We start from the raw sequence: 118,929 nt of genomic DNA on the forward strand, positions 1-118,929 counted from the left end.
TATCCAAAAGCATATGATTGGAAGCCCAGGGGATGCTGGAAAGACCACATCCTAGTGGTCTCCCTGCGGGGAGCTCATCCAAGTGCGAGACCCTCACATCTTTGCATTTCTTGCACTTTGGGCATCGAAATTGCTGGCCTCCATCCTCTAGCACCGGGGTTTGTTTTCACATTGAGTTCCCTTGGATTTTTTTTTTTTTTAACCTACTTTGACAAAAAAAGAGGGAGCCAAATAGGAAAAGAAGGCAGGGGCGGGGAAGGAATAAATCATTATGCAGCTCTCAACCCCCACAGGGAAACAGCAGTACAAGCCCACAGATCCCGAATTGTTAAGCGATGGGGCTGTTTGTTTACAAGTCACAGAATCGGTTATGTAACCAGAAGTTAAGGAAATCAAGGGAATGCTTGAAGGGGAGCAAAGACTGATACTTTTTGAATTAGTCAAGAGACTTTTCCCTGAAAAAGATTCATAGAGACTTTCTGTCTACTTATTTTTAGTTGCTTTATGAATTTAGCTATTGAGGGCTTTTTTTTTTTTTTTTTGGTACCAGGAGTACAGTGTTTCTATGTGGATAATGACCACTCATTTTTATCATTAATTGTAGATACAGAAATACTTCCTCACCGTGGCAGTCAGTAAAGTACCCCCAAGCATTTGTAGGGGAAATTGGATTAGCTTTTTATCTGCTGATCTAAAATTCCTCCGTCTGATTTAGTAGGAGAATGTGTTACACGACAATAGATCAGTTCTAATTTCTCTCCACTCCTCACCCCATAACTTTCTTTTTAATTGGTTGGTTGCTTTGTTTTTGTTTTTTGGTTTTTTGTTTTTGTTTTTGTTTTTTTTTTTGCTTGAGTTCTGGGACCACTTAATGTTTATAAAATGAAGATTTAAAAAAAAACATTGCAATGTAAATAAAAATATATTTTTTTTATCTGAAACTTTGTAAAAATTTCAACCCTAAAAAGTTAAAACATCAAAGTATTTAAGTACTTTGGTTATACGGGGCTCTAGTAAATGTAATAAATAATTTAAATTACTCTCATAAAAGCTCTTCAGACAGTTTTTATGATTTTTTAAATATCTGCATTTATATTTAATATTTTCTAAAAATGTGTTTTTTCCTGAAAACTGTTAGCCAGATTTCAGTGCCAAAAGAGAATATAATCTGATAAGACATTAAACTCAAACTACTGAAGTTTCGTCAAAATATGTTTACGGGACATTGTTTTCTTTCTCATTTAGTTAACTTGTTCTTCAAATTGGGTCAATTTAGTGTTATATGTTACTCCCTACGGAAAATCCTAGGGGAATTGTTGGAGAAGAATTATGTTTTTCACCAGGCAGACAAAAGCTGAATTCAGCCCCTTAGGGAGTCTTCTCAGGGTGTTTTCTGCTAATGGTGCCAGAGCCCCATGACCAGGAGGGAGCTGCACAGCTGAGACGTGGTACCCAGAGGGCTGCTCAGCTCTTGCACCTGTCATAATAGACACCGAGAATAGGGACTGAGTCCAAGTCAATCTTGCACGGTGTGTGCATTTTGTTTGTGTTTAATTTGAGTCTTGGCACAGAGCAGGATATTTGGTGGCCTATATCCTTCAACTAAGTTAGAGGTAGGGCTGAACAGACTCCCTGTCTAAAGATAAGAAGAGTGTAACCAAGTATAATAGAAGCTCTATGCCCATTGGTGATGTTCCCACAAACATGCATTTGCAGCTCAGGAGCATCACAGAGCCTCCAGAGTTGGGGGTTGGATGTTTACCAGCTTAGGACAATGATGTGGGTTTGAAAAGGTCTCTCTGTTGACACTCAGTGAATGTTAAACAGAGGAATATGAGTCCAAATGAAAGGATGAAGATGGATATCGACTCAAGATTCACTTCTCTCGGGACTCCTGGGTGGCTCAGCGATTGAGCATCTGCCTTTGGCCCAGGGCGTAATATCCTGGGGTCCTGGGATCGAGTCCCACATCAGGCTCCCCGCAGGGAGCCTGCTTCTCCCTCTGCCTCTCTGTGTCTCTCATGAATAAATAAATAAAATCTTTAAAAAAAAAAAAAAAAGGATTGACTTCTCTCAATTGCTATCCAAGGTTTTAGGTATTTCTGGACCTTAAGGCCATATCATTCCTCTAAAAGACAATGAAGATGATTTATGCAACTTGTGTGGAGGTAAATTGTATGAACACATTTTTATACATATTCATACTTGTAGGGGTTATTAATCAGTGTTTACAGATAGTGGTAGTGTGCAGAGGCACCTATGATTTTTTACATTATCTCTATCTTGGGGCACCTGGGTGGCTCAGTCTGTTAAATGTCCGACTCTTGATTTCTGTTCAGGTAGTGATCTCAGGATCGTGGGGTTTAGCTCGGTGTGAGGCTCTGTGCTTTGCTCAGAGTCTGCTTGGGGTTCTTTCTCCCTCTCCCTCTGCCCCTGCCCCCGACCCCCGCTCATGATCGCTCTCTTTTCTTTCTCTAAATAATCAATCTTTAAATAAATAAATAAGAATTATCTTTATCGTGTCCTGTCTGCTGTTCAAAGGCACAGGAAAATATATCATTATCACTTAAAACAGTGATATTATAACAATATTTTACCAATGATACCTTAATTTACATAATGACCTTAACCTTTCAGAGCACTCTTAAGTATATGAGGTAATGTATAGATTGTTAGAGCTAATTCTTACTTGTATACATTTCTCTGAGATGTGAAATGGCATCACATCTTATGAGGTACAGATAGAATGGATCTTAGACATTTGTTTTATTTCGACAATATACTTCATTTCTGTGTGTATATTATGCTTCAATATAAAGTTTAAAGGGCTCTGCAAACATCACATGCCTTTTAACTTGGTATAAAAATCACTGAAACTAAGTGAACCTAAGTCAATTTTCAAGAAAGGATATAGGTAGCTACTGTGTCTTCAATGTAAATTTATAGACGTGTCTTTTTTAAAAGTGATTGTAAACTACCTATCCTTCAAAAATAACTGATGGTTTGATCTCTTCTGGGGATGAGACTCAAGTTTCCTTAGAATGGCTTAGTTTCCTCTCTAAGTCCAGAGGAAGGATAGGGATGGAAAGTATACGTGCACAGGGTATGGCAGCTCTCGGTATTTCCTGGAGATGGTCGTGGGAAGGAGTGGAAAGGGAATGGGCTGTGTGGTCCAATGTTGGGAGTTTGCATCCCTGCTCCATTCCTTAAGCTCTCACCAAGCCTTCATTTCCTTATCTATAAAATGAGAGTTGCTTTGCAGAATCGGAGCTCAGTACTACGACTGCAGGCAGAAGGACGTCAATCAAATGACCTCTTGGGTTTCTGTTAAGTGCTAGAATTAAATAATTACAAAAAAGATGAACTGATTCCCCTTGAGTAGCGAATAGTTCGAAAACACAACCAAAGATGGCAGGATAAGCTATTAAAATGGCTTTGTAGAACCTCCTTCCTTTGGCTTTTATCAGCTCTAAATGAAGGCTACTCTATTCATAGCCTAAAGCAGTATTTTCACCTCAGGAAAATAATCGTTCCTAGGAAAGCCAAAGTGTTCCTATGCTTAATCCTACTGTTTGAAGTAAGAAGATTTGTTCCTCCCCCACCCTCCTTTTTTTTGGCCTGAATTGAAAAACCAAGAACTGTTTTAAATACTTTAAGCAATGATCAAGAGCCATATAAATTCTAATTTATGAATCACTTGAAGACCTTAATGTAGCACATTATAAATATTAATTAATTCTTACCAACACCTCTGCAGTAAAAGCATTATTATCCCTCCTCCCCTTTTTACCAGGCTGGAAGATGAAGTGTCCATGAGACAAAGCAGTTTTCCCTGGGGATGTGTGGGAAGAAGTTGCCAAGCCAGGAAAGGGAACCAAGGAGGTTGGAATTGGAGCCCTATGTGTTTACAGAGAAAGAAGAGACTCACTCATTCCAGGGTGCTTGGCTGGCTCAGTCCGTGGAGCCAACTCTTAATTTTGGGGTTGTGATTTCGAGCCCCACAATGGGTGTAGAGATGACTTAAAAAAAAAAAAAAGAAAAACCTTCAAAAAATAAAAAAGAGGAGGAAAAAAAAGAAGAGACTTGTTCCTCACATATGAAAACATTTCTACTTCTCTTTAGATCGATACAGTTGAGGGGAAGAGGTTGTCCGTCCTTCTGAGATCTTCAAAAATATTAACTCTTTGCTTCCAGGAACTGTGTTCACAAATTATTTGTTGATAATGCCAACACCTCAATCTTTTAGATCTGAACTTACCTGGGAAGCTTCACATTGTTCCTGGAAGTGGATTAAAAATGGAATTTAATAACACTGAAGACCAAAAGCAGAAAGGGAAAACGAAAGATTTTCCTCTTTTGCAGACAAGTTATTTACTTGTTTATTGTAGTTACTACTTTCACATTTTTGTCTCGACAACTGTAATTTGTAAGATGATCTAGAGATTATTTTGTGATTTCTTTCTCTGTCCCAATCCTTTGATGTATAGAAGGCACTCGATAAAGGTTTATTGTCTGAAATACAATTTCCCTTCCAATTATAGATTAACCGATGACTAGTATAGAATATTGTGTACTGGGTAACACAATTTATAAACAACTTCACTTACTACTCAAGCATTCAGTTAATATAGCACATTTGCTCCTTTCACTGAGTAATTTGTGACTAGAAGAATCCCAAGAATGAGACAGAATTAGCTGTGACTTCAACTCAGTTAGCTTTGGTAAATAAACACCTAGTGTTATTTCTTCTTCAAAAGCTAAACATTTGATAACAGCAGTATGATTTATGATTTAAAAAAAAAACAGAGATTGAATGTGTCAAGAGCTGGAATAACATACATTCATCCAAATTTTATTTTTCAAAAAAAAACACTTATCCCAGCCAAGAATAAATGCTAGAGGCTGCTTGACTTTCAGAATTAGAGAGTATGAAAAATGGAATCCACCATCACTGGGTAGTTTTTTTTTTTTTTTTTCTGTAATAAACTGCAATATTGGTTTATATAGCATCCATATAACTCTTCTCTGTCATACTTTTGGAGTTGTGATGTTTAAAATAACACCTTGAAATTGTTGACTGTAATGTAGAAAAATAGAATTGAATTTAGTCTTATGAGATGGGTCTCAACTTCGAGGCACTGCAGTGTATTTATGAAAATGAGCCTTGCAAATGTTTTCCACTAGAATATTTATGGATATAGTAATTTAGTTAGTCATTCCCCAGAGTAGATTGTGACATGCCAGTAGCAGTGTCCAGTTGCAACTAGAGAAAGACATAACAAAAAAAAAAAAAAAAAAACAACACTTTAAAAACCTTAAGGAAAACCCCACTCCTGTCTCGTTTTGCTTTTTGTCATAGATTGGTACTAAGTTAAAAAGGTCCACACATTTGAGAAACTGTCTTCATGACTTTTTTTTTCTAACAGACTGCTTCCTTTCCTGTTTCTGGGTTAAAATAAGTAACTCCTGAGATTTTAATTTTAGTTTCTCATGCAAGACAAAACCAGTTGCTTTATATTATTATGTCCTGAGCCAGGAATTGAGGCCAACAGTCACGAAAAGACAATTACAAGTTGACTTTCTGTCTCTTGTAGGTTAATACCAGCAAAGAAGAGAATGGGTTGTTTATATCCTTAAAAATATCTTCAGAAGAAAAGAAAGGGTCTTCATCTGACCATTAGTCATGTTGTTTCCTACTCTTTTTTGGGGGGGTAAAGAATTTAGAAATATCAGTCAAGCCCTCATTGTCAGAAATTACTGAGTTTAAGTTCATGCTAATGCCACTACTGCTATTGATAGTTGTATATCCAATAAGACTAAAGCCATTGACGTACATTTTGAGAACCCTGGCAGACTGGTGTTCTTGCCACCGTGCATTTTAGAGACCTTTCTAAATCATCGGTTCCATGAAATAGAGCAAAGAACCTAAGAAAAAAATATTAGGCGAGATTGTTTCATTGAGCTCTTTTCCCTCTGGGGCCTATTAAGTTCTATACAAACAAGGCTGCCTCTTATTTTGGCTTATTTGGTGTTGCTACACACCTCTCGGGCAAGTGGAGCCAGCCCTCTAGAACTGCTTCATCTCGAACAGTTTGTTATTCACATTTTGGTTGCTTTTTTTTTTTTTTTTTTCCCCAGTGCCTGTGTCTCTGTGCATGATGTCAGAGTCTCTGATACTGATAAAATCAGCCGAAGGTAGCCGGGGATGCAAGTGTTCCACGACAGGACATTCACGCAGCACTGAGTATAGCTCGTTCCCTGGCACGAGCTGTAGGACATCTGGGCAGCAAAACAACAACAAACCCCAGCCCTGTTCAGAAATGCCCCCTCCCCTCCCTCGCACGGTCACAACGGCTTGGCGCCCGAGAAGTACAGAGACAGGCCATTCTCAAAGCCCGTGTCCTCGAGGTGATGCATGCAGAAGCCACCTGTGTGGACATTTCATCACTTGGAGTCTCTGATTCGGGGGTATCACCATTTGTCGGAGCCAAAGAGCAAAACCGTGTTTAGTTTGGCCTCGTGACATTCACGCTTGGAAAAATCTCAGGGTTGCAAAGCCTTCTTCACATTCACTCTCAAACACCCATTGCTGTTCATGAGGGATAACCACGTACGCCGAAAAGAAATCATGCCCTTTAGAATTGAACTTGGACCTTGGGGATGAAGGGATCTCCCCAGCTAATAGCTGATGGGCATTGCACAGTCTTGAATTTGCTCCCTGCTGACCTGACATCATTGAATTTGGAGAGGCAGAGCCAGGTTCATCCAGGGGTAGTAGAGAAGAAAACTGTTTTGAAAAAATAAAAAGAAGAAGAAGAAGAAGAAAGAACAAAAGGTGATTATAATTCAGGCTTTTAAATTAAGTCACAGAAATCCCTACCTAATTATACCATGAAAACAAGCTCTTGCTCCAAGTTCCTGGGAAAGACAAGGTTGTGGTGGATTTATTCTTGTTTACGGCTTTCCAACAACCACACCAGCTTGATCCACTCTTTTTTTTTTTCTTAAAGTAATATGATTAGACTCCTCGAAAAAAAAACTAGATGAAATATTTCAATTTGGAAACCAATTTTCATTTCATTCTTAAGGATTCGTGGTAAAGGGAAACAAATGGTAAAAAAAAAAAAAAAAAAAAATTATCTCGGCCCACAGAAAATAACAAACCTTGAGTTATTTTCCCATCATTAACCTTCTTGACGCCGAATGGGAACTAGAGGCCAGCCAGTCACCGACGCATCAAAGTGCAGAGAATCATAGGAAGCGCCGAGAGGAGACAAAAAGCACCCAAAAGACAGTTCTTGCCTTTAAAAACGTGTAAGGCAAGATGTCAGTGCAAATCCCGTGGACAAGGTTACATTTACTTTCTTGCCTTGAACTTCTCTCTCTCCCTTTTGCAAAAGACAGTGGACTAAGGGGTCAGAGGAGGTGGGGGCGTGGGGGGTGGGAGGGGGAGTCGAGATCCTCAGTAATCTATGAAGTGGGGGTGTAGGCGGATCTCTGAACGATCAGGGCCCTTACCCATCTTCGTAAAAGCATAGGGATTAAGAGGACAGGCTTTGAAAATAGATGAATCTGAGCCTGGTCACTTGAACCTTTCCAAGTCCCTGTTTCCTTATCTGTCAAACGGGAGCTACACGGCTGCTCTCCGGTGTGGCCGAAGGATTTAGCAAGGGCTTGGCAAAGAGCAAGAGCTCAAATAAACAGTTGTCTTTATTATTCTCAACAATGGATAGTGGCTAATATCTATGGGACACTAATGCTGCTGGTATGCGGTGTTCCTGAGCCTCCCCCCTGGTATTTGTCAGTGGCCCGACCGGCTGTGCAGGAAGTGGCTCGTACAGCTGTGTAACCTTGGTAGTTTTCTTCTTGGGTTTGATCCAAAGGCTGACTCAATGTACTGCCCCTGCTGGAGGAGTCCGGTAGCGGTTGGAGGGGGGGTTGGAAGGGGTAAGAAGGTTAAAAGACTCCAGCAGGCCTAGTGAGGATTATACAACCGGGAACAGGCCTCGGCCACCTCGGCCACGCCAGAACCACGGCAGGCACCTCTTGGCCTTGCAGCCTTTGGGACTGAGTAGCTGTGGGAGTTTGGGGTGGGTCTCCCTGGTGTTCTGCAGACAGCACGGAGTGTTTTCACTGCGTCCGGCTAAGCTACGCTAACTCCGGGGTTGGGAGCCTGGGGTGCACGCTTTGGAGACGAAACCCTGTTTTAGAACAAAGGGACAACCAGTCCAGAACCCTCCATGACGGGAGAGGAGATACGCCTGCCTAAATGGGGGAAAGCCCGAAATCACAGTTACTGAGTTATCAGGGGACATGGAAAGCCGATGGGTGGTAAGACGTTTTCGTCTCCTGCCCCCATCGGTTGAGGCGGGCGGAAGACGTGACCGTCCGGGAGAATTAAGGGTGAGTGGATGAAAAGGAAGGCCTCATTCTTGGAACTAGGAAACCTCAGGTCAAGGGGGACATCAGAGAAAAAGAGTTAAGTTATTTTTATGCATCCGATCAAAATTTGGCCTGGGAATATTAGCGTAGAGTGGAGGGAGATCTTGAGATCAATCTGAGAGAAGCACATGGACCACACTCTGTACAATTTATATAGAGGCAGTTTTTTACTTGAAAATATTTTGATAGGCCTGAAATAGAAAAATCTCTTATCTCCTATCCAGAGGGGGAATTAAAGGGAAGTCGGGGGCCCCCGAGCCCTAAGCTCTGGGAATATATGCTAATAACACCGGGTGAAGTTATGTGCATCACTCTCTACAGGTAAGCAGTTCCACCCAGTGCAGGTGCCCGGGATGAGCACGGGCCGCGGAAAGCCCGGCCAATCTGTCCTGCCACGAGTACCACCTAGTGGCAGCCAACAAGACGTGTAAGCAGCTGTTAACAAATGGCTTCCAAAAGTCCCCAAAGCACGCGTCTCTAAACTCATTGCTAAACACAGCTTGAAGACGCAGAGGGAGCCTGCACATTGGCAAGGTTGCTCGCGTCCCGTCTCCCGGCCCCACCCTCCTTCCTTAGGAATGGTCACCTGCCTTGGCTGCGCACGCTCTCGGATCCCAACCTCTCTCCGTGTCTCTCGTTCTTTCAGTCTGTCTCCCTGACTCTTTCTTTGTCTTACTCCCCGCATTTAGTTTATAAAAATGTATAAATGGAGGGGACGTCTGGGCGGCTCGGTGGTTGAGCATCTGCCTTCGGCTTGGTTGTGATCCAGGGATCCCGGGATCAAGTCCCGCATCGGGCTCCCCAAGCAGCAGGGAGCCTGCTTCTCCCTCTGCCTCTCCTCTGCGAGCTCTCTCTCTCTCTCTCTCCCAAATATATAAATAACAATTTTGAAGAGTCTTCCCTTGAAGTGGTTCTTGGCTCAGACTAGCCATGATCCCTCGCCCTACCTCTTTCCCTACCTCCATCTCTACCTCTGTGCCCACCTCCATGCCTACCTCCATCCCGACCCCTGTGCCTACCTCCATCCCTACCTCTGTGCCCACCTCCGTGCCTACCTCCATGCTTACCTCCATCCCTGCCTCCATCCCTACCTCCATCTCTACGTCCATCCCTACCTCTGTGCCCACCTCCGTGACTATCTCCATGCCTACCTCCATCCCTACCTCCATCTCTACCTCCATCCTTACCTCTGTGCCCACCTCCGTGCCTACCTCCATGCCTACCTCTGTGCCTACCTCCATGCCTACCTCCATCCCTACCTCCATCTCTACCTCTATCCTTACCTCTGTGCCCACCTCCGTGCCTACCTCCATGCCTACCACCATGCCCACCTCCATGCCTACCTCTGCCCACCTCCATGCCTACCTCCATCCCTACCTCCGTGCCTATCTGTATCTCTACTTCCATCCCTACCTCCATCTCTACCTCCATGCCCACCTCCGTCCTTACCTCCATCCCTACCTCCATCCCTACCTCTGTGCCTACCTCCATGCCCACCTCCATCCCTACCTCTGTGCCTACCTCCATCCCTACGTCCATCCCTACCTCCGTGGCCACCCGAGCGGTCAGCCCTCCACCCCTCCACCCCTCCACGGCGTGGCCCACAGGGCACGGGCCAGGCTGCCTCCGTGCAGGCCCCCCGCTGCGTGCTCACCTTCATTAGCCCACGTCAGACCCCTCCTGGTCGGCGTGGGCCGCGCTCTCGCTGTGCCCTGCTCGCCCCCTCCTCTGCAGGTGCTGCCTTCTGTATTCCTCTCCCCGCCCGCGAGCCGCCAACGGGAGATAGTTCGGTGACACATGTCATTCTGGCACTTTATGCTTGGAAGATTCCTGCAGCCCTCGTTTCCTGCCGAACACAGCCCAACCCATGTGCGTCTGTGCAAGGCCCAGCCTGCGCCCCACAAGTGTTGGGGGAATGAGTAAAGGACATGGAAGAGAACAACTACAGTGAATAGACCGTAGGCAGGTGTTTTTTTTTTTTTTAAGATTTTACTTATTTATTCCTGAGAGACAGAGAGAGGGGCAGAGACACAGGCAGAGGGAGAAGCAGGCTCCCTGTGGGGAGCCCGATGCAGGACTCGATCCCGGGACCCCGGGGTCACGGCCTGGGCCTGGGCCGAAGGCAGAAGCTCAGCCGCTGAGCCCCCAGCCGTTTCTGAACTTTGCGGTCACAAGGATCATCTAAGGTGCTTAGTAAGATGCAGATGCTTTGGGTTTACTCTCAGAGAGTCTCCCTACCTTGGCAGGTCTGCACAAGGTGGGGTTCGGGAATCTCCGTGTCAGCGAGCACCCCAGGTAGTTCTGATGGCCTGTGAGAAGCAGCCGTCCTTCCTTAGACCGCCAAGCAAATAATCGGGGGCGGGGGCAGGAACAAAGCAAAGACCGTTTGTTCCTCGAGATGGCATTCACTGAAGAAGCGCTTATGCCCACAAGGGCTCCCTGGGGGCGGCCGTTCCGGAGGTGTGTGCGCGCCTAGAATAGACAGCAGGCTCAGTTGAGAGCCCGGCAGGGCGGGGGATTCTGGGAAGGCCCTGGAAGTAGCAAGCTTTACGTACAAGGGCCGGGCCGTTTCTTCTTCAGAACCACTGTCAAGTCCCATAGGTCTGTTTTGCCAGAAGAGCTGCGATCCGGGCAGCCCCGGCCCGTGTGGGTTGATACATCGCCCGTGTCTCTAAGCTCCTCCTGGGGGGCCCTCCGAGCATCTTAGCAGCCTTCCGCCCGCCTCCCCTCACCCCCCAAGGGGGGAGCAAGCTCGGGCCACGCTGGCTGCTTAGAGGCCCTGCCCGAGCACGGCTCCGGGGCACGGATGCAGGCCCAGGCCCAGGCCCTGGCCCCGCCGGCCCTCGCGCCCCCACCGGCTGCACCTGCTGGCTGGCCTCCTCCGGCCGTCACGTCCGCTCAGACACTTCCCTCCCTGCGAAACCGGTCCCCAGGTCCTGGACAACGCGGCCCGCCGAGGAACGCTCTGACCCCCACGACTAAATGGCAGGGCTGTGTAGACACGGAGCTGAACGTGCGGCGGGCCCGGGCCTGCAGGCCGCCGAGCACGGTCCTCCTCCCAGGGCCCAGGCGCACACCTGCCTGCACCTGCCTGACTCCCCGTCCCCTGGCCGTCCTGGGGAGCCCCTCCCTGCACCACGGAGCCCGGGAGGCTGACCCAACTGACCGAGGCCCGCTTCTGCTCCGGGCCTCTCCTGCCCCGTCCGCGCTGCACCTGTCTCCCCGTCGCAGCCTCCTCGGGGTGCCGCGCCTCAGCCCACGCCCCACACCGGGCCGCCGAGAATCCAAGCACCCGGCGCAGAGCTCTTCTCCCAGTGCCTCTGAGGAAGCCTCTGCCGCTTGCCAGGTCTCCCAGAGGATTGATTCCCCCTCAGGAAAGAGGGGAGACCCGCACCCGGCAGCGCCCCTTCGAGAAGCCTGTCTGCAGGTCTGTCCCGGTGGAATCACTCCCCGATGCTGGAGGAGATGGACCGGCCTTGAGAACTTGACTTCTTGACTCACGGGCCACTACGTTAGTGTCTTCATGGGTTTTGCCTTTTTTTTTTTTAAGGAAACAGAATAAAATGAACTATGTGTCTGTGTGTTTGTACAGTTCTGTGAGCTTGGACACGTGGATGGATTCATGCAACCACCACCACTGTCAGGGTACAGAACCGATTCAACACCCCAGGCAACTCCTACACGCTGCCCCCCTTGAAGGTATCCAAGCTTTTGTGGGAGGCTCAGTCTCATAAAGATCACCAGGGAAAGGTGCAGCCCTATAAAATATAAAAAGTGAAGAAAGTCTATATTCAGTATTTGAAGGAATTAGTCATTCGGGGCTGGATTACATCTACAGGGTAAGAATAAGTTCCCGTAACTCCAGGTGCTAAAAGGGTTCTTGGGTCATCTTCCCAGGCCACACGGCTGGGCTGTGCCCTTTCCCCCCATAAGCAAGAGCTACCTTGCTTGGGGAAGAACATCCCTGCCCTGAATGGAAACCTGACGACTTCAAGTCCCATCCCTCCCACCCTCCACTTTGGGTATGACTTACACGAATCTGAAATCACTGGGCTGCAACCGTCAAAATTCTAAACATGTCTCAGTGTGGTCTTCTTATTAAATTTCAAGGTGCGATCATCTAGGCTGGGGGAAATAAGTGCCCAACGTCTGCACACACACACACACACACACACACACACATCTGATCTTCCACGACAAGATAAAAGCCTAAAGAATAAACTGAGAAGAAAGGAAAAAAAAGGATTCTGACCAGGTTTTGAGCTGAAGAAATGAAAAAAAAAAAAAGTTCCATTTTTTATTTATTTATTATTTATTTATTTATTTATTTTTTATCAGAGAAAGTGACTGATGAAGCCAAGGAAAAACCAACTGTTACAGCTTTGAAAAATTCACAGTGCTCCTGTGGTTAATGGGCTTGTTGAATTTTTGGAACCTTCAAAAAATATTTTTGTTGAATAAGCTGATGTTCACAATTCCGCTCATCACTGCTACCCTACGGGCTTCGTCCTCTCTAGGAAGGACCTCATCAGCATGAAGGGAAAGCTTCGGGGACGGTCAGGCGCCGGGAGCTTGTGGGCTTCCAGAGGTGGAGTCACCGAGCTGTCATTCTGCCTCTGCCACTCACACTAGCCCTGCGACAGCAGGTAGCCTAATTTCTCCGAGTTTAATGTCTTCATTTTAATGGTGGAAATCACTTACACTTTATAGGGTAGTTTGAAGGGTTTAATGAGATGCTGTATACAACAAGCCCTTAGGGAATGTGATGGGTGCCTTTCCTCCCCCCATGTAATCCACCTGCTACCTCCAGAGCCCCACCTCACCCAGCTCAGAGTTGATCTTTTTTTTTTTTAAGTCCGTGAGAGGAAAAAGATGGTTTAATCAGTCTCCTAATTTATTCCAGGACTTTAACTTTTCCCTGGCAGGAAATGATGTTTTAGAATTAATTTTAAAACAATTACTTTTCTTTTTTTGGGGGGTGGGGCAGTAGTTCCAGTTTAGGGTCATCTGTTGAAAAGGAGAGTAGTGGGGTCAGGGCTCCTCAGTTGTACATCGGGAAAGCCTAAATTATACAGTCATAATATACAACCCCAAATCTTAGATGTGTCTTAGGATAGTTTTTCATTCATCCAAAAAAAAAAAAAGATAGACTCATACAGCATGGAAGGATGGGTAGAAGGATGGATGGATGGATGGGTGGATGGGTGGGAGGATGGATGGATGGACGGATGGATGGGTGGATGGGTGGAAGGATGGATGGATGGATGAATGGATGGATGGATGGAAGGATGAATGGACAGATGGATGGATGGACGGATGGACAGATGGAAGGATGGATGGATGGATGGATGGACGGATGAGTGGAAGGATGGATGGGTGGGAGGTTGGATGGATGGACGGATGGATGGGTGGATGGGTGGAAGGATGAATGGACAAATGGATGGATGGACGGATGGATGGATGGACAGATGGATGGATGGATGGATGGATGGATGGATGGATGGACGGATGAGTGGAAGGATGGATGGGTGGGAGGATGGATGGATGGACGGATAGGCGGATGAGTGGAAGGATGGATGGGTGGGAGGATGGATGGGTGGAGGGATGGATGGGTGGAAGGATGGATGGATGGATGGATGGGTGGATGGGTGGGAGGATGGATGGATGGATGGATGGATGGATGGATGGAAGGATGGATGGGTGGGAGGATGGATGGGTGGATGGGTGGAAGGATGGAATGATGGAAGGGTGGATGGATAGACAAGTGATAATGCAAATATTGCCAGTTGTTACCTGTGAAATCCAGGTGATGGGTGTGTGGACGTTTGCTCTAGAGTTCTCCCAACTTCTCTGTATATTTCAACATTATCACATTAAAAGGCGGGGGAGGAAAGTTTATTTCTTACTGATGCTACGGGTCCAAGGAAGGCGGGCTAAGATTCTACTCTGTATCTTCCCACGCTAGGATGCAGGATGATGGATCGTGGTGAAAGTGCCTGGTGGCCACGGCAAAGGGAAGGGGAGTGCTGTTGGGCATCGCACGGACAGCTGGGTATTTCAGGCTGGCAGTGACAGGGTGGCTTCTGCTCACGGCCTGCTGGCCGGGGCCGCTCACACGTGGCTCTCCCAGGCCGTGGAAGTGTGATCCTATCACGCGCTCCCACAGGGGAAGGCTGGCAACACCTGGCGGGGAGCGCACGCGACCACCCTGGTGCGCACAAACTCCCAGAAAGGACTCCCCATCCTCGCCCCGTCATCACCGACAGCACCGACAGCACTGACGTTACAGGGCATCTTCACTGAGATCAGTGGCAGTAGAGACCTCAGAAGCTGGTTTCCTTTCTCCTCCCCCTTCCTTCTTTTCTGGGGAGCAGAACTGACCCCCCGAAGGGTTAACGCATTTCCAAACTTCTCAGCCGGCCACTCAGCCAGCCAGCCAGCTAGCTCTTTCTAGAATCTCATCACCTTTTTATGGAGTCAGCTCATTTTCACTGAGTCAGTGAGAACACGTGGAAGCCGTCCAGAACACTTAAGAGAAGCAGAAGTTAGATCGAGGCTGACGACGCTTTTCTGAAACGGGGTACAACAGAAAAAAGAAGAAAAATATTTGAGTAAACAAGGTTTCACAACTATTCTTGACTCAACGTTTCAGAGAAGTCAGGAAGGACGTCCGAGCTGGGGTGACATTTAAGCTGGCCCTTGAGGGCCTGGCTAGGTAGGGAACGGATGGAGCGTTCCAAGCAGAGGGAACAGGCTGTGCAGGCGCCCGGGCTGGGTGGACCGCAGGGAGAAGCAGAAGTTGGCCGCGGCCGGGGCTAGACGGGGGGGACCACGGCTATGGCCTGCCTTGCACCCGGGAGCAAATGGGAATGGGCCTCGTCCTTGCCCCGGGACAACTGTCACGTCGTATCCGTGCGCTCACAGTACTTGGGATGACGTTAAAGACAAAAGATCATCTTTAAGAAATTTGCTGCGTAGAGTGCCATGGACTTCTTTTTTTTTTTTTAATTTTACGTATTTACTTGAGACAGAGAGAAAGAGAGAGAGAGAGAGAGAGAGAGAGCACGAACGGGAGGAGGGGCAGGGGGAGAGGGAGCAGCAGCCTCCCCTGCTGAGCAGAGAGCCCAGCCTGCCCCGGGCTTGATTCCAGGACCCGGGATCATGACCTGAGGCCGAAGGCAGCTGCTTAACCGACTGAGTCACCCAGGCCATAGTGCCATAGTTTTCTTTTCTTTTTTCTTTTTCCTTTTTTTAAGATTTTATTTATTTATTCATGAGAGACAGAGAGAGAGAGAGAGGCAGAGACACAGGCAGAGGGGAAGCAGGCTCCATGCAGGGAGCCCGATGCAGGACTCGATCCCAGGACTCCAGGATCACACCCTGGGCTGAAGGCAGACGCTCAGTCACTGAGCCCCCCCAGGCATCCCAAGTGCCACAGATTTCTATACTGAGCACTGAATTTTGAAAAATTCCATACTTCTATTTATTGGCAGTAATTTTTAAGTCCCATTTCCTCTGTAAAATGGACATGTGACAGATGCTGCCGACCTCATGGAACAGTGAGGACGAGTAAAAGACATAACAAAGAGAACCTGAGACATCATTCTAGACCTTTCCCAGATTTTAGGTGCTCTGACTCTGTCCTAACGTTTCCATCTTATTCAAAACTGGATCTTCCTAAAAGAAACTTTATGGAGTCGGTTTGTGGAGAATTTCTTTTCCCAGAATGTCTTAAAATATGCTACTTCAAGCTATTTACTTTCACATAATTAAAATATTGTCTTTGCATATGTTTTTGTTTTTTTAAGGAAAAAAAAAAGCATCGGTGCACCTGGGTGGCCCAGCGGTGAGCATCTGCCTTCAGCTCAGGGTGTGACCCCAGGGTCCCAGGATCAAGTCCAGTGTCGGGCTCCCTGCATGGAGCCTGCTTCTCCCTCTGCCCGTGTCTCTGCCTCTCTCTGTGTGTCTCTCATGAATAAATAAATAAAATCTTTTAAAAAAAGAAAAGAAAAAAATAGAGCAAAAACTTTGGCCATTACTCCACATCCATATCAGTAATATCCTAGGAGTTTTATCCCTTAAATACCTTCAGTTTTTCTCTTTACATTTTTAATATTTTGTTCGCAAATATATTTTGTCTTTTAAATAAAATGTACTGAATAATGTGATGTGCCAGTCACTGATACTAGGATAGTGATGTAATGGGACAGATCTGGCTACACGTGTGGTGGATGTAGCATAAGGTACAAACTTGCCAAACACCAAATGGCACATCTGAAACTAATGGAATATTGTGTGTCAACTCTATGCAAAAAAAAAAAAAAAAAAAGGATAATTAATCAGGAAACTAATGTTAATGTGTCAGACATCATCCTAAAGATTTTACATTATTCCATTCTCATAACCATGCCTTTTGGGTAAATACTGTTACAACCTCCGTTTTCTAAATGAGAAAATTGAAGCAAAAGAGATATTAAGTGACTTACCTAAGGTCTTACAGTTGTTACGTGGATGAGCCAGGATTTGAATTGGGGTGTCTAGGTTCCAGAATCTGAAGTCCTTTTTTTCTTTTTCTTTTTTATTTTTTTTAAGATTTTATGTATTCATCAGAGACACACAGAGAGAGGCAGAGACACAGGCAGAGGGAGAAGCAGGCCCCATGCAGGGAGCCCGACGTGGGACTCGATCCCGGGACCCCGGGGTCACGACCTGAAACGAAGGCCAACGCTCAACCACGGGGCCACCCAGGTGCCCCCAGAATCTGAACTCTTAAACATGATGCCACATTTCTGAAGATAATGATGCATCGTCTTTCTGAGTAAATCAGGGTAATGACTGTGCACATCAATTTTTTTCTGATGTCCATGGAAACCACTAGCCTAGCACAGGACCGTGTCCCTATACTGTAAGGATATCCCTATCTATGATATTTTTGGACTTATTTTATCTGCTTTTTTTCTTTGTCCTCTCTCTGTGAAAAAAAAAAAAAAAACTAAAAAAACAAACTTATTTTCACTGTACCTACCCCTATAAATTGCCCTCTTTCCTCCACTCATTCTGCTTCCGCTTTCCTAAAAGCCAGGCACCAGACCACCCTGTAAGTCAGAACTGCCTCTGCAGTAGGAGTCGCGAGGTCTTGAGGGGGAAGACCCCAGCCTTTAGTGAAGGGATTTCGCAACATCTGTGACAGGGATCTTTGTCTTTTTTTTTTTTTTTTGGCATGTTTTCTGTTCTCGACTGCAATCCAGACAGTCTGGACGGCTGGGTAAGTGACCTCTCGGCAAACGAGGTGTCACAAAATATAAATTCAAGGCATTTCTACTCTCCCACCTGCTCCGAAGCGTTTGAGTCATCATCATAATTAGAAGGATGGCCTAGTTCCTCAAGCTTCTGGGTGGCCATCTGATGCTTGGAAGTAGGGGGAGATGGCTACAACTCGTATAAAAATAGCCCTTCCAGATGGCCCAGGGGCAAAGTTACAACTCAGCAGCTTGATATAGCTGAGCACTCAGATTTTGGAGTAGGAGGCGAGCTCTGCGAGAAGCAGCCAGAGGGACCGGGCTGGAGTCCAGTCACAAGTAGAAGAGAAGCTGCCAGGAGAGATCGCTTACCGTGGCCGCTCAGCTGTTAAGATTTCCTGTTTACTTCGGCCTCATCTCCTCCCCACCTCCCTTGATCCAATCCGACCTCTGGGCCCCAAGGAAAGACACAAGCTTCTTCTTCTTTTTTTTTTTTTTAAGGGACCGCAAGGTAGGGGCCTCCACCTTAAATCGTAAAGGGCCTTAGAATTCTATGAGCCTCACTCCGTGCTTCCAACGCGAGCCAAGTGAGACGCGCGGGGTGGTGAGCACTTGGGCGCGAGCAGCAGCAGGTGGCGGCTCCCGGGTCCGCGGGCAGGTGTGCGCGCTCCCACCGGGCCGGCGCCCAGCTCGGCGTGAGGCACCCCGCACTCAAAGATTATAGAGCCTCTCGTTCAAAGCAAAACAAAAAAAAGGACATTTGCAGAAGCTGTGCTATTGCTTCCATCCCTCAACACAACTCCACGCAAGCTCTGGCAGCTGAGTCACGAGCTCGAAACCTCGTTCCACGCGTGGAAACCTTTCCTCGTCGACACATCCAGCTCCCATAGTGCTCCACCATCTAATACGTCTGCCTTTCTACTGGATGTTCTGGAAGAAGACCTAAGCCTCGGTCCGGCGTTAATCCGTGGCTTATCTCAACCTGGGTGCCAGTAATCGAACGTGGGTTTTCTTTTTCTTTTTTTTCCCAAAGATTTTATTCATTCACGAGAGACACAGAGACACAGGCGGAGGGAGAAGCAGGCTCCCTGCAGGAGCCCGACGGGGGACTCGATCCCGGGACCCCGGGGTCACGCCCTAACCTGAAGGCGGCGCTGAACCGCTGAGCCACCCGGGGTGCCTGAATGTTAGTTTTCAAAATACAGAAATGGGGAATAGATTCATGCTTATGTTAGCAGCCGTCGTAACGCACACTGTTATTTTTTGACAAACAAAGGAATTGAGACACACACTGTTCTCTTTCAGCGCCCAGCACGGGTGGCCCAGAGCCCGGGGGTTGCTGTGCCTCACCGCGGGGAAGTGACCCAGAGGGGCCGCGGGTTTGGGGCTGGCCTTGCAAATACGGTTCCGCGGCCCTCCTCACACGGGCCCCCTAACCCGGCAGGTCCCCCCGGGGAGCCCTCATCACACGGGCCCCCTAACCCGGCAGGTCCCCCCGGGGAGCCCTCCTCACACGGGCCCCTTAACCCAGCAGGTGCCCCCGGGGAGCCCTCCTCACACGGGCCCCCTAACCCAGCAGGTGCCCTTGGGGAGCCCTCATCAGATGGGCCCCCTAACCCGGCAGGTGCCCCCGGGGAGCCCTCATCAGATGGGCCCCCTAACCCGGCAGGTGCCCCCGGGGAGCCCTCCTCACATGGGCCCCCTAAGCCGGCAGGTGCCCCCGGGGAGTCCTCCTCACACAGGCCCCCTAACCCGGCAGGTGCCCCCGGGGAGCCCTCATCAGATGGGCCCCCTAACCCGGCAGGTGCCCCCGGGGAGCCCTCCTCACATGGGCCCCCTAACCCGGCAGGTGCCCCCGGGGAGCCCTCCTCACACGGGCCCCCTAACCCGGCAGGTGCCCCCGGGGAGCCCTCATCAGATGGGCCCCCTAACCCGGCAGGTGCCCTTGGGGAGCCCTCCTCAGATGGGCCCCCTAACCCGGCAGGTGCCCCCGGGGAGCCCTCATCAGATGGGCCCCCTAACCCGGCAGGTGCCCCCGGGGAGCCCTCCTCAGATGGACCCCCTAACCTGGCGGGTGCCCCAGGGAGCCTCGGGGAGCAAATGAGCAAACGCACAACCAGCTGCGCAACCAGCCTTCCACAGGACGACAGGATCTGCGCTCGCCAGGGGACGGCGACAGCACCGTGCACCGCGGGACTTCGGCTCTGTCGCCTCCCCACCTCCCTTGACTCACTCCGACCTCTGCTTCTGGAGGAAATGTCTGTGCTCCTTAGGGCCTCCATCCTCCCTGCGTGGGGTCAGGGACCAGCCCGTCGCTACAGCACCGGGGCGGGCAAGGAGGCGACCCTCCTGGCGTCCCTGCCCCATCACGACAGCACGTTGTCCCACGACCTGGGAGCCGCGACGGTCATCACAGGAGGACGCAGGCCGGTGGGGCGCGGTGCCGTCTGACGGTGCACCCGGTGCAGCGTCTATGCAGCCTCGTCAGAGCGCTGCTGAAGCGCCCCGCCGCCCTGGGGTAAGCGTGCTGCCTGCAGTCCCGGGGTCCCCCCCCTCCCCCGCAGCTGGACACCTGGACGGGCCGGCCCGGAGCGGGGTCCTCCAGCTGGGCGGCTCTGGCCTCCAGTAGAAGAAGACTCGGAGCACGCCGTTCCAATACCTTTATTAAGAACTATCAGAAGTTCGTTACAGTTCCACAGGCAGGTTTACAAAGTCCCAGAGGAGGGGGACGCAGGGAGCCCATCATATGCGACACGTCGGGAGCGTGCCAGCCAGGTGACCCTACAACAGCCGTCCCCTCGGGTTACCCCAACAATGCCTTGGCCCATGTCTACTGGGCTGCAGCAGAATCCCTGAAGTTACCTGGAAGAGTTCTAATGTGTTCTAGATCGTCCTGAAACACTTGTCCTCCAGTCATCGTGGTTCCCCGGGAAGGGCCGACCTGTCCCCGACCTGTCCCTGGGGAGGCGCAGCCTGGGGGCCTCTCCGGCAGCCTGGCCCAGCTGCACGGCGCCGCCACCGCATCACACTTGGGAGAGAACCCACACACATGGTTTTGTGTTTTATCTTTTTATTTAGCATTTACCAAGAACAGGGCGATCACTCAACTTGGCAACGACACACCGGCGGCCCTGCAGCCGAACCGTTGGGAGCGGGCGCCACCGGCCCGCGCCACCGAGCTCCTCGCAGCGGTCGGTGGCCGGGCGCAGGGACAGCGACGCGTTAGTACAGTGGGGGCTTCTCGGGGACGGGGCGTCACAACCTTTCACGTCGGGGACGGTACATCGGAAGGGAACGGACACTTGCAGAATAACCGGGGCCGGTGAGGGCATCGGCACCCGAGGGGCAAGAGAGGCTGGGTGCCTTGGTGAAGGCCTGCGCTGGGTTACCCGAAAGGGGGCCTCGGAAGGGGCCGACCCGCACCGTCGGGGAGAGGCGGCCTCAGAGGAAGGACTCCTTGTTCACCCACATGAGGCTGCGCGTCTCGTTGGGCTTGCACTCGTACTCGATGACGGAGAAGGGGCTTCCCCACTGGCAGTGATCTCGCTTGTGGTAATTGTAGAACTTGACCTGCCACACCGTCTCGAAGGTCCCAATGTCGGTGAACTGCGGGAAGACAAGCGCACCGTAAGGACCTCACTCTGCGCAGACGGGGGCCTGCGTAACCAGGGGTGCACGGTCAGGACTCCTGGGTCTGCAAGGGTTAGGCCCCCACTGGGACGAGCTATTGCCTTTACTACGAGCTGCTTTCCAGAAACGCTGCCTGCAAGCCATGCTTCCCCTAAGACCCTATTCCCATCGTGCGAGTGCCGTTTGCTGTTGCACCGTCTTTAATAAACACGACTCCCCACATGAACCCGTTTTCCAAATTCCATGATCGGAAGGAATCCACTCTCTGAATCTCGGGCTTTCTGAGCTTGCCACGAAGGGAGGGGGTGGGGGTTAGGAAGAGAAGAGGGGATAGTGTTTGATGGTGACCTTCTGGTTTCTTTCTTTTTTTTTTTAAAGATTTTATTTATTTATTCATGATAGAGAGAGAGAGTGTAAGAGAAGGGCAGAGACACAGGCAGAGGGAGAAGCAGGCTCCATGCAGGGAGCCCGACGTGGGACTCGATCCCGGGTCTCCAGGATCACGCCCTGGGCCGCAGGCAGGCGCTTAAACCGCTGAGCCACCCAGGCTGCCCCTGGTTTCTATTTCAAAAGACGGTCGTGCAAAATAACATAAGCACAAAATCACGAAACACAGGACACAACTGCCCTTCCATCAGTAATTTCGTTTCCAGGGAAGGATATTTTCTCGGAAGCATGTGTTTGGCAAAGGCCCTGCTTGAGCTTTTAAAAATACCGTTGAGGGTTTCTACGTTAGAAATCCGTGCCCGGAAAGCATTTATTTAAATATGTTTTCTTTTACTAGGTGCTCTTTAGTTTTCAGCCACTAGATGTGACATGGAGCCTTGACTAGAACTTGTTCATAACGGAGAGTATATTATTTACGTCTCTGGTTTGTGTGCTTAGTTGTCAGTCATCTGGTTATGGTGCCAACACATACCTTCTGTATTATCTACAGAAGTGCTTTGAACATCAATTTTTTTTTTATCTTAAATGATAGTAGTTTGCGGTATCTATTTATAGGTAAATAAATCAGTGAATGTAATTCAGTCTTTTAAATTAGGGATACTGTATAAGGCGATGGTGTATCCCATATATATGTCACGCACAGTATGTTTCTTGTGTGCCCCATGGATATGCCACTGTGTCAGACCTAGTTATTTATAAAAAGAAAATTGTTTCATAATAATGATCCTCTGTCTCCCATATTAAAAACTTTTTAAAATGCAAAAAAAAAAAAAAAAAAAAAAGAAATCCGTGCCTGTGGCTCCGGCTTCGATTATCCACTAACCCAGACCCACATTCGAGTACCTGCTACGTGCTTTGCACACATGAAAACGTGCACGGTTCTTGCCCTCGAGAAGTTTGCATTCTGCCTCCAGAAGGTGGGCCTTGCAGATCGCGGCACAAAACTCGCCTGAGCCCTAAGCACGCAATTCCCATGTAGCTGAGAAAAGGGCAGAGAATACCCTAGGGGCCCCCGGGCAGGTGCTCAAGTGTCCTGCGGGGTAGCCTGACCCTGCTACTGCCTCCCGGAGCTATTTAGGGGATCTGGCATTCAGCAGCATGATGCCTGTCGTTATTTTCTCCTCTGACCCTCTCCCGTCATGGGAGGGGACAGGGACTGACTTGGCAGCTTTCTTAGACCTGTCGGGCGCCAGAAGACGTGGAGGGCGGCAGGGCAGTGAGCAATAAGAGCCTCAGCCTGAGGCCGCTGCAGGAGGAGGGCGATCAGGTGCTCCCCAGATGGCTTTCCAAGATGCTCTCAAAATTATATCCTGCACCATTGCCTCATCCTGCTAATTCGATCCCAAAACAAGGTTTGGCTTTCCTTTCCTTTGGGAAATGTGCCTGACTGGAAATACCGGGTGATCTACCTAGAGTCCCCAGCTCTTTCCCCAAGTAAGAGAAGAAAGTATCTTTTTCTAGAGAATCACAGCTTCGGGCAGCCCGGGTGGCTCAGCGGTTTAGCGCCGCCTTCAGCTCAGGGTGTGACCCCGGGGTCACGGGATCGAGTCCCATGTCGGGCTCCCTGCATGGAGCCTGCTTCTCCCTCTGCCTATGTCTCTGCCTCTCTCTGTGTGTCTCTCATGAATAAATAAATAAAATTTAAGAAAAATCAGGAGGGGATCCCTGGGTGGCTCAGCAGTTTGGCGCCTGCCTTTGGCCCAGGGTGCGATCCTGGAGTCCCAGGATCGAGTCCCGCATCGGGCTCCTGGCATGGAGCCTGCTTCTCTTTCCTCCTGTGTCTCTGACTCTCTCTCTCTCTCTATCATAAATAAATAAATAAATAAATAAATAAATAAATAAATAAATAAATCTTAAAAAAAAAAGAAAAATCAGGAAAGACTGTCTTCTTCCCCTTAAAAAAAAAAAAAAAAGAATCACAGCTTTGCAGCCTAGAAACCTGTACAAGTAAGAATACAGCAGCTTTATTCACGATAGCCTCAGACTGGAATCAGCCCAAAGTCTCATCACACACTTGGTGATAGAGTTTGGTGTATCTAGAAGATGGCATTTTACTCAACAATAAAATGAAACATACCGATTCAGGCAGCAGCAACAAGGATGGATCTCAAAGATGTGCTGGGCAAAACAATCCAGACCCCGAAAAACACGTATACTGTTTGATCCCATTTATATAAAACTCACACATCTATCTATTTATCTATCATCTATCTATCTATCTATCTATCAATCATCTATCCATCTATCTTCTATCACTATACAGTACATAGATAATCTATGCTTATAGGAAGCAGGAAACATCCATGGTTTACTCAGAGCCTGGGGCGGGAGGAAGGGATTCAAGATTGATGAAAATGTGCAAGAGGGAACTTTTTTGGGGGGGGAATGTTTTACATCTTGACTGAGGTGCTGGTTACATGAGTATATGTATATGTTTGTCAAAACTCATTGATCAATATGCTTCAAACAAGTGCATTTATTACATGTAAACTGCCCCTGAATGTCGGTTCAAAAATAGAAAGATTGATTTTTAGTGAGCTGCAAGGAAACAGCCTAAACACGGCTAGCAGGGATGGAGTCGTACAGCCGCCGGAAAGGGTTAAAGGAATAAATACACGTGGGTAGAGCAATTCCACTTCTCGTTTATCTTAAGGATGTCACAGTGTTTATTGTGAAAAACAACAGTAAATGTCTATCTTTGAGACCTTAACCATGGCATATCTAGGTCATGGAAGTCTATGTAGCGATTCTCAGTGTAAATATTTAATAGCTATTTTTTTCTGTTATTCTACATTGTTACCTGAACTGAGTCAAGTATGAACAAGAATGTCTGGTATTAATTCAATTAAAATGATACATATTGGGATCCCTGGGTGGCGCAGCGGTTTGGCGCCTGCCTTTGGCCCAGGGCGCGATCCTGGAGACCCGGGATCGAATCCCATATCGGGCTCCCAGTGCATGGAGCCTGCTTCTCCCTCTGCCTGTGTCTCTGCCTCTCTCTCTCTCTGTGTGACCATCATAAATAAAGAAAAAATTAAAAAAAAAATGATACATATTAATGTTAGAAACACTGATGGAATTATGTTTTGTTGTTTTTTTGCTGTTGTTTCCCATTCATGCATTCATTTCATTCATGAGACATTTATTTTATTTAAATGTATTTAAAACAAATTTTACCAAATAGTTAATACCCTTAGTATATATAAAAACTTATATGACTTAATTAGTAAGTATTTGGATAAAACAGAACACATTCATTAAAAAGAGAAAAAAATGGCTAATATCTGAAAAATATTCAAATGTGATATTATTAGTAATTAAAGAAATAGAAACTTTCGCAGAGGTCTTATTCACCTATCAATTTGGCAAAAATGCCTAAATACCAGAAGCAATCTAACCATCCAACTTTAAGACAATATTGTGAAAATGGTGGCATATCCGTATGATGGATTTATGGAACCATTACACAGGAATTTAGGGTTTTTAATGATGAGAGAAAATGCTTATACCAATGTCAACAGGAAAAATATTAATACAGTTTATATACAGTATGAACTCAAGTATATAAAATAAGACATATGGAAAAAAGAGAATGAAAATATGTTAACAAGAAAGCTTCTAACTAGAGGAATTGAGTGTTTTTCTATTTTTTTCTACTTGGATTTTCTGCAATAAATGTTACTTTTGGGCAGCCCGGGGGGGCCAGCAGTTTAGCGCCTGCCTTTGGCCCAGGGTGTGATCCTGGAGTCCTGGGATCGAGTCCCACGTCGGGCTCCCTGCAGGGAGCCTGCTCCTCCTTCTGCCTGTGTTTCTGCCTCTCTCTCTCTCTCTGTGTCTCCCATGAATAAATAAGTAAAATCTTTTAAAAAATGTTACTTTTAAAATCATAAAGAATGTTAAAAATGGTGAAATGGATTTATCATCTCTAAAACAATAACATACATATCCTCTTAACCCTAGGCATTTTATGAATTCTATCAAGGATACATATACATGTCAGTGAAAAGATGACAACTTTGTTGACAGTAGGATAGCGGTGGGAAGAATAAATTGAAATCTCATTTTATAAATCACCAAGATTTTTAAAGAGGGACGATGATGAGGATTGTGATTATTACCATGATTTGACCAGCACAGGGCACTGCACATTTTAAGTGCAATTGAATTACATTACGTTACAACAATATTTTACAAACACCAATTAATCTTTGGAGCAAAGCAGATCTAGACTATGCTAGGTAAGTGGGAGAAACAATACTGAGGCCTTTCTTGAGATGGATATAAATAAAAGTTGGTTGTAAAAACAAAAACGAAGATGATGATGACCACAGGCGAGAAAAACCTGAAGACGTGATGCTGTGTCTGAACAACCTTAAAATTAAGAAAGTCTGAATGTCACAGTGATGTGGGAAACAAAGGAGAGAACTTATTAAGTTCCCTCACTACCTACACCTAAGAATGACAAGTCCTTGAAACAGGCAGAGGGACCTTCCTCTAGGAACCCAGCGGCCTCGATGCTGATGCTTTGCTAAGGGCAACAGGCGATCTTAGCCTGACCCCCAGGGTCCTTAAGTCAACTTTACCATGTCAAAATTCCTTTGGAAACTTCCTTTATCTCTGCTCCCTTTCCCAAGATCATCTTCCAAGCACACGACTCCCAGTATACATCTGAAGAGTCTCATGAGACGGAGTTTTTACTAAACAGTAATAAATGACATTTTCCTAACAATAGCTAGCCCCCTAGGGTCCTGGAAACCTGGGAGGCTTCCACTCTCCCTGACCCCCTCCCAACTTGAAAGTATATAATGGGCCACACTCTCCATGACCCCAGTGCGGCTCTTTCTGCCCCCAGGCCCATCCCTGTGCTTTAATAAAACCATCTTTTTGCACCAAAGACATCTCAAGAATTCTTTCTTGGCCGTCGGCTTCAAACCCGAACATCTCTCCTACATCAACCATTCTCAGGGACACAGGAGACCAGCGTAGAAATCTGCTGATGGCAACAGCGAGAGCTACAGATATGGGAGGTTTAGGTGCTTCTATTCCGGTTTGTCTCTCTTTTACTAGTGTTGGACCCCAGGCCATGTTGTAGTTAATTGCCGCCTACTATGCCTATATTTTTTCTGTGCCTTAGTTGTTCTAAGGCATGAGCCTTCTTCCTTTTCTTTCTTCTGCAGTTCTATTTCCAGGATGGATGCCTCACCACCTGGCTCAGAATTTCTTCTCCTCGAATGTAAGGAGCAGATGGGGTCCCGAAAGCTGACATTCTTCTTAAAGAACAGAAGCAACTACACAGGCTCTCTACTCCCTCCCAACCCATCTGTGCCTTCCAAGGAAAACCTACCCAGTCGGCCTGTGTGATGCAATGCACACACAGGTAGGATTCTGTGCAAATGCATGGCATTCTGTATTTTATACAACACCTTACATGGGCCATTCTGCTTAGGTCTTTTGATAGTTTTAGCTTCCCTGTTTCACAGATGAAAGAACTAAGATTCAGAGAGGTTAAGTGACTGCCCTACGTCTAGGCTATGCAGCCGACTAATGAGAGGAGAAGGTCAAGAACTTAGGATTCCTAATTACTTTTTTTTTGAAAGATTTTATTTATTTATTCATGATAGACACACAGAGAGAGAGAGACAGAGAGAGAAAGAGAGAGAGGGAGAGACACAGGCAGAGGGAGAAGCAGGCTACATGCAGGGAGCCTGACGTGGGACTCGATCCCGGGTCTCCAGGATCACGCCCCAAACTGAAGGCGGTGCCAAACCGCTGGGCCTTTGGGGCTGCCTGGGATCCCTAATTCCTATCTAGAAACTAGGATCACTGTACCAAACTGCTTCTAGAAGGAAATTTGTTAGAGGTTAATTTTTCTCTGAGTGAGAACATATACGGATTGTCATGTGTAGGATGCTTTAGGACACTACCATGCACTGAACGTGTGCATCTCCCCAAAATTCGTATGTCATGAGGGTGGAGTCCTCATGAATGGGATTAATGCCCTTTTAAAAACAGACAAGGGATGGACGATCTCTATGTCCTTTTTCATGTGAAGATACAGACAAGAAAGCAACTGTTTTGAACCAGCAAGAGGGCTCTCATCAGACACCGAACCTGCGGGTGCCCTGGTCTTGGACTTCCAGCCTCCAAGACCGTGAGAAATAAATGCTTGTTGTTTAAGCCGCCCAGTCTCTGGTATTCTAAAAGTGACACTCTACTATAGACCTGGATGTATTATTTTTCTTAGCGTCCTGCAAGTTGCAGACTTTTTTATTTTACGTTTTTATTTTACAACTGACATGGAAGAGAATCCTTGGATTCCAAGGAGAAGAGATTCATCTGTCATCTTCAGTAACAAGGAACCCCCAAAGTTTGTTTTATTTATTTATTTTATTTTTTATTTTATTTTTTAAAATAACTTCTATAGTCTTAGAACCAAATGGCCTAGAATCACTAGGATACTTCGTCCCATTCACCATGCCACTTAGAGACATAGGAAGTTCACCAAGAATTAGGTCCCTCAGAAATCCATTGACTCGAGAGCACAGAACAACATGATTTTATTGGTAGAGACATGATGTCACCTCATCGGTGAACAAATTCAGTATAATAAGCATTTGTGGCTTTTAGTGTGGTATGACCTATGGATTCCTACTGGATTCACAGCCTCTCTGCTCCTGTCCTGCTTGAAGTTTTATGAGTAGATAGATGCTTTCCATTTCTCTTATTGAATAGATAGGACAAAAGGTTCTGAGAATTATAAAGTATGTTTAACTTTATAAGAAACTGTCAAACTTTTCCTAAGTGATTGCACCATGTTACAGTCCTACCAGCAATGAGTGCGTTAGCTGCTCTACATCCTCTCCAGCGCTTGGCATTGCCAGTCCTCTTAACTTTACTCAGTCTAGTGGAGAAGAATGATGATAAAGAACAGAAATTAAAAAAAAGAACAGAAATCAGTGAAATAGAAAAGCAAATAATGATAAATAAAAGACTATAAGGAAAAACTCTAAAGGAAAAAACTAAGAATAAGTAAAAAGTAATGAAACCAAAATCTGTTTTTTTGACAATGTCTTAAATCTTGATAAACTCCAGGGGCACCTGACTGGCTCAGCTGGTAAAGCATGCGACTCTTAAACTCAGGGTCATGAATTTAAGCCCACACTGGGTGGGGGGAGTCTACTTTAAAAAATAGTAAAATTTAAAAACCGATAAGCCCCTAGAAAAACTGAGCAAAAAAAGAGAAAACAAATGACCAATATCAGGAATGAAAGAGATGCAATCACTATAGATCCTAAAGACCTTAAATTGGGAACTTTATGCCAATACAGTTAATGAAATGGACAAATTCCTGGCAAGATTCAAACTATCAGTAAACCTCCATCTACTAAAGAAATTGTATCTGTTGTTACAAATCCTCCTGGAGACAAAATTTCAGGCCCAAATGGCTTCACTGATAAATTCAGATATTAAAGGGAAAAATTCCAATTCCACATAAATTCTTTCAGACCACAGAGGAAGAATACTTCCCAGTTCATTCTATGAAGCCAATGTTAACACCAAAACTTGGCAAAGATGTTATCAGCAAAATTGTAGACAAAAATTCCTCATGAGCTTATGCATACAATTTGTTTCTACTTTTTATTTGCTTGAAATATGAGTAAATCAAATCCAGCAATGGGCTTTTACAACAGTACCAAGAGAGTTTTATTCTTGGAACTCAGAGATGGTTCAATATTTTTAAATCCCTGTAATAGACCATATTGACAAAAATACAGGAGAAAAGCCATTATCATCATATCCATAGATGCTGAAAAAGCATTTGGTAATTCAACATCCATCCATGATAAAAACCTCTCAGCAAACTCCTAATTGAAAGGAAGTTCCTCAATCTGCCCAAGGGGCATGGACAAAAATTAAAAAACTGTAGTTAACATCACCCTTGGTGGTAAGAGACTGAGTTCTTTCCCTATAAGATGGGAAATAAGGCAAGAACATCAGCTCTTACTATTCCTCTTCAGCACTGCGTTGAACGTCCTAGCCAGTACCTTATGGCAAGAGGAAGAAAAAAAGAAAAAGTAATACTGTTTCTATTTACGGGTGAACATCTGTTTGCACAAAATACTAAGCAATCTAATAAAAAGCTACAAAAATTAATGAGTGAATTTAGCAAGTTTGTAAGACACAATATCAATTTACAAAAATTACTCTATTTCCTAAAGAAATACACCAGCACTGAACAACTGGTGTTATTTTTTTTTTTTTAATAGTTGACCAATTCTGTAGCTGGAAATTAGCATTGCACTATTTACACGTATATTTTCACCAGTAGTGAAATTAAGCCATTTAAAAATATATTTATTGAGGGGCAGCCTTGGTGGCTCAGTAGTTTAGCGCCACCTTCAGCCCAGGGCGTGACCCCAGGGTCCCGGGATCGAGTCGTGGAGCCTGCTTCTCCCTCTGCCTGTGTCTCTGCCTCTCTCTGTGTCTCTCATAAATAAATAAATAAATAAAAAAAATATTTTAAAAATATATATTTATTGGTCATTTGTATTTCTTCTTCTGTGAATTGCCTATTTATTTATTTTTGCTTACTTTCCCATTTCCCTATCCTATTGTTATTTTTTTTCCCCTCACTGGTTTCGAAGAATTCTTTGTATATTAAGTTACAGATCTTGCCAAATGACTGCACTGAGTTGACACAAACGAACCACTCTTGTGTTTGGGAGGACCCGGTAGGGCTACCTACCTCCGCACACCTGGCCTCATCACAAGGCCTCCTTGCTGTATTCCCCCAAACTCCCTCCACCCCGTCCCCCACTGACGAGAGCCAGCAAGAGGGGAACAGTGGGACTGGTGCAGAGTCTCCACCTGGCGTGTCCCCCTGGAGGCGCCGCATGGGGCACCGGTCACGTTAAGGAACAAGCCAACGCTGCCGTTTGAAATGGAGCTTGAGAGCTTGAGAGCTGGTATCGCTGGAGTCACTCCCAGCACCGGGGCCCCTGGAATGATCTGAATAAAGAGATCAACTGCCATCAATCCAAGTCAGAGATCATTCAAGGACCTCCTGCCTTCAGCCTCAGTGGGCAGCAAAGGGCAGGCCGCAAACCCAGTCTGCAGGGGCCGCGGCCGAAACCCAGGGCGAGTAGCTTGGGAGACCGAGCACGCTACGGACAAGTTTTTCACTGATTGCTACTTGCCTTTTAATTTAAATCCTCTTAATGAAGATTTACTTTACCGTTAGGATGTTTGACAGAAATTTTAGAGTGCATGTAATCAAAGCTTTTAATTTTTAGCTTTGGCCATCTCCTGTTTCTTTTCATTCAAGTTTTTTAAAAGTTGGCTTTTTACAGTTAGCCCCTTGATCCAACTGGAATATATTTTAGAGTACGGTATCGGGAAAGAGTAACAGTGACATTCCCCCCAAGTAGCCAATAGTCTCAGCATTATTTTTAGTTTTTTTTTTTAAGATTTTATTTATTTATTCATGATAGAGAGAGAGAGAGAGAGAGAGAGAGGCAGAGACACAGGCAGAGGGAGAAGCAGGCTCCATGCACCGGGAGCCCGACGTGGGATTCGATCCTGGGTCTCCAGGATTGGCCCTGGGCCAAAGGCAGGCGCCAAACCGCTGCGCCACCCAGGGATCCCTAGTCTCAGCATTATTTAGCTAATGATTTAAAAGTTAAAAAAAAATTTATTTTTATTTTGTTAAAGATTTTATTTATTTATTCATGTGAGACACAGAGAGAGAAGCAGAGACAAAGGTAAAGGGAGAAGCAGGTCCCCTGCGGGGAGCCCGATGTGGACTCGATCCCAGGACCCTGGAGTCATGACCTGAGTCAAAGGCAGATGGTCAACCACTGACCCACCCAGGTGCCCCCCCCCCCAAAAAAAATACCTTGACTTAACTTTACACTCTTAAGAAGCTGCTCTTGTATACCTTTAATTCAGCTTCCCTTACTGGGTTCCCCTGCTTAATTAATTAGTTTACTCAGACATTTCATGACTTCCTTGTCTCTGAAAGTGTGGTTGTGTCTGTAATTTACAATACTGAAGCTTGAAACATTGATGACAAAAGTCATAAAATAGGTTCAAGGCCACGTGGGTCTTTCATTACTAGAATAAAATTCGAATTTAACATTAGAACTGCTGACTGGATCAGGAAACCTTCTCTAATTTCTATTGTTTTCCTTAGAATCAGCCTCTTGCAGATAAGATACAAATACACGGCCAATGCTCTTACCAACAGCCATGTGATCACTCTTGGAAAAATCAGCTGTCAATCACTTGCTGCTTTTGGTCATGGACAATATATGTAGGAACCTAGGCTTTACTATTGGGACTCATAAAATGCTAATCCCATCTTAAATCCTTTGTAAGAGGATGCAGAACTATAAACATATAAATCAAGATTGAACGAGGGGAAAGCAAATAACAAAATCTAAAATTACGGAAAAATCAAAATAGAGTGCCAACCGTGTGGAAAAATAACTTTCTCAAATTTAAATAGAAGAAATCCTAAAGGAAAATGTGAGAGATGTAATTATGTTTCTACACAATGGAGAATGTAACCAAAGCAATACTGGGAGAAATATGACAGATATGACAGATTTTTTAAAAAAGATCTTTACTAGGACTCTGATTTTTTAAGGTTTTATTTATTTGGGACAGAGAGGGAAAAAAGAGTGCATTGTGCATGCACACAAGTAGGGGGAAGGTCAGAGGGAGGGAGAGAGAGAGAAACTCAAGCAGGCTCCGCACACTGAGTATAGAGCCAGATGTAGGGCTAAATCCCACGACCCCTAGATCATGACCTGAGCTGAAATCAAGAGTTGGAGGTTTACCAACTGAGCCACCCAGGTGCGCCTCACGACTCTGATTTGTAAAAAATAATCTTTGATAGAAATATTAACAAAACATGAAAAAACCAATTTACACACACACAAATAAAATTAAATGTTGAAATAAATGTTCATTCTTATAAATGATCGTAAAAATTAAATTAGGAAATTTATTTTTTAAAGTAATTCCCAATGTTATCATAATTAGAGCAAAGCCACTAGGTTTCTCTGTTGTTAGTAACGCTGTAAAATGGCACGTACAACACGTTGTAAAAATACCTGAAATGGCCGTTATGTGGGAACAGCTGTAAAATGCATCTCTCTTGACCGAACAATTTTACTCCTATTGAAGCAGTAGCACAAAATTATTCATAATAGCACTTTTTATGATGAGAACAACTGACATATCTAACATCTGGGGAGTAATCTGATCATTACGGAACAGCATGACAGAGTCTTAGGTTGTCACTGAAATTCTAACAATGAATATGTAGAATGTTGGACAAATAAAATGGACAAATAGAATGTTGGACGTAATAAAATGGTTGCAAAGCTAAAATGTATAAATGTGGAAGGGAATCTGAAAATGAACTGGGTCAGAATGTGAGGATTACTGTTGCTTTAAAAATTTGCTCAGATTTCTGAAACTTGTGTTATTTCACATTTTTTTAAAACCATGTCAATCTTTTCAGATGCTGGGATGTGTTCCCAGTCCTCCTCTCTGTATCTGTGCCCAATAAAAAGAAATCCTACAGGGACTTGTTGGCCTTCAGTTCTATCAGTGTATTCCTAAATGATAGTATTCAAAAATCTGACTTTCTTCATTACATAATGAGTATCATCCCCTTAAGGGTCAAAAAATAATCAATCAACAATTTGTAACCCTTATACCAAGTGTTCCTTCTTCTCTCAACTCTCAAATTCTCATTAATTATTTATTCATTTCTCCAAAAAAACTATCCCCAAAATTTTGGATTAGAATACAACCCTTGGCATATGCTCCAAGGGTACCACCACCCTTTTTTAAAAAGCATATTTTGTATGATAAAATCATTTCCTTTATTATCGATAATCATGTAAAGTTTGTTTTCCTCCTCTGGTTTAGAAGCTCCATAAAACCAGAAATGTCTGTTTTGTTCATTGATACTCTCCTGCTGCCTGACAGGTAGGCTATCCCCATATATTTGTTGATGAATCAAACAAACAAAAAACTAAAACAGAAATCCAAAAACCCTAAATAAAATATTAGCATATTGAGTTTAGTGATATATTTTTTAAAATACTTAATTTTTAAGTATGGTTTGTTTTAGGAAATAAAGGGTAGCATGTTATATAATTATTACATCAACGTATCAAAGGAGACAAATTTTCTCCATAGATGAGAAAATAAATTAGATAAAATTCAACACATCTCCCAATCAAAAAAAAAAAAAAAAAAGTCTCGAGGCGCCTGGGTGGGCTCAGTTGGTTAATTGTCTCTCTCTCAAATAAAGAAAATCTTAAAAAAAAAAAAAGTCTCTTAATGAACTAGAAAAAGGATGCTTTAACATGATAAAATATCTAAAACTAACATTGTACCTAATAGTGAAACCGTGAAGGCAAGGATGCCGCTTCCCATCATTAATAAGCAACATTATTCTAGGAACATCAGCCAATGCCACAAGGCTAGAAAGAAGAATCAGAAAATGATAGTTGTATGTAGATTACAACTGCCAATCTGAAAAGCCTAAGATTAAACGAAGAATTAAGCAAGTTCGGTAAGGCGGCCAGTTACAAAATACACGAACATACTATAAAAGCAATATACTTAAAACAGTGCAGTATTAGCATAAGAATAGCAGATCAACGGAATAGAGTGTAGAAAGAGATTTGATTTTTTTGCCATATAAGAAATTACTACAGAACTGACCATTGAAGAAGCATGGATTATTTAATTAATTGTATTGGGATATTACGGACAAATAGACCCCAATATGAAGCTGTGCATTAATATAATATTTCATAGTTTCATGATATTTCTTTTTTTTTCCTAAGGGGAGACACCGACTTTTCTTCCCCCACGGTTTCCGTTTGCCCCGACACCCCCACGCGGGCCTTACCGGCATCGTGATCTGGATGGGTTGCCGTTCTCCGCTCTTGGTTGGGGCCACACCTTCTGTGTCATATATGCCCGTATAAACAACTCGGTCCCCATCTGGCTCCTTCGACTTCAGCTCCAGCGGGACAAGCACGCCACCAATGGAAATGTTCCTGCAATGGACGTGAGGTGACCATATACGGTAGGAATTAACTTAGGCACCCTGTCCTGGTTTGGACCATAACCCTAGGCCGGAATCCTACAGGGTTTGGCTAAAGGGGTCATCTGATGGGGAGGAAAGTTCTGAAAGGTGAAGAAGACGCTTGAGTTCTCCAACTTACCAGTCATGTGACCATAGACTAATGACTTAATCTCTCTGGACTGACCTTAGTATTCTCATCCAGAACACTTGTCCAAGGTGGAGCTGGATTATCATTCGCCTCTATAGTTTCTTATCTCTGGAGCTATTAAAAACGTGCCCATCCCCAGTCTCATCTCAAACCCTAGAACTTAGAATTCAATATGGTCAGGTCTGGTTTGGCCACTGGTAAATTTAATTTAAGGTTCTCTAGGTGATTCCAACATGCAGGTACGACTGAAAAACCACTGAACTCGTTCTTTAATGATTTCTTCTGTTCGAAGAATCAGAGATCCCGTGATCTAGGGCCGCACAAACAGAAATTCTCACTGGCATCATTCCTTTATGTTAACTTAGGGATTCTCCAGGTTTAGTCCTTGGAGCAGCAGTGTCAGTATCACCTGCCCAGGTATCAGAAAACAAAATATTAAGCCCCACCCCAGACATAGTAAACTGGAAATTTTAGGGTGGGCCCGGCCATCTGTGTTTTAAGAAGCCTTTGAGGTGATTCTGACACTCAAGCTTAAGAACTACTAGGTTAGGGCAATGAAAAATCCGTGATAAAAATCAAAGTGCAGGGGCACCTGGGTGGCTCAGGTGGTTAAGTGCCTGCCTTTGGCTCAGGTTGTGATCCCCGAGTTCCGGGACCCAGTCCCACAACCAGCTGCCTGCTCAGTAGGGTCCGCCTCTCCCTTTGCCCCTCCCCCCTCCTCTTGCACAGCTTCTCACTCCCAAATAAATAAAATCTTAAAAACATTACAGTGTGAAGAGAAAAAAAATAGTCCTGTCATTTAAAAAAAAAAAAAGATTTTATGTATTCCTGAGAGAGAGACAGAGAGAGGCAGAGACACAGGCAGAGGGAGAAGCAGGCTCCATGCAGGGAGCCTGATGCGGGACTTGATCCCGTGACCCTGGGGTCACGCCCTGGGCCCAAGACAGACGCTCCACCTCTGAGCCCCCCCAGGCATCCCTAGTCCCGTCCTTAACACAGATTCATTTTAGATTAGTTTAAAACATAGAGAACCACCGTGAAGAAAATGAGATGTAGGATAGATAACTTGGGAGAAGAGGTTGCTAGGAAAGAAGGGACAGGAAAAGTCCGGGCTATGTGGAAGTGCAGGGAACGCGGGGAAGCGCGAAGGTAACCCATGCACGCGGCTGCAGGGCTGGTGACACAGGGGTGGGGAGCACCTGCCGCCTCGCAGTGGGGTTCTAGGGCCTTGGATTAGGGCCTGACACCTGGAAGGCCTACACCGCCCTGGATGAAGCCCTGCCCGCGGGCCCTGCGGCTCTGGAAGGTGTGCAGGGGGCTCGGGGCCTCCCGGGCTAGGGCTCCAGGTGTGGGGCTGGCCCCCCGCTGCCCGGGTGGGGCGGGAGAGGTCACCGCCGCCACAGACAAACCAAGAGACATCCTTTGGTTGCAGGGATGGCGCCGTGTCACCGGGACGAACAGGCAGCCCCGGGGGGAGCAGGGGGGACAGCCTGCAGGACGAGCAGACATGCCCCGGGGTCGCGGCCGCGGGAGGGGGGAGCATCCCTGGGGAGGAGGGAGCATCCCTCGGGGACCCACCTCCCCGCGCAGAGGCGCCTCGTTGCGCAGCCGGGCTCCGGCGGTGGGCGGACTGCGGCAGGGGGAGCAGCGGGGAGCCCCGGGCATGGGGAGGGGGGTGCCGAGGCCTGGGCACCAGGGGTGGCACGTTGACAGGGACCCCCCCGCGCCCCCCAGCCTGGCCTCCTGCCGCCCTGGAAACAGCCCTGGGCGCGATGGGTGGACGGGAGCGAGAAGGGGAGGTGGGGGCACGCGCAGGGCAGGGGCAGGGGCAGGGGCAGGACCGGGGACCCCCCCCCCCCGGCCGCGCCTACTCACTCGACCTGCAGGCTGCTGGGCTTGAGCTTCACCTCCACCTTGTAGGACGAGCCGGTGAGCAGCTTGATGGTGCGGTTCTGGCCGAAGCGCTGCCCGTCCACCTTGAAGAAGACCGGGCCGTCGTTGGGCTGGATGCGCAGCGCGATGGAGAGGCGCACGGCGCCCGGCAGGTCCCCCATGGCTGCGCGCGCGGGGGCGGGGGCGCGCGGGGCGGGGCGCGGCGCGGGGGCGCGGGGGGGCGCGGGGGCCGCGGGGGGCGCGGGGGGGCCCGCCTCGGGGCGCGGGCTGCAGGGGCCGCAGCATCCGCCGCGCTGCTCGGGGGCGCGGCCCGCAGGCCCGGGCTGGGCGGCGCGGCCGGAGGGGACTTAATCCTGTTTACGCGCCGCCATCCCTGCGGCCGCGGGGGGGACGTGGGGCTCCTCCTGGAGACGTGCAGGGGTGCGGGGCGGGGGTGCAGGGGTGCGGGGTGCCGGGCTCCGGGGTGCAGGGGTGCAAGGCTACGGGGTGCAGGAGTGCAGGGGTGCGGGGGTGCCAGGCTCCGGGGTGCAGGGGTGCAGGGGTGCAGGGCTACGGGGTGCAGGGTGCAGGGGTGCGGAGTGCAGGGGCTCGGGCTCCCCACGCCGCCCTGCTCGGCCCGCCGAGGCCTGCGGAAGCCGTAGCTGGCGAATCGGGCGGGCCCGGGAGGAGGAGGAGGCCGCGCGGGCAGGGGAGACGCTGCAGGAAACCGCTACTCACTAGCCAGTGATTTAAATTTCAGGAAATACGAGTCTTTCCAAGGCTTAGGGGAAATGGCCGCGGGAAGGCGCAGGTCCAGATAATGCGCCCTGAAAGAGACTCTGGACTAGAAATGTGTGCAAGAAAAAGAAAATCACATATATATATATGATTTATATGATGATCATATATATGCAAGAAAAAAACAAGATAATATATATATGATTTATATAATGATCATATATATGCAAGAAAAAGAAAAGCAATGTCATATATATATGATTTATATGATGATCATATATACATGCAGGAAAAAGAAAATCATATATATGATTTATATGCAAGAAAAATAAAATCATATATGATTTATATGATGATCCTATATATATGCAAGAAAAAGAAAATCATATATATATGATTTATATGATGATCATATATACATGCAGGAAAAAAATCATATATATGATTTATATGATGATTCTATATATGCAAGAAAAAGAAAATCATATACATATGATTTACATGCAAGAAAATTAAAATCATATATATGATTGATATGATGATCATATATATGCAAGAAAAAGAAAATCATATATATGATTTATATGATGAATATATATATGCAAGAAAAAGAAAAAGAAAATAATACATATATATGATTTATATGATCATATATATGCAAGAAAAAGAAAATCATATATATGATTTATATGATGATTCTATATATATGCAAGAAAAAAAATCATATATATGATTTATATAATGATTCTATATATATGCAAGAAAAAGAAAATCATATATATGATTTATATGATGATTCTATATATATGCAAGAAAAAGAAAAAGAAAATAATATATATATGATTTATATGATCATATATACATACAAGAAAAAGAAAATCATATATATATGATTTATATAATGAATATATATATATGCAAGAAAAAAATCGTATATATATGATTTACATGATGACCATATATATATTATACATATGTATATATATACACACATTCCAGGAGCTGCACCTTCTGTAGGTGTGTATTTCTCTTATGCATATTCTTGGGTCAAGACTGACACAGTGTAGTCACATATATTTACACGGATCCTGAAAGGTGAGCGATTAACCCTGTAAAAGGCAACTGGCAGGTGCCTGAGGCATCGCTGGTGACGAAGGCCAAGAGGAGGGATTGGGGGCAAGATGACTGGCGGGGCGGCCCTTGCGACTCGGCAGACCTGAGATGCGCGGGATGGGATGGAGAGGTTGGTTGACAGCTGGCGACCCAGGGTGCTGGGCTCCACGGGGGACGGCTTCGCGGGCTTCAGCACCGCCTGCCTGGATAGTTACCGGGGCCCTGAGCTCACCTGGCCAAGGCCAGGGCAGGTTAGTGAGGTTAGTGCGTCGGGACCCGTCTGCACGGCAGCCCTCATTCAATCAGGCTAGTATTGCTTCTCTTTAGAAAAACCATCATCTCGAAGATGATTTGTTTGCTACATTATTTTACAAAAATACATCAGGTTTCATTCTTGTTTCAGAGTTTGCAATCTTGCCCACGCTACTCTTTGGTGTTAAATTCAGGGTTTTGCATAATGGTTCGCTTTTCTACATCGATAAATTTGCTGAACATACCATCGTCGTTGACATTAAGTAAAATCTATTTTATTAAAAGATTTATTTATTTATTCATGAGAGACACAGACTGAGAGACAGAGAGGCAGAGACACAGGCAGAAGGAGAAGCAGGCTCCACGCAGGGGACTCGATCCCAGATCCCGGATCACGACCTGAGCCAAAGGCAAGCGCCTAACCACTGAGCCACCCATGCGTCCCAGTAAAATCTGTCTCTCTCACTCTTTAAAAACAAAACAAAACAAAACAAAAACTAATATATATGTTCTTTACAAAACGTGTATAAGTTTTGGGGACAGGAGCTCTTTTGTCAGGTCACCCAATAATGCCTACTGTAGTGTCTTCTGCAAAGGGACCCATCAAATATTTGTGTTTATCCGAATCGTTCAGACTTCACTGAGAGGGAGGGAATAAGGCTGGAGGGAACGACTTGAAAATGTGCCTCGGCAGCAGAGGCAGTTTGTGTAGTAGTTGAACCCAGAAGCCTTCCAGTCAGACTTGTTAAAATCCTCACTCTATCACCTTGCCAGTTGTGTGACGTTGGGAAAATTTCACAACCGCTTGGAAAGTTTTTCTCATCTGTAAAAGGGGTAGAGGAAAGCAGAGGCTGGCTCTCTGGTAGGGTTATTGCGATAGTCAAATGAGACGATGCACATTCCGGTGCCTGACTCTAATATCGGCCACTATTATTAAGGTTTGGGGTCGGGGATACACATGGCCCATAAACATGTTTCAGGATGCTCAGCTATCTCTACTAAAAAAGCTGGAGGAATGTAGACTAAATCAATAATATAAAATGTTTTTGTCTATCAACCTGGCAAAATTTTCAAAGAGTTAAAATTCACTGTGGGTAAAGATGTAGGGATCAGCCCTGTCATAGGCTGGTGGAAAAATAGAGTGGCTACCACCTTTTATTAGAAGTAAAGTAGTGAATTTACTAAAAGTTAAACCATAAATGGGGTGCCTAGCTGGCTCAGTTGGTAGAGCATGCAACTCTTGATCTCAGGGTTGTGAGTTCAGGCCCCATGTTGGGTGTAGAGGTTACTTTAAAAATTAAAAATTAAAATTTAATTAAAATAAATAAAAATAAAAAATTTAGGGACACCTGGGTGGCTCAGTGGTTGGGCGCCTGCCTCTGGCTCAGGTCATGGTCATGGGATCCGGGATCGAGTCCCACGTCGGGCTCCCTGCATGGAGCCTGCTTCTCCCTCTCCCTGTGTCTCTGTCTCTGTGTGTGTGTGTGTCTCATGAATAAATAAATAAAATCTTAAAAAAATAAAAATAAACAACTTTAATTAAAAATTTAAAAATTAAACTATATGTGTATCTATGTGTATATACACACACACGCACACATACATACTGTTGAGTCAACAATCCTCCTATTAAAACCAATCCTTCAGGGATCCCTGGGTGGCGCAGCGGTTTAGCGCCTACCTTTGGCCCAGGGCGTGATCCCGGAGACCCGGGATCGAATCCCACGTCGGGCTCCCTGCATGGAGCCTGCTTCTCCCTCTGCCTGTGTCTCTGCCTCTCTCTCTCTCTCTCTCTCTCTGTGACTATCATAAATAAATAATAAAAATTAAAAAAATAAATAAAAAAAATAAAACCAATCCTTCAGCCAAACTAAAGGAATGACATTGGAGATATGCAATTTGGGTATCAATTGCAGCATTGATTGTAAATATCGAAACAAAGCATAAACTGAATGTCAACCGAGAAATAAACAGCTGAATAAATTCTTATATGCCCATGCTGTAGAATTTATGACACTGTTAACATAATAAATTGTATGCTGTACTGGCAAACACATGCACTAAAACTCTTTTTTTTTTGTGAAGATTTTATTTATTTATTCATGAGACACAGAGAGAGAGAAAGAGAGACACAGGCAAAGGGAGAAGCAGGCTCCCTGTGGGGAGCCCGATGTGGGACTCGATCCTGGGTCTCCAGGATCACGCCCTGAGCTGAAGGTGTCGCTAAACCACTGAGCCACCCGGGCTGCCCCTGCTAAAACTCTTCATGATAGAAGTGAGGTGGCTACACGGTGGCAGACTGGCAGCTCGAGGGCAAGCACGTCGTCTGGTTTGTTCATTGCTGTATCCCAGCATGCACAGAACAGTGCCTGGCACATAGTAGGTGCTCCATAAATATCTGTCGAGTTGAATTTCTGTCCTTAGTTTAAACACATTCATATGTAAATTCTCCTGTATCTTGAAAAGTAATTAGATCCAAGTGATTTATCTGGAGTAACATAAATTGAAAAAAAAATCTGATTGCAAATGCATCTATCGTATGATGGTATTTCAAAACACTAACAATTTTAAGACCATATAAATGTGTGTATGTTTTTTATTTATCCTTTTGAAAAATTGGAAGGTACACAGCAAACATAATGTTGGTGACTCTGGTGGATAGGGACTGGAAAGAGGGTGATACTCTTTTGAAATTATTTTAAAGTCTTTTTGGAAATTTTACTGTTTTCCTCCGCATTTTGGTCAGCAATCCCAGTCTCAAGTCAACTTCCATCTGCGTATTGAAAAGAGCGTCGGAGTCCCAGGATCGAGTCCCATGTTGGGCTCCCTGCATGGAGCCTGCTTCTCCCTCTGCCTGTGACTCTGCCTCTCTCTCCCTCTCTCTGTGTATCTCATGAATAAATAAATAAAAATCTTAAAAAAAAAAAAAAGAAAGAAAAGAGCGTCGGGTGTGGAGTAAGATGACTTCGGTTTGATTGCTGACTCAGCCACTAATTGGTTTCTTTATGCAAAGCACTTAAAATCTTTGCATTTCAATTTTTATTATGTATAAAATGGGAATTAAAATACATCCCCCCCCCCAAAAAATACATCCTTCCCAATGCTATGAGAATCAAATGAGAATATGGAAAGCATTTGAAAAAATAAATTACTTTTCAAATGTGAGGTGTTGTGGATGCTGTGCATTGAGGATAACATTTTGAGAACGGAATATTTCCTGTGCAAATGTGCAAAGGGCACGGGTATGTAGTATAACGGATCTGTGCTTGTATTCTTGTTCTGCTGATTATAAGCTGGTGACCTTGAACAACCCAAGCTACTTAACCTCTGAGGTCCCCAGGTTTTTCATTTGTTTAATGATAGTGGTAACATATATGATGCTCATGGAATCCAATGAGATTGTGTAAAGCAAGAGTATCAGTCACATAATAGATACTTAATAAATTGTAGCTATTTTTGTTTATTTGAAAATATGTTACTAGATTCTAAGGTCTCTAGTGTTATTACCTCAAATCTGATGTCCTTAAACGTTGTCTATCAACAGGGCCACCGTTATTGCTCTTCTTTTAGAGATTGGTAAGTTTAGCCCAAGTGAATGGTGCACATGGTAGAGGAAGCAAGCTAATAATTTTCCATGTTCACGGTCCATTCTTTGGGCTAAATTCATATTATAGACTTCAAAAAGCAATCAGCATTATGACACAAGAACGTAGCTGTGTGTGTAGGTGTGTGTGTATACATGTGCATATATATAAAGTCCAATCCCAGTACTCTTGGCTGCTTTCTTTTTCATTTAATCCATATTTAGCTACAGTTTGACATCTATAAGAGCTCTTTCTTTCTTTTTTTATTTTTTATTTATTTATTTTTAAAGATTTTTTTATTTATTATTCATGAGAGACACAGAGAAAGAGAGAGGCAGAGACGCAGGCAGTGGGAGAAGCAGGCTCCATGCAGGGAGCCCGACATGGGACCCGATCCCAGGACCCCGAGATCACACCCTGGGCTGAAGGTGGTGCTAAACCGCTGAGCCACCTGGGCTGCCCTCTTTCTTTTTTTTTTTTAAATCAGTGTCAGTAATTTATGACGTACCAGACTCCTCCTGCTTCAGATGGACTTGGCATCAGAGATCTCAACTAGTTTACCCTCTATTTTAGACTTTAGACGACTTCCTCTCCTAGTTTCACTCGCTAGACTTGAAGTCAAAGCCGTTCTCCTAGGCCAATCCCAAAGAATCCACACCCTACCTTAGGCCCAAAGGATTTTGTAGTCATGGCGACCAGCAATGGGCCTCCTGTCGGTCTGCTGGACTCTTGGGGGAATTACCTTTATACACAGTTACTGTGCAGACTCTGGCTCAGGGATGCTGATCCTAACATCAATTCTTGCTTGCATTTGCTCTGGGCCAATTTAGCCTGAGAATTTACATCCAAATAAAACATTTGTTGATTCCTGCCATCGATGTTATCTGTGACCAACCAGGAGAACAGTACTCACTTTTTCTTCACAAATGTAAATAAATATTCAATGAAAGCTAGATTTCATAGAGATGGCTTTCCATTTGTTCTGCTATTAATACAGACCTTTAAAAAGCAATTGTGGTTAAAATACACATAATATAAAATTGACCATTTTAACCCGTTTTAAAAAAGTGTACAGTTCTGTGGCATTAAGAACATTCATCATTGTGCAAGCATCACTGACATCCAACTCTAGGATGTTTTCATTTTCCCCAACTCAAACTTTGAAAAACTAAGTTCCTGTTCTCCCCTCCTCCCAAATCCCTGGAATGCTATTCTTTTGCACCTCTGCGTTGCCTGTTTCTTTCTCTCCATTCAGGACCAAATGTTGCTCATTAGAAAGGCCTAAATTTAGCCTCCATGCCCCTACTTTATTATTTTTTTCAGAACATTTGTCAGCATCTGGAATTATAAAATATACATTTACTTGTCTACTTGTACACTTTTTACCAGCATGTAAATACCTTTAGGGCAGGGATTTTATCCTATTACAACCTTCTTCCCAGTACCTAGAAATGAGCACAGCAAATAATAGGTGCTTAATATTTGTTGAATGAATCAGTGAATGATTAATTTTTCAGAATTATTAGTAATTAACCCATCCACCAAAGCCCAAGTCAAGTCTTGCCTTCTCCTTAAAGCTGTTACTGAGTGGCCCAGCCCTCACCAATATTCCCTTCCTTCGAAGTCTTAGAGCAATCACAATATAGTCAACTGACAACTAATTGGAATATTGGGGGCAGTGGCAAACTACAAGAGGAAAAGATGGACATGGATAGCTCTAATTAATAATAAAATCTAGTCATAGTCAAAATCTAGTACAAAATGAATATGGTATTTATAGTACATCTAAAATTTAATTTAATTTAATTTATTTGCTTGTTTTTTAAGTAGGCTCCATGCCCAGTAGGTGCCCAATGCAGTGCTTGAACTCACAACCCTGAGATCAAGACCTGACTGAAGATCAAGAGTCCGAGCCTTAACCTACTGAGCTACCCAGGCACCGCAAGAGTACATCTAATATTTTAGAGCAATATTTTTTGCTTTATAGATTCCTTCCAAAAGGTGAAGGTTATACAACTACTTTTAGAGTCTCGGAGAAGCTATCTTCTCTTCTTTGACTGCAAAAATCTTTAGTTCAATGCAGAAGAAACCAGAGCAGGGCATTCACCGAGTCTCCTGTGATAGGTTCAAACCATCACCGTATTTTCCCTTCCAATAGGAACGCTTTTTAAAAAAATGGCCCCTCGCTTTTCTCACTGTGTTTAATGCAAATGACAAGGATGGAGATGGGTTGATCTTTTCCCCTCTTGCCGTTTTTCCACTTGTTCAAATATTTTGAAATTTTCTTCAATGTCAGGATGTCGACATTTTGAATCATACTTAAACTTTCAGATGTCCAACAAGAGAGTGTAGCTCAGATTTTCATAGGACAATGACAGAATGTCTGTCTATGGCACAATATTGTAGATTGTCTCTGTTTGGTGGGGGTTTAATGCTGAGCGTATGATAATAACTAATAGATGTCTTTTAACACGCAAGTGTTGTGGCCATTTTAATAATTTTTTTCACAAATGGAATATTGCTTGTTTATTTATTTATTTATTTATTTATTTATTTATTTATTTATTTATGTAGGCTTCATGCCCGGTGTGAATGTTCCATGGGGCTTGAGCTCACAACCATGGGATCAAGACCTGAGCAGACATCAAGAGCTGGACACTTAACCCATTGGGCCACTCAGGTGCCCTAGAATATTGCTTTCGAAATGTTCTTTAGCTAATGTCCACTTAATACACCACCAAGACATGGTTACTATGATAATTATATTTATGTGCTCTCTTACATAATTCTCTAATTTTTTTTGCATGTCTTGTGTTTCAGTCAGGCCATAATTTCCTGTTCTTTTATTTACATCATGACACATAGCACAGTTGAATTAGGATGAATTTGCAAGTGCTCACAAGTCAAGGAACTCAGTTCTAACCAGTTTAGGTAAAGACGGACTAGGTATCTGATGAAAACCAAAGGAAGAGTCTATGCAACAGCACATCGATGAGGAAAAGTATCAGCTGGACCTCAGGAATAACTAGAAATAGAACCCTTAGCACCAAAATGATTAGAGAGAGAGAATCAGTATCCAGAAGGGGTGCTGTTTCCTAAAGGAGGACCAGTGAAGACTCTGGTCAGGCAAAAGAACATATAAAAACAAAAATAAATGATGGAAGGGGACTTTGAGTGGAGATGGCCCAAGTCTGGTGCCTGAACTCTAAGGACAGTGCCTGGTAAGCCCATCACCACTGATAACCCTCGTCCACTAGACCTACATGGTCACTAGACCCTTTCTAATTTTGTAGAGGACATAGCTATGGATGTCAAACACCAGATGGGAATCTTTATTATTATTATTTTTTAAAGATAGCATTTATTTATTCATAGACACACAGAGAGAGAGGCAGAGACACAGGCAGAGGGAGAAGCAGGCTCCACGCAGGGAGCCCGACGCAGGATTCGATTCCGGGTCTCCAGGATCACACCCCAGGCCAAAGGCGGCGCCAAACTGCTGCACTACCGGGGCTGCCCAGATGGGAATCTTTAATGATCTCTTGAAGTTTCTTCTACATTTAGAGTTCTCTGATTAATTGAGAAACAAATTGAATAGGGGAAGTTAGAACAACTGGGTATTTCACGCTTCCTGAATCCCACCTCTCTTCTGCTTATGAGCTCACATGCCCACATGCTCAGGTGCCTGAAACTCCCTCACACTGAAGCAGAAGGTATAGAAGGTATCTGAGGACATTAGGAAGTTCCCATGCCCTGAAATCACAAAGTATGATGAAATCACGAGATGATTTCTTGCTAATGACAACTGGCCTGGCTCCAAGCTTCTGTGAGGGTCATGTGATTGGCTTGGCAGAGGGAGTATTATTATTATTATTATTATTATTACTATTATTGCTTTTCCTGCCTTATGTTTTACAAAATGTCATCTTGAATAACCACAGGACCTTTCATACTGAAGAGTGATAGTGGAATAGATCGTGCATTATAAGGAAAATCAGGTAACTGAAAAACAGCACAATTCTCTAAGAACTGGTACTTAAACTTCAATATACTGTCTGGAAAGAAACTGGAACACGTGAGAAGGAAAGATGACGAGTCACATAAGTAGGTTAGGAAGGAGCAGATTAATTTTTTTTTCTTGAGAGGGAAAAATGCTGTTAAACTACTAGATTCAGAAAATCCAACCAGTGTTTTATGGAAAATAATGTGCAAGGAACTTTTCCTCTCTCCTTTTACTAGTTCCATATGTGACACACAGACATTCCAAAGGCTCGAGTTAAGTCTCAATTTCAGGGAGTGTCTGGGTGCAGCAGGGTTCATGGACTGGGCACCCAGACAAAGGGTTGGGTTTTACATCAGAGCAGAGGGGGCTTGAGAACAGGGATATGGGAAGGGTTGGTGTCAGGATCCCAACAGATCTTGGTCACGCATAGACACTGCTTTACTTATTTCTGGACGCGTAAAAAGTGACCCCAAAACTTTGTAGCTGAAAACAACACACATTCATTACCGTACAGTTTCTGGGGGATCAGGTGTTCAGGAGGCCTTGGCTGGGGGGTTTTGGTGCAGAGTCTCTCATAAGGTTCCATTCAAGCCATTAGCCAAGGTTGCGGGGTGTGCTGCTAAACCTGCTCCCACGGGTGTGATCCAGAGGCCTTAGTCCCCCTCTGACTGTCGGCCGGAGGCTCCAGCTCCTCGCCGGGTGGGCCTCACCACACCCCACGGCAGATTCCGAGACACAGAGAGAGAGCATCCAAGACGGAAATCAGTCTTTATAACTCCCTCCTGGATGTGACATGCCATCACTTGTGCCATATGCTAGTGTCGCACGGGAGGGGTGCTAGCAGGAGGCGGGCGTCGCCGGGCGCTGACTTGGAGCTAGTCTTTATTAAGACTGTTCCCCCTCGGAAATGTCAGGTTAAATCTGAAATCTTCCTAATAAGGCAGCCCCAAAGCATACACACGTTTTTGTTTGAGCAAATAGCATTTTGAGGGAGGTGGTGACTGTGCTACAAATATTTATTTACTTATTTATTTATTTATTTATTTATTTATTTATTTATTTATTTATAAAAAAAAAAGTTTATTGATTGATTCATGAGAGACAGAGAGGGAGAGGCAGGCTCCCTGCGGGGAGCCCGACCTGGGACTCGATCCCTGATCCCCGATCCCCGAGGAGGACTCTCAACCGCTGAGCCACCCCGGCGTCCCGGTACAAATATTTAAAACATGGATCAGCAAACAATAGCCCTTGAGCCAGATTTGACCCTGCCTATTTTTGTATAGCCTGTGAACTAAGAACGGCTTTACATTTTTAAGTGGTTGGGGGAAAAAAAAGAAAAAAGAAAAATTTGTATCCGATGATGTGAAAATTACATGATTCAAATTTCAGTGTCCAGGGATCCCTGGGTGGCGCAGCGGTTTGGCGCCTGCCTTTGGCCCAGGGCGCGATCCTGGAGACCCAGGATCGAATCCCATGTCGGGCTCCCTGCATGGAGCCTGCTTCTCCCTCTGCCTATGTCTCTGCCTCTCTCTCACTGTGTGCCTATCATAAATAAATAAAAATTAAAAAAAAATTCAGTGTCCATAAATCAGGTTCTATTGGAACACAGCTCTACTGGAATGTGTGTGTGTGTGTGTGTGTATGGCAGGATAGGGGGCAACTTTCTAGAAGTTAATTAGATATAGTGCATTTAGCCTATCCAAAACTATAATATAGAAAATATAGAAATATAATATAGAAAATACCTTTCCCAAAGGTATTTTGACTGCCATAACCCTTTCCTCAGAACTAACATTGACATCACTGAGTGTACCAGGGTCCTATAAATGGGTGTTCCCATAGCTGCGGAGAAATACTGCAGGAGATAAACAGCTGAGGAGGGTGCCCGTTAGGTCTCGGGTGTCAATGATATGCAACAGATTCGCATCTGAATTTTTAAAATAAAAATTTAAAATTTTTATTTAAAAAAAATTTAAAATAAAAAAAACATCTACAGTGAATTTTTAAAATAAAAAGAATCAGCCTTTGTTTTGCTCTAGTTGTGTGTGAGGCACTCAGGGGGACTCTGGCCTCCCGCCCAGTGCGGACCCCTGTTCTCCCATCCTCCAGATGCCCCCCGTCTTCGGTGGGGCAGGAAGGGCAGGAAGGGCATGCGGGCAGCCGATGCCCAGGAGCCCCCAGGAGAATGACAGTCAGTCCATGGTTTCTTTGTCACAGCAGCGGCATTAGGTTTGGGGCGACATAGATTCATTATCACCAGGCTTGGGCTACACAGGAGAGAGGAGGAAAAAACAGGTGGTGGCAGCGGTTCGAAACGCTTCCTTCTATTCATCCTGATTTTATGTCAGCAGAACCCCCGGTGCTCAGTGGACTGGCTCCCAGGCCCGCCCCACGCCGCGCAATCCTCGTGGGGTGCTGAATGCCTGCTTCACGCTGGCCAGGCCCCACGAAGAAAAGGAGTTTGGACACGAGTCAACCAATGGTCAAGTCCTGAGGAGGCCGGGATTTCCATCTCTGGGGCTGTAAACGGGGTTGCTGTCATTCTGAGGCCTGGGTGTTCCACTTGAATCGTGGGAGCCCTCCAGGAGCCTTCTAACGAGTAGATTTTACAGCTTCGGCAAGTGGGCGGTAGTGGAATCCCCCCCCCCCCAACACGCCTCGGTACCTTGGCATGATGATTACTTTGAACAGAAGGCAACTGAGAAGAGCCATACAAGGAAAACTCTCTCCAGTCTCCCCATTTGCCTAAAAAAAGGAGGACATAAGCTTGTAAAGATGTAGCCCCTGGGGCACCTGGGGGCTCAGTGGTTGAGCGTCTGCCTTCGACTGGACTTGGGGGTCCCAGGATCGAGTCCCGCATCGGGCACCCGCATGGAGCCTGCTTCTCCCTCTGCCTGTGTCTCTGCTCCTCTCTCTGGGTCTCTCATGAATAAATAAATAAAATCTTAAAAAAAAAGAATAAACCCAAATTCTAACTACATTTTTGAGTTACTCGCCACTGAGTACTCCATGAGTTAAGTGTGATGTACATGTTACTAAACCTCTGTTTTTCTCTTGTTAATGCGTCTTTTGTTGGTCTATTTTGCAGGGACCCAGCTGATGAACATGTGATGGGTAGAAGAAAAGGAAAATTTTCTTCCTAAATTTCCTTCCCTACATAAGTCAGAGTCAGTTCTCCTATCTGGCAAGGAAATAACAATAGAGTAGGGGTGGGAGTGGGGATGGTGTAGTCAGAGGATGTACACTAAGGTTTTAATAGGAACAGGCTTTTAAAAAATTTTCTTGCCTGTATTCCCTAACGAATATGAATAATGAATATGCATTACTTTTATGATACGAAGTGAAAGGATAATCATGTTATTTTTTACAAACAGGATCAGAGACAGAAATGGGACCTGGGATGTACTGGTTACCCCAATTGAGCCCTTAGTGTAGATCTGATTTTTCTGGGAGTTAAGGAAAAAAAATTGAGACAGGAAACATATGGGTTATTTAGTTTGATAAAAAGCAAACATCTTTTTCTAAAGAGATGTGGCTTTTCCTGGCATTGAATATAAGGAGAAATCTTTTAAGTGTGTGGGTTCTTGTTTAAGGGACGCTGAGTAATTTAATAGATATCTTGAAATGTCGTTTTGCGAAAGACAGAATGTTCTTCAAGTAGCTTCTTTATAGAAGTATGCTCTCTAAACCAAGAGGCTCCCATCAAATCTTAACATGGTGAAGACGCTTCAGCAACAGGCCAAAATAATAAGCTCAAGGTAAGTTTGATTGTCCAGATACTACCTGATGTAGGTGATGGACCCGAGCTCTCACACTCACCTCCCTCAGAGTCACATAATGAAGAACCTCATTGATTCATCCAAAGTAGACCCAAATCACATTATTCTTAACAATGGATGCATTTATGGTTAGTTTATGGCTCACATTTCTCAGCAAACAGTGGAAACGTAATAAAACTCATTCAGTAGAGCTCGTTTCTCTTTTCTGGTCTCCAGATCGCTCTGATGCCTCTGTGAGGACCAGGTACAGCTTTTGTCCTCAGCAGGGGACAACCTAGCTCCTGTCTATCTTATTCAATAAAGCAAAAGTCCAGTTTGGTTCATGGAATAGCTGCCGTTTATTAGGATCAAGCAGGAGCCTGAGGGCCTTACCAACCTACCAAAAATGACATCTGAAGGACTTCTGCTTTTGATATGCCGTTGCACCAGATAGTCTCAAGAGAGTTCTCTTACAAAACAACTAGAACTTACATAACACCCAACTTTTATGACACTGCTTTTATCACAGAAAATAGGGAATTTTCCAAAGGAAAAAAAAAATCCCAGTGAAAACCCCATAAATTCCAGTGCCTCTAAGAAGGTAGACTTGAGCAGGAGCAAATGAAATTGCACTATGAGCCCTGCCATCCAGAGAGTAAGTTCTTGGGCCAGCTTCAAGATGGAGGGGAGGGGGGTGAGGAATGAGCCTAGGGCTCCTCATGCTCCACATATGGGCTAAGAGTAGTTGTAGATTTGCAACAGTCCCTGGCTCCTCGAAGAAGTGAATAAAAAATCATATCTGGAGGAAGGAAGCATGCTCAACTTAGGCCACGCATAATTCAACAGATGAATATCAACCAAATACCGACTTTCAATCAAAGATCAACTAAACGTGGGGCACTTGGGTGGCTCAGTTGGTTAACCAGCTACCTTCAGCTCAGGTCACGATCTTTGGGTCCTGAGATCAAGCCCTGCGCTGGGCTCCCTGCTCAGTGGGGAGTCCGCTTCTCCCTTTCCCTCTCCTCCTCCTCAGGCTCTCTCTCAAATAAATAAATAAAATCTTAAAAAAAAAAATCAGTAAAACCACACAGATAGAAGATTGAGTTTCCACACATATAATTAACAGCAAACTTAGACCATCAGGAAATTCAAATGTTAGAATCTCGGATAGGAAATATAAAATGGTTATGAATTACATGTTTAAAAACTCAAAAGATGAAATCACAAAGATGATCTAGGTCGAAAGAGACTGTAGCTATGAAAAAGCATTTCAAACCTGATGGGACTGGGTGATAGCAATCTATTTCCAAAAAAAAATCCCATAGATTTTGAGAAAGACTTGAATATCCGCCAACAATAGAATGGACAAATTTTGGACGAGAGAATACCATATTCAATGAAAATGAACAAACTCAGCTATATGCAATATCTCAATGCTAAACCCCAAAAAAACAAACCAAAACAAAAAACCAAAAAACCCAAACCCAAACCCAAACCCAAACCAAAACCAACACAAATCCCAAGCCAACAAAATCCTCAAGAGTACAAATAGGATTCTAATAGTTCCAAAATAAGCATAAATAAGCTAGAGTAGTCAAAATAGTTTGGCGTTGGCATAAAAGCAGACATGCAGACCAATGGAATAGAATAGAATAGAGAGCCCAGAAATAAACCCTTGCATTTATGGTCAAATGATTTTCAACAGGTGCCCAAACCCTTCAGTAGGGGAAAGGACAGTTCTTTTCAACAAATGATGCTGAGAAAAACTGGATAGCCATATGGAGAAGAATGAAGTGGGACCTTTACCCCCCCCCAGCATATAAAAAAAAGTAACTGAAAATGGATCCAAACTATACCACTCTCAGAAGAAAACATAGGGGAAAACCTCCACGTTGGATTTGGCAGTGATGTTTTTGGTTATGATGTCAAAAATATAGGCAATAAAAATAAAAATAAATTGGACTGCTCCAAAATTAGAGACTTCTCTGGATGAAAGGACACAATCAATAGAATGACAAGGCAACCTATGGAAAGGGACAAAATGAGAGTCGTATTTCCGATAAGGGGTTAACATTCAGGATATATAAGGAGCTTCTACAACTCAGTAACCAAAAAACCCCCAGATAACTTCATTAAAGAATGGGCAAAAAAAAAAAAAAAAAAAAAAAAAAGGAACAGGCAAAGAATTTGAATAGACATTTCTCCAAGGAAGATATGCAAATGGCCAATAGACATATGAAAAGATGCCGAGTGTCCCTAATCATTAGGGTAATGCACATCAAAACCACAACACAGTATCACCTCACATCCCTTAGGATGATTGTTACCCCAAAACACCCCAAAAAACCCCAAACCCCAAAACCAGAAAATAGCAGGTGCTGAAGAGGATGTGGAAAAATGAGAACTCTTGTGCACTCTTTGTGGGAATGTACAACGGGCAGCTGCCGTGGAAAACAGAAGAATTTCCGCAAAAAAATTAAGAAATAGAATTCCCCGTTTCTGGATACATACCCAAAAGAACTGAAAGAAGAGTCGTACAGTCACGTTCACAGCGGCAACATCCTCGATGGCCCAAAGGGGGGAGCAAACCAAGTGTCCACGCCAGGTGGATGGACCAGCGGGATGCGGTGTCCACGCACAGCGAGACATTACTCAGACCTAGAGCGGAGGGAAATTCGGATCCATGCTGCAACGTGCGTGAGCCTTGAGGATGCTCTTGCAGAAAAGCTGGTCACCAAAAGACAAACTAGTAGGATTTCGCTCAGACGAGGGATCTAAAGTCACCAACTCGCAGAGACAGCAGGCCTGGTGGTGACCAGGGACCCTGGGGGAGGGGGAAGGGGAGTGATTTAATGAGGATGAAATTTGGGGTCTGCAGGATGCAAAGTTCTAGGATCTGTTGCCCAACAATGTGGAGGCACCCAACATCACAGAACTAACTGTGCGCTCAAAAACGATCACGGCGGAAAACATTTGTGTTAACGCGAATCCCACCACCATGAAAACCTTTAGGAGAACAGGCAACATCGCCGTACGGTTTAGAAATCCACTCGTCTGGGATCCCTGGGTGGTGCAGCGGTTTAGTGCCTGCCTTTGGCCCAGGGCGCGATCCTGGAGACCCGGGATCGAATCCCACGTCAGGCTCCCGGTGCATATGGAGCCTGCTTCTCCCTCGGCCTATGTCTCTGCCTCTCTCTCTCTCTCTCTCTCTGTGACTATCATAAATAAATTTAAAAAAAAAATTAAAAAAAAAAACAAAAAAAGAAATCCACTCGTCTGTGGGCACTTAGGCGCCTGTGAATTGTGAAGGAAACCCTGAAAATGATGACCCTGGAGTCGGGCAGTTGTGGTCTCAGCGGGGAGGGAGGAACAGGAAGGGGAAGGGCCTAAGGGGGTGTGTAGGCTGTTGGGAATGTTCTATTTCTCTTGTGGGTGGCGGTTACCTACATATATTTAGTTCATAATTTTTCTTTGAACTGCTTATGTTGTATGTGTATATATGTGACTTTTTTTTATCTTCATAAAAACCATTTTCTTCAAGCTGTATGTGCACCTAAGTGCATGTGGGTGTGTGTGCATCAGGTTTTCACTGCTGCTGGAACAAGTCACTAAAAAATTGGGAGTGTAAACAATACAAATTAATTATCAGACCGTTCGGAGGTCAAAAATCCTAAAATAGTGTGTTGGCAGGGCTGCTTTTTTTTTTTTTTTTTGACAGCCACAGGGGAAAATATTTCCTTAACTTTTTTTAGCTTCTAGAGATGACTTGCATTCTTGGGTCATGGCTTTACCTTCTGTCTTCAAAGCCAGCAGCAGAGCATCTTCCAGTCTCTCTCTGGGTCTCATCATACTGTCTTTTCCTGACTGTGACCCTCCTGTCTCCCTTTTATAAGAAACCTTGTAATCACATTCGGCCCCATTGGATAATCCCTGATAATCTCAGGGTCTCGAGATCCTGACCCTAATCATATTTAAAGTCTCTTTTGCTGTGTGAGGTAATATATGTACAAACCGCAGGGGTTAGGATGTGGGCATCTCTAGGGGAGCCATTGGTTAGCCTATCACAAAATGTTTATTTTTTTAATTTTTAAATTAAAAAAAAAAGATTTTATTTATTTATCCATGAGACACAGAGAGAGAGAGGCAGAGACACAGGCAGAGGGAAAAGCAGGCTCCATGCAGGGAGCCCGATGCAGGACTCACTCCCGGGACCCCGGGGTCACGCCCTGAGCCCAAGGCAGACACTCAACCACTGAGCCCCCCAGGTGTCCCCCACAAAATGTTTTTTGTTTTTTTTTTAATTATTTTTTTTCTTCATTTATTTATGATAGTCACACACAGAGAGAGAGAGAGAGGCAGAGACACAGGCAGAGGGAGAAGCAGGCTCCATGCTCCGGGAGCCCGATGTGGGATTCGATCCCGGGTCTCCAGGATCGCGCCCTGGGCCAACGGCAGGCGCCAAACCACTGCGCCACCCAGGGATCCCGCCACAAAATGTTTATTAATTTTTCTTTTCCTCTTTTTTTTTTTTTGTATTGACTTGTTAGTTTTATTATTACTGGGTTTTGAGACTTCCTCATGTAACCTAGATACAGTACAGAAATGCGGTCTGCAAATATTTTCTCCCAATCTGTGCCTTATCTTTCTGGTTTTCTTAGTGGTATCTTTTAAGGACACAAGTTGTTAATTTTGAAGAATTCTAATTCATCACTTTGTTTTCCTTATGGATCACGAATTTACCGTGGTATCGCAGAAATCTTTGCCTAACGTGAGGCTGCAGCATATTTTTCCTCTTTTTGTTCTGCAAGTTTTCTAGTTTTATGTTTTGCATTTAGAGATATTACACATTCCGTGTTAATCCTTGCGTAAGGTGCGAGGCACGTATCTTTTCTTAGGACCTCAAATCTTGAATGAATAATGCAAAGACTAAAATATGGTTGGAATTCGTTGGTGGAACCGGTGGATCGCGGTGTCTGTTCCGTAGGGGCAGCAGGCTCTTGGCCGTGTCCCCCCCCCAACCGAGGAGCCTCGATCTCTCTCCTCGAGGATGACAAGGCAACCGGGCTGATGATCAGGGTTGTGTTTGTGTTCAGCAAAACACGTCCAGTATCCCCAGATAACATCAACCACGGACGAAAGCATCTTCCTCAAAACCCAGCTTGAGATGATACATGCCCTTTACCTACCACCTTGAAAAAAATACTAAAATCGAGGATTTATTATAGGGACTGAACACGCATAAGGCTGCTTTACATCGCACCCTTTATTTGAGAAGTTATGAGAGGAAACCTAAGCGGAACAGCATAATTTTTATTTATCCCAATGATGTTAGATTGACATACACGCTGATGTCTCAGAATATTGCTCGTTTGGCCCATTCCTTAACGCACGTCTCTGTTGATGTGTCTCTTCTCAGAGATTTCCCCCTTATTATTATTATAGCCTAATATTACAGTTGCTATTTGCTTGACATTTGGGAAAGAAAGGAGATGGAGTATGAGTCTTCAAAACACTCTGGACCTTTATTTTATTTGATTTATTTTTTTACTTTATTTTTATTTTTAATTATTATTATTGTTTTTCTGCATTTTTAAATTTTAAATTCAATCTGCCAACACATAGTGTAACACCCAGTGCTCATCCCATCAAGTGCCCTCCCCAGTGTCCGCCCCTGGTTACCCCATCCCCCCTCCTGCCTCCCCTTCTGCAGTCCCGCTCTGGACCTTTAAGTGCTTAAACACGATTTCTAGGTTCACCTTTACTTTGATGCTGTTGTTCGACCCCCCGGTTGACACAGATACTTTCTGAGCGAGCACTCAGCAGCGCTAAATGCTCCAGGATCAGAGATGGGACAACAGGGCCTTGGCTCTGGGTCGATCGGGGTTTCCATCCGAGCCCTGGCACTCACCAGACCTTAGAGAGTTTCCTGGTCTCTCTGAGCCTCGGTTTTCTCTTCTGCAGAATGGGCGCACCGACACCCTCCCCGGGTGCACAGACCCTGCTTCATAAACACGGCTCTGGGGGGGAGGCCCCGAGGCTGGGAAGGGGCCGATGACATTCTGCAGGGCCCTGACCGCAGAGGGCTCCGGCCTGGCGCCCGTCCCCACTGTATTCTCTGCCTTTTGCTTTTTACCTACTTTTTTTTGTCTCCGTGACAAAGCACGCGGCCCTCCCCTGGACGGCTCTGCTGTTCCCATAGCAACCCAGGTTCTATTTAGCCCCGGTTTGTGGCACCACAGATTGGCTTTGTGGCTTGTGAGATCTCACTCTCTAAAATAGGGGCTGAGCAGTCGAGCAGTCGCAGAAGCGGTGAGCACGCGGCATCTGTCCCCGAGGGGGAGCCTGGCCGCCTCGCCCTTACCTCTGGGGGGCCCCTCTGGCCCCCTGACCCCAGAAGATGTGGCCTGGCCACTGCCCTTAGCTCTTCCGTTTCCCTCCCCTGCAGTTTCCTTTTTCTGCACTGCCTGCTTTCTTAGCGGCCACCAAACCCCAGCTCTAGGCTCCTCACTGCTGTGAACCTGACTCAAGGGGTTTCCTGGGCATTACACAAAGTTTCTTTCTTTCTTTTTTTTTTAAAAAGATTTTATTTCTTTGAGAGAAACAGAGCTCAGGAGAGAGCTGGAGAGAGGGAGGGATGCAGGGGGAGGGGGTGGGAGAAGCAGGCTCCCCACTGAGCGGGGACCCCCCCCCCCCAGGCTCCATCCCAGGACCCCGAGGTCATGACCTGAGCTGAAGGTGGACCCTTACCTGACCGAGCCACCCAGACGCGCCCTAAACACAATTTCTTATATTTCAGAAAAGTCTTTATTCTGGGAAATTTCATACATAAAGTAGTGGGTGGTATCGATCACCCCGATTGAGTGGGTATCATTCATGACCTCGGTGGCGCCCACCCACTGTGCTCCTCATATCTCTGACTTGAATTTCAAGCCACTGCACGTCACAGGCCACGATATTCCAACAGCACCGCCCAGACACACGGATCATCGCGGTCGCGGGCGTCTGTGCGGGTTTAACACGAGCACAAGGGAGACCGTGACCCCAGAGGTCGCCTTCCCCACCCTCGGAGGACGGGATGCGGGTGGCACAGCTCTTGCCCTGAAGGTCGAGCTGCAACGCGGATTTCCCGCCTGTCATAGCGCTGCCATTCAAACAGCAGGAGCAAAGCATGTTCAGGTGGGGACAGAGGTGGCAAAGCCTGGAACCCAGAGGAGGGGGACAAATAAGCCCGAGCCTGATCCTCGCACTGAGCGTCTGACACCACTTGGGGCCCTGGGGTGGGAAGGAGAGCTGGACCCGGGCCTGGGGGCGCACCGAGGAGCAGAGTGACATGAGGGGACACTGGGGACCGAGGAGCAGAGTGACATCAGGGGACTGTGGGGACCGAGGAGCGGGGTGACACGGAGGGGATGGTGGGGACCGAGGGTGGGGCTGACATGGAGGGGACACTGGGGACCAAAGAGTGGGACTGACCCGGAGGGGACACTGGGGACTGAGGAGTGGGACTGACTCGGAGGGGACACTGGGGACCGAGGAGCGGGGCTGACCCGGAGGGGACACTGGGGACTGAGGGGACTGGGGACACTGTCCCCCGACACGTTGACGTGGAAGGGACAGTGGGGACTGAGGGGTGGAGCTGACCCGGAGGGGACAGTGCCTACGGTCACGGGCCATGGTGGCCGTGCTGGTGCCGAGGCTGACTGTGTCCGGGGAGCGCGCAGCCCGGTGGCCCGGTGGCACGACTGCCCCACGGAAGGGCTAATGCCACAAGGCGGCGGGAAGCCCGGGGGCGGGTCGTGGGCCGCGGGTGGCACAGTGGCCCGTCACCTGCTCCTGCGGAGGGGGGACCGCAGCCCGCCGGCCCCGGGACAGTCCGGGTGGGCGCAGCTCGGGGCGCCGGCAGGAGCTCGAGGCCGGGACAGCAGCCACCGCGCAGTGACCAGGCCGGGGACAGCCTGCGGAGGCCTGGTGGGGCGCCCGGTGTGCAGGCCGCAGGGCACCCCTCAGTGTAGCTCTTAGTGGCGTTCACAGGTGCTGGATCATCTGCGCGCGTCTCCTCGTTGCTCCATTTATTCCATGGACGAGAGAAAACTAGAGTTTTCTGTGTAGGTACGAGTGTTTCAGCCGCTGTGGAGGAGAGGGGCCCGCTGCTGGCCACCAGCATCAAAGGGGAATATAGACCTGGGAGGCCAGTCCTCCTCCTCCTCCTTCTCCTCCTCCTCCTCCTCCTCCTCCTCCTTCTCCTTCTCCTCCTCCTCCTCCTCCTCCTTCTCTTCTCCTCCTCCTTCTCTTCTCCTCCTCCTCCTTCTCCTCCTCCTCCTTCTCCTCCTCCTCCTCCTCCTCCTTCTCCTTCTCCTTCTCCTTCTCCAGCCCTTACCACAAAGCCTATTGATCGATTTTCAGCAACTTTGCAGGGAGGACCAGTCGGACGGAGTTCGTTATCTTGCAGCCTCCCTGTCCTGCGGGGACGAGCGGGCCCGCGCCCCCCGACACGCCTGTCCCCCCCTCCCGCCCCGCTCTTCAGCAGCGTCTGCTGGATGAGACTCCAGTTCAAAATCATCATCGCCTGCAAAATACGATCTCATCAATCGTCCGTGCATTTACATGTATGATGAAGCACACCAGCAACTGTTTTCCAGCAAAAACCTTTATTTATTTTTTAAAGATTTTATTTATTTATTCCTGAGAGACACGTAGACAGAGGCAGAGACACAGGCAGAGGGAGAAGCAGGCTCCCTGCAGGGAGCCCGACGCGGAACTCGATCCCGGGACCCCGGGGTCACGGCCTGGGCCCAAGGCAGTTGCTCCTCCACGGCTGAGCCACCCGGGCCTCCCATTTTCTGTCTTTATCTTATTTTTTTAATGTAAGTTCTTTTTTTTTTTTAAGAGTTCTTTTTTTTTTTAATTTTTATTTATTTATGATAGTCACACAGGGAGAGAGAGAGGCAGAGACACAGGCAGAGGGAGAAGCAGGCTCCATGCACCGGGAGCCCGACGTGGGATTGGATCCCGGGTCTCCAGGATCGCGCCCTGGGCCAAAGGCAGGCGCCAAACCGCTGCGCCACCCAGGGATCCCCTTTTTTTTTTAATGTAAGTTCTTTATACACTAGGGAAATCAGCCTTTTGTGTGTGATGTTAGCATCATTTGTTTTCAGCTTGACATTTGTCTTTTCGATTCATTTGCGGTGCTTTCCGCAGACGGGATTTCTAACTTCCGTGCAGTTGAGCCCATCAGCCTCTTAGGGCATCCCCGTTCTGGGATCACAAGAATAATTTTATCCTGTGTTTTCTGATAGAGCTTTCCCGATATTTTTAATATGGACGTTTTTGATCCATCTGGAATTTATTTTGATATAAAGCGTGAGACGTGGAACTCACATTTACCAGTTTTCTTTTTCCCCAGGCTACGCAGGACACCCCCACTTACCGAAGGGCACCTCGCCATCCCGAGCATATGCGTCACCTGCCTGAGCAGCCACACTGGGGCCTTTGCCAAAGACTGTGACTTCGAACTTTCGGGTGCTCGACTTCGGTCTTGAGCATTGCGACGAAAAATGATTTGAAAGGAGGATTGTGTAAAGGATATTCATCTAAGGGTTCCCCCCCGGGGGGGCTCAGCGGGTGAGCGGCTGCCTTGGGCTCAGGGCGTGACCCCGGGGTCCTGGGATCGAGTCCCGCCCGAGTCGGGCTCCCCGCAGGAGCCTGCTTCTCCCCCTCCGTCCAACACTCTCCCCTGCTCCTGCTCTCACTTGCTCTCTCTCTCAAATGAATAAATAAAGTTTTAAAAAAGGATATCCACCTCAGATTTTATCTATATGTGTATGGTTGTGTTTATTTATCCACCGGTTTTATTTCTGGATTAAGATCAATGATTAGAGAGTTTTCTATATGACTCCTATCTTTTATTTTTTTTTTTAAAGATTTTATTTATTTATTCATGAGAGAGGCAGAGACACAGGCAGAGGTGCCCCAACTCCTATTGTTTCAATGGTCTTCAGAAGAGAAGCCTTTTTCTTTTTCTTTTTCTTTCTTTTTTTTTTTTTTTTGAGAAGCCTTTTTCAAATGGAGTGTTTACTTCCTTACCTCAGATTTGTCAAGAGATTTTAAGACATTGGTACACAAAATCCAGGATTGTGTTTGTTGCAGGGATATTGTATTGATAGGCGTCTATACAAAAATACAGTGATTTTTTTTTTTTTTTTTTTTTAAGGAATGAAAGATCAAGGAAGCTTTGCTTCGCCTGTGGAAACGGTGGCTCTCTTTGGGGCTGATGTGAATTTAATTAATTAATTTTGGCTGCCATGTGCCACGGACTGGAGGTGACCATGGGCCAGGTATTGCGTGGAGCTTGCAGGTTCTTTTTTTTTCTCTTTTTTTTGAGCTTGCAGGTTCTGGAATGAGGCAGGCCTGGAGCAAATCCCAGCCCGCCTTCTGTATGAACTCTGCTGATGTGGGCAAGTCATTGAACTTCTCTGGGCTCGCTTTCTCCTCTGTAAGACGGGATGATGACCATACCTGGCTGGTTAGAGTGGGGGGGATTAAATGAGTTTAAAATTAAGGATTTAACACAGTGCCAAGGCATAGTAAACATTCAATAAATGTAAGCTCTTATTATTGTGGATTCAGGTTGATCAAAGTGTTAAAGAGAACGTGATTCTGAAAACCATCGACAGCATTTGGGGAATTAATAGAAGCCTTAGGGGCACTGACATCCGTCCCTCTCATAAAGAGGTGAATCATTTGACTTCTGTTTTCACTCTTAGAAACCGGGAGGGGGGGGCTTGAAAGTATCCTAGAAACTCTGGGCTTGGGGGCACCTGGGGGGCTCAGCGGTTGAGCATCTGCCTTCAGCCCAGGGCGTGACCCTGGGGCCCGGGATCGAGTCCCGCATCGGGCTCCCTGCATGGAGCCTGCCTCTCTCTCTGCCTGGGTCTCTGCCTCTCTGTGTCTCATGAATAAGTAAATAAAATCTTAAAAAAAAAAAAAAAAAAAAAAAAAAAGAAACTCTGGGCTTGAAGGAGATCCAACTACTCAAAACAAACCAAGCAAAATAGAAGCAAATCCTACTTATTTCCTAGAATTATAGAATCTAGGTGTTGGAACAGAACTTAGCTGTTGTCTAATCCAGCTTCCCTTCCCGGGGTTACTTGGTAAATATTTAAGTAAGCCCAGATTTTACCTTTTTTTTCTCTCCATAAGTGAGACCAAGGTATATCTTTTATTTTTTTATTTATTTTTTATTTTATATTTATTTATGATAGTCACACAGAGAGAGAGAGAGGCAGAGGCACAGGCAGAGGGAGAAGCAGGCTCCATGCAGGGAGCCCGACGTGGGACTCGATCCCGGGTCTCCAGGGTCACGCCCTGGGTTGAAGGCGGGCGCTAAACTGCTGCGCCACCCAGGGATCTCCAAGGTATATTTTTTAAAGAAATGGGAAATCTGTTTGAATCAGGATGAACTATATACAAATTATTTCTAAGCTTTTAACGTTTTCTTAGGTTTTTCAAAACATTTTCAGAACCAAGTTGTGATCAGAGATTTCATTTGGTCTAAATTCCATTGGGGAAAGAATTCCCTGCACCTCTCGTGGCAGGTCAGCCGCTGGAGGGTGCGTGATGTCACCCCGCTGCTGGTGCGTCCCCGCCCCACTGGGGACCCCACTGGGCCCCAGGGTGTCCGATGGTCACCGGCCTTCCCGGTCACTGCTGCACGACAAGGCCTGCAGACAAGACGTTGTGCTGACCTAGAAATAACAGCTCGGAGCTGATGATGTCACGAACTTTTAAAATAGTGTATCTAAAAATCGCTTCAGTAACCTTAGGCTGCTCTTTTTTTTTTTTTTTTTTTTAAGATTTTATTTATTTATGAGAGACACAGAGAGGCAGAGACCCAGGTAGAGGGAGAAGCAGGCTCCATGCAGGGAGCCCGATGCGGGACTCAATCCCGGAACCCCAGGGTCACACTCTGGGCTGAAGGCGGACACTCACCACTGGGCTACCCGGGCATCCAGACGCCAGGCTGCTCTTAACGCCCCTTAGCTCACCTGGAAGTGGCAGGAAGTGGCAGGAGGATGCGTGGCACCTGGAACTCCCAGCAGTTGCGATAGCTTCCGAAGCCCGTTTTAGGAAAGAACGGGTTTGAACGCTGGAAGGTTGAAGACACCCTCGGTGTGGGTGACCGTGATGCACATGCAGGCCCCCCGAGATGCAAGTCTGGGGCCCTGGCCGTGGGCACTGCACCTGGCACTTGGCAGCTGTGCGGACCCCCTGGGATGGGAGCCCCGGCCCGTCCCCTGGGCCCTGTGCACGGGATGACCCTGAGGGGGGGCTCTCGTGGGCCCGGGGCAGGGCCTGTCTGTCCCCCCGGGTCCCCTGCTCACCCTCCTGGGATTGTGGGCCCTGCGGGCAGTGGCACCCGGCGAGCCTGCTGCTGCTGGGGGTGCTGCCCCGAGAGCTGTGCTGACTCTTCTAGAGCCTTCCAGAAGCCAGCCACAGCAGGGGGCACGCTGGCATTGGCTGATGCCGCTCCTGTTAAATGGGCACCGAAAATATACCCGCAAGTCCCCAACACACTGTACCTCTAACTATTGAAATATTTATGGTCACTATTAGATATGGCCTTATTAAAGATTTGACAGTTTATTTTTCAGCACCCAGATCGTCACAGGACCCCACCTCCTTTCAGCCTGACAATAGTTCCACGTTCGCGGCTTAAAAACTAGCACTTGAAGTCTCCAACCGGTTTGTGTCCTGCTTTTTCCGCTTATTCCTATCGAATGCCATTTATTTTATTCTACGCAGGGTTCATAAATCCCTCAACCAGGTTTTTATTCTTGTGTATTTAGAGATCCCCCCCCCCCATATTCTCATCACTATAAACCACACTGCAAAGAACATCCTTATGGCTGGACCCTCCCCCGCCCCCCAAAACTATCACTATTTCCTTAGATGGGAATATTCTTTTTTATTTTATTTTTATTTATTTTTATTATTTTTAAAAGATTTTGTTTATTCATGAGAGACAGAGACACAGGCAGAGGGAGAAGCAGGCTCCCCACAGGGAGCCTGATGTGGGACTCGATCCCAGGACCCCCGGGATCATGACCTACGCTGACCTCACATGCTTAACCCACTGAGACACCCAGATGCTCCCCCAAATCACTGGTTTTAATGGAAAACATTAATTCACCCTCTTCCATTTCCCTATTTATTTCCATCTTTTCTGTGCCTTTTGATATATTTACAGGTTCTCTTTTTTTTTTTTTTTTTTGAAAATCCAAAAAAAATCCCCAAGTATATTTACAAGTACATTAGAACTGGAATAACCTCTAAGGAATGCCCTCTGTTCCCCCCCAGCTGGGAAAAGGAAATTTGTTGTAATATTTGCATACTGTGAAGTATTGAGAAAATGGTCCAAAATGTGTTGAGAATTTTTCTGTTGTGGTCTAGAATAGCCCACTGACCAGATTAAATGGAGTTCCATCTCTGGGATTAGAGGTCCAAAAAAGCCACATACACACACACACACACACACAAAAAAAACCCAATCCCCCCCAAAAAAACCCAAAACAGCCTTTGGGCTAAATCGAGCTTGCCACCTGTTTTTCTATGCCCTGCAAGCTAACAACGCCTCTTACATTTTTTTAATAGTGGAGAAAAATCGGAAGAGTGACATTTTGTGACACAGGAAGATGGTACGAAAGTCAGGCTTAGCGTCCACAAGCGAAGCTCCGCCGGAAGGCAACTGCGCTCCGTCATCCAGGGGTGGCCTGCGGTGGCTTCTGCGCCACCTCAGCAGGGCCGAGTGATCGTGACAGAGATTGTATGACTCAGACCTGGAAACATTTACTCTCTGCCCTCTCACGGAAAACGTGTCCTACGCCCTGATTTAGATTTTCAGCTGAAAAATAGATTTGATTTTATTGCTAAGCGGACAAATCTGTTTACTAACGGATTTTTAAAGATGCATGAGCTCACGGTCGGTTTTAGAGAGGAACCAGACGCTTGAAGCGCAGACCACAAGTGACGTCTCGTAGGATGAGTGGGCATCTATTGTTTTTTTTGTGTTTTTGTTTTTTTGTTTTTTTTTTTGTTTTTTTTAGAAAGATCACTAGTCCTCTCTGGGATAAGCAAGTGTGGGGAGTGCGTGATCCTTGGGGTGTGTACTTGGTCTGTCTAAACAGCATGTATTTAAAATTTACCAGCACATGGCTCTCCACGGAGGCTTTTGCTAACTTCTATTTTCACTAATAGGATATGGGAGTGCCCTCGCACTCTCACCCATATGGGAAAGATTTTAAGTCTGGAGGCAACACAGGGCACATCCGAATTGTTTTAAGTTGCATTTCTTTAATTACAATTGAGACGGGCAAGTTTCTTCATAAGTAATGATACTTATTTTGTAAAAATGCTTTTTTGGCATCTTTTGACCATTTTTTCCCCTTGAATTTTCTTCTTCAGTTAGATTTGTAGTTCTTCTTATGTTATGAATAGTAACCTTTTGTAATTTGTGCTTATTCCAAATATTTTTGATTATTTTTTCCCCTTGAATTTTCTTCTACTGATAGATTTGTGGGAGCTCTTCCCATGTTATAAATACTAACTTTCTGTAATTTGTGCTTATTCCAAATATTTTGATCATTTTTCCCCTTGAATTTTCTTCTTCTGTTAGATTTGTAGTTCTTCTTATGTTATGAATAGTAACTTCTTGTATTTTTTACTTATTCCAAATATTTTTGATCATTTTTTCCCTTGCATTTTCTTTTTCTGTTAGATTTGTAGTTCTTCTTTTTTTATTTTATTTTATTTTTATTTATTTATGATAGTCACAGAGAGAGAGAGAGAGAGAGAGAGGCAGAGACACAGGCAGAGGGAGAAGCAGGCTCCATGCACCGAAAGCCTGACGTGGGATTCGATCCCGGGTCTCTAGGATCGCACCCTGGGCCAAAGGCAGGCGCCAAACCGCTGCGCCACCCAGGGATCCCAAGATTTGTAGTTCTTCTTATGTTACGAATAGTAACTTTTTGTAATTTGTGCTTATTCCAAATTTTTTTTCAGGTTGTCACTTATGCTTTAACTTAAAAAAAAAACCCACTAGGGGATCCCTGGGTGGCGCAGCGGTTTAGCGCCTGCCTTTGGCCCAGGGCGCGATCCTGGAGACCCGGGATCGAATCCCACATCGGGCTCCCGGTGCATGGAGCCTGCTTCTCCCTCTGCCTGTGTCTCTGCCTCTCTCTCTCTCTCTGTGTGACTATCATAAAAAACAAAAACAAAAACAAAAAAAAACACCACTAATACTATCTAGTATTCAGTAAGCACTTACTATGTACCGGACACTCACCTGAAAGCTGTGCATAATTATCTCATTTACTTCTCACAGCAAGTCTATGAGGGGGGAACTATTATTACCCTGGTGTTACAAACAAGTGCATTGAATCACAGGGAAGCCGAGTGACCTGCCCGAGGACACATGGCTAGGAAGTCGTGGAGCTCAGATTGGAGCTCAGCTGCTGGGTCGGGCACCAACGCAGTGCATCGCCGTGCAGGGCTGGGTCAGGGCCATGCACACCCAGGTCAGGGCTGACCCGAGCCGGCTACGGGCCCGGGGCCACTGAATGAGTAAGGCGACTCACGATGAGTCTACTTGAAAGGCGTCTGCCTAGTAGGGCATCTTTCATGGTCCCTTACGTTGTTGTGAAAAGGAGGTTTTTGTTTTTTTTTTTAAGATTTTATTTATTTATTCCTGAGAGACACACAGAGAGGCAGAGACACAGGCAGAGGGAGAAGCAGGCTCCATGCAGGGAGCCTGATGTAGGACTCGATCCCAGGGACTCCGGGGTCAGGACCTGAGCTGAAGGCAGATGCTCAACCACTGAGCACCGAGGCATCCCAAAAAAAGGAGAAATTTTCAAATTAAGTTTCAGTGACATACAAGGATGAGGAATTAAGGCATGGTGCCTAATAGACTCTCCCCTGTGTCCCCAAGCCCTGGCGCTAAAGCAGCTGTCTCAGGGGTTCTCTGGAGGGACAGGTCTACTGAGACACCTTTCACCCTATACTCTGCCCCTTAGGCCCGGGAGAGATCAGAAAGTCGAACCTAGGAAATAGGGCGAGGGGAGGAGCCAGGACAGGATGAGAAGACCATTCATCTTCCTCTTTCATTCCAGGTTTCAAACCGGGGGGGAAGGGGGGGTCAGACTGTAAAGTAACAGAAGGATGTTTAGACTGTTTTATATTACACTGGACTAGACTTAGATGATCACCAGACTGGATTTTTTTCTAAAACTAAGAGTTCTTGGGAAACACGTGGAGCCTGCCACAGTTTTCATCCAAGGGGCTGAGGGAGAACTGATTGTCAGAGTGGGGAGCGCCGAGGAAAAGCGGGGGCTCTGTGATTGCACCTGCCCCGGTCCAGCTTCTTCACGAATGCGTTCCATTTGCACACAGTGTCCACTCTTCACGCATCTACTGATTTTTCTGTTGTCCTTAAGAAGAGGGATCCAGGGGATCCTTGGGTGGCTCAGCGGTTTGGCCCCTGCCTTTGGCCCAGGGCCTGATCCTAGAGTCCCGGGATCGAGTCCCACGTCGGGCTCCCTGCATGGAGCCTGCTTCTCCCTCTGCCTGTGTCTCTGCCTCTCTCTCTCTTACTCTCTCTAAGCCTATCATGAATAAATAAATAAATAAATCTTTAAAAAAAAAAGAAGAGGGGTCCAGATATTTCAAAGTTGAGATGAGTTCTGTTCCTGTTCATAATATTCAAGCCCCAGTAAAGGGCATAGGGAACATTCCGATGCAATATCATTATGTTTGGAAAGACTAGAGGCCTGGGGAGCCTGGGCAGCTCAGTCCGTGAAGTGTCAGACTCCGGATGTCAGCTCAGGTCGTGACCTTAGGGTCGTGAGATGGAGCCCTGCGTCAGGTGCACGCTCAGCGGGGGAGTCGGCTTGGGATTCTCTCTCTCTCTCTCCAATAAAAAAAATAAGACTTCGGTAGCCCGGAGGCTTCCTGGGACAGCAGCCAGGGGGTGGCCGTGAGGGTGCCCCCCGAAGTGCTGTTTATGCTGCAGCGGGCAGTGTCCTGGGAGGCGGGGGCTGGCCTACAGACGCGCTGAATTAGCACCGCCCCGGGCACAGAACTCCCAGGCCATCGAGCTCTATCTGCGGGAGGGGCCGATGGCACAAAAGAAGGCAGCCCTTGTCCAGGGCAACCTCGACCTGTGCTGGAGAACAGGAGGCTTATCGGACGCTGGGCCGGCCCGGGCACCAACGTGCACTCAACAGACGGCCCGGGAGTCAGTGAGGCCCCCCCCCAGCTCCCATCCTGGGTCCCCTCCGCCTCTTCAGGCCGTCCCCTCTCTGCTCAAGCTGCCAGCTGGCGGCAGGTGCCCAGCGGGGCCATCCACGCGCCTGGTTTGTCCGTCGCACTTTCCTGAATGTTCTAGGGCCTGGAACTGGCCGGCCAGCTCCCGGCTCCCAGCCTTCCACACCCCCAGCAGCTGGTGCTCGCAGCGTGGCCGTGTTTGTGGGATACTTCTGGGGATCTACCCTCTTAGGTTTCGGCTGTGGTTGGGGGTATAAGGCTCTTATTTCGTGGTATCTTCAAAAATAATGAATTTCGAGCGCTTTCCATCTTGAGACGGCTAGAGGATTTTCCGGGTCGTTACAATCTTCATCTTAACCAAGCCTCGTTGCTTAAGAAGAGGTCTTCTGGACCCTCATCATCCTCGGAGGGCGAGGAAGACAGCTCCCACTGCAAGACAGTTCTTGCTGATTTCAAGCTTTTTATTATTATCATTATTATTATTATTATTATTATTATTATTATTACTATTTTGTCTGGAGGTATAATTAACATGTAGCGTTAGTTTCAGGTGCACAACATAATAATTCAATATTTGCATATTTTGAGAGACAATCACCACAATAAACCGAGTTAACATCCATTGCCATGCGTAGTCACCAAACAGGTTTTCCCTTGTCATGAGAGCTTTTCACGTTTATTCCCGTAACGACTTCCAGATACATAATGCAGTAGTATATCCCTAGGATTTATGTTTTTTAATAACTGGAAGTTTGTATCTTTTTGGCTTACTCCCCCCACTTCACGCCAGCTCACACTCCCACCTCTGGGATCGATCTGTTCTCTGTATCTATGAGCTTGGCTTTTGTTTTTGTTTTTTTAGATTCCATCTATACGTGAGATCATAACAGCATCATCGCGGCATAATGCCCTCGAAGTCTCTTCATGTTGTCACAAGTGGCAAGATTTCCTTCCTTTTGTGCGGAGGAGCAATAGCTCACTATCCACGAATGCATATACACACCCTCGCCGCCTTCATCTGCGGATGGACACGTAGGCCGTGCCCTACCTTGCTACTGCGAATAATGCTGCAGAGAACGTGGAGATGCAGATACCTTCCCAAGTTAGCGAATTTAAAACCTTTCTGAACAAATGGAGCGTGAACATCACTATATGGAAATTGTTGTTGTGTGGGAATGTCCATCTGCACGTTATGAAAATTGAGAGGATGACAACGAAATAACCAATATCTCTACGTTATTATTAACTAAAATCCATGCTTTTTAAGGTTTGCTTAGGTTTTTTCATCCTGTGCTGTCTCTGTTCTGGGATCCCAGCCAGGGTCTCACATCACATTTAGTTGTCATGTCTCTTTAGGCTCTTCTTAGCTGTGAGAGTTTCCCAGACTTTCCTTATTTTTGATGCCCTTGGCAGGTTTAAGGAGTGCTGCTGGCCAAGAATTTAATAGAATGTCCCACCACTGAGGTCTGTGTAATGCTTTCCCCATGAGTGCACACTCTCGATCTGACTTATCACTGTTGATATTGACTTTGATCACCTGGCTTAGGTAGTGTTCGTCAGCTTTCTCCACCATAAAATTACTTTTTTCCTCTTTGCATACTGTACTCCTTGAAGGGAAGTCGTCGCAAGCAGCCCACAGTAGTCAAGGAGCCGCGATATATGCTCCGTCGCTTGGAGGGGATAGTATTTACATAAATTATTTGGAATTCCTGGAATAGATTTGTATATTCTCTGTCATTTATTTATTTATTCAATCATTTATTTACCTATTTTTATACCTTGAGATATAACCCAATCCTGCTCTACTTATTTTGTTGCTCAAACTGTTCCAGTTTTGGCCTCTGGAATTTCTTTCAGTTGGCTCCTGTGTCCCTTTGACATGACCCATCATTGTGGTTTTGCCTTTTTAAAAAAGATTATTTATTTATTTATTTATTTATTTATTTATTTATTTATTTATTTATTTATTTATTTAACAGAGACAGAGATGGAGAAAGAGACAAAGAGAGAGCACAAGCAGGGGGAACAGCAGAGGGAGAGGGAGATTCAGGCTCCTTGCTGAGCAAGGAGCTGGATGAGGGACTCGATCCCAGGACCCCGGGATCACCCCCTGAGCCCAAGGCAGATGCCCAACCCCTGAGTCACTCAGGCACCTCATACTTTTTGTTTTTTAATAAAAAAAAATCTTTTTCAGTGTTTCGTTCCTTTCTGGCGCTACAGGATGCTCCAGGCTCCTCTTGTGTATCTCCTGCTCCAGCCCTAGAATCGTCTATTTGTCCAAGGAGCCCACTGCCTTCTATTGGAGAATTGCGGACCGACATCTGGGCACTGGGGGGTCTCGGTCGGTTTAGGACGCTCTAACAAACTACCACAGACTGGGTGGCTTATAAACAACAGAGCTTTCTCACCGTTCTGGGGGCTGAGTGGCCGAGGTCGGGGTGCCAGCACAGCTGGGAGAGCCTCCTCCGGCTGCAGACGGCCGTCCTATCATCTTATCCTCGCGTGGTAGCAGAGGGAGAAGGCAAGCTCTCTAAGTCCCTAAGGGCACTAAGCCCCTTGATGCCCTAACTTTCTATTAAAGGCCCCCCTCACTTTCTAATACTGTCACTTTTGGCACTGGGATTTCAACATATGAATTTTGGGGAACACAGACATTTGGCCCCTACCATCATGCCCATTGCTACTGGGGTGTGGCTGCTTCTAGGTCCTCTGAGCTGGCAGTACGAGGAAATATATGCGTGGAAATACTCTCTTCGAAGCAAATGGGTATATGTATGTTCACACTTTTATATTTCTTCTATCATTTGCGCATAAATTGTGTGGAATTTTGTGTGTCCGTTGGGAGACAGCTGCACAGTATGTGGGCTTGGTTCCCCATCTTGAGCTGAAGACCCATTGGGCACCAACTGGATATTTTCTAGTGGGTTTAAATGAGCTAACGACATAAGGCTTTCCTTCTGTTGGGTGATAATGCTCCGTGGATCGTTTATCTTTCTCTGCAACTTGCAAGAAGAGGCACTATCTCTTCAGGGGTATTTGTACAGTGAACAATAGCTTTGAAAGATAGAGATATTGTATTCTTTCAGGGCAAAGGGCAGATTTATTCAGTATAACTGAGATAATGTGGCAACTACTGAATGCAAATCATATACCTCCTAAGGGGTTAATATCTGAAGTATGTAAATAGCTCATCCAACTCAATAGCAAAAAAACCCCAGACAATCCGATTTAAAAAATGGGCAGAGGACATGAATAGACATTTTTCCAAAGAAGACATACAGGTGGCCAGCAAATGCCTGAATAGATGCCCAACAGCACTCATCATCAGGGCGGTGCAAATCAAAACCACAATGAGATGTCACTTCACGCCGGGTTGAATGGCTGTTATCAAAAAATCAAGAAATAGGGACGCCTGGATGGCTCAGCGGTTGAGCATCTGCCCTTGGCTCAGGTTCTAATCCCGGGATCTGGGATGGAGTCCCACATCAGGCTCCTCCTTGCAGGGGCCCTGCTTCTCCCTCTGTCTATGTCTCTGCCTCTCTCTCTCTCTCTCTCTCTCACTCTCTCTGTCTTTCATGAATAAATAAATAAAATCTTAAAAAAAAAAGACAAGAAATAAGTGTTGGCGAGGATGTGGCGGGAAGGGAATGCTTGTGCACTGTTGGTGGGGAATGCAAACTGGTGTGGCCACTGTGGAAAACAGCATGGAATTTCCTCAAAAAATTAAAAATAGAACTACTCTATGATCCAGCAATTCCACTCTTGGGTATTTATCCAAAGGAAATGAAACTCCCAATTTGAAAAGCTACTTGCATCCTCATGTTCAGTGCAGCATTATTTATAGTGACCGAAACATAGAAACAACTTAAATGCCCACGGATGGATGAATGAATAAAGAAAATGTAATATGTTTGTTGAGTGGAATATTATTTGGCCATTAAAAAAAGAATGGAATCTTCCCATTTGTCACAACATGGATGGTCCTTGAGGGCAGTATGCTAGGCGAAATAAATCAGGGAGAAAATGAGAGATACTAATGTTAAAAAATCTAAATACTATTCTAAAAAACACTCCCAAACAAAACGAAACAAAAACACTGAGCTCATGGATATAGAGAACAAATTGGTGGTTGCCTGGGGCAGGGTTAGGGGTCTGTGAAATGGGTGAAGGGGTCAAAAGGTACAAAATTCCAGTTATAAAATGAGTAAGTCATGCAAATGTAATGCACAGCACGTTGATTATAGTCGACAATACCATATTGTGTATTTGGATGTAGTTTGGAGAGTGGATCTGGAAAGTTCTTGTCAAAAGGAAAAGAATTTGTGACTATGCATGATGACAATATGAACTGAATTTATCATCGTGATCCTTTTACGTGGAGTAAAATGTTCAAATCGATTTACAAATGGGCGAAAACCCAGCTTGTTTTAGTGCAGGGTAAGGTGGGGGTGGGGTGAGGAGGGTGAAGTGGATTGGAATCCATAGAATCTATTGAAGTTTCATCAGAAAAATATATTTGCATGTTTATAGACAAGAATAATTTGCATTGCTATCAACGATCCACAATTTACAGAGTCGTGAGATAATTCAAGTACAAGGAAAAGCCCGACTTGCTCGGCGTCAGGTGGCCCGGAGCCGTGTGCGGAGAGTGACGCCCGCGTAGCTTTCCCCTGGAGACCCGCAGGTCGTCTTTTCTGCTTCTTCCAAAGTCTTAAATTTTCCTTACGCAGATACAACCTACCGTAGGAATGTTTCCAACGTGTGAGTCACACCCGGGAATTAAAAGGACAGGATGGGATTTTTAAAAAGTAAAGCCTCGACACACATACATGAACAAGATATTGGAAGAGGCTGTAAGTATTTGATCTGGGGATGGGGCCCCACAGCGCCAAGGAGCAATTGCTCAGATGGGTAAGAGAAGGGTAGAGAGGGAGGTGGGCGAGGGGTGGGGGTGACTGGGTGACGGGCACTGAGGGGGGCACTTGATGGGATGAGCACTGGGTATTATTCTATATGTTGGCAAATTGAACACCAATAAAAAATAAATTTATTAAAAAAAAAAGAGGGAGAGAGAGAAGGGAAGCCCTAAACACGCCGCTGATTCAGACAGTTCCTCTCCTGGCCACGAGGTGTTGCTAACCAGGCGCAATGACCCCAGGGGGCAGAAGCCCAAGCAGCAGCATCCGATCCATTTGTGGAACATTCTTTTTTTTTTTTTTTTTTTTTTTTTTAAGCTTCTAGTTAATCTCTCTCTCTCTTTCTCTCTCTCTCTCTCTCTCTTTAGATTTAAATTCAATTTGCAAACAGAGAGTATAACATCCAGTGCTCATCCTGTCCGTGGTACGTTCAGCGGAGCAGCACATTGGGGTGCTCTGGGGGGCAAGACATTATGACCTCATCCAGCACCTGCCACAGGGTAACCATTAAACACGTATTTCTTGAGATGAATTATGCAGAATGCGGAGGATGCTTCTACGTTGTGGGCGGCCAGATAACACGACATTTCCTGGTGTAAGGGGTCTTCGAGGCCTCTCGTCCTATTGGGAAAACAGGAGAAAACATGATAAACTAGAAATCCCTTGCATGGAACAAAAGGAGATGGATTCAGCTGTGAGCTCAGACTTGGTAAATCCACGCACCGTTTCCATTGCCCACGGGGACGTACCCGGAGCAACAGTACTTGTTTGAATGCAGACATTGCAGACCACCCCTTTATGAGTTTCTGTTTCGCCCAAGGGCCATCAAATGTGGACTCTTCCACTCTTACTACCCCTTCTCCCCAGTTTTTGAATAATCTTGGCACAATGACAAACCGATGGCAAGCCATCTAGAATTCTACACAATCTGTGTTGGTGACAAGTGAGAACAGAAGGGCAATGACTGCAGGGTAGTCACGGAGCTGGAAGGAGGAAGGAGAGCAAGTCAGGAAGGTCTTAGAAAACCCCAAGAGCCCATCATCCTGCTCCCAACTTTCCTGGTTCCTCAGATGCCTTGTGGGGACATCAGTCTGTATTGCCTGCCTACGGCCTTTCACACTTAGGTTAATAGCTCATCCTTGATTTTCCCTCGGGGATGAGCCCCTGCCCCTGGGGCACTGTCCTGATGGGCTGTCAGTTCGAGGCCTCCCCTGCGGGTGGCCAACAGGTAAGCGCTAAGCCAAGCAAGGCCCGTCAATGGCTCCTTCTCTGGGAACCTGTAGAGCCTCAAATCCACTGGAAGCCTTTGAGCTTGGTGTCTCAAAGAGACCATTCATTAGTTCTGATTTCCTGGAACCCCACAGTTGCCCTGGTTTCTGTTTTTCCAAAGACTCTAGTTTTCATTTTCTTTTCCCCCAAGTCTGTGAGCCACTCTATATCCCTCCAGTCAATCCGCTAGAGTTGGTTTCTGTTGACTGCAGCCCAAGAATGGTGGCTGGTGGGATGAAGAATGGTGACTAGTAAAAGAATCTAGCTCTGTGATTGCTTCCATGACCTCTGTTAAACTTAACGTTGAGAAAGATCTGCCCTAAGGTAATGGATGATCCCTGAAAATGGAGACTATGACGTCTACGGACACCTACTTTGTTCCGGACACTTTTAAAAAAACACTCACACGTGTTATCTTATTTCATCTTCAGAATCTTCAGAATGACTCGGTTGAATCGGTGTCACTGTCCCCATTTTGCAGATGAGAAAACCGAGGCATGGAGTGGTGAAAGAACCTGCCCATTGTCACACGGCCCAGGGAACCTTCTCAGTGTTTCTCCTGTAGAATGCCAGTTTTTCAGATTTGTAGCAATTTCCTGGGGCTGCTCTAAAAACGTACCACAAACAGGGCTTAAAAGAACAGAAATTTATTGCCTCACAGTTCTGAAGGCCAGGGGTCTAACATCAAGGTGTTGGTAGGACCACTCTCTCCGTGACTACTCTAGGGGGAGGATCCTTGCTTGCACCTTCCAGCGTCTGGTGTCCGTCAGCAGTCCTTGGCACAACCTGGCTCGGCGACGTATCACATCCCCTGCCATCCCACGGCCGTCTTCTCTCTGTATGTCTCACTTCTCACTCTTCTTCTAAGAAAACACTAGTCATAGTGGTCAAGGGTCCGTCAACTCCTGTATTGCTGCACCTTAACTAATTACATCCATTTCCAAATAAGGTCACATTCTACGGTGCTGGGGGTTAGGACTTCTTTTGAGGGGAACACAATTCAACCCATAACACGGATGGTAACAGAAATTGTTCGAAGAGGAATTCTGCGGCCGAGTATGTTTGGGAAGCACAAGCTCGAACACCATCCCAGGAGGAGTCTTTGCTCTAGTACTTTGGGAGGAGCTTTAGTTTGTTCATCCGAAGGGGAGTCACAAAGCTGGGACTATAGGGATAAAACTTCTCAAAGATGTTTGCCCGTGGACTCCCTTTGACAGGTCCACTGTGGGCGACCGTTCTGTGTGCCGCCCAGTTCTCAGGTCAGATGTGGGGCAGCAGACTGGGTGAGGTCCCCCCCGGATCCACCTCTTAGCCAACTGGTGACCTTGAGACGATTGCTTTCTTCTCTGAGCCCGAGTTTCCTTATAGCTAAGAGAAAGACAGTAACATCACTTCCCCATGGGTTTCTTGTAAGAACTAAATGAAATGGGATTTTCTTGCTCATTTTCCTCTTCTTTCACTGTCTTTTTTTGTTTCCTCTTTAGGTGAATGGCTTTGTTTACAGCAGTAAAGATTTACCTGGGGTGACTATCCAACCCAACTGCACTCCGAATAAGTCTCCCAAGTTAGCAAAGAATGGGTAGTTTCTGCCTGCGGTTCCTTATTCTGGTCTTCCACCCCAGGGAGAGGAAGAGGATGTGATCATGCGATCGGGCCAGCAGATGGGAAGTTGTGAAAGGGAACTCGCTCTAGAAAAGCTGCCCACAACTGTCTCAGCTCTCAGAGGAGGCTGAGCTGCTCACGGGGCTCGGGGAGAGCGGACTCGCGGTCTGGTGGTCCACCTGCCATGGAGCCAAAACGGATCAGAGAGGGCTACCTGGTGAAGAGGGTAAGCAGAAGAGCCCCCCACCAGGGTCTCGCTGAAGATGGGGTTGGGGAGCAGTGGGGCGCACGCAGCCTGGGGCTCTCTACTCACTCACCTTAGGAATGTTCTCTACTGAACCCACTGGGCTGGCGCGGAGAGCAGCGCGGCAGGTGCAGCAAGGGAGGGGGGCCAGCACCGGATCCACGGATCCACAGCATCCTGGTTCCGACAGGTGGACAATCCAGCTCAGGCACGAGCGCAGCTTCATCTTGCAGGGATGAGAATTCTAGACTTCTAGGTGGGGGCCTCAGCAAAATCTACACCGTGATTTAGGAAACTCCTGTCAGGAGCTGCATGTGTACATTGTGCTTGAAGACTCGCACTCTTCTGCTCTAGACATTACTCAGAGATATTATTTCTTTGTTACTTAAATTCCCATCCTCCTTTATTTATTTATTTATTTATTTATTTATTTATTTATTTATTTATTTATGGAGGAGAGGAAAGAGAAGGGGATTAAAGAGAAGCTGGTATAAAGACACAGCAATCGTAGCTGATCTCTTGGGCCGTCTCCTAAGAATGGGTGCATAAAAACCTTGCCTTTGTCTTAAGTTGGGCTCAAATCTCTTCATTCAGCATTCTGGGTCCATTTATCTGCTGTACTGCTAAGGTAGGAGGAAGTACTTCTACAGTTCAGGGGACAGGGACCCAAGATCACTCAAAAATGCTTTCGTCTCACTGGCTATGGCATGAAAAACTTGAATTTTCTTAGCACCGCTGGTTTTTCTCCTAACGCCGGGGACATGTCATGTCGTTGTGTGAATTCACACGCGGGGCTGGTTGGCATCCTGTGGGCAACACCTCCGTGAACAAGTGTTCTCACAATGACCCCAGTGGGCCCAGCGCGTCAGAAGTAGACCGAACTCACTACAGTCTTTCAGACGCTCGGCTCTTCAACGGAGCGAGCACCTAATGTGCCTGTTTTAGGTCATTTGTGGGTTTAACATTTTAGCCCCAAACGCTCTACTTGTGAGCAGGTTAAGCCTGATTCTATTTTGACCTGACGCTGGAAGGGACATGACATCACCTGACCTCATTCTCCCATTTCCAGAAGAGGAAACAGACCAGGAAGCTGGGTGACTGCCCCCAGGTCACGTGGCTGTGACAGTTGACAAACCCACTTTCCGGCTCGGGTTTTGACTCATGGGGCTGAACTCTGCCCCCTCCACCACGATTTTCTTGAAGTCAGTGTAACGTGGGTTAAGGTTTGTAATGTATCTGTGGAAGTGAGAATCGTAAGTGGTGCCGGAGAAGAGAGGAGCCCGGGATGGTGTGCTCTTTAGCTCACAGTCATCTCTAGCTATTGTGAAAACTCCTTTGGAAAAGACACACATATACACGTGCAGAGGTGTGCATGGTTTTTTTTTTGTTTTTTTTTTTTTTGTTTTTTTTTTGTTTTTTGCAGTAGGCGCCGACCATTCCCTGTGACTGTTGAGTAATAATCAAAGTTGTGTTTCTTCCCTGGTTGCTTGACCTACTATTTGGAGAAGAGCAAGGGAATGGAAACATATTGCGGTGAAAATTGCTGCTATTTAAGTTTGTATGTTCACATTTTAAACTCCATAAATTAAAAAAAAACAAAAAAACAAAAAAACCCTCCATAAATTACAAAAAAATATAGAAGACTAAATCTCTACTAAGTGAGGCCGCCCCACTAGAAGGTGGGGGTGAAAGAGTTCGGTTTGCCAGGCTTACAGATTTATTTACATTAATAGTTTTTGATCAGCGAGAGTACTTCTCTCAGATTATGGCCTATTAAAGCCAATTTAGAAAATGTACCCAGGTAAAAGCATTAGTGGAATTTCATATTGACATTTTCACACGTTCCATCTGCCTCATTTTCCTATCTATAATTTACATCTTCCGTAGTTTTTGCTTTTTTCTCTGAGACCTTTTAGAACAGTCTTTGTTGTATTGTGCTAAGATTCTCTAATTATCATTTTGAAGGCATGCTTGTCTCAGAAGTATTCCCTTCCTTGGCTATAGGACTGCACCTGGAGCCAGAATTTCCCAGGAATGTTTTTGGACGTTCAGTTTCCTTCGGTTACCTCATACATACAGATTAAAAACTATAGCTGTCAGGAACCTAGTGCATAGTAGGTGCTACGTATGTGACCATGATTATTTATATTCGTCTTGATATGCGCTTCAGTAGATGAAGGTCCTTTTCTAGTTGCTAAGAGGGACATGCACTGGTTCTGGGTTGGTTGCCAAGGTAATAGTGAAGAAAAGACCATAGAAATATTGCTCTGGCAAGGCGGTTGGATGCCTTCACTGTGGTTTTTGATGTTAGAGCATGACAAGCAATAGTATATGAATCTCCCTTCATTTATTTTTTTCTCTTATTCAGCTTAAGGTACCTGGGTAGTAATAAGGGACATCCCTTTCCCTATGTCTTGGTTTGTGAAATAACTTTATTGGAGATAAGATGTTTTGAGTGGCAAAATACAATATTAGAAAAGCTGGTGCAAGGATGTCGTTAAGTCAGAAATCTTGGGATCGACAGTCAATGGACTGACTATGAGATGTTCCTTTTTTTTTTTCTTCTGTGCAGGGTGACCGCTCACATTTTACAATTCCAGTTTCCTCCTTTGCCCCCTGCCTTAGGTCTTTAAATAAAATGAGAGTTCGAGAAGGAGGAAAAATACATGATTTTATCCCCTTGCAATTTTGTCATTCTTAGTAAGACCTAGACCTCCTTGCCTCAGGATCTTGTCACTTTTGACTTTAAGGGGGAAAAAAAAGAGCACCTAGAGCTGACCAGACAGCAGCGGCTTAGCCACTGTGCGAACATGACCTCGTTCAATCCTAATCACCCTCTGTGATGGTATCCTTATTTCCATTTGCAGGCCTACCCAAGCCAGCGAAAGGGAGATTAGATGAATTTACCAGAACTCAAGTGAGGCCTGGACAAATTGTACCGTGGGCCAGATTGGGTTTAGTGACCTCAACCTCCCTTTCTCTCGGCTTGGGGATTAATTCCAACCAATAAACCTAGACATTTTTTGGACGTCCTTGAGAGCACCCTGCTGATCTGGATGTATTTGTAATCGTTCGTAGCTTAAAAAAAAAAAAAAAAAAAAGGACAGAGGAGCAGTTTCCATGCAATGAATAAGCTGGACTCTACCGACTCATGTCCCAAACCAACCTATTCCTAGAGGTCAAGGGAGCAAAGTGATGTTGGCAGATCGACAACCAAGCAGCAGGCGCTGCGTTCAGCAGGGCGGATCCCAAGAGCAGCTTCGGGATTGGGGTGCTGTGCGAGGCTGGGCCAAGGCGCAGGAGTCGGGGCGGCGGGAAGGAGAAGGGTGGGAGGTGCTGGGGCAGGAAAGCAAAGGGCCGCAGAAGGCTGCGGAGGGAGGAAGAGAGCCTCGGGCGCAGGGCATCCCGAGAGCCAGGAGGCCCAGCCTAGGAACCCTTTGTCCAGCTACCTTTCCTTCCGGACACACCACCATCAGGGGTCCCCAGCAATTTGCATTTGTCGATTCGTCACCCTCATAACAGCTACCAGCTGGTCCTTACCCTGCAGCAAAGAGAGATGGGAGCATTGCTCGCACCAGAGCATTTAATGCTCATAGCAACTCAACCCAGAGTGGGCCCAACTATTATCCTTACTTTTCAGAAGAGGAAACTGAGGTACAAGGGAGGCAAAAGGCTTGGCCCAACAGCACCCGGCTGTTAAGTGGCGGAGCTGCTCTGTAACTCAGCAGTGGCCTTGGGGTCGTGGAGGGCCAGGCCTACCTGGTGCTAGTGGTACCCGGGGCTCGTTTGGCAGTGATTTTCTTCTCCGGAGTGCTGTTGCCATGGTGGATGGTGCCCGGGACAAGCCTGGGTCCGAATGACTTCACCCCGCTGTCTACACACCGTGGGATCGTATCTGTCTACATGGTCACTGTTCTTTGAGCCCCTCCTGCCAGTTAGCCACTGTGCTAAGCCCATCAAGTACAGTATCTCAGTTAACCTTCGCAGCAATGGCAAGTAGGTGCCGTATTACTTTCATTTACAGGGGAGGAGACAAATGTTTCGAAAAATTAAATGACTTGACTAAGGCCACACGGCCTGGAGGAGGCGAAGTTGAAATTCGAATGTAAAGCCCTGGTGACTCCGGAAATCACTCTGTTGAGCATTTGGTTGGTGCCATTTCTCTATTGCTCACCTCCTCTGTTTTTATTGAGAAATTGTCCAACTTGTTTACTCATGTAGAAAATATCCTACTGAATAGATTAGTGTCCTTGCCTTCGAAGAACTTACGTAGGTGCCAAAATGACCATTTATCCGGGATGTCACGCGAGCGATTTCATGGATCGGTTCGGAAAACTGGGTGATACAATCTATGATGTAGCAGCAATAAGGGCTTAATTCAATGCACCATCTACTGAAACTGACACGTCCCCCGAGTCGGGGAGGTTAGGTGAGGCCTCCTCACAGTTCCACCGAAGTCAGTTACCGAGTTTTCCCCGTAATGTAATTTCCTTTCAATTCCAGCTAAGCGTCAACATCAATGTACGAAAGGAGAAGTCAGGGAAAGGGGAAGGAAGTGAAAGGGGGTGTCTGCACTCCGTGGGAGGCGTCTGGGAGGGGCTCGACACCACATTCAAATTCCCCTGCCCCGTAGCAGGGAGTCGTGGCTTCTTTCAGTGAAGCTACACAAGCAGGCGTGCCTCAGTCGGTGCAGTGGTCACTCTGACCTGGAGCTGTCCATCAAGGTCCCCCCCACCTCAGGGTGGGAACAGTGTAAGCAGAGCCTGCCTCGGGCACCGGGGCAGCCCCGCGGTGGAGCATCCGCCTTCAGCTCAGGCCGTGACCCCGGGGTCCTGGGATCGAGCCCTGCATCGGGCTCCGTGCAGAGAGCCTGCTTCTCCCTCTTTCTGTGTCTCTGCCTCTCTCTCCCTGTCTCTCATGAATAAATAAATAAAATCTTAAAAAAAAAAAAACAAAGAATCTGGGGATTGAAAGGAATACTGAGTATTTAAGAATTTTGTTGAACTGTGGCTTACACTTATTTAACTAATTCACTAACAAGCACGCTGGAATACCTCTTGCGACGGGGAACTCACTAATTTAAATTTCTCCCTTAAGTTATGCAGCAAACTTTTTATTTTTTTCAGAGACCTCCACCTGTTGAGCTTCCAAGCAGTCTATATTAATGTTTCACACCTTTGAAGACAGTCCTCATCTGCTCTGCTTGGCCCTGCTTATCTGCAGCTTTGAGGTTTCCTGAACATGAGGTCATTTTCCAGGTGCACTTAGAGGCACAGAATTACAGGGAATAGGGAGTATTCATTGGATGCTTACTGTGTTCTTTTAGCTGTTGCCCTAAGCAAGTTCCATGGAGTAGTTCACGTCACCTCCCAATAACGCTAAGAAATAGGTCGTAGCATTATTCCCATTAGCCAGATGTGGAAAATGAGGTTTAAAAACTTGTTCAAGGTCACATTGCTAGACTGTAGCAGAGCTGGGATTTGATCCTGGGCTATTCAGATCCAGATCCATGGTCACCTACTGGAAGTCCTCCATCTAAAGTTACAATATCACTTTCATCACTTCGGATTCTATGCCTCTATTTATATAGTCCTACAATGATTGAGTTTTTTTGACAGCCCACATCAAACTGCTGACTCACAGAGCTCCTTTTTTTCAAACGCTATTTCCCCAAACTCATCACTAGTACATTTTTATATATCTTTCTAAAAATCGCATTAAATAAAAAGATCGGATCTTATTTCATTTTAATTTGCATTTCTTCAAGCGCTGTTGAAGCAGTGCATTTTTTATGTTTATTCAATCCAGGCTTTTCTTCTGAGAATTGCCTGTGTATGTCATTTGCCCATTTAAGAAGTTAGGAGTGTTTGTATATTTCTTATTGATTTTAAAGAGTTCAAAAAAATATTGAAAATATTAACCTTTAGTTATATGAGAATAGGTTATAAAATCCACATGTTTATACGTGTTTTCCAGTTGTTGCAGGATTTTTTTTTTTAATGTGTAGAGGTGTAATTTTTTATATGGCCAAATATCTTGTCCTTTAAGATTTCTCCCTTTGGTGTCAGGCGTTCTCAGACTCTTGTGCACTAAACTATAGCAGTTCCGTGATGATGAGCAGTTGTTTGACCTGAGATACTAAATCTGACTCAGCATCTAACACCTGCCTGTCATGACTTGAAATTGTTTAGATTTTGGCCTATAATGGGAAAAAACACAAAAATGCTCTCTATATGTATGAAATCATAAAACATATCTATTATGTTTCTATAAAATGATATAATATGATTTAGATATATCTTATGATTATTTATATGATTGCTCTTACTCAATTATAAATAAGTCCCTATGTTTATGATTATGTAATGTACATTATATATTATACATTTATGATATATTCACATATATATGTATATATATATTTGAGCTTGTATATATGGCTAGCTAAGTGGTCTAAAAATTTTGATTTAGAATCCAGAATTACTTAGTTATGTAAGAACAGAAATGATGATGGCATCTGAGGGAAAATGGAAAGAGCATAAAATCGAGAACCAGGAGCCTGGATTCTAGTCGCAGTCCACATCAACTGGGCAGGTGGTCTAGGCCCAGTCACTTAAATGGGCCTCAACATTCTCACCTGTAGGATGAGAGTGTCGGCAGGTGATCCTAAATGCCTTTCTGGCTTGGATGCTCCTTTTTTTTTTTTTTTAATTGGAGTTCAATTTGCCAACATATAGCATATCCTCGGATGCTCCTTGATCACACTTCCACGTGTGCTATTTGATGAGCATCAAGAGGCTTGGGGACAGAAGGGGTGAATAAAGGGGTGGCTGAGAGAGGTGCTGACAGCTAACTCCAGTGAGAAGCTGCGGTAATAGCCACGAGGAGAGAGCACATACCAAGTGCATCACCCCAACCTAATTAACCACAGCCAAGCCTGGAAGAAAGTTTCCACTTTATAAATGGTCAGATTTCTTTTGTTTTATAGAACTTCGGCCTCCTGGCTGTGCGTAATGAGCCCGAATCACAGGGGACACATTCTCCTCTGAGTGAGTTGACAGGGTCCCTCAGGCTGCACTTGAATTAGGAAACTCAAATGAACTCATGTCGAACAGTTGGCTCCGGAGTAGCTGTATTTTAATTGTCCACAGAAGGAATGCAGTGTTGGCTGACCTCTCCCAGTGTACCCCAGTTCCAAGGTCAAAAGCCCTGAGGGACTACAGCCGTTATTAACCTTTGGTAGGCCTGAGGTAGGATATAGGATTTTGAACTTGAAAGGCATTTGCAGTCATCTAGCCCAACTTCTTACTCCTACCTCTGTGAATGTATCTTTGAATATTTTCAGTTTTTTTCTTTTTTAAAAATTAAATAGACCTCCCATATTTCCCTAAAAGTATATCCTGAATTTTATTTTATTTTATTTTTTTATATATCTTGAATTTTAATGTATAATAGTGTCATGCGTTGTTCATTTATTTATCAATTTTTTTCAATTATTATGAAAATTTTCAACCCACAGAGAAGTAGGAAAAATAGTAGATTACCTAGATTTATCAACTGTTAACAAAAGGATGCATTTGCTTTCTCTCTCCCTACCTCTGTATAAACTCACACACACACACACACATTTTTACACTGACATCCTTGAGGAAAGGTTGCAGGCATCATGCCACCTCACACCTGAATACTTCAACATGTATCTTCTAAGAATTAGGGCATTCTCCACAGCTTTCCAAATTGGATGGACAATTTTGCACTCCTGCCAGCCATGTATAAGAGTTCCGGTTACCATCCTTGCCAAATCTTGCTCTTCTTAATCTTTTTAATTTTAGATACTCTTGTGGGCGTGTACAGGTATCTCATTTGGTTTTAATCTACATTCCCCCGGTGAAAAGTGATTTTGAACACCTTTTCAAAGGCTTTTCGGATATTCTCTTTAATACAGTATCTCTTTCAGTTTTTTCCCGTTTAAAAAAAAAACAGATTGTATTTTATTTTTACTAATTTGCAGGGGCTCTTTATATTCTGAATATGAATTTCTTTCAGGTAGATGTAAGACAGAAAGGCATTTGACTGACATTATTTCATGTGTCTTGACATTGCCTATTTTTTAAAAAGAGAAATAATCCAGTGTTAGTATGGAGAGCTATCCTGCCTGTGCAGAAAAGAGATACTGTGCTCTAATTTAAGATTATTTTTAAATTAGACTAAAACTAAGGAAACACTTGGACAAGCAAAACGATAGTCCCACCAGCATTTATCTTTGTTGCATAAATAGTCTTCCTTTTGGGCAACTGGATCTTTTTTTACAAATACTCTTTGTATTTTAAGATAAGCAGCAGGATCTGCTGGAAACTGGATGATAATTCTACTTTGTGGTAGTCATGACAAGGTGACACCACGGGTTCAAAGATGAGAAGCGAAAAAAAAAAAAAAAGATGAGAAGCAAAGAACCACTTCCTTTTCCAAAGTTCTCCCATAATATAGATAAGAAAGAGACTTTCTTGATGTAGTCAGAATGGCTAATTTATTGCTACGAGTGCGGTTGGCATTAACCCCAACTGAAAACATTTTAAATAAGGATTTTCCTAAGGCCACATTGACATGGATAGTCTCACTCTGTCCTCCTAGAGCATTTTGCAAGTGATTTTCATATAACTTATTCATGCTCATACGCAAGGTGGCTCTTTGAGTTTCTTCTTGATGTTCACATCCAGAGAAAATCTGATCAGACCAAAGGATGGAAGTAACTGCAGCTAGCGTGTCACCACTTATGGCTTCCAAGCTGATGGCTTCCATCAGCTACTATTCAGTCTCAATTGACGCTCGAGATAGAATCTATTTGCCATCCCTAAGTGGAATGGACACAGGGGCAGGGTTGGGAGCAGAAAATGAGCCACAGAAAGCCAGACTGAAGCACACAAGGAGAATAGAGAGCCATACCATAATCCCTTGGTAATGGCCCCTGGGAAGCTGAAGGCCAGCTTGTGCATGTAAATACATTTTCTCTTAAAAAGCTTTTTTTTTTTTTTTAAATTTCCATCTGAATGGCAGTCCCCTTCTTCCCTGAAGCTGCTTTCTTACCAGCATGGTCATACGAATGTGCATCATTTGCGTCCACTCTGGCCAAAGCGAGGCTATTTGCCAAGTTATGCCCCATTATTTTTTTTTAATTTTTTATTTATTTATGATAGTCACACACAGAGAGAGAGAGAGAGAGGCAGAGACACAGGCAGAGGGAGGAGCAGGCTCCATGCACCGGGAGCCCGATGTGGGATTCGATCCCGGGTCTCCAGGATCGCGCCCCGGGCCAAAGACAGGCGCCAAACCGCTGCGCCACCTAGGGATCCCCGTTATGCCCCATTATTGAACAGTTTTGGAAAACATCATTGCGTAGCTCTTTTTGTTGTCGTTACAGGGAAGTGTGTTCAACACCTGGAAACCCATGTGGGTTGTACTGTTAGAAGATGGAATTGAGTTCTACAAGAAGAAAAGTGACAACAGCCCCAAAGGAATGATTCCCCTGAAAGGAAGCACACTGACTAGCCCTTGTCAAGACTTTGGCAAAAGGATGGTGAGTCAACATCGTTAGCCACAGTGGACACCTTGCCATGCACTGACCTTTAAGCCTGCGCATAGCCTGCAATGGGAATGGTGCTCCCTGGGTCTGTCCCTCTCACCACCACTCACTTTCCACCCTGGGCATTTGGGTTTCTGTTGGCCAAGCACTTCACTTCCAGAATGGGGTTGCTTCATAAGGGACCTCAGCTCTTCGAAAGGAATCATTTCTAATGGGATGTGCTTTGATTTTTAGTTTGTGTTTAAGATCACTACGACCAAACAGCAGGACCACTTCTTCCAAGCAGCCTTCCTGGAGGAGAGAGATTCCTGGGTTCGGGACACCAAGAAGGCCATTAAATGCATTGAAGGAGGTCAAAAGTTCGCAAGGAAATCCACCAGGAGGTCCATTCGACTGCCAGAAACCGTTGACTTAGGGTGATTTTCTGTGTTTGCTTTACTCCCCCCTTCCTCATCCCCCCGCCCCTGGCTCCCCATTATGGAAAGCTCACAACAGATCCTGCTACAAGGCTTGCTTCGGTCACCTTGGAAGGCTGTATCCACTCTTCCAAGTTGATACTGGCGCTTGGTATACTGAGGTGTTTCCATGAGTCTGAAGGAGAGTGATCATAGCCTCTCCAAGCTCTAGCAGATGAGGAGAAGAGGCTAATAGAGTATAAATTCCCTCGTTTTGGGTAATCTTGGCAGAGAGAGAGAGACAGAGAAAGAGAGAGAACGCATAAGTGCATTTATGAAGTAGCCATAATAACGTAGCCTTGAAAGTAAGGTTCAGGATCTCTAGATAGGTGGGGGCTATGTGTCCAAGCAGGTATTGTTTCAAGTTCAGGGTCATGCACTTATACAGCCAACAAGAGCCAGTCAGGGTGAATATCCCTTCTGGGCAGAAGCTATTGGTGCCCTAACTTGGTTTCATGGTCTCTTATGTTTGCTGGTTTGGATTAGCAGGTGATAGTTGCTGCCTGAAGGTTTTCAGAGGCTCACGGGTAAATTTGGCATCGACCAGTGGTTGGGGTCAGGGTTTTTTTCCTTCCTGCATGCTCCACATCTGCTACCACACGAGCCTCTTGCCCTTAGAATCTCTTCGCTTCTTGTTAGTTTTGCTTTTATGTTGACCATACCCTGAAGCAGGAGCCCTGGTAGGAAGAATTCCATGTGGGTTGCTTAACACATCCAACGAGGATTCTGTTTACAAAATGGGGAGAATTTCTGGGAGAGGAGAGAAGAAACCCCTCTGCAAGCCCAACACAGGTCTTAGCACGTCACAGGGATTTAATAAAGTCTGTGCTTTGAGCTTGGTGAGAATAAGCACCTTCCCTCACCAAGAAAACTTTTTGGTGATGACCCAAGAGGCAGTGCCCGGTGCAGCTAGGGTTGCTGGGTGCGGCTGTCCAGTGACCGTGTCTGTGGCTGCAGCTGTCAGTGCTAAATGGGAATGATCCTTGTGTTCTGTGCAGCCACAGGATACATGAAAGTAGCCTTCTATTTTGCTGTCGGCAATTTCTCTGGCAAGGCCATCTTTCGTTTATTATTTCAAGTAAAAAAAATGAGAACTTGCCATCCCTCATAATTTTTAGAGTAAAAGATAAGCTTAGTCAGAACATTCCTTTCCTTGGAGGCAATTATCAACAACAGATGGTCTCTTGAAGGACTCTTAAGGAACTGACACGTGAGGAGTGAGGGCAATTAAAGATCTAGAATGTGTATGGACAATTGGCCCTGAGAACCTCTCATCTTAGCACCTCGCAGGGGCAACTCTCTACTCAGGTACTAGGAGTTCAATTACCAAAGAGCTTAAAGAATGTAAGATATTAAGTACTTTCCTGGTATATTTTGCTCAATGCTATATAAGCCACAGAGTCACCCAAATATGAACCCGACCCTTTGCTTCTGTTCCAATGGAGATACTAGGCTCAGGGGCCACCTGAGAATGGGGGAAGCTTGTGGTCATGGCCAGTCTCTCCAAGGTGGTGACTCCCAGAGAGGATTCGCCATTCTGGAAGGTTCCCCACTCACCTGTCTGTTTCCATCTCTGCACAGTGCCTTGTATCTGTCCATGAAAGATATCGAGAAAGGAATAAAAGAACTCAATCTAGAGAAGGACAAGAAGATATTTAATCACTGCTTCACAGGTAAAAGGCCTTGCAAGTCTGAAATGGGGCACCTGGGGAAGGCAATATAGAGTTCTCGCTCAGCCTCACATGTGGGAGGGGGCGTGAAGCGTGGTGGGCAAATGGGGTCATAGAACACAGATTGGTGAACATAAGAAATTGAACTTCGCCAGGATGGAAACAGAAAGAAAGGTGGAAAAGAACTCTGTTGGTCAAGCTAAAGGTTCAGAAGTTCTAGCTAATCAATCAAAGGGTCTCTCCCCGACCTCCACTCCCTAAATAAATGGCATGATGTTGAAATAGACACAGCGTTGAAACGAACTAGGGGTGGTGGAAGGGGAGGAGGGCGGGGGGTGGGGGTGAATGGGTGACGGGCACTGAGGGGGGCACTTGACGGGATGAGCACTGGGTGTTATTCTGTATGTTGGCTAATTGAACACCAATAAAAAATAAATTTATTATATAAAAAATAAAAACTGATGAGAATAAGAAAAAAAAGATGATAAACAGGAATCAAGGTATACAATGAAAGATTTAAGTGAAAATGTGAGAGATGCTTGAGGCTGTGCAGGGTCAGGCAAGTAGTGTCTTGAGTTTAGGTAGATGGCACAGAGGTTCAAAACATGTTCTTTGGAGCCAGATTGCCTTAGTTCAAATCCTGGCTCTGCCACTTACTTGCTGTAAAACCTTAGATCAATGACTTAGCCTCCCTGTGCTTCACTTTTGTAGTCCATAAAAAGGGGATAATCCTAGGGCATCTACTTCATAGGCTTGCTACAATGCGTTTGGGATGGCGCCTGGTACACACTAGATACTATATGGTGCGAGCTCTCAGGGTGGTTAATATTAAGAGGTCATATGTCTGCATGGACAATTCTGAGTTCAGAAAAGAAAGAACCTGAGAAAGAACTCAGGATGAATATAAATCGGTGCCTAACTTTTACCCAAAGAGTTGGTGGCATTTCATTAAGTATGGTGAGGACAAAGGTATGGGGCAGAGATATCCAGAACATGCATTTGGGAAAAGAAAATGACCAGCTTGGTGAGGCTCATAGTCCATCAGGGGGCCAAATGGGACATGCACTTTGCAGCTAGACTGTTAGACGCTGGGCATGCCTTACAGTAACAGAAGAGATCAAGAGAGGAAAACTCTAAGAAGACACAACAGATGTAGAATCTGAGGGGTTAAGCAGTCAATAGATGGTTCATGAAAATGGTCCAGGTCAAAGTCAGAAAGGTAGAGTGTGATGTGCAGTGGGAGGGCAGTATCCAACGGGAATCAGCCTCGGAGAGTAAGGTTGTGGCCTAATAGCATCAGACAGTCAGGGCTGACATTTAGGACGGAGATTCCAAGCTGTGGGAGTGATAAGGGAAACTGCGAGAGCAAAGCAGGGCCCTGACTCCAGCAGGAGTGACGTCACTAAGGCAGATCCTCTCGCAAAGGAAGGGGACAAGGAGGAGGTTCCGAAATAGATGCGGGCACCAGGTCTAGGCCATACTCATTCCCTGTGCAGCGTGTTACTGACTCCCAGAGTACAGGGCTGGAACTTCTCAAGTCCTGTCCACTGAGGCTCAGGGTGGGTCCTAGAATCCAGGTGGGGTCAAGGTGTCATGTGGGAGCCTCGTGGTCTTGGTGGGGAAACGAGACTAAGGCAGAGACAGGGACTCTCGTACCGCTGACAAGTGACGGAGGACCTTGAACGTCGGATGACGGGGAGCCTGAACTGGTCTTTCCAAGCTTCAGCACACCTGACTGAACACACCTGGGCTCTAGGGCTTGAACACTTGGGTGACGGGCCATCTCTGTGTAGCTCAGGCCTAACGTCACTTAAACTCACTGGGCCCTAATTTTCTCATTCTCCAATGAGGTCTGTCATTACCGCCCTGACTCTTCTAGAGGCTCACTCTGAGGCCTAGGAGCAGAAATGCAGTGTTAATGAGTTTATCCTTCTACGAAAACTTCTACGAGTTTATCCTTCTACAGAACATGCCATTTTTAATACAAAGCTTTATTGTAGCCTGCTGAGAACACAACTGACGGGTCAGTTCCCTCTTCTGGGTAGTTTCCTTGTCTCCTCTTGGCAATCCTCTCTTGAGGCAGCCGTTGGATTAGATGACTTCTCAGGGTCACTGCTAGGCCTGCAAATGATGTGATCAAGATTTGCAATGAGTCTTCATGCCGTCAAAGCTCCCGGACTCACCTCGTGCCTTCCTCTCTCTCTCCCTCTCTCTCTCTGTCGTTTAGCCTTCTTCTTACAAGCTCTGACCTCCACCCCCCAAAGGGGCTGCTTCACGCCTGTGTGCCTCGGTTCCCATGTGCTGCTCCTTCGGCCTGTGCAGGTTCCCCTCAGCCCTCGTTGCGTGTACCTGGCAAACATATACTCATATTTTAAGCTTGAGCGCTGTGCTACTTCCTCCCTGAATCTTTTCCCACCAGTGCCCACCAGCGCCCCCCACCCTATCACCCCTTTCACCCCACCTTCCTGCAGATTTGACCCTGTAGCTCTAGGGCACCACACCGATCTGCAGCAGAACGCTTGTCCCAATCCTTAAGTACAGCCCATCTCTTCCTTTTAGATTCCCCGAGGGAGCATCCCCAGTAGCCATCTCAGCACTTAGCACCTAGTGGATGCTCAATAAGTGTCTGCTCATTTATTTATTTTTTATTATTTTTTAAATCATTTATTTATTTTTTATTTTTTTAGTGTCTGCTCATTAACAGAGTCAATGAGTGAGTCAGTAAAACCTGTTTCTTTGATGCATGTGTTGCTCCTTAAGGAGCATGTAGATGCTCGTAAAAGCTCTTTACAAGATACCTTTTGTTTCCAAGAGTCTATCCCACTGATTTCACTTTTCCTTCTTGGAATCACGGGGAAGACGAGACAAGTCAGACACGAGGGTACTCTGGAGCTCTTGAGGGGTAACTGTCGGTGGCTTGTTCTCTGGTACTTCGGTAGCACGTTAACCTTCCTTCTGCTGGTCCCATCCAGGAAACTGTGTCATCGACTGGCTGGTGTCCAATAAGTCTGTTCGGAATCGCCAGGAAGGCCTCATGATTGCGTCCTCGCTGCTCGGTGAAGGGTACCTGCAGCCCGCTGGGGAATTGTCCAAGAATGCAGCGGATGGGATGGCTGAACACCCTTTCCTGGACAACCCTGATGCCTTCTACTACTTTGTAAGTGAGAAATGCTACCCGCTTACTCTTCCTGTCTTGGGGGCTGCCCCGCGCACATTGTGGGTTGATTTGAATTCACACCCACATGTGCAAAAGAAAGGACCCAGCCCCGACTTGGCCTCCTCTGCAATGCCTGCTGTATCCAGTGAGTCACTTTGAAGAAAAATGTTGTCTCGTTGCACGTTGTTTTTAAGTGAACGTTTAAAACTTTATTCTTATTCCAAGCAATAATTCATTTAAAGAAAAACAACCCTATTAGGCCCTAGTACATTCCAGGCACGCTCCTAGACAAAGGAGACAACAGCAGTGAAAAAAAGAATAATTGGGCAAAAATTATGGCCCTGAGGGAGCTTCCTTTCTAGAGGGAGATTTGTAAATTCATGATGTGCCAGTTGTATTTTGACGACTCTTGACACAAAATGTGTTTCTCCACGTCCCCTCGCCCAATCATCTTCTCCCCCCCCGCCCCCATTCGTCTTATCTTCCGTATATGCGTACCACGGATTGGGAAAGGATTCGTTGCACAATACGGACCTAATCTTGGGCCATATAAGAAAGCCAGCCACTGCGGATTTCTAGGGGGATTTTGGCAGTTTTGTTTCAACTCGGGGTCAGAGCGCAAAAGTTAGGAAACTACTTAAGAGAACCACTTTCTTACAAAAATGAAGTGAATATCCCCAAGCGAGTTTCATTTCACTTGGGGCAAGTTCCACTGCCAGTTTTTGTTTTGTTTTGTTTTGTTTTCCAGACCTTTGATCTGGTTGTTTATAGCCATTTAAATGTGGGATTCTAAAAATACCCACCCGAGCAACGCTTCTTCCTCTGCATGATTCATTACCTGCGTATAGCTGAGCAGGTCCCAGTTCCCTCTTGACCTCAGAACAGGAGGCTGGATGGACACGTCATGCTCTTGGTCTCCTCAAAGTCGAAGGGGCTAAACAGTAAAGATCATAATGGAGATTGTGTCACGCAGTGTCTTGTAAATTAGCCAACTCCGCTTCTAAGGACTTGGCCATGAGGCGCCCAGAGGAGGAAGGCTTTGAACAAGGAAGAACTGTGCCGAGCTGGACTTGGAACATAGCTTGGGGAGCCCGAGAAAAGGAAAGGCTAGGTATTGCCAAGGTCACACTTGGGTGGAGATGAGGAAGCATCTAGAAGCGAGGACAAGCAGCCAGAGACAAGACACGGGGGAGGGGAAATGAGCAGGCCAAGAACAACCTTTATTTTTTTTATTTTTTTATTTTTTAAAGATTTTATTTATGTACTCGAGAGAGAGAGAGAGAGAGAGAGAGAGAGAGGCAGAGGCAGAGGGAGAAGCAGGCCCCATGCGGGGAGCCCGACGTGGGACTCGAGCCTGGGACCCCAGGGTCATGACCTGCTCCGAAGGCAGATGCTCAACCGCTGAGCGCCCGGGTGTCCCGCCAAGGACAACCTTTAAAGTTTAGGTTGGGGTAGGAAGGAGCAAAGGAGCCTACTGCAGTCGCTGGAGGGGGCAGGCAGAGAGGAGACCTGGCAAGTAGCCACCTGCCGAGGCTGGTGACCACACTGAGCGCTTGGTGTCCCAACAGCCGGACAGCGGGTTCTTCTGTGAGGAGAATTCCAGCGATGACGACGTGATTCTGAAGGAAGAGTTCCGAGGGGTCATCATCAAGCAGGGCTGTCTGCTGAAGCAGGTGCGTGCTTCCCCGCCCCGTCTTCTCGCCCTCACCAGGCCTCCTAACTCCTCCGTTCCCAACGGCTTTGGTTTTGTTCGGCCAAGTCCCCGGCCCCTAGACGGAGCGGGCGGAGCGGGAGCCAGCGCGGCCTAGGCGGGAGGCGGGGAGCAGGCCGGGCCCAGGCGCGCCTCCCAACGGGGCAGCTCTTCGGTAGCCACTTCGCGGGGCAAAGAGAGGTTTCCAGAAAGTGGTGCCCTTCTCACCACCGGAGAAGGAACCGATGGGCCAAGTGCTTGTCCTCGCCTACCCGTCGTGGGGCAGAGTGGCCCGGAAACAAGGAGAAGCCAGCGTGCCCCCGGCAGCGGGGGGTCATGATCTGGATTGTGGGGGGACGGCGGGAGCCGGGCGGGCCAGCTCCGGAGCCCCACTGTCCCGGGAGCAGGGACGCCGCGGGTCTGCGGGCTCGGCTGCCGTCGGGGGAGGCCGCGGCCGGCTGGGCGAGCCCGGGGGGCGGCAGCTGCCAAGGCCGGGGGGCCGGGGCAGGGGGATGCGAGGGCGGGGGCTGAGGAGAAGTCGGGGCTGGCCACAGTGAAAGCTGATCCCGCACCTGGTGCCAGAGAAAGGCGGGCCCTGGGGCTGTGCTGGGGAGAGCCGTCTGCGGGCAGCTCGCGGGCCGCAGGGGAGAAGCCGCGGGCTTGGGCTCACTCTTAAAAACAGGAACCCGGGATGGGGTCGGCATGAGGTGTAGACACGGACTTGGAGTTCCTCAAGGGAAGCGGGGCGCCCGTTGGAAGACTCCCCTTCACAGCAGGTTTTGAGAGTTCAGGGCCCTGAGACAACTAGAGCGAGGGCTTGCAAAAGAACGTGCAGGGGACCCTAACGACGTCGGTGCCGCGGTGACCGCCCACCAGGTTAGAGGGAAAGGGAGGACCGGGCCGCCTCCGATACGGAAGGCTCTGGCCAGGGCCTGTGCGCCGAGTTCGCCCGTCGCCAGCAACCTCCGGGCCTGCCCAACGTTGCCGTGTTCCCGGCTCTTTGATTATAGGTGCCACAAGGTGGACTTTTTATTTTTTAAAGATTCTTATTTATTTATTCATGAGAGATAGAGATAGAGGGAGAGGCAGAGACCCAGGCAGAGGGAGAGGCAGGCTCCGTGCCGGGAGCCCGACGTGGGACTCGATCCCGGGACCCCAGGGTCACGCCCTGGGCCGAAGGCGGTGCTAAACCGCTGCGCCACCCGGGCTGCCCCAGAAGGTGGATGTTAAGACAAGAGGAGCTTGGGAAGGAATTCTGTGATTTCCCTATTTTCCCGATTCCGCCTGTAACTCTATCTTGCTGTCAACTGCGACTTCCTTGGGTTGGTTGATGGGACGAGGCTTAGTCTAGAGTCGAGGGAGCCCTGAGGAGACTGACCGTGAAGGCTGAACGCGGGTAGACGAAGTCTGGGCTGGACGGATGTCAGGTCTGGGCGAAGCACCCCAGGCCATACCCCGGGTGGTCGAGACATGGTTATCTGAGTGTGTGTGGAAGACAGTGGGGACGGGAAGTAGGCTTGCTTCTGGGCTCTTCTTCGCCTTCCTCTACCTGACCTTTGATAACTACAATTTAGCCGCAGCTAGCCCACTTGGCACACATTTGAATCCTCCAGGGATCTGTTAAAAATTCACCCCAGGCCAATTAGGTCGGAGTCTCCGGATTTCAGAGCTCTGCAAATGATTCTGATGTGTGGGGCCAAGGCTGAGAACCACAGAGCTGGCCTTTTTCTTAAAAGCTGGCCTTTTTCTTTATTTAAAGAGTCATCCCTCTTAGCCACCTTTTAACAGAAAACAGAAATCTATGTGCATTCGGAAATTTTGCTCTTTTACAATATCATTTCCCCTAATTTCGGGGAGTGGGGAGGGACAGGGAACAGAAACCTCTTCTATTTTGGTTGACGGCCTGCCTCCTTTAACGTTTCCATCCTCTTAGCTCGGGAGTTTATAACCTGGTTCCTATCAGACTCACCTGAGGGGATTAAAAAAAATTCTTCGAGTATCATGAAGCGAAACCGCTCTGTGTCTGCTCCTGGGAGTTGGCCAGGGTTAACGTGTGTAGGAGGCTCATGATGAAAAAGGACACCTGAGTCCCACACCTCACAGGTGGGAAGTGGCTGTGTCCAACTGGAGGTCAGTCCTCCCCCCATTCTTCCTACTTCCCCCGTCCCAGAGGAAATAATTCTACTCGGGGGATGTGGCAAGTTTGAGGATGAATGATAGTGATTTATGTTCAACGTAATCCCTTTAATTCATTTTTTTATGAAAGAATGAATAAAATATCTCATTTGTCAACCATATGTAGGTTTTCTGATGAGGAAGGACAATGCATTATGTGTTTTTCTCCTATCTGTTGCGTAGTTCAGCATCCTTGGTCTGTAATAGATAATGAACCTTTGTAGAGAAAATTTTGAAAGATATTTTATGTATTTATTCATGAGAGACACAGAAAGGGAGGCAGAGACCCAGGCAGAGGGAGAAGCAGGCTCGCTGCAGGGAGCCCGATGTGGGACTCGATCCCAGGACCCCGGGAGGGTCCCGAAGGCAGACGCTCAACCACGGAGCCACCCGGGTGTCCCTGTAGAGCAAATTAAATTAAATATAAGTAGCTGGAAGATCCACAACAATTCTCCGAAACCCCAGGCATTCATTCACACATGCCTTAACCCCTCCCAGAAATACTCATTAAATGAAAGACGACCCGATCCCCACTTACTAACATTAAACTTCTCCATGCGTCCCATCGTCGATGTCAGGGAGGGCTTGACGGCGATCGGCAGTCGGCCAGGGTTGGCTGATTTCACATCCTCCTGTTACCTCCCTCTTCCACGATTCATAAGAACTTGTCATTCCCCCAGTGGTGGCATGAGAGACCCTGAAGTGTGTGTCCACAGGTCCACAGGAGGAAATGGCGTCAGGCAGAAACTTTAGTAATCTCGTCTCACGGGCAACATTAGCCAAGGCAAAGGGCAAGAATTCAGTAAAGGGATTTTAGAAGTCGATGCTTTGCAGAAGTATTTTTGGATATGATGTATGCAGAGAAATAGCCTGTGTCCTCCCATAGGACTCTGTAGCTTCCTGGCTCCATCCTTCAAGCAAGTAAAAGCCTCTTTGGAGGGGAGCTCCTTGACCGAGTGCTTGGCCAAATAACCAAGGCCCATTCGTGGCAGCTCCCTTTAAACTCCTCTGACCTGGTGTTATGAAGGACGCATTGTTTGCTAAAACCACAAATGCTTCACTTTTCCCTATATGAGCACGTGGAAAGTATTGGAAGATTTGTATACGTGCCTGCCAACACGTGGGGCTTGAGAATGAACGAACAATACGCGGCATATTGGCAAGATGGAAACTATACATCTTCTAGTCTAATACATATATATACACCTATTATATAGCTCCTGGAGATATTTAAGTCGTTTGAACTTTCCATGGGAAATCAGGTTTTCCGTGACATTTTAAAAATCTTGAGAAACTGGGTAATTCAAGGCAATTACGCACAAACATGAAGCAGCTTCTGGGGTGAGAGTCCCCGTGCCAGGCCCAGGGCTGGGCGCCGGGGGAACAAAGGTAAACCAGACACGAACCCCACTGACCGAACTCACGGTCTGAACGCCGTCGTCCTGTTTCGGAGGCCCAGGGCCTCCTCGCCTTCATCACGTCTGTCCCGGTGCGGATTTCTTCCCATTTCCGCTGCCGCCGCCCGATGCTAGTCCCTAGTGATTCTACGTGGATGCTCGCGATCGCTTCCCGATGACCTTCTGTTTACCTTCTCCGCTTTCCCCTGGCTTAGCTTTCCCCTGGCCCGCTGGCCGGCCCTGCGTGAGGCCGCCACGTTAATCTTCCTAAAATGTGACTTCCCGCCTCTGACTCAGAAGCTATCAGCAACAGCCCTCACCTTGTGCCTTAGAGTCTCTTTCCCTTTCCCGAATTTGCCTCTGCCGTTCCCCGGCACCCCCATGTGCTAGCCGTCCCGGTCTCAGTCACCAGAGTCTGCATACACCTGGCAGGTTCCCACTGCTGCGTCTTTGTTGTCAGGTCGTCCCACCTCCTTCTCACCCATCCGACTCCCGTGGGTCCTCTGGGGGTAAGTCCAGATCTTAATGAGTCTCTTTGACCCCCCAAACCCACAATTACATATCCCACATTTAATTCCCTTGAAATCCATTATCCGTACCAATTACTGCAGTTGGACATTTGCTAATTTATTCGTCTACATGGGTTATAAACTCTTTGAAGAGGAGGGCTATGTCCTAACCTCTGCATCACCCCTTGGATGTCCGTACCTTGGCACAGCACCATCACATATAATACTGAAGCGGGAAGACAATCTTAGCAGCAACTAATCCAGGAGGCACATGAGGAGCTCAGTTGGCTAAGCAACTGGTTCTTGGTTTCCATCAGATCGTGATCTTGGGGTCCTGGGATCGAGCCCTGCTGCAGGCTCTGGGCTCAGTGTGGAGTCTCCTTGTCCCTCTCCCTCTGTTCCTCCTCCCAGGTGTGCTCTCTCTCTTTCTCATAAATAAAGTCTTTGGGATCCTTGGGTGGTGCAGCGGTTTGGCGCCTGCCTTTGGCCCAGGGCGCGATCCTGGAGACCCGGGATCGAATCCCACATCGGGCTCCCGGTGCATGGAGCCTGCTTCTCCCTCTGCCTATGTCTCTGCCTCTCTCTCTCTCTCTCTCTGTGACTATCATAAATAAATAAAAAATTAAAAAAAAAAAGTCTTTAAAAACAAAAAGAAACAACTAATCCATAATATCCCAACACCCGAATTGTTCACTGGTCCTAGTGCTATCTCCCTGGCAAAGACCTGGGTTGGGGCCTGGTTCTGGTGGTGGGGTTAATATTTTACCTGTTTTTTGTTTGTTTCAAGTGCACTAAGACTTATTACAGAGCGATTCCAGGAACTCATCATTCCTTTTCTTCTATTGATCCTGAACACAGGGGCACAGGAGGAAAAACTGGAAAGTGAGGAAGTTTATTCTGAGAGAAGACCCTGCCTACCTGCACTACTACGACCCCGCCGCGGGGGTGAGGGCCTGTGGGCAACAAACCCGTTGCGCTCAAAGCCTCCACTGCGTCTGCTAGCTGTGCTTCCTGTTCTCCTTTCTGCTTGTTTCTCTCCCCATTTTTTTTTAACCCTCCCATGTCTTCTTCTCCGACCCTCCTCTACCTTCTCCTCTCCCCTCTCACTGGGAAGGTGTGAGGCCTTATGCTTTGAGACCAGCATAAGCTCAGGGCTGAAAGAAAATATCACCGTATTGAAAAAAAAAAAAAAAAAAAAAAAAAAAAAAAAAAAAAAAAAAGAAAATATCACCGTATTGTCATTTATTTTGGTCAACTCAACATAATTTTTGCTTTGTTTGTCCCAATCCGATATTTTCAGAGGAACTCAACCAGTCCAAGTCATGTTTTCATGGGCAAAAAAGTGATGATTCCTCCTCTGGGCCGGTTTGGATGAGAGTATTGAGTGAGTCACAGCCATTTGGGCAGTTGGCAACTCAGAAGAGGGCCTTTTCCTTAATAAAAGAGGCCAAGTCTAAGGTGTAAAGACAGCTCCATCGGGGGTGGGTGTCAGCCTCCGATCGCAGGGCAGAGCTCCTTGATTCCCTCCTGCGAGGGTTAGGCCGCTGTGTCAGGTGCATGGGGCCAAAGAATTCTGGAAACATGCAACAGCTCGATCATGCAACATGGCGATGTGGTCTCTCCACCTGCCCTTCACCTTCCTCCAGAAATGGAACTTGGATTGGCTTGTGTCTCTTCATCCAGCCTCCCCGAGTGAAGTGGGGGGTCGGGGATCTGGAAGGGGCTTTCTTCGGCCTCCTTCTGTTCTTACCCATTTTGATGCCCTAATCTGTGCTGGGAGGGTCTGGGCGGCTTCCGTGCCCACAGGATGAGGTGGATTCGTACACTGGAAACCTAACGAGGGGCTCATCTCTTCTCCAGGGAGAAGAACCTCTGGGAGCAATTCACTTGAGAGGCTGTGTCGTGACTTCCGTGGAGAGCAACCCAGATGGTAAGAATGAAGTTTTGTTTGAGAGACGTGTGTCTGCCGAGGCTTCCTTCCCACCCCTGGCCGTCCGGAGCCAACAGCAATCCTCAATCAATCAATCAATCCCTTAGGGAGGACCCTGGACGCGTGCAGACCAGGGATCTCCCACAGCAAGCAGGGTCTGTGCAGTAGTGAGGGGAAGGGGCACCTGCCTGCGGTTGATTAGTGGCAAGATCTTGGGTGAATCACTTAACGCATCTGGGCCTTAGCTCCTCCTCTGGAATGAGGGGTCACCCGACAGGTCGCAAGTCTATGGTGTGGTGTGCGGAATAATGGTGCCGGTGCAGGCGGACTTCACCGGGGGCAGGTGGTTTAGACATCCCGGCCCTGGGTTTACTGCATCATTTTGGGTCTATGGTGCTACAGAGGCTGATGGGGAAAACACTACAGCTGCAAAAGCTAGATTTTCACTACCCTTGGGTATGCTCACCGTCCTCTCCTGATACAATTATGATTTCTTATTTGATGTGGATGTTTTAATCACACTCTTGGCCAGTTCGCTATTTTTTGATGTTTCAGCAGAGACTCTAACTTAGACCGTGATAAAAACAAGGCTGTCCCGGCGGTCCTGGGAGTGGGTCTACGTTTTTTGTTTTGTTTTTGTTTTTGTTTTTAATTTTAAGATATTTGAGTCAGCTCTTGGTTTATATTATGAGCAGAGGGAAAGTACTCAGTAGGCACCATGTGAGGTACTCATTAGAGATGGCTGATGTGCAAAAGTGAGAAATCTAGTTTGCTTGTAAAGGATAAAAGGAAATGTTTGTCCTTGAGTATTTTACTCATTTCTTTTTTTAAAATTTTTTAAAATTTTTAATTTTTTTTATTTTACTCCTTTCTTAAGCACACTCACACTCACACAAGCACACAAGCATACTCTGTACCTATCTGTATAAATACTACATACTTATACAATGACTATATATGATCACACAGGGATGGTGAATCTGCAAACCACACACTTCATTCTCTCAGAACACTGAAAACATTAAGATTGCATCCCTCGCCAAAGGAGGGAGGGCTGGGCGGCCTTTCTGGGGCACCTGCGCCGTAATTCACTATCTTTTTTCACCAGTCAGGAAGAGTGAAGAAGAGAACCTCTTTGAGATCATCACGGCTGATGAAGTTCACTACTTCTTGCAAGCGGCCACCCCCAAGGAGCGCACCGAGTGGATCAAAGCCATCCAGGTGGCCTCCCGGACTGGGAAGTGAGACTATTTCTGCAGCTCATCGTCATTCTCCCGAAGGAACCCGATGAATTAGCTTGGTCCGGGACCTGTCCACTTCTGGGGACAAATCAACGAGGAAGGCCCCAGGGTTGTGCAGGGTTTTGTCTGCAGAGGCTCTGAATGTAACTAACCACACGCCGCGTCCTGTTCCCCCGCGCCGACACACGGCTCCCTGAAGCCTCTCTGTGGCCCCCACGCAGATATAATAAGCTGTGCGGCCTGGCCCCACTGCTTAAGCTCCCCAGGCCCGAGCTTCAAAACCCAAAGCCCTGATATGCCACCAGCTGGGGAAGTGGAAATGCCTCTAGTCGCCCAGTGGGAGCGTGTCACTGCTGTGGGCTCAATCTTGGCCTTCAGAAGGCGACGCAGTGGGGACCGGGGTCTGCTCAGGGGGTCTCGGCACAAACCTCCTGTTCTCGTTTGCCACCTTCTCCTCCTCTTTGCAGTTAGATCATCTATCACGAAGAGCTTCCTTCTTTCCTCACTCTGACCCAAAACTTCCCCAAAGGGAGCGCTACAGTGGCCGCTTTTAGGTGGAAGCCTTCCATCACTAACTATGACCTGGAGAGTCCCATCTTCTGGGAAAATGACCCAAGGAAGCCAGGAGCAGCCGGGGGTCTTTGCGGCGCCCGGAGGCACGGCCCACTGCCACCCGAGGCGGGTCTGAGACGGGGCCATGCTCGTCCCCTTCCAGAGCGTTTCCCTACCATCGGTTGGAATTAGGACGGGGGACTCCAGTCCTTGAGGTTCTGTTTCGATTGAATGTTTGTAGGAAAAGGCATCGGATGGGTCACTAGGGGGGTGAGGGGCCTGGGGGCCTGGCTGGCTGACGTTTACCCCCCAAGTTCCAGAGGCTTCGGGGGCTGGATTGAAAGCCGCCAGACTGGGCTTATACGAAGGGAGCGTTGAGATGACCTACGTCTACACAGAACTCGCAGAGGTGGCCGTCCGCGCTGTGCGGCGCCTCCAATTCTTGGGTCAACGATAACTGTGGTTGTTTCTGAGCTTTGGGCACCAGCCTGCTTGGCCTCTTCAGGGCCTCGTGAACCGATTACCAACCGGAGCGGTCTGACCCAGGTTCACTTTGGGTACCCGCCCTCCACCTTGACCCTGCCCACCAACCAGGGATTCTCACCCCAAAATGAGGAAAAAAACAAAACCCCAGGTGCGTGTGTGAAGGTGCATTTTCCAATTTCAGATTTCTGAGTTTAAGGGTCTCGTGAGAAAAGGAGTGCAGATTTTTCCTGATTCTATCAAGTCCTCTCTTTCCCTCTCCCGGTTGCACATAACGTCCGTGAGGCTGTTCCTACTCCCAGATTGTCGTCTCAACGGCCTGGGCGTAGAAGGTCACCTTTCCTCCGGTTCTTTAGCAAGCACAGTAGGTTTTCTACATTCAGTGTCAAAAGTATTTATTAATATGGACTCAACTTTATGTTTTGAAATAAACGTGACCGTGTTCAGCGTCTCTTTGGTGTGATGGTTCTGATGTTTTTCACTGAGGACTCTCCTTTTCTACAACCCACTTCCTGAGGGTAATACCTCGCACGTCAGCTCGATGACTTTAGAACATTAAAACAACAACAACAAAAAAAACAAAACACAAACAAAAAACACAACAAAATCAGTCTATTCCAGGGAATAATAATACAAATACGGGGGGAATGAAGACTAAGTATCACTAATTTTTAATTCACATGACCTTGATTATAATGCTCGGGCAAGCAGAAGCATCTATAAATGGCCATCGACTATGAAGGACACAGAAAACTCTCTACTTTAGGGGAAAATGAGTTTCCTACAGAAGGGCTGCTATGTATGGTTGAGCGAGATGTGCACGGATTTAACCCCAGAGGTGCAGCTTAGGCGACGGTCGCTCCTTGGGATTTGCATGACACGCTCTGCGAATGTGTACCCAGTGGTGCGTGGACAAGTCAAAGCGTCATTATGGCTTCCCAAGGCGGGCGGTTGGTTCTTCCTGGTGAAAGGGAAGTGTCCCTGGCCAAAGTGGATTTTTAGAGTGTAGCCCTAGGCGGGTGGAGAATACAGTGCTAGCCGCGGATGTCCAGTGTCTCTCCTAGACAGACAGGCAGACAGACACATACCGCGGCTAACGCTCCACCGGCAGGGCCCGGCTTTTAAAATGAGGAACTTGCTTAGATTAAAAATAACGAGCAGTTTCCCGGCGCTCGTTCGTAGACATCAGAAAAAGCTAAGGGGGCCTGGGTGGGTCACTGGGTTAAGCGTCTGACTCTTGATTTCAGCTCAGGTCATGAAATCGAGCCCCACGTCAGGCTGTGCAGTCAGTGCGGAGTCTCCTTGAGATTCTCTCTCCTCCTCCCCTCTGCCCCTCCCTCTGCTCTTTCTCTCTCTAAATAAATAAATAAAATCCTAAAAAAATTAAAAAAAAAAAAGGAAAGAAAAAGCTAAACAGAGCATGAACATCATTTCCTTTGGATTTTGGGGAAAAAGTCTACCGTGGACAAAAACTCCCCTGTTGCCACCCTACGTCCGCTGTAGGGTAAAAGAAAACCATGGATGGAACTATTTAAGATTCCAGGCTCCATTTCCTGTCCTACTCTGAAAATGTAGAGTTTTGAAAAGTCGCCAGAGTGGATTAGGGGGCATGGGAGAGAGAAGGGTGGGGGACACAGAAAGTTGGGAGAAGCCTGCTTTACAAGACAAACTGAGCTTGGAGTGAGGGCCCTCGGCGGTTGGGCTCCACTGGGGCAGGCGGGAGGGGAGGCCGAGGGCGCCGGGAGGAGGCCGTGGTTGTCCCCGGGGGTGTGGGGCCCGGCGCTGGCGTGTGCAGGGCCACGCGGGGCCTCACTGCCTTGGCCGCCTGTCCGACTTACCTGCTCTCTTGTTTTTTAAGGCCTGAGCTAAGACTAAGGGGCGTCCTTGGGACTAGCGGTCGTGCCAGCTGAGCGTCCCCTGGCACGTGTGGGCTCCCTGCACCCCTCGAAGCCCTTTCTCCCGTGTGCCTGAAGCTGCCCGTGGCCGTCCGGGTCCCGGGCCCCATGGCAGTGGCCGTCAGCCTCCGGTCCGGGTCCCAGTGGCAGGTGGAGTCTTCCCTGAACCTGTGCCCGAGCCTTAGCTCCGGGGATTCTGATTCTGCGTGTGTGCACGCGGGCGGGGACGGTGGGGTGGGGGCTACGTTTGCACTTGTACTTTTTTAAACAATAAGGCATGGCTAGCTGTAGCCGACATCCGCTGTGTCGCTGCCAGGAGGCTCCTGGGACCCCACGGCCCAGGGCTCAGGCGCCGAGGCACTAGTGCGGGGCCCAGCAGGCCTCTCCAGGTGGCTCCCGCCCTTCCTCTTGCCCGCTGTCGCCGGTCCCTGCCAACGTCTCCCCCAGCCTAGGCCGCAGACAACGCTTGGCTTCTCTTGGCCTCATTGTCCCTGCAAGATCCGACTCGGTGCTTCCCCCGCGCCTCCCTCTTCGTCCTCCCCTCACTTCCAGGTAGACGCCGAGCCTGGGGGTTTCGCTCCCACCTGTCTGGACGTCTGCTCATTCGGTGTCGGTTGAAGACCCCAACATCCTCCCTGTTTTAGGGTTTGTGGTCTTTGGGGTCAGAGAAGTGTTTGTGTTTTGCAGCTGTTTCAGAAGTGCCCCCTGCCACTTAGTGCGGCGCTCGCTGGGGCTGACGGGCGCTCAGCGAGCCAGGGACAGTCACCGCCAGACGGCTCAGGGCCGGCCCGAGCTCCGCAGGTGGCCGCAGGTGTGGCAGCAAGCTCTCGGGGCTCTCCGCTGTCACTCGCCTGCCCACGTCCCTTGCAGGGAGGGCTTCCTACCGTTCGTGACCGCCCCAGCAGGTTTACGCCACGTTACTCCCGTTTAACGGAAGAGGCAACGGTGGCACCGAGGGGTGAAGGGACTGGTCCAAGGTCGCACGGCTGGCACTGTCGGGAGGGGGGGTTCTAGCCCCGTTCGGCCGCCCGAGTTCGAACTCTCAGTCCCCGCAGTAAGGGTCCCCCTTGTAGTAAGAGATGGAGTTTAGTTCGTGTGACTGCGTGTGCCGGGAGCTTTGGCACATCCACACCCCTTGCCCCCCAGCTGTACGGGGCCGATGCTGCAGGGAGCCAAGGGTGATCACATCGCCCTAGACCCGCGGCCGGCCGTGCAACAGGACTCAGATCCAGGTCTGAACAGCCTCTGGATCCGTCTGGGCCCCGCTCTGTCCCCGGTTGTGTTGGGTTCCCACGGCCCGCGGGCTGTCGCCCCGACGCAGACGTGCCCTGCCCACCCCCCTCCCCCCTGATGCCCCACCAGCTGCAGTGACGTCTCCCGCCAGGCCAGGCCACAGCCAGCCTCAGCCCCGGGCTCTAGGCTCTTCTTTGCTTAAAGGAGATTTTATTCTCTAACACACTCACACACTCACACACACATTACAGACACTTGCACACTCGTATGTGTACTTACAACTTTTAAAACCCCGGGGTGCCTGGGTGACGCAGGCGGTTCAGCGTCTGAGCCTTGGCGCCCACCGTTGCACAGAGAGCGAGCCCTGCCTCGGCTCCAGGCTCATCGTGGAGTCCGCTTGGGTTTCTCCCTCCCCCCCGTCCCCCTCTCCCCCCACATGTTCTTTCTCTCTCGAAGATAAGGACGTGATTTTTTTTTAAGCCCTGAGAGCACTGGATGCACGCACGGGCACAAAAACTTGCAGAGGAGCGGCCAAAAGCCTTCCCCCTTCCCTCGTCCTGGGGGGCTCGAGGTGAAGAGCTCAGTTGGGAATTAGGGAGATCGTTTCTTTGGGGACAGCAGTTGCGACGCAGCGTGGAGGCTTCCTCTCCATCCCGTGGGGGCGGTGTGTGGGTGCTCCCCGCACCCCCAGCAGGCCCCGAGGGGCTCCAAGGAGCTACCCACGGCGATCCGTGCCGCCCGGACGCTGCCGGTGGGTCTTGCCTGGCGGCTGTGGCCCGTGGGCGCCCTGGTGGGAGGGACGGGGAGGGGGCCGCTCCGAAAATGGCCCAGCCAGGGCTCCAGGGGAGAGGGGGTCACGTAGGCCTCAGGATCCTGCCTCAAAAACAGGCCATCGGATGCTCAGAGGCTGAAGGGGAAACGGCCAGCAGCGGCACCAGGGCAGGGCAGCCTAACGTCAGGGTCAGGGTGGCAGTGTCCCTGCAAAATGTTCCTTTCAAAATGAGGAACTTGCTTAGATTAAAAATTACGGGCAAGGTGGCAGGACCCCACCACCAGGCGCCAGCGGAGTGAACCCTCTCTTGTGCCTCGTGTCCCCGAGCGGATGCAAGCAGGGCTGGAGGCACAGGGCAGGGAAATGGAGAGGCCGGTGCCACGTGGCCCCCTTCCCTCTGCAGACCCCCAGTCCCGTGGGCCTGACCCATGGGAAACAGACTCCCCCCCAGTCGAAATAGGGTTCAGAGGGAACAGCACGGATGGCCACGTTTTAATTAGCCAGCTGAGATGGCTCTGCGCCTTGGCCGGGGTATTATCTCGGAGACGCTGGGACATCCGATGGCACCTGCTGGGGGCCGCGCACGGTGGGGAAGGCCCAGCTCCGCAGACCGGAGTCGAGCGGAAACAAGGCCTGCTCTGATCGCCTCCTGGGCGTCTGGCTTCTCAGCTCCACGGCCACGCAGCTGCTAGGACGGCAGGCGGTGCTCAGGGAGGCTGCTCCCCGCGCGGCCCCGGCCCCCCGCCCCCCGAACGCGCTGGATCGCCCTCCCCAGCCCTCGGGGTGGCCTGTTGGTTCGTGACCGGTTCCGCCCTGAGCTTTCCACTGTGGGGGGGACCCTCCCGGGCTCCCTTCTCTGCCGGCGACCAGATGCTCGCTGTGGCCGCATGTGGCCCCGAGCGCTAGACCGTGGCCGGGCCAAGCCGAGCCGTGCTGTCGGCGAAGAAGACTTCCTAGATTTCAAAGGCGTGGTACAAAAAAACAAAAAACAAACAAACAAAAAAAAAAAACGCTTGCGACTACCCCATGAAGACATTCTTTATTGCTTGTTGAAGAGGTATTATTTTTATTAAAGTGGGTAGAGTAAAAGATCTCATTAGAAGTAATTTCATCGTTTCTTTTCACTGTTTAACATAGGGCTGTCAGAAAAACGTGAAATGGTGCACGAGGCTCACGTCTGTGGCTTGCGTTATGTTTTTATCGGGTAATGGGGCTCCAGAGAGTAGTCTTTTTATCAGTCTGGATGGTTCCTAAAGTGAGGACGTCAAAAACGTGGAGCAGATCCTACAGCCAACTGATGATGGTGGCATGATGTGAGCAAGTAATACACGTTTGCTTTTCACGCCTCTGGGGCTTGGGGTTGCTTGTTCTTGCTGTATTAATGCCCTCACCGACCTGATTGGGGTCGACGTGGAAAAAGAAAGGCAAACAGAAGGGAGCATCCCGAATATTTTATCCTCTGAAATGTCCCCAAATGTCCACTTGGCTTCTTTAGACTCTTCATCTCCATGACCAACAATCAGAAATACCAGAATCTTTTAGGATTTTCCTAAAAGATCCTTTTAAACGGACTCTGGTCTCATCGTCATTCAGAAGGACAATGGCAACTCCAACATCACTGTGCGGATTTTTCTTTTTTGTCAATGTCCCGACACCCAAGGAAGACCACTTTCTGGTTGTGTCGTCTTTGTAAATGAGGTCAACAGAGGTCAGAAGACTCGTGCCCCAGTCTGGTCATTTGCTTTCTGCCACAGTGACCCTTGGATAAACAGCCTGCTCTTTCAGTTAAGCCTCCTTTCCTGTTTCTTTTGCTCCCTGGGCCTCTCTACAGGGTGTTTGTGCTAAGGGTCCTACAAGCGCATCCTGATGACAGCGTGAAGGGTACACAGAGCTGGACGTCTCCGGGAGAACAGGGGCACTCAAGCCTATGGTCATAATCCAAGGAAGAGAGGACAGAGTCACACCAGTGAGGGTGAGGCCAGTAAAAGTCCATTTGAGGGATCCCTGGGTGGCGCAGAGGTTTGGCGCCTGCCTTTGGCCCAGGGAGCGATCCTGGAGACCCGGGATCGAATCCCATGTCGGGCTCCCGGTGCATGGAGCCTGCTTCTCCCTCTGCCTATGTCTCTGCCTCTCTCTCTCTCTCTCTCTCTCTCTCTCTGTGACTATCATAAAAAATTTTAAAAAAATTTAAAAAAAGTCAATTTCAGTCACCAAACAAATATTTACGGAAGGTACATCATATATCAGAAACTGAGCCAGGATAAGTAGCTGAGCCTTACTCTCTACCCTCAAAGAGCTCTTAAGGTGATGTCTTCAACATTTTGTGATTGCTGAGTGCTGTGATGTGCAGATGAAGAAGGGGAAACGGGCTGTGCAGAGGAGCCTTCTTAGAAATGCTGGACAACTGAGTGAAGTGGTTTTTTTTTTTTTTTTTTTTTTGAGTGAAGTCTTGAAGGATGAATAGGGTTTTCCAGGCAAAGAAAAGAAGAGAAAGATTTAGGGATCCCTGGGTGGCCCAGCGGTTGAGCGCCTGCCTTCGGGCGTGATCCTGGGGTCCCAGGATCAAGTCCCACATCAGGTCCCTGCAAGGAGCCTGCTTCTCCCTCGGCCTGTGTCTCTGCCTCTCTCTCTCTCTCTGTCTCTCATGAATAAATAAGATCTTTAAAAAAAAGAGAGAAGAGAAAGATTTGAGAAATACTTAAGGGGTAGAATCAAGAAGAAGAAAGATGGTCATTTCATTGAAGAGTGTAAGGAATAAAAGAACAGCCCAGTTAGTGGGAAAAAAGGATGTACGTAGATAAAAAACAAACACTGAGTTTAGAATCCTAGTTAGGAATCTGGGGGCAGCTGCTCACTGGTGGTGAGGGATCTACGGGACTGGAGCAAAGAAGAAAGTTCAAGGCTTTTAGATTTCAGAGTCAAGAACTCGTCTATGGGTACTTGAAATGGTGATAATGGATGAGGATGCCTGGGGAGAAAAAGAGCCCATGCATTCATTCACTCACACGTTCACTATGTACTGAGGGTCTACAACGTGGAAAATGGAGAAATGTGAGATCAACTTGGGCAGATGTGTATTTTTTAAAAAAAGCAAGAGTGTACTTTTCTTTTAAGAAACTTGATTGTTTAGGGGAAGTGATCAATAGCTGATAATTGGATAGAAAACCAAGAGAACACTTCTTGAGGATGAGAGAGACATGCTGGAGTTGAAAATTTAGTTGATTTTTACCCACATTTGAAAAAAAAAGGCTTTTCAGCAACAAGAGAACTATAACAAAAATTTCATTGGTTGTACACACAGCTATTAACATTATTAACATTTGCTGAAGTTTCAATCATATTTATTAATGTAATTTTTCCCTTTTCCCATGTTATCTGATTCTTCTGTCTGGCAAATAATGAATCTAGGAGACGTGTGCTTCAAAAGAAGTTGACTGGACAAACTTTAATTGACCATCTCCTGCGGGGTTATGTGGGCACAGAAAAGTCAAGACTCCATCAGGCTCTCTGGGACTCAGCATCTGTCTATAAAGATTAATGCTCATGAACTGCACAGATGATCACTGTGATGAGATTATATTTCCATTTGCAGAAAATCTCTTAACAAGTAAGAAAGTGGAGACGTTAAGGAAAGTCTAGAAAACTGACTTGAGGCTTGATTTGTGCCACATGAACAACAAAAGAATTTGAGCTTTCTCTTTCCTTGTAGGCAAGTGGTTTATTAAAGGGAGACTGGACAGAGGGAGCTTGTAGGACAGGGACTCAAAGGACAGGGATATCAGTTGGGGACTATTGTAGCCTCTCTGTATGGGAGGGGATAGTGGGTGGGTGGCAGAGATAAGGATGAGCACGGCTATGTCAAAGGAAGAATCCACAGATGGTAGGGACTGAGTAAGATGGTGAGCATTAGGAGGTACTCGGGGAGAACTGTAGGGTCTTGGTCCTGGGAGGAGAGCAGTTCCTTAATAGAAAAAGAAAAGTCCTGGAGTGACGGTGGGTTTGGGACATGAGTCTGAAGACAAGGGGGGGGGGGGGAGATGCAGGACTCTGCTTAGACTCATGAGCAAAGAAGTGAGAGCTGATGTTCAAGGAGATGTGTTCACCAAAGGACGATATGTAGAATGAAGACCTTGATACGGCTTTATCGCAAACCACCCGGAGGAACCATGGTGCGGGTTGGGAGCAGAAAGAGGAGCCAGCAAAGGGATTGGTCAAGATGCGGTTTATAGAAGATGACTGTCAGAGGCCTTAGGGAAAAGGATGATTCTAAAAGAAAAAGGAAGTGGTCAATAGTGTCAAATGCACAGAGCTTAAGAAAGCTGAAGCCTCAAAAAGGCAGTTGGGTTTGGTGTTAAAGCGCCCCGATGACCTTCAAGGGAGCAGTTTCAGAAGGAGGTCAAGGGGGAACATCACAGCACAGAGACAATGGGGTGAGAGGGTGAGTAGTAGCGGGGGAAGCATTGATGGCAGACTATTCGTTCTAGAAGTTTGTTACAGTGAGTCATAGAGCAGGGAATTGGTTTGCAGCTTCCAGAAATAGTAGGTCACCCATTTGATCAGGAGGACCGTATACATTGGAGCCCACGCGGTGCTTGTTCACGGCGAGGTCAATAAGGCAGGCACGATCCCCAGTATTACAGAGCTTGCATTTTAAGTGTCGAGGGATGGTCTGTAAACCATGAGGACAACTTCAGATCTTGAAAGTGCTATGGATGAAAATAAAACAAGGCACTTTCCTGTCGGTGGACATAGATCCCGAGGCAGGACTGAGAGCTGTATATTCGAGCAACAGAAAGGATAGGTATATGGTGCTTGATAAACTTGGGGCAGTCTATAGGACACATCCAAGAGACCCAGGGAAGGACTTTGGATCTTAGTTTACACGCAAGAGGACAGACACCATTGCTGGATTTTCAAAAAGGAGGTGACATGATCCGATTTACAACTTTCAAATTCTCTATGGCTGCTTTGTGAAGAATGGACCATTGAAGAAAGCAAGAGTTCAAGCTTGGACACCTGAGGAGCTGCTGAATTTTTCAGGCAAGTAGTGAGTGTGGCTTAGACCAGACTGGTAGCCCTGGAAGTGGAGAGAAGGGGTCAGATTTGGGCCACGTTTTGGTGGTAAAATCATAAGATGTGCTAAGTGACATTGAATAAAAGGAAAAAACAAGTACGGGATGACTCCTAGGTCTTTGGCCGGGAGGGACTGCATAAACAGTAAAACCATTTGCTGATGTGGGAAGACTGGAGGCGGCGCAGATGTGGGGTGTGGTAGGGTGGCGAGAATCCGGGGTTTCGTCGTACTCATATGTGATAAGTTTTGAGTCATCCACGTAGAGGTGGGGTTCGGCGGGGTGGTTAGAACCAAGTGAAAGATTTTTTTTTCCCCTACTGAGAAGGACTGCATATTTGTAAGTCATGGGCTGAGGGCAGGAATATACTGGAGAGAAGAAGAGAGGAGGAAAATGAGAAAGGGAGGTTTTGGAGGGAGCGAGGAAGGATTGGATCATGGGCCGGATACTGGGTTGCCATGGAAAGCAGGAGGGACGCCATTGAGGCAGAGAAGGACACATGGATGCATGTAGCAAGGTCTTTTAGAGGCTGATGGGAGAGAGAAGACAGGGCTTAGGCTGAATGCCTTCTGACATCTCTCTGAAGCGAGTGATGAAGCCGCTCAGGGGGATTTGAGTGAGAGGAACGGTTGGAGCCTGAGGACAGTGGAGGCTTGGAGTAGACATTTGGAGACTCAGTTGACAGTAGAGAGCATCAGTCTCTAGGAGTGCAAGGAGCGACAGAAGCCCTTGACACCCATCAGAGTCCTCGGTGACCTTAAGGCAGGGATGAGGAACCCGAAGGGCATGAGTCAGGCTGGGGTGGTGGCTCCAGTGGCAGGTGTGGGATAGAGAAGTCCCCGCTGTACGTGGCGGGCCTAAGGGGTTAGGCTCCTGATGCAGACAAGAGGCGGGGAGCGTGTGCAGCAGCGTAGAGATGTGGAAGTGTAAGTACGAGTGGGGACCCCAGACCGCAGTGTCAGCCTCCCCTGGGAGTCTCTTTCGGAGAGCCGGGGTTCCAACCCAGATCTCTGAGTCAGATCATGAAGTTTAACTAGTTTCCTGGATGATGTCCTGTGTGTATTAAAAAAGTTTTTAAAAGATTTTCACTTATTTATTCATGAGAGATATAGTGAGAGAGAGAGAGAGAGAGAGAGAGGCAGAGACACAGGCCGAGGGAGAAGCAGGCTCCACGCAGGGAACCCGACGTGGGACTCGATCCCGGCACCCGGGGGTCACGCCCTGGGCTGAAGGCAGAGGCTCAACTGCTGAGCCCCCCGGGCGTCCCTAGAAACAGTTGTTACAGAAGAGTATTTAGAAAATAGGAAAGAATCTAGTGCTTTGAAGAGAGAATGCTCTCATAAAACCATTTACATTTTATCACATGAAAGTGTACCTGTGAGAGTGTTTGTAAGACATTTGCCTTGTAGATTATAAAAATATGTCCATTAATAGAAGTTGGGGTTTTCACTCTTGTTGGGAGGTTGATAATTATACTGTTCCTTGTTACCGTGAAAACATCCTGACCAATTGTTTTTCATTCATTTAATTAATATCCATTCAAAATACTTATTAACTACCACGTACCAGGCACTGTCTCAGCTGCTGATCTCATTGAGTTACATAAATTATAATGTGGTGATAATTATTGCATAAAAATTCAGCTAATAAGAATGAAAGGGTTGAGGGTCAGTGGCCAGTGGTGCTCTAGGGAGAGGAGTCAGGGAGGTCTTCTCCAGTAAGATGACACTGAAGCAGAGACCTAAAGGCAGAGAGTGAGCCGGGTTGGTATCTGGCGGGGGGGCGGGGGGAGCATTTCAGATAGAGAGAACAGCAAGTTCCAAGGCCATGAGGCGACAGTATGCTTGAGGAACGTCAAGGAGGCCAGGATGGCAAAAGCAAAATATGAGTGGGAGGAGGAGCATAAAAACATCCTGAAGGTATGACCAAAGCAACAGTTGGGTCCAGGTCATACAGGAGCATTTAAGGAAATACCACAAATAGGTAAAGATTTCCATGCAATAGGTTCTATAAACTCTCTGGCATTTTTTTCAATTCCTGAGCAACAGTCTCTCCAATGAGATAAATTGGATCTGTCCGTCTATTGGACACTTAGATGACCTCCACATCGTTCGAACCAGAGGTCACAATCATCCTATTATTTGACCTGTCAGTGGCACCTGACATCATGGATCCCTCCAACTTCCTCACAGCATTTCACTTTACTCCTTAGTTTTCCCCTCACTAATCAGTTACTGGCTCTTTTTCACCCTTTTCCACCTCTGAATGATGGAATATCTCAGGGCTAAGTCCTTGGATCACATCTTCATCTAGTTAATCCTATGCCGTAAAAAGTCTTTAACTTTTCTTTTTAAAGATTTCGTGTATTTATTCATGAGAGACACGGAGAGAGAGGCAGAGACACAGGCCGAGGGAGAAGCAGGCTCTATGCGGGGAGCCTGATGCGGGACTCGATCCCGGGACTCTGGGGTCACGCCCTGAGCCCAAGGCAGATGCTCAGCCATTGAGCCACCTGGACGTCCCTTGAACTTTTTAATATAAACTGATGAAAATGATTATGATCAAGCGGACCAAAATGATTATGTTCCTGTGATGGTTGGTGTTAATGCCTAACTTATTACCAAACTTAATTCCAAGACAAAATACTTTGCAAGGATATAATACATACAGATGTTCATTAGAGTTCATCGAGAATACTCTGTCCTTAAAATAAAATATGGAAAACACTGTGGAGGTACTCCTCGGAACGAAATATGGCCCCATTGCCTAATATCCAGACAGTTCTATGCTCTGCTTAATAAATTGGCCGCACAGTGTGGTAGCAGCAATCGAATGACTTAGTTCTGCAAAATGTTGAAGAGATTGCTTGATCTGTGAAAACAAAACGAAATAATCAAATTGTTTTATGCCATTAAAAAAAAATGACCAGGAAGATCAGATCAAAGACTTGGTCATCTGCTTAGTATTTTGACTCATCGTACTGAATATAATCTTGCATGGGCGTTCATAGGTGGTTACAGAAACATGTCACATGTAACCTACTCATTCTTAGTAAATTGTGTCGAAGAAATTCAACTGGTGGAAAATAATGTGACCCACTTTGCTGCACTGAAGTCAGTTTCCGGAAATAGAAATCATGGTACAAAGTAAAATTGCGATGCTAAGAGCTAAATTTCAAAAAGTTCTCTGACCTCGACTTAATGGAAAAGAGCTGAGATTATCCTTTTTACCATCTAACTGAGTATTGATGGTGTGGAAAATCAATAAAAAGGAAAGTTACTAAATGCAGTTAAACAAGAGCATAAAAAAAAAAAACGAAATGAAGTGATTTCAGAAGAGCAGAATTTTACAAAAATCTTGAGAATGGCTAGCCATAAAAACCATGGTGCAAAGCTTGTGTCCATATTTGGAAGTATCTGTAGTTGTGATTGGCTGATTTCACCATGAATAAAAATAATCTCTCTTACCTAAATGATTTGAGACTAAATTCTGCTTCGCAAACTATATAAAAAAAATACAAACCTGACATTGACAGCTTAGTGAGGAAGAAAATGCATGATATTTTAGTTCCAAATTTCATTAAAAAAGGAAAATGCAATTTAACAGTGGTGATATTTAAAGGAGAGTATAACTGTGCCTTTCCAAGTGTATGACCATTTTCCTGGTTAGACTTGGAGGAGAGCTAGATCTGTTACAGAAGCAATGGGAGAGTGAGAATAAGGTAATGCTCCTTTTTGGACGTTCTTTGAGATTCACAGTGAGACAACATTTTTTTTTAATTGGGGTTCAATTTGCCAGCATATAGCATAACACCCAGTGCTCATCCCATCAAGTGCCCCCCTCGGTGCCCGTCATCAGTCACCCCCACCCCCCGCCCACCTCCCCTTCTACCACCCCTTGTTCGTTTCTCAGAGTTAGGAGTCTTTCATGTCCTGTCTCCCTTTCTGATATTTCCCACTCATTTTCCCTCCTTTCCCCTTTATTCCCTTTCACTATTTTTTATATTCCCCAAATGAATGAGACCATATAATGTTTGTCCTTCTCCGATTGACTTACTTCACTCAGCATCATACCCTCCAGTTCCATCCACGTCTGAGACAACATTCTTAAAATCTAGTTAATGGGAGAGAAAAGGGGCTTACATTTTTCTAAGTCTTGCAAGCCGAGATCATAGAGTTAATGTAAAGAAGAGACTTCTGCTGGGATGGCCAGCTGGGGAGGCTAGAGCACAGAAAGGGGGGTGGTGGTCAGAACCTGCCCATTCTAGTTCTGGGGTTATGGGAAAAGGCAGAGAGAAAGAAGCAGGAGGAATAGACGTGTGTTGGGGGATTTTCCAACTTGGGCCTTAGTGCAAGGAATGGGAAGATTCAGATAAATGGAAGGGAGAGTGACTTTCCCTGCTCACAGTTCAAGATTCCAAAGGGGACTTTTGTGTGGAGGCTCCAGGCCAATATGGGTGAACCGGCATAGCCAAGAGAGCTGGTGAGCATGGCCAAGAAGAGAGCTGCTCTCGTTTAGACACGAAGCCTCGGTTGGCTCTATACCGAGAGCCAGGGTGCTTGTCCTTACGCTGCCGTGGCAGGAGCAGTGGGCCTCACAGCAGAGTTGAAGGGGGAGCTACAGGCTATGAGACCATACAGGAAGCAATAGCTGCAGGCAGGCCTGGTCAGCATGGGACAGCGGAGAGAGGCCCACGTGTGCAGCCTTGTAGGGCAGCAGTAGAGGCTAGGGGAAGTCCAGGCCATAAGACCAGCTGATGACAGGAGAATAAATGTCATATGACCTCTTTGGGTGAAAATGACGTGAATCCCTCTGCCCCCAGTGCTCTTCACCAATTTAAACAACGACAGGATAGAGAACAATGGAATTTCAAGGCAGTGAGCATTTCTCTCAAAAGTGTGATGTTTAATGATACTTTATGTCACTGGGTTGGTCTAAGGTTTGAAATGGATTGAATAGTAAGCTTTTTTTTTTTTTTTCCTCTGCGGAAACTCAGAGGTTGGAGGCTTGCCGGGAATACCTGATCAGCTATATCAGCTAAAAAAGGAAAAACACTTCTATATGTGTGTATGTTGTATAAGAAAACCCATGAGAATATTCAGGATAATTCAATATTTATATTTTTCAATTTGTATTCCATTTCATTTTCAAAATAAAACTTCCAGTATTATATAAATGTATATGAGATTACGTGCATAAGCCATAATTTTATAAAAATAAGGCAAATTTGATTATCTTTCCTCAGCTGACTTTTTTAAAGATTTTATTTATTTATTTGAGAGAGAAAGAGTGAAAGCACGGGGAGGGGCAGAGAGAAAGGGCCCCATGCCCAGGGCTCGATCCCAGGACCTAAGCTGAAGGCAGGTGTTTAACCTACTGAGCCACCCATGCGCCCCTCCTCGGCTGACTTTTCTTATATTCAGCTTGCTCCATTCCTGTTTATTGCCAGCTTGGACTCTGAAGGCATTTGAGGTTTATGCATTTCTATAAAGAAATCAAATGACTCTTTAGGAACTTCTTGACTCTGAAGGGAACACAAAGGCAGGAGCAGAAAAAAATACTCACATACTAAACTCACACATTGAAACATTGAAAGGATCTTTTAGTAATCCCATGAAAAATGAACACAAATCCAATTAAAAATACACATACACAGGTTTGTCAAGAATGGATTTGCCTTATTCCATAGGGATTTAGAGGAAGGTTAAACATTATATGGTTCCTTACAAAAGTAAGCCTTATTTTTTTTTTTAAAGTGGACTGAGAAAATTCGAAAAGTAAAGTAATAGTTTTAGTTAAAATCTAAATTTGGTTAAAAAAGGGGCCCCTGGGTGGCTCAATTGGTTAAACATCCACCTTTTGATTTTGGCTCAGGTCATGATCTCAGGGTCATGAGATGGAGCCCTGTGTTGGGCTCCAGGCTGGGTGTGGAGTCTGCTGAAGATGCTCTCTCTCCTTCTACCCCTCCCCCTGCTTGCTTTCTCTCTAAAAAAAGAAAAAGAAAAAAAGAAACTAAAAGAGATATAACTAAAAAATTAAAGAAACAAGGATTAAGGATAACTATTAGAGCTAAATAAAAAAAAAAGATATAAGGATAAAATATACACCGTCAAGTCAAGAATAGATAGTGTGAAAAGTAAAAACAAAGCTAAAATAAGCTGAATGATAAATACAGAGAATAAAAATAGAGAGGTGACAAAAGACTTAAGGGGGAAGTGCATAAAATCAAAATGTTAAACCTTACTAAATTTAACTCCAAATCCCCAAGTATTTGTGGAATGAAGGTCAAGAAAAATAAGCTCCCATTACTTAAAAAGAAACAAAGCTGACAAGTCACAGGAGTTACTCAGAGTGACCTCTGGGCTTAAGTAACTCCCAGGGGTTGGGGTCTCCAGCAGACGTTCCTGAGGGCAGAGATGGCCTCAACTGCCAGGACCCGCAGTCTGTCAAGGGCCTCTGTCATGCCAACGGCAGGCCTGTTTGTCTACAGAAGGAATCAGCCTGGAGTATTGCTGCTAACTAGTGTTAATAATTCTATTACCTTATTTGCATCCTATTTGCTACTTCACAAAAGCATGTAATATGGAAAATACCAGAAGGATCCTATATCTTGAATGTTAATGTATTATTAAATGCCTTTTTGCCACTCTAGCTATGAAAGAGATATACTCCATGCTGAGATTACAGAAAACAGTCCAATCACTCAGAAGTCTTTTTTTTTCCACCTGAGACCGTTTTCTCTCTTCTTACAGAAAACTCCCCCAGGTAAGGTAAGGTTGAAAAACTATACTTCTGAGACTCAGCATAGTCAAAAACAATCTTAAAAAGGAACAAAGTGGGATCCCTGGGTGGCTCAGCGGTTTGGCGCCTGGCTTCGGCCCGGGGCATGATCCTGGGGTCCCGGGATCGAGTCCCACGTCAGGCTCCCTGCATGGAGCCTGCTTCTCCCTCTGCCTGTGTCTCTGCCTCTTTCTCTTTCTGTCTCTCATGAATGAATAAATAAAATCTTTAAAAAAAAAAGGAACAAAGTTAGATGACTTACACTTTTTGATAGCGCTTAATGCAAAGCTATAGTGATCAAGAAAGACAAAGGGGTATTTGAGTGAGAATAGAGAGCTCAATGGAACAGAATTGAGATTCCAGAATGGACCCATGTATCTATGGTCAAGTGATTTTCAACAAAGGTGCCAGGGATGCCTGGGTGGCTCAGCGGTTGAGCTTTGGCTTTGGCTCAAGGCCTGACTCCAGGTTCCCGGTATCAAGTCCCGCATCGGGCTCCTTCCAGGGAGCCTGCTTCTCCTCCCTCTGCCTGTGTCTCTGCCTCTCTTTCTGAGTCTCTCATGGATAAATAAATAAAATATTTAAAAAACAACAACAACAAAGGTGCCAAAATAATTCAATGAGGAAAGAATAGTTATTTATTTTATTTTTTAAGAACAGTTTTTCAACAAATAGTGTTAGGACAAGTAGAGAGCTGCATGCAAAAGAATGAAGCCCTACCTCACACCACTTATAAAATTCCACTCAAGTGAAAAGAATAGGCAAATCTATGGAAACAGAATATAGCTAAGTAGTAGCTGGGGGATATGGGGAGATGGGACGTGACTGCTGATTTTCATAATCGTTCCAGGAGATGAATCCTTTTGTCATCATATTATAGATGAAAATCTAAGGCATAGATGACTTGTGCACACAGTTAATAAGTGGAAGAGGCAGGAATGGACTATCTCCAGTGGTTATTGGGAAGATATCTTATCCATGGTGAGCACTCCCCTTAGGATACCAATTATTATCTACAGGCATTAATTTCGAGTGGTGGCTTTTATTTCACACACATACTGTACTTTAGGCAGGGTCATTAAAATAGAAGAAAAAAAGAAGTGATATGAGATAAAACTATATGTCACACTTGAGCACAGTTTACTTTTCCTTTTGAGATGGGGAGATTATATACATAATAAAATGTGCAATCCAAGAAACAGATTTCAAGATTTACAAGTGACAGGTTTATTTGTAAATGAAATGGAATCTTGCACATGTAGTTTGATTACCTTGCTCAACTACATAAGGCCCCTGGCTCACTCTTTCTGCCCAAATGAATTTCGAAGGGAAACTAAAAACCTGATTCCAGAAGAGTCTTCACCTCTGGATGAACTTCTTTTATAGTGTGTTCATTAAGAGAGTAGAACTGATCGACAATGTTGGCAAAAGGGTGAGAAATTTCTTGACACTTAAAGACTGTCAAACCATAAATGCCTAAGTCTTTGATGCAGCAACCTCAGAGCTCACATGTTATTTTAGTAGAATATACTCACACTAACCGTCCGACCACAGAACTGCAGTATCCAAAGACAGTGGGCTGAAAATTTGGAGAACAAACCTATGAAAAATGAAAAAAATACCCCTATGTAAAAACTTCTGCACTGGGGATCCCTGGGTGGCTCAGTGGTTTAGTGCCTGCCTTCGGCCCAGGGCGTGATCCTGGAGTCCCGGGATCGAATCCCACATCAGGCTCCCTGCATGGAGCCTGCTTCTCCCTCTGCCTATGTTTCTGCCTCCCTCCCTCCCCCCCGCCCCTCTCTCTCTGTGTATGTCTTTCATGAATAAATAAATAAAATCTTTAAAAAAAAAAAAAACTTCTGCACAGAATAATGACGTGGATGTAGTTCTTTGTGGAAAAAAAAAAAAAACTCTGCACAACTAAATTGACATGTTCTTTACTGTGCTTTTGGAAATCAAGATCGAAACCTATTGGGTGGTCAGGACAGGAACGAAGGGCCGAGTGGCACGAGAACGCTTTTCGTTGGAGTGCTCTCTTCCCTGACATCTTCAATTTCTAGCTAGAAAAGCTGTTGGTCATTTTTTGTTGTTGCTGTTATCCCCCAATGTTCTCTTCTGGGAAAGGCCCAGAGGATGGGCAGGACTAGTTTCAGTTCTATCATTTGCAACAAACAGTTTTGTACAAATTCTGACTTCTGAGATTTTTCCAATCAGCTCACATGGCCTAGATGACGAACTGTGTGCCCTCTGACGCCCTGGCTCTTCTTTGTCACGGTTTCAACAGAAATATTGCTCCCTCTGCTGGCAGCCGATTAGCATTTACTGGGTCTCAAGGACGGAGTCTCAGAAACCGCTTCTGGGCCAGTCCTGGGGTCAGGGTCCTTTGCTCCAGGGACAAGCTGCTTGACCTTACTCAAGTTACTTTGCTTCCATGAAGGTCAAGGTTTGCACCTTTATTTATTTATTTTTAAAAGATTTTATTTATTTATTCACAAGAGACACACACAGAGAGGCAGAGACACAGGCAGAGGGAGAAGCAGGTTCCCTGCGGGGAGCACGATGCGGGACTTGATCCCAGGACCCCGGACCGAAAGCAGACACTCAACCACTGAGCCATCCAGGCGTCCCCTGGAAAATTGATTCTC

General features: G+C 46.5%; 2 protein-coding genes and 5 long non-coding RNA genes across 7 annotated transcripts; 3 read left to right on the top strand and 4 right to left on the bottom strand.

The window, feature by feature from the left end:
* Positions 1-10,452: 10,452 nt before the first annotated feature.
* On the bottom strand, positions 10,453-17,158 carry LOC144324318 (uncharacterized). Its single transcript, XR_013389862.1, has 3 exons — positions 16,929-17,158; positions 14,236-15,012; positions 10,453-12,200 (listed from the first exon to the last, which is right to left on the bottom strand). It is a non-coding gene; the product is annotated as an uncharacterized LOC144324318 (long non-coding RNA).
* A 3,576-nt stretch (positions 17,159-20,734) lies between these two features.
* On the bottom strand, positions 20,735-37,103 carry CNRIP1 (cannabinoid receptor interacting protein 1). The gene is made up of 3 exons (XM_077915684.1): positions 36,899-37,103; positions 34,696-34,846; positions 20,735-21,287 (listed from the first exon to the last, which is right to left on the bottom strand). Exons 1-3 carry the CDS (start codon positions 37,075-37,077, stop codon positions 21,123-21,125), a joined length of 495 nt encoding a protein of 164 aa, XP_077771810.1. The 5' UTR covers positions 37,078-37,103; the 3' UTR covers positions 20,735-21,122.
* Positions 37,104-46,057: 8,954 nt separating this feature from the next.
* On the top strand, positions 46,058-52,529 carry LOC144324320 (uncharacterized). Its single transcript, XR_013389863.1, has 2 exons — positions 46,058-50,343; positions 52,049-52,529. It is a non-coding gene; the product is annotated as an uncharacterized LOC144324320 (long non-coding RNA).
* Positions 52,530-56,026: 3,497 nt separating this feature from the next.
* LOC144323116 (uncharacterized) lies at positions 56,027-60,136 on the top strand. Its single transcript, XR_013388652.1, has 3 exons — positions 56,027-56,652; positions 57,274-57,519; positions 59,747-60,136. It is a non-coding gene; the product is annotated as an uncharacterized LOC144323116 (long non-coding RNA).
* A 15,382-nt stretch (positions 60,137-75,518) lies between these two features.
* On the top strand, positions 75,519-100,983 carry PLEK (pleckstrin). The gene is made up of 9 exons (XM_077915685.1): positions 75,519-75,675; positions 85,112-85,267; positions 85,508-85,689; positions 87,310-87,401; positions 90,371-90,555; positions 92,124-92,228; positions 97,185-97,271; positions 98,187-98,256; positions 99,365-100,983. Exons 1-9 carry the CDS (start codon positions 75,634-75,636, stop codon positions 99,499-99,501), a joined length of 1,056 nt encoding a protein of 351 aa, XP_077771811.1. The 5' UTR covers positions 75,519-75,633; the 3' UTR covers positions 99,502-100,983.
* Positions 87,363-91,583, bottom strand: LOC144324323 (uncharacterized). Its single transcript, XR_013389865.1, has 3 exons — positions 91,394-91,583; positions 90,197-90,475; positions 87,363-89,519 (listed from the first exon to the last, which is right to left on the bottom strand). It is a non-coding gene; the product is annotated as an uncharacterized LOC144324323 (long non-coding RNA).
* On the bottom strand, positions 94,651-95,452 carry LOC144324322 (uncharacterized). Its single transcript, XR_013389864.1, has 2 exons — positions 94,963-95,452; positions 94,651-94,820 (listed from the first exon to the last, which is right to left on the bottom strand). It is a non-coding gene; the product is annotated as an uncharacterized LOC144324322 (long non-coding RNA).
* Positions 100,984-118,929: the final 17,946 nt, after the last annotated feature.

This window comes from Canis aureus, chromosome 11 (assembly GCF_053574225.1).
Source record: "Canis aureus isolate CA01 chromosome 11, VMU_Caureus_v.1.0, whole genome shotgun sequence".
Lineage (NCBI taxonomy): Eukaryota > Metazoa > Chordata > Mammalia > Carnivora > Canidae > Canis > Canis aureus.

What these genes read in the sequence shown, in the direction of transcription:
- CNRIP1 (XM_077915684.1), bottom strand. Translation starts at nt 37,077, where the DNA reads ATGGGGGACCTGCCGGGCGCCGTGCGCCTCTCCATCGCGCTGCGCATC. An exon ending in CCCAGCAGCCTGCAGGTCGA is followed by an intron (nt 34,847 to 36,898) that starts GTGAGTAGGCGC and finishes CGTCCATTGCAG; the next exon opens with GAACATTTCCATTGGTGGCG. An exon ending in CCATCCAGATCACGATGCCG is followed by an intron (nt 21,288 to 34,695) that starts GTAAGGCCCGCG and finishes GTCTTCCCGCAG; the next exon opens with TTCACCGACATTGGGACCTT.
- PLEK (XM_077915685.1), top strand. Translation starts at nt 75,634, where the DNA reads ATGGAGCCAAAACGGATCAGAGAGGGCTACCTGGTGAAGAGG. An exon ending in CCAGAAACCGTTGACTTAGG is followed by an intron (nt 85,690 to 87,309) that starts GTGATTTTCTGT and finishes ATCTCTGCACAG; the next exon opens with TGCCTTGTATCTGTCCATGA. An exon ending in CTGATGCCTTCTACTACTTT is followed by an intron (nt 90,556 to 92,123) that starts GTAAGTGAGAAA and finishes GTGTCCCAACAG; the next exon opens with CCGGACAGCGGGTTCTTCTG.